The sequence below is a fragment of the Macrosteles quadrilineatus genome, unplaced genomic scaffold (assembly GCF_028750875.1).
Source record: "Macrosteles quadrilineatus isolate MER2022 unplaced genomic scaffold, UCM_ALF_1.0 Scaffold_4__1_contigs__length_99947679, whole genome shotgun sequence".
In the NCBI taxonomy this organism is placed as follows: Eukaryota; Metazoa; Arthropoda; class Insecta; order Hemiptera; family Cicadellidae; genus Macrosteles; species Macrosteles quadrilineatus.
The window spans coordinates 84631718-84775896 of NW_026542597.1; the positions used below are offsets into that span (position 1 = coordinate 84631718).

The 144179-nt window shown below is 35.9% G+C and overlaps 2 protein-coding genes across 2 annotated transcripts; one reads left to right on the forward strand and one right to left on the reverse strand.

Annotated features, from left to right (window-relative positions):
- Positions 1 to 7658: 7658 nt before the first annotated feature.
- Positions 7659 to 108460, reverse strand: LOC128992186 (dual specificity protein phosphatase 10-like). Its single transcript, XM_054415647.1, has 5 exons — positions 108351 to 108460; positions 92292 to 92408; positions 63277 to 63801; positions 26741 to 27073; positions 7659 to 8803 (listed from the first exon to the last, which is right to left on the reverse strand). Exons 1-5 carry the CDS (start codon positions 108412 to 108414, stop codon positions 8505 to 8507), a joined length of 1338 nt encoding a protein of 445 aa, XP_054271622.1. The 5' UTR covers positions 108415 to 108460; the 3' UTR covers positions 7659 to 8504.
- Positions 108461 to 115669: 7209 nt separating this feature from the next.
- Positions 115670 to 122671, forward strand: LOC128992549 (uncharacterized). The gene is made up of 3 exons (XM_054416179.1): positions 115670 to 115896; positions 118407 to 118551; positions 121693 to 122671. Exons 1-3 carry the CDS (start codon positions 115722 to 115724, stop codon positions 122489 to 122491), a joined length of 1119 nt encoding a protein of 372 aa, XP_054272154.1. The 5' UTR covers positions 115670 to 115721; the 3' UTR covers positions 122492 to 122671.
- The last annotated feature ends 21508 nt before the right edge of the window (positions 122672 to 144179 follow it).

Below are 144179 nucleotides of genomic sequence, written 5' to 3' on the forward strand. Positions count from 1 at the left end.
TCCATATAGGCCTATGTTTAGTAACTGGTGGCAGGCTAATAAAAATCATTGCACTGAGCTAACCCGGAAAGATGTCGAGAATCAAGTCGTCACAGCCAATTTGGGGCTTGTCGGGCCTAAGGCCGTCAAGTACGACCCATTACGTCTAATTTATTAATAAAATATCGAAATCGGTCACGGCAATGAGGGGGTGGATGATGATTCACCCCTTGAGCGCCCGTTGAGTGAAATCACGGATCAAGGGGGAGTATTAAAAAAGGCGATGGGGTCGAACCATCATCTTTTGTGTTTACACATTAACTAATACGTGTCCGTGACTCATGTGTGAGTCAATCCACCTCGTAATCTGTCACTCATAGAGATCAGCTGATTGTATATTGTTCGCCCCCTGCGGTACTCGTACCCGCCGTCCCCCGGCCCGCGTGGAGGGAAACACAACTATGGAATTGTGTGAATGTATTGTTGAAATACAAACATTTTATTAACGAGATATATCATATAGTTGTAGGTGTTTATGGGAGTACGATTATTGGGAGGGAATTTATTAGCTATTTGTGTATCAATAGCACAAATTACGTCATTGTCGCTCTCGAAATGTATGCCCGCACTCAGCTGTGCTCGTTTTATACACGATGAATTTTTCCTACCACCATATTGATATAATTAACTTATCATATCACACAGTAACTTTATATCTGTATATAAAATGTAATTTAGGTTATGTTTGTTTATTTAGGTTATGTTATTTGCTTACCGGTTGTTAACGTACCTGATCCGCAGCTGCGGTTGGTGTAGAAACGCCAACAATGAAATCAGCTGATTAACGTGCGGGAATGAACCATTCCCACTCTAGAGCGTAAATTACCTATTTTGCGCACTGTTCACAGGTGTGGCAATGTGATCATTTCCATGCAGTGGTAGGAAAAATATGTTATAGCATTTTTAATCATACAAATCAACAAAAATGTAAACAAATTAAAAATTCCCTTAACTAGTGTGTCAGAAGTTAACGTTTATCCTTTTTTTTGTTAACCTCTTTTAAATACCATCATATTTGCCCGTGCATTTGAGTCTTGAGCCTGTCAATTAAAATATGAAGCAAAGCAAGGTGTTTTGGAAAGTCTCAATAAATTGTATGTAATCAATTGGGTTTGGACAAAATAATTACTTAGTTAAGTTGGGTCATGCAATTAATCTCTCTACATAAAACAGTTATGGTATTGACCAGTAAAAAACTGTACTTTTACTATGTAAAGATGTTAAAAAAGTAAAACCGAATGTATGCCGTACAGAAAAGTTACTACATGTAAAAGGAGTATCAATTACAGAGCATCGACTTTTACAGGCTTCCCGAGGGGTTGAACTCCACCGAAGTTTTGTATAGGCTTCAACAATAAGGCCCCCCATACACGTAACGATCGGCCGGCCGGCCCGGCCTGAACAGTCCACGCCGGCCGGCCAATGGTTACGTGTATGGGGTCGTCGTCCGGCCGCCGGACGACCAAATTGGCCGGACGACGACTGATGGGATTCCCATCAGTCGTCGTCCGGCCAACCCCCGCCTTCAGGCCGATCGTTACGTGTATGGGGTCGCCGGCAGGCCGCCGGAAGGCCGACAGTACAGTAGTAGCATTATTTTTTAATTTACGTTCATTTTTAAGGTCAGGCACGGTCATTGACATAACCTAACTTAATTTTCTGTTCAGTCTTTGTACTAATATGGCTACGTGGACTAATCAGCATGTGCTAGCCTTTATAGAAGAATACAGAAAGCATGAATGTCGGCGGAGTGTCAAATCAAAGGCATACCACAACAGGGACTTAAAAGATCCAGCTTATAGCAAGTTAACAAAAACGATTTTGCCGTACGAAAACTAACTGCACACTTGCCACTAGGCGGAGAAATTTCAGTCCGGCCGGCAGGCGAATCGTTGCGTGTATGGGGACCCTCCTTTCACAGGCCAAACTGTTCAGTTTGGCCTTCCGGCCCTCGCCGGCCGGCCGATCGTTACGTGTATGGGGGGCCTAATGAATTTGACACCAGGTTTAAGGCCTGCCATACACGTTCCGTCCCGGCCTCAAGGCCAGGCCTTGAGGCCGGAACTGCACAGTTTGGCCGGAGTCGTGACCTCTCCACACACGCTCAGTCCGGAACTGCACAGTTTGGAGTTTTTTAGACGATGTTATTTTTTCAACTCTTTTCTAAACGCACTTCTTATTTATTTTTTAACCACAGTGTCTTTTGTGACTTTTGGGTCCGCCTTCTTCACAAAATCCAATAATTCTTGATAGGCTGCTTCCCTCATTTCCCTCTGTTGTGGAATTCTTTGTTTTTTTATTTTCCAGATGCATTCGTGACCTCGGTATTTCTCTATGAATTCGAGTGTCAAGTCTCTTGACCAGGTAGACATGATTAATGCGAAGTACCTATCGAAATCACTACACAACACTACAACGCCAAAATACGAAAACTATACCAACAAAACAAACAACACAACTCCGATTATGCTTTCACCAGTAGTTGACTGACGATGAAGAAAGGATGCGAATGCGATAATGCTTAAAATTTATAGGGGGAGGGGGGAAGCAGCACTGTCTTGGACTGCGGGATTCGCCATACACGTTCAAATCGGCCTCAAGGCCGGGCCTGGCCGGACGTGTTTCACATCCGGCCGTCCGGCCAACGATCTGCCTGAAGGAATCGACATACACGTTCAGTTTTTCCTTCAGTCCAGGACTGAAGGAAAACCGGAACGTGTATGGTAGGCCTAAGTTCAAGAATTGATTACATTTACTATTTACAACAAAATTGAACACACGTAATGATAGTAAGTCTTCAGCATTTAATTTCTTTTAAGATTCATATCATGTTCTAACACATTTTTAATTGTTTGGCAAGAAATGAAATTTCGTTGTGGTTATGGGCTGTCTTCTTCGGTCTGAAACCTACCAAGAAGACAATTACTGGTATTCCCTATTAAATATAATCGCCGCATCATCTGATGAAGTGTACAATGACTCAGCTGAAGTCCTTCAGTCCGGGCGTGCAAACCTAGGAACTTCTTACTCATCGCTACGCACGTGAGAAATAACACAAACGATGGTGTAGAAAACTGACTGGTTTGGATCTTAGAAGCTTCCAAGGATCTTTGGATTATTCACACATCTTCTATACAACAGCTATTCACATCGATATAATTTCATTTACCAAATACTCCAAAGCAAACCTGCAGACTGAGCGAATTGAACTTTACTCGAATATTAACATGTAATTAACTGTCAGATTCATTTCCTATTTTGAGTGGGATGATGAAAAAGTTGAGTCTTAGTCAAATAGAATAATTCAATACAAAATCAATAAATTTGCCAAATTTTAATATATCCATAAACAAGCAAAATACAACAGAGCCGTAAATATAAAATTTTTATTTATAGTTTTCTTTTAAACTTTCTCTATAACCATTAAACGAACAACATCGCTTCCATACTAAAGTATTTGATTTTAAGAATGGTATACAATTTCTACAGAATAGTATACAAGGAGATTTCAATCCTTTATGTTTTGAGGGTCAAAATGAGAAAATCTAATTTTTACTCCATAAACCTATCACATAGAAGGGGGTTCCCATAGTTTAATCGTGATGGGTTCGCGATCTCGTCCGGACACGCGCTTTTCCTTTTACACGTTTGTGCCAACTGTCATAAAAATGTATATTTGAACGGATGGTTATTTTTGGGATGTAGTAACACTTCGGCCCCGTAACATTTCGGCCAAACTCAAATTTCTTAGAAAAACAGTATCACTTCGTCCCACTCGCTTTTACAGATGATTAAATAAGCTAGTGGAGTAACATTTCGGCCCGACGAAAAATTGACAAGGGTTGAGGAACGCAGTTTAGGTAGTAAGAGGTACATGACCTGTATACTTTGCAACCACCCTCTGGTGGAATGTCGCCCAACCGTCACCCCTTGCATCCTCTGACCTCACATGACGGAGAATCGGTGGAATCTTACCTAACCTAACCTAACCTAACCTGTCAAATATTTTGTTGGGACGAAGTGTTACTAGTGGGCAGGTAGAGAGTTGGACCGTAGGCCACATCTGAGGGTTTCGGGCCGAAATGTTACTGGGCCGAAGTGTTACGACACGGAACGGATGGTTATTTTTGGCCTCCAGGGACTAATTAAAAAATTAGTCCCAGGTGCAGGTCTTACTATGATACCTAAGGTAAAAGTTTAATCCCTTTATGGGAAATGAACTAAAAATAATAATAACACACAAGAATTATAGTTTTTAATATCAGAAATTGTTTAAACATACGACTAAGTTATCTGAGGCCTTTTTGGAACTGCTCATATAAACGGATGTTCATTTTGTTAGAAAATCACAATCAACACAATTTCTCTTTATCAAAAATAGCGTTTACAAAATCTAGTTTTGATCCAGAGAATAGTCTGTTCCAAAAACAGATATTCGTGGTAGTTTCTTTATGGGTAAAACCGGGGCCAGCTGTCGTTGATCATTGGACTTTCAATAATGGTCGTAGAAAATCTGCTGATCTTAGCATTTAACATGTAGCTTTGACTATCAATACAACTGCATGTAGCCATCGATGTACATCGTTGCATCATGCATGTAGCCTACCTGAAATTAAAGGCCGAGTCAGTAACAAAGCTACACACAAACACACACTACAAAGGCAATTTACGCTACTGTACTGTTTCTATGAAATATCTGTAAATTCTAAATCTATGTTTTTATTATTGTTAACAAAATTGTTTCAAAAGTTCAATTCAAGAGGGCTAAGAAGACTGTATGGGTGTTTAATCGTTTGAAATATTTATGGCTAATGGGCATTTCATGTATTTTTCTACAAAACTCAATAAATCTAAATTGGTTGTTTTGGTGATAAATTATGGACTTGGCACTGATTTTCATCTTCAAATCTCGAGACTAGGCCTATAATATTTTCTGTCTTCGACAACCTCACCGTATGTGTCCTACATCAAACCCACCACCTGATATGGAAATGGCAATAGTTAAAAAATCTAAAAGAAAAAAGTCAACATTTGAATAATATATATGGATATATATATATATATAATATATATAATAATATATATAATATATATATATATGGATTTTCAATATGGTCCCATCTTTTTCTAATGCATTTTAGACTACCACACCATAGTAATGCCAATCAAAACTTTATTTCACGAACCGTAATGAATTTTTGTGATTGTGATTTTTATGATGGTTGAAAAATCCAAATTTATGTAACTGGGGATAGTTTTTCTTTGTTTTCCTAAAATGATTGACAGGTTGAGACAACGCCCAGTCTCAGATTCTTAGATCTCCCCTCCCCTGGGATGACATAATCCCCAGACCCTACTAAGGAGCTAAGGGTCTAGTAAGGGTCTCTCCCCAACTCTAAGACGATCATCTTGCAAGGAGCAATGCCCTGAGTCATGCCGTCCTGGGAGAAGAGGGATTAGCTTCTTATGTTTATGAGAGTGCGGAAATAGTTGTGCCAGAAGAGACGTTTGGAATATAAACTCTGGTTTGTTTTAGTTCATACACAGGCCTTAAAAAATAATTTTCACCTTTTCAGCGATGAAGTAAATATGTTAATCACTAGAGAAAATGGAGGGCATCATTTGAACATGTTTGTAAACTTTAACGTTTGTCCACAGTTTTACAAAGTAATCCCTATTGTATGTTTAATAGAGTTTATGTTTATTTTCTTGGTCATGTTGTAGGTCAATGACATCACATTATTACATTATCTACATGTATATCCCAAAGTACCCATGAACTATTGAAAAATCTAAAAGTCACACCCCTATAAACCATTTACTTAAAATTTACGTCATGACGAGAATCCTTGCGCAAACTATCCATTATTTCATAAATTGCCCTTTAAGGTCGTAATTCCTTTCTAAAGGGAACTTTCAATATACCTAATGTTAAAAATACCTCAGCTGTACTTATTTGTATGTTATTATTTCAATTTACTACCTTAATTAAAATCAGGTGTTATTGTTTGTTTTTATTACTGTATTCTGTTTTGTTTTTCAGCTAACCAACCAATCAATAGTTTTATCAAAGATTACAACGTAATCTTTGCTTTTATTAATTCTTCTGTATCCAATAGTCAATGATACTCATGAAGTAAAATGGGGTGAAGCCCATGGGTAACAGCTAGTACAATAATGTATGTAATAATGTCCACAATAAAATAAAGAAATTTGCCAAATTTTGGGAAAGTTATTCCAATTTTGTCTCCCAGGGTTTCCTTGTGTTAACAGATTATTAAATAAAGATTATTTTGATGAGCCAACTACGATAAGTAATTAATTAATGATCCAAAAGTTTTTTTTTTTCAAGCACATCTCTTTCTCTACAAAGTGTTTTTTATTGTATTCTGCAATATTATTCTTAACTTATTCTGTGTGTTTTCAAAAAATATTTTCACAGATTTAAAAATATTTATAGATTACTGGTATGTTTTCCCTATTTACTGGTAAATAATCACGTAGCTGCTTGCCTTTCTCATGGCCAAATAGTGCAAAAGGAAGGCTTTCAAGGGGGTCCAAAAGGTGTGACTTCTGCAAATTGAACAATTTTACATTTGTAAAAGATATAAAGTTTAAAGATATATTCGTCAAAAAAGAGCAACATTTATTATATTAGTGTTTTGTTGATAAAATTGAAAATATAATTTGTCACAAATTTGTTCGTCATATTATTTACAAACTTAGAAGAATGTCATTCTTCATTAGAATATACGTACTTTAAGAACAAGAACCTGTTCAAGAAGTTGATGACTGCTGATTTAATACATATTTAGTTGCAAAGATAAGCCCCGTACAGTAATGTATAACAGAATATCTCCTCTTTTCTACAATTTAACTCATGAAATTTCATGTATATTTTGTTACATGTTTGTGCACAATTTAAATCAAATATTCTTATGTTTCTGGTTCTGGTTAAAAAGTTGTAAGAAGAAAAATAATGACCAGAGTTTATGAGAAATTCATTGTTAGTTTAAAAAATTAAACTAAATAATTAAAAAGTTGCAAATGTAGTAAAGCTTTATATTCATGTATTGTTATAACAGACCATCTTCTATTCTTATTTTCTTTGACTTAAAAATTGTATAGTATGTTGCATGTTTTTGAACACTTAAAATATAATTTTCTCCTTGTCCTGATTCTAAACAAAATATTGTTAGAAGAACAAGAATAAGGACAAGAGTTTCGGATTGTTTCATTGTTAATTTAAACTGAGTTGCCATAAGGCACTCACAGTCAAGATCCTATTCTCTTTATTATGACTCAACTCATAAAATGTAATGTCTATTATGTTGCATATTTTTGCATACATCTTTTAATAGGACATTTTCCTTTCCTTGGTTGTGATTCAATACAAACCATGAGTTGGAAAGACAGTAATGTCTTCAGTCATATCACAAACATCTATATTCTGATTCAACTGTTTATTTTAGAAGCTTGGGTTTACCCATATAAGTGGCTAATACACTTGAAAGTGGAAACTACAACTTTGCATCTGTAATTTCCATTAGTTGAGTCACATCAGAGCAATCAGGTCAAAAGAGCTACAGATAATGGATAAGAAAATAACAACACAAGCAGTTTAATAAAGATTATTTTAATACCACTAAATATCGAAAGGAAATTCAATACCAAACAAGGCTGAACTACTCAAAACAATACAATGTGGTGTTTGATATTTGTTTAAAGGCACATAATTTGAAGACAATTGATATTACTCGTACTCACTAGTTTGCAAAATCGAAATCAAATCTAGCGATTACAAAAATTGTGAACTGAAAACTTTCTAACAATATAAACAAATTTCACTAGTACCAAATCTAGCATTGTGCTTTACAACTATATTTGGCTGAAACTTAAAATTACATTCCTCAACTTGGCGATGCCAAAGTCAAAATACAAATGAAAAACTCTTCCAAATCAAAACATGTATGACCTTGTGTCTTAAGAAATGAAAAACTTACACTACCTAAGCGAAATAAAGCCTGGTTAGGACCTATACTAAATATACAATAGTCTAACACGCGGTACTCATACTAACTAATACGCTCTGTACAAACTATACAACATGGTACAATACACAGCCTTTATATCCCAAAATAAATAAAAAACGACTAGAATCGACCTTCCCGCCAATCTCGGTCACAACTATTTACATCGAAACTCGGAAAAAATTAAAATCTTTACCTCACTGCAAAATAAAATACTTCCGAAACTAAATCAACGGGCAAAATTAAAAAGTGAAAGTAAAAAAAACTCCTCGATCTATTAAAAATCAAATAAAACATCCAATGTGAATGAAAAAGTCACGGTAAAGCGTAGTGACCGCCTCCTTGATCCATCCGTAGTAATAATACTGTGCGGTGTGCAGACGACACGACCAGCGACAGTAGTAAGGTAATGTATGTTCTGCGTCAATCACGTGACTACACGCTGCAACCAGAAGTGGGGGGTTCGGAGCTCTGGTGACTCCAGCGGCACTGGTGACAAGGCTTGCATTCACTCGGGGAGTTGTCCGCTCTGAGGCCTTGCTCCAACTCCAGGAGTTGACCCATGAAGTTGAGGTTGGGGGAGATGATGGGTCTAGCCGTCTTGACCAGTTTGTAGGCTTCTATCATGGTGAGCTGGCGATGCTGCATGATGTAGGCAATGGCGATGGTGGCTGACCGTGAGACGCCGGCCTGACAATGGATCAGCACTCGCTCTCCGCCCGTCCTTGCCTCCTCTGTAAAAAAAACACGTACGTTAGACACTGTAGAATAAACACAGAGGGAATGAGTATAATAAATATAAGCACTAATCGATTCTGTATGGTATCAAGCTGGTCTAGTGGTCTCCAAAGCCTCAGGATTAATTCCCACCAATCACCAAAGGATTCCATATAAGTGATAGTGTTGCAGCCCTCTAGGTCTAGAATGAAGTAATGTGTAAAACGGGTTCAAGGTACTACGTCTTAGAAAGTCAAAGGGGGACCGCGCCGAACTTGGACAACGACACACGCGGACAACGTTAAAGTTGGACAGATCAAGTTTCCAGGGTTGTCGTTTGCGTGCAACGTTACCCTTGGACACTTTTGAATGTGTCCAGATTCGTCGTGTCGTGCAACGCCACCCTTGGACAACTTAAAAACTTGTCCAGGTTCGTCGTTTGCATGCAACGTTAAACTTGGACACATTTGAATGTGTCCAAGGGTAACGTTGCACGCAAACGACAACCCTGGACAACTTAAAAACTTGTCCAGGTTTGTCGTTTGCATGCAACGTTAAACTTGGACACATTTGAATGTGTCCAAGGGTAACGTTGCACGCAAACGACAACCCTGGACAACTTATAAATGTGTCCAGGTTCGTCGTTTGCGTGCAACGTTAAGCTTGGACACATTTGAATGTGTCCAGTTTCGTCGTGTCGTGCAACGACGAATCTGGACATTTGTCTTAAGTCTCTTGTTTTGGGACCTGACTGTACATTCTACCTGTCAAAGTCCATTGTTTGGGATTTCGACCAAGGCCCCACTAGAAAAACACGCCATGCTGAAGGTTCATGACGTCACACTAGTGGATAGATTCAGGGTCTGACTTAGGGGAGGTACAAATGAGGCAATTAGTTCAAAATTCCTCCGTGAACAGCGCTGTAGTAGAGAGCACTTTGGCAATGAAGGTTTACTAATCGCAAAAATAGTTCTGTTCATAAAATAAAATTATAAATGCCTCAAATTCAATTTTACTATTTTTTAATTATAAAATTAAACTATCATAACCTAACCGAACTAACCAAACTTGCTGATAAAGAAATAATATAACAAAAGTTTAGTAATCGGAAAAATAATTCTGTTTATTAAATAAAACTAGAAATTGCTCAATTAAAATTTTATAATGACTTAATAATAAAATTAAACTGTAATAACCAAACAAAACCAACCAAACTTGCTGATAATAAAAAAATCTTGGACAAAAAGTTAATGCTATCAGCGGGATTCGAACCCGGGACCTTCAGTATATCAGCCCGGCACGCTAACCAATAGACCACCGAGGCCGATGGCTGGCGAATGTTTTGTTACGGTAATGGCGTTCCCTCAGCTAATAAGAAGCCCTCAGCTGTCATCGTAGCCTCTTCTATACCTCCCCTGAGTAAATACCATAGATTCACTGCAATATCCCATATGTTTTAGGTAATAAAGCTGGCTGTTTTCAGATTTTACGGTTACATTTTCGTACAACTATCCACCACTGTGACGTAGTGTTGCACATAATCGGTATTTTTGCATACATAAAAGTAAACGAATATTTTCTGTTCCCTACGGACGGAAAAACTAACACTTGCTCGGAAAACAACACATGTGTGTAGTATAAGTCTACTTTTTAATCGGTGAATAGCAAGACAACTAAATCACTGAACGTTAATATTTCGTGCTTGGTGACTGGCGCATGTCTGGAACCGCCTTTAGGATAAAGAAAATGCATCCCTCAGGCTTTTGTTTTGCGTTGTCCATGTTTGTCGCCAATCTTTCAGATTAGTTGAACTTTTTCTGTTTTCATAGCTTAGTATTATTTTTAGTTTTCCGGAAATTATGGATTAAATGAATGAAATAATCATGACAGTATTAGTAAGATTACATATACGTCTAACGTTGCCAATCGTAATATAGTTTCGGGAGACTATTTAAAAATATCTGTTTGGTTTTCAAGCCTCTTCATTTCACATAAAATTATTTTTGATTGGAATGTGTGTATAAAGACCAGACTTTCTTATTATTAGCATGTAAATATTGTATATGTTGTCCATACATAACTAATATGAAACGTAGATTTCTATCTTCAAACGTGACTTAATAAAAAATAAATAGTAGTTCAGGTTTATTTAAAAAGTATCGGTGATATTTGCACATTTTCACACATTTTGTGTGACTGCACAAAAACGAGTCATTCGTATTTCGTTCATCTCAAGTAATTGAAAACCTTTGTAGGCCTAAATAAACTCGCATTATTGACACAGTAAAAATTTTAAATTACCAACATAAAAATTCTGCATTTAAAAATTGTATCATTACAGTATTATCATTTTTAAAGCTGCACCATATTATAGGCCTAAGAGTTGATGTTGTAACGGTTAATCACATATTTTTTAGTTTATTGGCCTATATTTAACATCGGATTTCCTCTTCCATCGGATCATACAGTTTTGTGTTAGGCCAAAAAAGGTTACGTTCATTCAAAACTAATGAATTCCACTGATAATAAATCTACTGTCAGAAATAAGTATTTTTGTATACATAAAACTGCAAATAAACACTCCGAAGACTCTAAGATGTGATTTTCAGCTGTATAATGTATTTTCTAATGCTGATTTTAAGGACTTGCAAAAAAAAATGTCATGGTCTTTACTTTATGCTCTTGAGTCTGGAGCATATTTATACAAGTGTTAAGAGGTTAGTTTTCTTACTGAATCTCATTAAAAATATGTCTAACGAAAATAAATCAATCATGTTTAAGGTAAACTAAACTATTAATCTGGAACTCTAGTTAACTTATAAAACATATCTAACAAAAAACCACTAAGTGGTAACACTTTCCCCGCCAAGTCAGCAGTCCAAAAAAGATAATAAATCATTACTTTTTCCGCCAAGAAAAACAATGTAATGTATGTAAGTTTGGCAACTTGGCGGCAGACTTTTGCTTGGTTATTTTCATTAAAGTTACGTTCGTGGATAATTTCACAAATCAACTTCTCTAATTAATTAGTCCAACTAAGTATATAATAATTTCGAGGTAATCAGTAAATATAAAACCATCACTATTATGATTTTATAAAATGTGGCACAAATAAGGTCAAATTTTGTAAAATAAGCTCTCACCTAGCAATGTACTAATGGGAGAGATACTTGCTCAATGAAACTAGTTTTATGGCATTTTTAAAGTGATCGAGCAAAAGTCTGCCGCCAAGTTGTCAAACTTACATATATTACATTGTTTTTCTTGGCGGAAAAAGTAATGATTTATTATCTTTTTTGGATTGCTGACTTGGCGGGGAAAGTGTTACCACTTAGTGGTTTTTGTTAGATTTTATTTATTTTTGTAGAAAATCAACAGTTAAAATAAAAGTCCTCTTTTCTCTGATATATAGACCACGGCACAACTACATCTCATTTAATTTCAATAATATTGTTTGTGTAGAGCTAAATTCTACATTTTTGGTCTTATCTGCTTTAAACCGATTAAAAACTTTTTGACACACGTACCAAAATTACTATTTAACAAACCCCCTGGGCTTAAACTCAGTTTCAAATTTCATCAATGGTCATCTTGAACAACATAAAATGCGTTGGTGTTACATAAGTGTTCTGATAATTAAACCCGTATATCTAAAGACTAGTGTAAATTGAGCCCTTATTATAGAATTAAAAATGTAATCAAACAGATTAGGTTTGTTAGAAATAGCATAAGGCAAAACAAATATTGAAAAACTCATTTATCCTAAAATTACATATCACTTTTTAATTGCTTGTTTAACATACGTAGAGTGATTTTCCCGATTAATTTATTTGTTTTAGTGTAAAAAAACATAAAACAAACCTTAGTACTAGTACTAAGTTTTAAGTTCCTAGGTTTCATATGTTTTGATAAGTAGTATTAAACTGTTAAAATGACGAGCTGCTCAGCTGTACCAGTGTACTATCGGTACACTGCGTTTTTCAATGGAAAGTATCGGGGAATATCACTGCTCTAAGTAATTTTATACAATTAAGTTAATTGTATAGTAAGTACTTCAAATCATTCGGTATACCTGAAAAGATACTTTATTAAAGTTTTAAAATAATTTTTCATCACTCCGTAACGAAAGTAACTACTTTCGATGACAGCTGACATCAATGAAAGTAGTCGTTTCCCAAGCTCTTAATTAGGGCGAGGGAAAATCGATCAGCTGATTTTCCTTCGCTCTAAATTGACTTTCCCTCGCTCTCAATTAGTTCTCTATTTATTCACTACGTGCGCTAGTGTTTTGTTGTGGTTTAATTTAATGATTTGAATCAGCTGTATGTATTGTTCAAAGTTGTTTTATTCTTTTATTTTGATATTTAATCAAAATGTATTGAAAAGTATACGTAGGTTTTCTTTAAGAAAATTTTATTTTATTTTGATGTTCAATCAAATTAAATGAGAAATAAAATAGTTGTAATATTACTGAGGTCTGCTATTCTGTGTTTGTGTATTTTTCCGTCGTGATGAAAAGTATCGTTCATAACTCGTACCGAAAGTTATTATCCGGCACTTGCTCCATTATTCATACTCGGCTTCGCCTCGCACGTGAAATTGATGTTCCCTGTGTGCACACAAAAACTTGAGCGAGCGACGGAAAATGCCACTTTCGGTCCTAGTAATGAAATATACTATTTCAGCTGTTCCTATGAATATCTCTAACATTTAAATTAATTGAGATTTAATCGCAGCTGGTCCTTCTTTTGTTTTGATTTTAATCCCATGTTATTTAAATGGGCCAAAATCGTACTTTGAGGGCTTGCCAAGGGTTTATGGGTCAACGCACCGACTTGAGACCCTCAAAAGGCACATCTACACGTCAAGGGCTTTCAAACAACATAAAAAACATTAAAATTGAGCCAGTGGTTTGGGCTGTAGGTCCGTCAACATTCAAGGAGAAGAAGGAGAACACGGAAAATTTGTGAATTTTCAAACTAGTTTTTCTTGGCTCAAACACAACCGTTTTTTAAATTCTTTTTTTTATTTTGTTGAGAATGAGTGCCCCTATCCAGTAGATGAATAATTTTTTTAATAGCTTTTGTTTCTTCAGAGCTATAGACGAGTAAAAAAGCCACTTTGTCACTTCATGTATATATACACTGCAGCAGCTGTGTACCGCTGGGGGACTTGGCGGGGCGGAACGCTGCCGCGTTCCTTAATACCTTGCTTTACGTGTAAATCATGTTTATTTAAAACTAGCTAAGTACCCGTTCTACGCACGGCGATAGTGTAGTCCTCACCATTGAACACTTTATCCAATTTGACATTTCCATTAACAAAAGTGCTCTTGACTTTTTCGTGAAACACAGAGTAATAAAGACATTAATGCGTCACAAACAGACATACACACGAAAATTCAGAATTTAATTAGTTAAGGAATTTGCTACTATTTAACCATAGCAAAGTACGTATAAAATCAGTAAGCGCCGTCAATGAGTGGAAACCTAATTTGTGTAAGCTAAAGAAGATGTAGATGTGTAGATTTAAACCAAATTTAAGTTTCCCAGCCCTAAACAGCACTGATTCAAGGTTTTTCCCGGTTATCAAAAATCAGGAACAATTTGATACACAAAGAATCTCCGGTTCCTGACCTGGATGATGCCAAGTTATTTAATTTAATTTGCGGTTACACGTTATTGCACTTGCGATTAATTAAATCCGTTATGTAAGGACAATTTTTTTTTAATGTCACTTTGTTTGGCTTTTATTTCAAAACGTGATTGAAATTGTTGCGGTATTTGTAAACAACATAATGTAAACACATCAGTGACAGCTATATTTACAAAGTAGTGAGGCCATATTGTAATGGCTAAAGACACTCCCGACAACCCCGTGAATACATTAAAATGATTTGAATCTTGATTTTATGTACTCTCGTTTTTCCGGAGATGGCCGCGTAAAATGCCTTCTGGGCCGTGACAGACAGATAGAAATTGAGATAAGACTTGTTTTGGCTAGTTTAATGTATAACACGTAAAAGTAACCAAAAAAATATATAATTCAGAGAAAACTATAATTTTATTTATATAGATTTGTCAGTATTATTTGATCTGTGATCATCAGACGAATATCTGTCCTCTCTACTATGTTTATTTAGTATATTGGCTCGATTGTAAAGGTATGGTATGATTAATAGTTTTATTTACTTTTACGTCATTTTGTAACCATCATGGCTACCCACAAGGTCAATGTTACAATTTTAAAAATTTGAGTTACTTTTACATAATATAGGCAGTATTAGAAATTGAGATTGTTTCGTTCAAAACTTTCCAAACATTTGTCGGAAAAGCTTGGTAAGTTTGGCAAAAATATGTTTAGCCGTTATTGAGTGTGATAGTGATACAAAGTTTTACATTGAAGCCGATCCCAAAGCGCTTTGCTTCGCTCAGCTCAGTTATTAGAATCGAACTAGTAAACCTCTGGTTTACATGAATCCTGTATACAAAATAATAATTTCATCCTAATATTATCGGTTCACTTTATTTAGATTATCAGGTTATTGTTTATTGACCAGAATCGTCCAAATATATTACATTGTTAAGACTGACTGACTAATAATGTACTCTCATTTGGATTCTTTGACCCTTAACGAGTTATACCCGCGAGTCTATGACATGAGTTAGATATGTACCGATTGTACTGGTACCTTTAGATGAGACTACTAGCATAGATGAAGTACTAGTATGTTTCAGAAATCTGTACTAACTAATATGTAAAATGGTAACTAAATGAATTGTTCTAAAAGTAATTTCAAAACACGTCACTGATTGTAAATAAATTATAACGTAAAGATAAAATTGAAAGTTGATATGAAGAACTGAAGAACATTACTCTAAACAGGTCACCATTTGTTTTCAGATGACGTATTATCTCGTTACACCATGGTATTTGTTAAGTGACGTTTGCAGTAAAATTTGAAACGTGTCCAATATCATACAAACCAGTGATTTGGATTGTAATAATTTTTAGATGTGTATTGATTTGTATATTTGTTTTTGTATTAAGATTTTTTTACGTTTTTGGAGAGGGAAATAAATTCTTTGATATTTAAAAGTCTATTCTTGAACTTCCACGCTGTTTTTGTCCAATATGTAAGATAAGTTTCTCTCAGTTAGTTACTGTTTTTTGGCTAGGATTGAAAGTTTATATTTGGAATCTCTGATATCTCATAATTAATTTTACTTATTTAAGTTGTTCATTTTTGTGTTTAAATGCAAGCAAGACACTTCTCTCGCTACAATAGAAGGCCTAGTGGTAAATAATTATTAATTCTTCCAAATACATTATGAGCTATTTAAATGTATGATTAATTGGCCAGAAGTCAGACAGCATCTTAAAGATTTAGTCCCAAATGCAACACTGCATATGTTATGATCTGGAACTAAGTTTATATTTTCCACTACAATTTTCGGGTGAGGTTCATAATGTCCAAATTTCACAAACTCCAACGTCTAAAATATTAAATAAATAGTGCGTTTCATAACCTCCAAATTTCATAAACTCCAAAACTATAACTTTCAAATAATGACCGATTCACAATGTCCAAATTTCACAAACTCCAACGTTTAAATATCAAATAAACAGAGCTGTTCATAACCTCCAAGTTTCATAAGCTCCAACGGTACAGTCTCTGCCAGAAGTCGCTGCAGAGGTTGCCGTGGTTCGGTATGTAGGCGCTACACGTTCTACTGTTGTAGCGGTGTAACACGAAGTATCATTGTTGCTCCGTAATTGCTTTCTTAAGAGTATAAGTATATATTCTTAAGAGTTCCCATAGTCCGATCATGCTGGTTCGCGAACTCGTTCGAATAAACGTAGGTTTACACGTTTGTACCAAATTTCATCAAAATCGGATGATTTTTGCTCGAGTTATCGCGCTAACGGACACACATATAAATATATATATAACTGATGGTGTTTTTGGTCTCTGGGTACCTCAAAACGAAAAAGTAAATCGGTCCCGGGACCAGGTCTTACCATTAATACTACGGTAATAGCTTATTCCCTATAGCGAAAATTCGCTAAAATGTAAATTTGATTTGCACATTGTGTGCTAACACATATTTGAGCCACACATCTGAGTGTTCTTCAATCATTAAAATGTACGTACTAATGATTTTAGTATAATCAGTAGTTGAGCGCTGGCGAACGGTGCATGCTATCTGACTGTGGCAACCACTAGAGAGACTTCTGGCCCAGACTGTACCATTGGAGGTTATGAAATTTGGACATTATGAACCGCTCTGTTTATTTAATATTTAAACGTTGGAGTTTGTGAAACTTGGACATTGTGAAACAGTGATTATTTGAATGTTATAGATTTGGAGCTTATGAAATTTGGAGGTTATGAACCGCTCTGTTTATTTAATATTTTAAGCGTTGGAGTTTGTGAAATTTGGAGTTTATGAAACGCTCCCCAATTTTCTTACAAATTCTAATAACCAAAAAGCTTTTAGTATTTTGTTAGCCATTTCAGGTTTAAACTACTAGGTGGCGTTTGCAGAAGCATCCACAAAATTGAGCGGAATCATCAAGGGTTCATAATATATTGTTTTTGTCATACTACATAAAACAGTCGTTTTTAATGCATGCGTTGCGGGTCTTAAGTAGCATTTTAGCGAATTTCCCTATAGGGAAGTAGCTATTACCGTAGGTGGCACGGTAAGACCTAGACCCGGGACCGATTTACTTTTTCATTTTGATGTCCCCAGAGGCCAAAAATACCATTCGTTCAAATTTTTATATATGTATATATATATGTCTATATATATATAATATAGACATATATATATATATATATATATATATATATATACGTCCGTGAACGCGATAACTTGAGTAATTTTTGTCCGATTTTGATGAAATTTGGTTTAAAGGTGTAAAGCGGGATAAACTTGAATGAGTTCGCAAACCAGCACGATCGAACCATGGGAACGGGGCTTTACGGGGGGTTTTATGGGGTAAAAATTGGTTTTTCTCACTTTTTACCCTCAAAACACAAAATATCCCGATTTCTCTTTAGACCTTTTTAAAGAGCCTAAAAAAACAAATAATTTAGTATATAAAAGTATTTTTGTTCGATTGTTAGTAACGGAGAAAATTAAAAAAAATTGTAAATTTAAAATTCCCATGTTATTCTTATGGAGAATATTGTCAAATGTTGTAGTTTACTTGTTTATGGATATATTTTGATCAAACTTGGCAAATGTATTTATTTTGTACTAAGCTATCAATATTTTACTCAAAAACACACTTTATTAGTTTCCTTGTAGCAGCAAACCTAGGTACTCGTTAAACCTAATGTTATTAAAATATATTTAACTGAAAATCAATTCAGACAAATGGAAATTCGCTTAGTCGGCAGGTTTGCTGCGGCGGGGGTATATTTACTCTTTAGGGAGTAAGAATCATTTTTAGGCCTCTATGGAGTAAAAATTAGCTGTTGTCAACTCAGTTGTAAATTTCTATCGTAAACGATTGCATATATCGAAAATGTGTATCGATTCGTGCTTCGTAACCATTTTAACCTACAGTCTACAGTCTCTTCCCATAACATTTTAGCATTGCAGATACATTAATCAATTCCCACACTCAACACTGCTCACCATTATTACTTCCCTCACCGTGTTCCCTTCCCTCCTACGTCCGTGCTATATCCGTGATTCGCAACGAGCGAGAATATGTTCCATAGATATACTGGATGAAAAGAACCAACGAATAAATAAACAAAATTTCGATAGATCAGCAGCCTGATCATTTTCAAATTACTTTTCGTATAAATTTATACGATATAATGAAATAAATTACTTTATACATTTGAAAATTCCAATATTAAGTGTATTCATAAGAATAACGTAGAAACTTTTAAGGCAGGCAGGGCAGAGCCCTAGGAGAGTACTCTTATGGAGAATAAGTGAACTGTTGTTGTTTGCTTGTTTTTAAACAAAATATGATCAAATTTGGAAATAGCTATTTACATTACAAGTGTAGTAAGAGCGTTTTTACATCACGCAGGTGAAAGTTGTGCAACGAGCGAAGCGAGTTGCATAATTTACCTAAGTGATGTAAACACGCTCTTGCGTAACGTGTAACGTACAAGATTTTACCTGACCCGACAATATATAGGAGGTTACGAACAATATTTTTCATTACCCATTTCACTCATCTTATAACAGTAAGGTTCATTTACAAACAAAAGCTAGGTTAGGGAAATTCTTCAAAACATAACAATAAAATTCAAGCACACAGCTGATTTCTAGCGTTAAACGTCGTTGGCTTCATAGAGTTATATTTTTTGAAGTTATCCACTCAATGTTATTTAAATGGGTTTCATTACATCACCGAGTGAGTTTTTTGATACTTTACATCACTCGAGAAGTAAGGAAGTTATACATCACGCTTAGGATAGGGAAGTTTAACATGGCGGGTTAGGTAAATGTATTTATTTATACTATACTGTCAACATTGAACTATAAAAACACCTTACAGCCTTCCCTGTAGCAGCCATGGTAGCAGCATACACAAAAACTCGTTAAACTAATGTTATAGTAATAGGGAATAAATATTTCATTTTTAAGGAGATATTTTATTGACAACACAGTCAGACTAAAGTAAAGTAGCTTTTAGTCTGCAGGTTCGTTGTGGCGGGTGTAGTTATAGTTCCGTAACGGTTTTGCAAAGTATTACCCGTAGTGGATTCACTAACGATCTCAAATACACGCCTGATATGTTGTCATTGTGTGTCACCGCTATTTTGCTGCTTTGTTCAAATAATCCTCAAACGAATCAGTTTTATTATTTCAACCTATGTAGGTACGATATGTGATCGTAGGATACGATAGACTGCACATTGTGAAACAGGTTTAGTCGAGCAGGATCCATTTACACATACCGTAATTAAATAATCCATAACAATTTGACTGCTCTATTGCAGTTGTTTCGCCACGAAAACGTTAAAATCTAAGGCATCTGTTTGCTTCATTTTGTTAGTTTATCCATGTTAGAGGTTGACGACTGATCAATCATTGAAAAACTAAGGACAAATCCCCAGACAAAAACACTCCACATATTTCGTTTCTATAAACCATTAACAAATTTTGATTTCAGCCGCAGCTCCATATTGCAAATGTATGTTTTGAAGATTCAAATGTGCCAAAAACAATGGACAGCTAATTACTATTGAAGGGCACTAAAAATCACTTAAATATGGCATTTTTAAAATGAGACTTAATTAACTTTTCTACGACACTTAGCAACACGTATATTGAACAAAAGCTGTAGATTTGAACCGTCCGTTTGGGACACGGTGTATCCAGGTCCCATAGGTTTTAATTTTTTATTAATATCCAGCAAACATTTACAACGACCAAATAAACATGCAATTAAATTTCCGAATTTATAATGTACAATGTGTTTCGCGGGCTATGAGTCACTACAACACAGTGTATAAACACAGTGTAGTAACAGTGTGTTAGAAAGAAGCCTTGTAACAATAAGGCGTATTCACGGCATTTCTGTTTTAGGAAGCTCATTCAGAGTTTACCAACCGAGCGAGACTGAGAATTTGATGAGCCTGGTGTACAGTCTATTCAAAAACTAAAAGTGTCCAGGTTCGTCGTTTGCGTGCAACGTTACCCTTGGACACTTTTGAATGTGTCCAAGTTTAACGTTGCATGCAAACGACGAACCTGGACAAGTTTTCAAGTTGTCCAGGGTTGTCGTTTTCATGCAACGTTAAACTTGGACACATTTGAATGTGTCCAAGCCAAGGGTAGCGTTGCACGCAAACGACAACCCTGGACAACTTGAAAACTTGTCCAGGTTCGTCGTTTGCATGCAACGTTAAACTTGGACACATTTGAATGTGTCCATATTCGTCGTGTCGTGCAACGCCACCCCTGGACAACTTATAAATGTGTCCAGGTTCGTCGTTTGCGTGCAACGTTAAGCTTGGACACATTTGAATGTGTCCATGTTCGTCGTTGTCTGCTTTTATCGTTGTCTGATGGAGGCGGTGTCTGCTTTTAACGTAGTCCACGTTTAACGTTGTCCAACTTCGACATCGTCCCGTCAAAGGAGGGACAAATGTTCCCATGAGCGCAATTGAGCAATAACTAACCAAATCAGGTTCAGCCAATACTTAAAAAATAAACCTAAGTATAAAAAGTTGAGATATTTTAAGACACACACTTCATTCAACAAAGGTCTAAATGGCCCTAAAGTTGGTTTTACATTATTTACAAATGAATAAATTCTGTTCTGAACGTCCCGTAGATTATAGTTTTACTCATCCAATGTTCAATTCAGATGATCAAAATTGGACACATTTTAAAACATTTTGTTCGATCATTTTTCTATAATAACCCCTTTCCTACGACTTGAAAATCCTATTCCAAGCGGCCCAGGCCACTAAAGGTTTAAAAGCGACCGAAATAGGGTGCGATGACTACAAGCATCGCCTCGCGAGTTGGCTCTGGTCCAGATGTGGTGTTAGAAACAGAAACAGAGAGGTAAACATAGCGGCGCAGACGGCGTGACTCACAAGGGAAACACGCACAAGGAGACTGATAGACTCTCAACTCTCCTGCAGCCTCGTAGATAAGTGGCGGGGTGATCAAGTGGCCAAAACAGGCCTCTCTGACATTAGCCACGCACGGCTGGCAAAGGAGAGGTGGGAATGTTGACTATCATTACGAACTGCTGAGCAAAGACTGCAAAGCATTTATACGGCTTAAACGCTTTTTTTGTCTTTGCCTCCGTTTGTAGCATTTTCAAGGAGGTATAGAGGAGCCAAACATTTTTGGAAAGTGGTCAAAACCCATATTAAAAATTTTTTACAATAAGTTTTCCCAAAATGCATTGCATTATAACTTAATTAACTTTTCTCCTTCAAAGACTTTTCCTTTGAACTTTCTACTCCAATTAGCATCTCAACTTTTTTTTTGTTCTTGACATATTCTAACCCTTGTCAGTATTGTTGATTTGGACCCGATCAGAAGACAATCAGTTTTTCCAAACCCATATTATTTTTGCAAAGCGTTATGCCAAAAATTGTTGCACAATAAATTCATTCGCTTTTCTTGCTCAAAGAGTTTTCCTCATAGTCTTTCTACTCCAAATAGCATCTCAACTCTTTTTGCTCTTGACATTTTCTAGCCCCTTGTCATACTGTTGAAATTGGCTGATCAGAATACGATTAATTTTTGTAACTGGCTGGGATATTTTTTAGGCAACTCAAAACAAAAAAATCTATCAACCACAATTCAGAATGCAAATTCAGTCATATGGAGCCCTGCACTGCATTACTCACCCACTAGGAGTGAACAGTCATGACTAATCGCCAAACAACTGATCGAATCAGACCCTTTAGCTTTTTATGAATCACCGGGGGTGTGTTGGTCCAACGGGCGCCGGATCCAAAAACAAAGCGACCCCCCCACGAGCCGCCCCGAGGCAGAAACCCCAAATCTGTTATCAATTCAGCCCTAAACACGATACGGGCTATTCAAATCAGTGACTCATACTCGCCTCTTCTGCCGATGATTGTGTATTAATTGTTGGAGGGTTGAGGGATGACGTAATCAGCCTGAAGAGGTAGAAGACGCCTTCCGGCTTGTATGTCGCCCCTAAGAGGGTTTAGGGGGAGTTACTTAACGGACGGTGTTTATTATCCTTTCGATTAGGTGTTGGCACGACATTGTGTAAAGTTGGATATAATTAGATGGCCGATTACTAGTTTGTTGTTAGCACCACTGAGATGGTAGGGCGAATAATATTCATAGAATTTCGCATATTTATTTGTGTGAACTTTTACGGGTTTGTGTACATTTTTTCGGTAAAAAAAAACACGTCTGATCTTCTGAAAGTTGTTCCAACATATTTTAAGTATCTAGATTCATCAATCAAACGTCAGTCAAGTTAAATAGGTAATCTTATTAAACTCTGATTAAAACTTTCCTGAAGATGTTCTGGAGCAATTTTACATTACATTTTTGACATGTATGAATCCTCAACAGACATTTGACTGTTCAACCGTCGATACTCAATGTAGGGTACTATATTTTCCTTTGATCAATTTGGATCCCTAAAAAATTCCTGACCACTTGCGAAATCTACCTTTTAGTACAAAATCGAATCGTGGACACCTCGTCAAAATCCACACGTTTTACAACGTCCTTCTCTAAAAGCCTGTAGTCTCACCAAACTGCGACTGTTTGCCAGTTTTGGCAGTGCGGTCGTACAGAAATACTCTCGTCCAGCACGTGCCGAGTGACTCAGTCGCTATTCCCACACTCCGACTGGCGCGGACCCAACCTAGGGATCCCACCTGTCCAACTGAGTCACCCATGAGTCAGTCGTCAGCCGTCACATCACCATATGACCCATATCTAGCACAAAGCCTCCCCTAGCGTTACGTCATCCAACGGTCGAGGGTAGGCTTTCAACACCCCAGTGGAGAGTAGGGGAAGCGATTATACTCATGATTTAAATTCATAAACTCAATCACGGGTAACAATTGAAAGTAAACAAAAAATTAGAGCGATAGTTTATGTTTCATATTAGATATGAGTTTAATAGGAGGTGGTACTTTTATACAAGACAATAAAATTTAACAAACTCAATCACGGCTGACAATTGAAAGTAACAAACAAATGTCGAGTGATCAAGGTAAGGTTTCACGGTAAAGGCGGCGGGATTTTTTAAATCCACACAATTTAAATACATGAACTCAATCATGGCTGAAAAGTTCAAATGAAAAGTATCAACAGAAAACATATTTTTCAAGCCATCAATTGTTGCTCTCAAATTTTGCTTCAGCTAAAATATGTTTAGACCATGATCCTGATTCAATATACAATGCACTTATACATTGATTCACACCTTGGAACAGGCTCACAAAACATGTATGGATTATTGTAGAAGAAGGTTTTAAGGCCCATCCGGAGCCTTAATAAACCTCAATATCGTCGCGGAATAGAAAATTGTTCTAAAGATTATTCTAGATGCATTTTCCCTATATAAAATCTCAAAATTGAACATGCCCCCTTCATGACAACAATAACGTAAACATTTCATTATTAAACAAAGCAGAAGTAGCCTAATTCAAATTAAAACAAAATGCCCGAGAAACCCACGAGGTCGGGGGCGGCCAGTCACTCATATATCGATGGTCAGGTCACTCCACACTGTCAAAACACAGATAATAGCAGCGGCGGCGTGATCAACAAGGCACTGGCACCGGAAACTACGCTTTACGCTGGGCAGCTCCCCTACTTCCGGCACACCCTGCACCTGGGAACGCATTCCCACACACATAGGGTGGTAATGGGGTGGCAAGACGTGAGAAATACTATAACCCAGTAGATGAACCAAGATTTACATATTCAAATCAGCTGTGCCTTCAGGATCCGTCGTCTATATTGAAGACGAATGAAGAGAAAATCCCTGAAAAAAGTACCAAAAGTTTTTTTTGACCCAGTTTCAGATCCTTGGACACTAGGCTCAAGCCTGGAATAGTTTTTGAAATTAATCCTTGAGGTATGCCTAGAGGACGGTATTAGCATTTGAATAAAATTAATTACTGATTGGCGGGATTCTAACCCGGAACATCAGGAACCGAAGTTCCACGCACCGCTCGTTCACCGAAGTAATGCAATAGTAGCATTGGCAAACGGCAACCACTTTCTTACGAGTGTCAAATTCTACCACACTATTACGATTCCGCCAGACACGAAATCCCCGCCAAATACGACACCCTCAAGGACGTCTGCGTCACCGCGGTATGCGCGGGAAAGTCACTATTCTCAGCTGTTTACGTTACCCGCCTAAATTGGTCGTTAGCATCAGTTATATCCGGCGGTTTCGCTATTAACTCCCGGGTCGGCCATATGGGTGTAGTGTTCATTCAGCGGCTATGAGGGGCAGATGCGTGACCTCATTGTTCTACTGGTGACTCATTCTGTAACTGATACGACCTCCATCACGCTCTAGCTACACCGAGCGACCTACTAGTAGTGCAAAACGTACACAAGACTAAATGTTTTAAATTGGAGAGGAGATTTGAGTGAAGCTTTACCACCTAGAAAAGATTACTTGAATTTTTGAATTTATTTGTTGTTTTATTTGTTGAGGCTGATATGTTCCTGGAAAAATCCTGGAAACAATGCTATAAAACGCTTGTGCCACTAATACATTTAAGTCCCTTTTAACGGACGCGTTCTTAATTTCTCAAATTCGTCAAGTCCCTAATTCTGTCCCGATTCATTTAAAGTTGTACTATCCGAAAAAATATTCAATATGATTATTCTTAACAATACGTTATTCGGCATTAAACGCTAAAACCAAATTAATCACAAAAAAATACTAGTCTAAATAATAAACAAAACAAAGACGTAATCAAAACAGTCTATCAACATATACGATAATTTTACCATAATCCAATCAGAAGATACGATAATTCCAACCAAACACGATAATCCCGTGTCACAATTATTGCGCGGAGGAGTGGCCTCGCTATGAGTCTGAGTCATCTGAGGAGACGACCTTGTCTACGGCGCCCACCGGCCTTTCCCTCTCGGTTACCTCGGGCTAACAACATACCTTCCTGCCACGACGAAACACAAGAATGTGTCGGACAAATAAATGTTGGCAACACTGAGGTCTTTAAGTTGTGGTAAAGAACCGTCGTAAGCTTTAACTTTAACATCTGGAACCAGCCCAGCTAAACTGAATCAAAATCTACACCACGCGCACAGTTATTGAAATTATCGTTAACTTAAACATATTTTATGTACCAACACTTAACATTTACACCACGTGCTACCTTAATTATTGTTGGACAAATTACGAGCTAAATATAACAGTCGTTTAGAGGTAATTGGTGTCTGTAAAATAACCGCACATTTTGCTACACCTGATTAATTTGGCTACTTGGGCCATTTGTCGAATGTGCAAACTATATTAAATTAGTGATTAAGCAGGTTTGGTGTTATTAGTTTAGGTCTACGTATTGAGTTTTAATATGAAATGGAGTAAAAGAACATCAGACGTTTTCAAAAAGGAGAAACCCCGAAAAACTCTTGAAAATGGCTTCTTGACCATCTTAATTTGGTCCTAGTAAGAAATCACAATAGATCGATACACGCTGTGCTTTTGACTTTTGAGCACCTGAAATTCCCCTCAGCTTTCAAAATTGTACAAAACAGAAATTTTAAATCCTCTGGACAATTGTAGAAACTTCACACCACTAGACCAATTGATTTACGTAGAATATGGGTAAAAGTGTGATTGAAAAGGTGTGGAAACCGGACGCTATAGTTTGTTACATCATAAAAACGCATCGGCTATTATTATAGTCTGTATGATGGGATCTGTATTCTGACCAGGTCTACCTGAGGCCAATGGTTTAAATTTGGGCCAGCCCCAGGTAGACGAAGGTTCAGGAGATAAGTTCCATAATACAGACTTATAAGCGAAATGCTCCCCACAAGAGAGTGGTGTCAACAATATGTACAACTATCTCATAAGGCTAAAAGACAACAGTTTCCACACTTTTCAAACACTAGAGTATTAACACTCACAAATACTAATTAGTGTAACCACCTGCATTCATGATATCTAGGACGTTGCAGTCTTTTAGTCCTATGACGACAGGCATTATTTATTTCACATTACTTCCTAGGCTTAGACGTTGTGGAATCATCACTTCCACACACAACAAAAAAAATTTATTTGGCAGGATTTGAACCTGGGGCCTCGGGGACCGAAGTCTCGCACTCTTCACTATGCCAACTCGCTCCCATAGAGGCATCATCATCAAATCAGATAAGAGTTTAAACTAGTCAATGCAACGTTCTAGATAGCATGAATGTAGCATTTAAACATCAGGAGGTTTATCAAAATGAACTCACCAATAAAGTGGAACGCCTCCTGGAAGTACTGTTTGATGTTCTGGTGGCCAGAGTCGCTGGCAGGCAGTTGGTGGAAGGTGATGTTGGCTGGCGGCGAGGGCGGCGACGAGAGGGCGGTCACGTTCAACACCCGGGAGACGCCCAGGGCGGCCAGGGTGGCAGGGTCCGCGGCGTCCCTGGCGTTGCCGAGATAGAGGAAAGGCAGCACTCTAGAGGCAGGGTGGCTGTCGATGTCAGGAACTGGCTCGGGGGAACAAGGGGTGCTGGGCTCTGAGGGGAGAAGAGTGTCTTCGCACAGGTCCTTGTGGCGACGGTGGAACTCCTTGTGGCCTCCTGGAAGCAACAAAATGTGGTCAGCGATTTGTCGATACTATCCTCAATAAAAGACAGCGACAGACAGATAGGTGCCTAAAGCAGAACAAGGTGAGTTAAGAATGGTAGAACGTGATCAATGTATAGGTTTATTTAGCCAGCAAGACAGGACCATTCATTCAAATACCAATGAGAAACAAGTTTCCACCAAAAAGCTACTGAACTGTCAGGATCGAACCGGCGACCTTTTTATTGACAGGCTAGCAATATAACCACTCAGCTACCCAAACTTATTTACTATTCGGTGGTTCATTGAATCGAGAATAGTTCATAGCGTGTATAAGTGAAATATTGGAACGACACCAAAAGACGTCAAAATTTAAACCTCGGTTTAGAAGACAAGATAGGTAGGGTAGTCCGCGACACAAACTTGACTATTTCGTATATCAAGTTTACGTCCCTAAGAGGGTAAATTTGTAAATGTAGGTCCATATATAATTTTTCGTGTCCTGACTCCAGTAATAGTTGGTCATCGACAATGAGGTAGTTACATTTACGTAGGCAATGCCAGTACGATGGTAGAAGATTCAAAATCCTTCGAAATCTTTTCAGAAGTCAAAGAGCATTAATTAAGATTCCGTAACTTTTACAGCACCTTAAAGGTAATCGTCATACGCATGTTCAGTTTAGCAAAAAAGTGTTATTATTGCTTAATGTCTTAGGCAATTATATTTAACTATACGCAAAATTACTACCAAACACAAACTAAAACTAGGTACGAAAGATAATCTTCTTCAAGGCTTTGTATTAGAAAGTCCCCTAACTATAAAGTTAATAGTCTTACTATACAAGGAGAGACAAATAATTTTAATAGATTACGCCCGCCGTTTTAAATTAGAAACTCTCCTCTAAAATTAAACCTCAGCACTAAAATAAACATTAAAGTCAATTACACAGACTCAAAAACAGAGTTCAAAGCACGGCTAATTTAATGGACTAATTATATCCAGAACGACCGGGGCTAATCTAAATAGCGCAACATGTCCGTAAACTATCGTTTTATCAAAGAAGCCACTATACTGGAGTGACTCACCGCAGTGAGTCAGAACAGCTGTGTTTACGATTGTTGCGTAAAGGTCACTCAGCTGTTGTATGTCAGGTATAACAGCTGATAATGTTCAGCAGTAAAAGGTGTTATTGAAAAGGATAAGCAGGCCTTTAATCATGTGTTCAATAATGAATAAATATTATTGTTGGGACAACACTAAGTAAAGTAGAATGTTTGACATCAAATAATTATTATGTACACTGTCTGTTTTATTTACCATTAATATTATGCCACAACCCAACGAAGAAGTATATTTAAAGTCAACACCACTATGGTGACCACATGAAATCAAATTACTATTACTGCAATTAAAATATTGTTTGACTAGGTATCTTTAAATCAAATATTGTCATCAAACCCCCAAACAAATGTAGTTTTTCATTAGTGCCATACGAGAATTTTTATTTTGCCAATTTAACAGGTAAAGAGCAAATTTTAGGTAAGGCAATTTTAGGCAAAATTAGGTAGGACGAAGTAAACCCTTGCCAATTCTAATGTCGTGTGTATTGTCATTTTGACTACGATGTCCCACAATATACTGACAAAATTTGTTTAAGATGTATGTAACACAGCAAGCCAATTTTACTCTAAAAGTGTTCTCGAAAAAGCCCATCTTACTCAAAAGTACTACTACTGTCAACAAATGTATATCTTCACCTCATATGTCAACAAACTAATCATAAAGAAAGTTTGAAACCAAAATAAAAGTAAGTAAAACATGTTGTATGCAGTTTAAAAATCGTTTACACGTTCAATTGAATACACTTTGATGTATATTTGGAGTCCGGCTGCCCAACCACGGGGATTAAAAATAAACTCAAAGTCTGGTGTTCATTAACCCTCAATCGCCTCAAAAATACCCTCTTGTACCTCAGCCAACAACACTTTACACTGCCAAGATAAAACTGTAGAGTCATATCCAAACATAAAATTTGAACATCAATTCGTTTCTGTTGCCAATCTATAGTTATTAGTGTAATCCAGCCATTAAGTGCTTTCGTTCTCAATTTCATAAACCCGTGTTTGATTCCAATTTCTCTTTCAACTGCAAACGCTTACAATTGCGTTCAAACAAACGAATGAAACAATAAACAAATCAATTTTTAGCGTTGAACAAATTTCAATACGTAATTCAAAGTTTTGTTTCGTTTAAACAGCTGTTTACTAACTAAACTAATTTCACGAAAGGCCATTCACGATAGTAAAATGTTTTGGATGCAAACCTAAACAAGTATGATTCACAGAAAATCAGCTGATAAATTAAAATTATCATCAGCTGATGGTATAAATAATCACCAATAAAATAACATGCAAACCTTTTAAATACGCTGTTGCATTTTTACAGAATAGTGGACATGTATACTACTTATTCAGTTGTATTAGTTAACAGTTTTATAGAACGGTTTACAGATATACTACAGTATTTAGTATACAACAAGTAAGACTAACGTAATTCGATTATTATAACAATAACTGCCCAACTAAATAAAACACTGGCCTACAGTTGGTGCCTTTAGATGTTGTACAAGTAAACTTTAGTTATTAGTACTACAAGTTTTACTTATATTTGTTTACATGCCTTCAAACTAAACATAAACATATAAAAGGTCAGATAAAGTCACGTCTTTCAAACCTTTACGTATATAATAAAGAATGTGGGAACTAACGTTAATAAATAAATAACATAAGCAAATATCTGTTATTAGGTTTACATAAATATGCTTTAAGTTATATAGTCAATAGAGAAATAACAATAATTGGAAAGATTACAACAGGCTGCAATTTGAAACAACCACAGCAACACCGTTGGTTTCAGTTTGTATTAAAGAAAACAATTATTGAATTGTTAAATGGACAATTAACCTCATTGAGCTTGTTTACAAAACAACAACATAACCTCAATTACCTGTTCTGCTCCAAGTAGGCGCAGGCTGGAACCGTAATACCAGACAGGGCGAATCCTTGATCTTCATGGTGTGTTTATCAATTGTTATTCAAATATACAAACACTGCACAAAACACAAAACTCGAAAGTAGCTAACCGAAAAACATTCGCACAACTACTAGTCCCTTCGAGTTCTGAAGCCAAACTGATTGTTGGCGCGAGCGCTACGTGCAGCTGGCCAGATGCGTCAGCTCGTGACGTCACTCGGCACTCGACGACCTTCGGCAACCTTCGGGCGCGCTCGGCGACACTGCCTCCTGTATCAGCTCGAGAAACTTTCCGTGATATACATAAAAGTAATGTTGATGCTAATTAGTGTTTACTGCGTGCAAGGTCGAGTGAATCAGAGATTTGCAGTTAAAACGTCGTTCAACGTGTGATGCGTTGAAAATTTCCATGTTGACGTTATTTGTTTTGATAAAAATATCTATTTCATAATACAAAGTTGGACGTGGTATGAACATGGTTTGTATATTTCCACGGGTTTAACAGCGTTGATACTATATAGTTTTATAAGTAATTTATTTTGTTAGACAACACGTAAACTTCGCTAATGAATTTTAAAATTAATTACTGTTATTTTCATAAAATATTTAGAAAAGATTATTGTACTGTTTTGTGCCATACTTGCATTATTTATTACATTAATCTTACTTATTATTTTGATATTTTAGTTCCAAGTAAAACTTAAATATATCTATACGCCCACCTTAGGCCTATACGTTTGGTAATATTATTTTTTACTCACTTTCGTTGTTATTTGTTTGGAGAAAAATATGTCCTCCGATTTTGTGCACTGAATGTTTGTTCTTTAAGATATCGTTTTTTTTTTAGTTATGCACAATTTGATTGCGAGAACTTTTTATAAAATATTGTACCAACCAAGAAGTGCACAAACTATGTGTTGAAAACTGCGTAAACTGAACACAATTTTATAAATTTAATGTTTGGTAAATAAAAGTTGTAAATCTTAAATGAACAAATTAAATACAGTAAGCAAAGAAGAGTGATGTTTACAAGAGTGCATTACTTTTCTTCTTTTGGTGTCATTGTACTTAAGACGCAACCTATTGGTAAATTAAATATTAATTTTACTGTTTAAGCAGTAATAAATTAGTAGTTTCATTTCAAATTATTCACAGCGTTTCAGTTTAACACGTATAAGAAAATTATGTTCAGTATTGCATTAATAATATTTACCGTCATGTAATGTACAGTAAAAATACAGGGTGTGGACGCCTTCATAAAGTCTTCCGCAACCCGCGCCACTTTGTATCATAATTGCCTACTCTAGTGCCTTGGCACTTTTTATTTTAATTATCATTGCAATTGCAGACATTGAATGATTGTTAATCTTCTGTTTTAATAAGTGTGTGTTTGTTAATACTGTGTCCGTAGACAATTGCGAACAGAAAGCTTATATCTGCCTAGATATTTGGTTCATGACTTATTATTTCTATGAAATATAAAAATTAAAATTGTAGTTTTGCATTTTTCTACAAGCTAGTAAATTTTACTTAGTTTCGAATACATACAATTTAAGTAGCTGGATTTGGTGAGATATAATTTTTCTGGTGGTTTAAGTATTGTTGAGTTTGAAATAGAAAAGCTTTCCGAAATATATAAATGGTTTCAAATTGTTTTATTACGGTATATATAATAATCACAAATTATTTTCAACATAACCTCTCTTGTTTTAAATGCAAATGAGGGTAAAAATACAAAATATTGGGTTTGGTTTAAAAAAATATCGCATCGAATAAATAATTTTTAAAACTTTAAGAAGTGTCTTAGGGAGCAGATAAATTTAACCTCATTAAATTAAAAACTAAAAATATTGTTGAATGCTTCACTGTATAACTTACATTAAAAATTCTTAATCTTTCTATTTAATTATAGTACTCCTCGTACTTATAACAATTAAAACTCTAAGTACCACTAGTCTCTACAGCATTTTATCATTGATTTTGAAGGAGTTTATTCAATCTACGGTGGTAAGATATCATTTCCAAAGCTAGGAAAACCAGGAAGAAGTGAGCCTCTTGACGTTTCCGACCAATTAAAATAGTTTGTCCGTCAATTAAGCAATGACAGCCAATGACAGTTAGTGAGTCACTAGTTAGGTCACTACTCCAGTGAACTAATTGTCCTGGAAGCATGACTCATGCACGGAGTCTATGATGGTGGAGTGTAAGAATGCAATGAAGTCATGGAACACGAAGTCATATGGAATTTGAAGTAATGAGCAGTTTGAGTTGGTCATACTATTAGAAATTTTAGTCAATGAGACTATAGTGGGAATCAATAAGTTTTAGACTGAGAAGATTTTTCTGAGACACAAAAAAATTAATTCTTCATTATTTTTGGTATTTTTACTATTGAACACCTACTGTTACCTCAAGATTTTCTGTAATTAAGTTCAAAAGCTTAATATTTTTATATTGACAAAGTATTGAGAAAATTGTAAATATAGCATCTGTATCACTTGACGTTGTAACAATCTTTTCTCCTGTAAAAATTATATACTCGTGTGACTATTGATATACGTAATTTTGGCTTTAAACTGGTTTTGAAGTTGAAAATTTCAAGATGAACAGAAAAATGGAAGATTTATAACATTTCTTAAAACACCGAGTTAGTTGCTATGCCTAATAGGAGTGTCGAGGCTTTATTTGATGATTTCGTTAACTAGACATTTTTAGTTGTGTCAGCCAACTCTTTTGGTGTGTGTATCTAGATTACTGTTAACATAATTTGTGTATCTACGTTACTATGGTGCATTAATTATTTAAAATGTCGTAGTTATCATTAAACAATCTGGTAACAGTTATTCTAAAGTAACACCTGATAAACCAACAACAATGGACCACCTAACAGCTGATCTTTAGATCGATTAATATTGCCGATTTCTTTTGATGTACTTAACCTCACCTAATAGTTACATGCTAACTATTTCCTGCTTACGTTGAAAATCTGGTGTGTGTCAAAGTTAAAACGAGCAAAGGGAACGACTACACAAAGTAGAACTTATCCTGTAAATATCATTGTGAAATTAAATCACTTTGTTAACAGTACAACCCCCTAATTTTGTACACTTAATTAAATTTCTAAAGAGAACTCTACTAAACATTACTGAAGGCGTTATATATCAGCTGTTGAGTTGCTTAATACCTTAACTCGTTTACAATATCATTAGCCAGCTCAGAAATACATCACATGCCACATTTAGAGATGACCTAACCGAAGGAACGTTGACTCGAGTTCCAGGAAGGTCGGGGGTGTAAAGTTCCTGGAACTTGTTCCAAAAAGGAACTCAGGAAGCCACTCACGCCTCATTCCAGTGACTAAGTGGAGTGTTTGAACCCGGCGGCACGAGGCTATGACGTAAGAAGGAAAATTTAACTTTATTATGTTCCATTGCTTTTCTCAACGCTCTGTAGTCGTGAAAGTGGTTAAGCTATGTTTAAAACTGTTATGCGCAGGAAATGACGAAGTGAATTAATACGCGTAGCGAATGGAAATGTTATTTTGGGATCTTTTAGATTTTATAGTTCTTTGTAGAACAGCCAAATTAACTTCTGGATGGATTTGCTTTTTAGTAATTTGATTAGATTATGTCGACGCATTTGGCTAGGAAATAAGGGTATTTAGTCGAAAAGTGGGTTATAACCATTAAAATAAATATCTTGGTTACTTCTTTGAATTAACAGACTAGCAACAATATTAAGTCAGAACGTATAAGAAGTACAGTTCTCAAATATACAAAAGATAATGTATATGCAAATAAACGTTGTATTTCCAAGAATACATTGTAATTCATAGCTAAACATACATATTCAAATATGTATTTCCTCCTTCTACCCTATCAATGTTTCTAATGTTAGCACTGTATAAACAATTTACAAGCAGGAAAACTTGTTTATTGCTGTGTCTCATATTTACTCGTATATTCTTTTCCGTATTTAAGAACAACTGTTTGCGGAACAATTACTGGTCAAATGACAACTAACAGTGGTAACTCCAGCTACAAAATGAAATTGCAGAGAAAATTATGAGAAATTGCAGCATGAAAATAATAATAGAAACTCTAATGTTAACAACTATAAATAAATAAAATGAAAACACATTTTATTCACCTTGGTTATAAATACTTTGATAAACAATACCAAAATGTATAGTGTATATTCTGTAATAAACTTGTTGCATTTTTTTTTTTGTTAAAGTCATAGAAAAGATTAATGCAATGACCGGTAATAACACTAGCTACGAAATAAAAATACAGAAAAAATCAAAAGAGCAACAGAAAATAATAAAAATTAAATACATAAAATGATCAAATAAGAATAAATAAATCGGTTCAAACATATAATTCATCACATGAAAAAAATTATTTATCCTGAACCATTTTTTTTTTAAGGAATGAAGAGATAAATTTTATGTATTTAGACATTTATGAGACAATTATGTATTTTGGACATTTATGAAATACCCTAGATGGTTTTTTATAAAACTTCTACCTGTGAACCTCAAATCCCTTAAATATATAGAAGTGCCTTGTTGCCTTGGAGATTGCTTATATACATTGTTTTTAGCAATTTCAATGATTAACATTTTCGAGTATAATTTTTACTCCTAGATAAGCAAACCCCAGATGCCGGGTCAGTATATCTACAACAGCTGTGTGGAGACGGCCGTTCTACCGGTAGCCGTTGGCGAGGACGGGGTCGCACAGTGTGTGTGTGTGTCGATGAGTCATTCCCGAGACCAGTTTTAGTCGCACATTCCACAACAGACCCAACCTCCCAGCTGCTACACACAAACCCTACCTGGTCAATGGATCTCATAGTATTCTTTTGTTTTACGCATTGTCAACGCTAACGGACTTACTTTATGTTTGGAAATTGTCAATTGTCACCACCCAAACCACGAAACGACCGTGATTATGTTAAATAAAAAGATTACTTGTATTTGTGGAAAATGATTGTTGTGGTTGGAGGATATAGTAGAACTGAAGCTCTGCTTGTTCGATTCTTAGCAATGCAGATTTTGGACCAATATGTAATTTATTAATGATCTAGCAAAAGGTTGACGTTAAAGAGTACCATAAAATAAAAAACTCCTGTTTATTATTCTATGGCAGTGTCAAGACAAAATTTTAGTCCGTTCCGTTATAAGAAAACATTAAATATTTCAGTCGCGAATACGCCTCTGCCAAAAAAATGCAAAATACCCCCGTCGCATCAAACCTACAGATTAAGCAAAATTCCATTTCCCTGGCTGGTTATCTACTAAAATATTCCCTTTGTTAGATTTATTTTATATTTTAAATACATTAGTTTTACTGAGTAGGTTAGGTTTGCTGCTACAGGTAATGTTAAGTCTGTATTTTTATTTAAATGTTAACACCGTAGTATGAAATAAGCAAATTTGCGAATTAGATCAAAATATATAAATAAGCAAGCAAACTTCGACAGTTTATTTATTCTAAATTAATATAACATTATAAATTTAAATTTACAATTTTCTCCGTAACCGTTAAACGTACGTACAACAACGCTTCAATGTATTAAACGTTTTAATTTCTACGAAATGATGCATAAAGAATTTGAGAAATTCTATATTTTAATGGGTCTAAAATGCGGAAACCCACTTTTTACTCCATCAAACCCAGTTTACATTAAAACAAACGAGTAAATAGGTCCCGGGTCTAAATCTTATCATGAGACCTACAGTAATTCCCTACGTGGGAATTTCCCTAAAATGAGGCGTTAAATGGTTCTTACTTGTTGCACACGAAACTCTGTATAAAAACATAACCTTAAATATAAAATTGCATAATTAACTTAAACGGAATTAAACTATTTTTGTAGCCTTGTGGCATTGACTCTGGCGTCATATTCTAAAATGCGATTCTGGTTTCAATGTGAGTTTAGTGTTTGTGGCGTTTGTTTGTACAATTTTTTTTGGCTATGATTGTACAAAAAAGGTATCATATTGTATATTGGTAGTATATTGTACATTACGAATATCAAGTAGATGGTTACAAGAATCCCACATTACTAACATAAATCATCAAAAGATGATCCATAACGATAAATCAATAGGGAAAACAGTATGTGTAGTCTATGATTGTAGAAGGAAATAACATAATTTTCTAACCGTATGTTTGAACACAGAAAAGCATACATTACAACTTTCATGTTTACATCTTTATGAGTACTCATAATGAATGGCATTCGTACTCATACATACAAGTACATTCATACAAGTGTAAATTTGCTGACACTACTTCCGGTTTGTAGTTAATCTTGTTTCCGGTGAGCAGACACGTGCAGTACTGCGCATGTAATTTACATCTTCCCCCAGATTTTGCAGTGATGAAATACGCTGCATGAAGCTACATTGTCAACTATACTTCGTTCACAAGATTTAGGTGGTTAGACGGTTTGAGGGGAAGTTTCCACACGACATTTTTTATATGTATGTTGCTTAATCAGCTGTTGAGCAATTCTTTTAAGGTAATTAAGAGGATATTCCTTCATCATATATAATGTAAAGTTCATCATATGTTCATCATATATATGATGAAGGAATATCCTCTTAATTACCCTAAAAATTGCTCAACAGCTGATTAAGCAACATATATAAAAAATGTGGTGTGGAAACTTCCCCTCAAACCACCTAAATCTTGCGAACGATTAATGTATGTTGTATTTAATGTATGTTGCTTAATCAGCTGTTGAGCAATTTTTTAGGTAATTAAGAGGATATTCCCCCATCATATATTTTGTATTTAATGTATGTTGCTTAATCAGCTGTTGAGCAATTTTTTAAGGTAATTAAGAGGATATTCCTTCATCATATATTTTGTATTTAATTTTTATGTTGCTTAATCAGCTGTTCTTCCCCTGAAACCGCCTAAATATTGTAAACGGAGTATAGTAATATCTTCGTAAATACTTAAAAGCTACTTGATATTATGATACTAAGATCTCATACATCATTATAAACATTAGAGGAAAAGCACGTTTAGAAGGAATAGTTTTAAAAATGACCATTTACTGGTCAAAATCCGTTACAATTCTAGTTTCTTTTTCAATTACACTTCTATAACTTATTGAAATCTTTCATAGGTAATAAATAATGAAAATACAATATTTAGAGAAGGGTTTTCATGACACGCTATATACATTTTGAGAAAACGCACAAAATAGTAGAATAACTACTGCAAATTTTAAGCTATTGGAGAAGTTTGGGTGGTTAGGTTAAATTAGGTTATATGGCGTTGTTCTAACCAAATCTAACCCAACCAAACTTCATGAACAGCTTAAAATTCGTTTTTTTAACAACTGAACTAAAATTAATGACAAATTTGTGGTCACGTAACGGATTTTGAGCCCGTTAGGTTAGGTTTCAAAATGTTATCCCCACAGACAAAATAAGAGGGTAAAAATAGTGGGGGGGGGGAAAGGAGTGACCCTCAAAATACAAAATTTTGTAATTTCGTTCAAAGCTTTTTTGTCGAGCTTAAAAAATAACTTTGTATATCGAAGTGTTGTTGTATCTTAATGGATACAAAGGACATTGCAAAAACAACTGGAAACAAAAAAATTGCATGAAGTTCTTATGGAGAATAAATAGACTATAGTGGTTTGCTTGTTTAAGGGTAGCTTTTGATCAAATTTGGCAAAAATGGGTTTTTCATACTAGGAAATCAACATTTCACAACAAAATTATTACGTTCCCTGTATCAGGAACCTAAGTAATCATTAAACCTAGTGTTATATACATAAGGAAAGAATTTAACATTTTATAGACAATATTTCAGTAATAATTGTATCAGGCAAATGGAAATCTGCTTAGTCTGCAGATTTGCTGCGGCGGAAATATAAATGTATTGTTCTATAATCTTTGGTAAAATTATAAGCTGAAATAACAGTTTTAAGGGACTTTTAATTTAAATTTTTAGACTGTATACCCCGTTGCGAAGCACTCTACTAAATCCTTTCAACGCTAACTAGAGTGGATAAAATAACAGACATAAATAACAAAAAAATAATTACAAGATAATTTTCTCACTAAATTATTCAATTTTTCTTACATGACTCACACTGTATATTTAAACTTAACAAATGGAATTCCAAGTCGATAGTAAAAAAGATAGTGTGAAACATCAGATTATGTAACAAGTTCATTATTACAATGAGAGAGATAAGTGTATCAAGATCCACGAGACAGGCTATATTGTAACATGTGAAGAATTAGTCATGGACAATAAGTATTATGTAAGTTCGTGAATATCAGTTAAATGGTACATGAAGATATTGAGTAGGAAATACAGCAAACTTAGGAAATCCAAGGAAGTTGCGTAACTTAAGTTGCATCTGATTATACGTGTGAACATTGTCTAATCATGCATTTTTTCCTCATTTTTTTAAAATGGAGTAGTAAAATGGAAAATAAAAAAAGTTTTTACAGTTTTTCATTTTTAGTTTTTAAAAATATGTTGTAAATTTTTTGATTTTATAGATTATTAGTTTTACAACAAATTTCAAAAGCAGCTACATTAAGAATTATAGATATTTTTATTGAGGACTGTAATTCATTTAACTTAAAATAGTGTTATAATTCTGCTGATAACTTGTAAGAGAAGTGAGTTTCAACGATTCTTTCCATTCGTAACAATCTATTTGTCAATTTAATAATTTACAATAACTATAAATCATTTCTAAACTTTAGCTACATTACCTATTTATATAAATTTTACTTAATATAAATTTTTAATTAATTATATAAACTTAGTCAATGTTGAAATTAACATGTCGTTGGTAAAGATGAATTATTTAGAACATACAAAATTATCAAAACCCTAACTTATTTCAAAACTAATCTTAGTAAATTTTGTTCTTTATCTCCACACTCTAATCATCTATGAAACGTAGCATTTTGAACGATATCCTACTAATTACAATAAACTTAATAATTTCAATTTTAATTTCAAGTGAGAGCAATAATCTTTTATCACATACGATGCATTAGATAGTCAAGCACTTCCAATTGTAACACTCAACACATATCACTTACGTGATAATAGTGATGTAACATTTAAATGTACCTTTCGTTGGTAGGGGGGTGGGAGGGGGGAGGTGACTCATAGCGAAAGTGATACTTTGGGCTCGTGTCGCTTCCTACAGCCGACCTGCATCTAGTTGAGACACCATAACTCTTATGGGATACCGTATATACATAGATACACCATAACTCTTAGGGGTTACCGTATATGCATAGAGACACCATAACTCTTATGGGATACCATACATACATAGGACACCATGCCTCTTATGGGATACCGTGTATACATTGAGACACCATAACTCTTATGGGATACCGTATATGCATAGAGACACCATAACTCTTATGGTATGCCGTATATACATAGACACACCATAACTCTTATGGGATACCGTGTATACATAGACACCATAACTATTGTGGGATGCCGTATGCAGAGAGACACCATAACTCTTAGGGGATACCATACATACATAGACACCATGCCTCTTATGGGATACCTTGTATACATTGAGACACCATAACTCTTATGGGATACCGTATATACATAAACACCCCATAACTCTTATGGATTACCGTATATAGACCATATCTCTTATGGAATACCACGATAGCAAACTGGATCTACATTAAAAAAACAACAACTCTTTTAGGATATCAAAATAAGCAAACTCTCACCATACCTCTTATAGCATACCACCTCAACAAATTCCGTCCTTAGATTATTTTACTTTATGACTTGAATTATTACAAAAGTTTAAAAACCAACCCAACGAAAGCTTTAGATTTTCACATCTCAGAACAATATTCATTTTCAAATTTAATTTTAAAAATTCACAATTGCATATTTTATGTGGTTAACGGATAATAGTATGGTCGAAACATATCCCCGTTGTCCTTAGGAGCCAACTGAAGATAATTCAAGGTAAGTTTCTGTTCGGTGGTAACGCTTGGGTTGGTTAATATGTTCTAACTATTTCTAAGTTTAACTGAATTCTCCAAGCTTTAATGGCCTAAAAGCACAATCTATTTGCAAAATGTTGCTTCTCTTAATGTATTACAAACTAAAATATGGCGCAAATGCAAAATACCCTAAAATAAAAATCTTTAAGCTAACTACTCATTCAAGCGTCATCAAACATGGGTTGCAAAGGATGACAAGTCTGTAACATTCAAAGAGAAGAACGAAAACATATCACGACCAATCGAAAGTAACTATCCCACACGTATGATGTTTATATGACTAATCGTAACATTTCCAAGGGTCAGAGGGTCCCCCTTCGGTCCGCGAGGTACCGGGTTCAAATCTCGTCAATCACCGAATTGTATCCCAGTGAGAGAGCCGCGACCTCTAGACCTCTAAAATTAATGAGGACACGATTTTAGTCCTGGCGTCCTAGAATTTGAAGGACATAAAAAAAAACTGCAGGCGAATGGATGACTCACCTAACACAGGTGTCGATGTTTGATGATAACAGCGATGAGTCATCAGTGATAACAGACATCTGCGACCAGGCGCCGTATGTCTACTGTAGCTCCGGTACTCCAGTCTTCAGTACTATTGTATTGTATCTCAACTTGGCTTGTGAACTAACGTTTCCACTTTCGAAATTTACCACGCTGAGTTCGTGATAGTTTGAGTGAGGTTGTATTTTGGGGCAAAAAACATAAATGGCGGAGATATACTATATAAAATAGTTTGCAGTGACGAAATATTTGGTGGGTGATCAATCAGCTAGTTTGTATCATAAACTAATGTTTTATCTATGTCTGTATGTAGTCATGACTGGTTTTCAAAACAACAACTCTTTACAGGCATAAGTGAGCTACAACAAGTTAAACGTGTGACTATTGATAAACTATACATTACATCCCCATAAGTTGTTGCCAGTTTTGAAATCAAAGTCGTCGTGGATGTGAGCGCAACCGACATATGGTGATGATGTAAATTACTGGTTTATGTCGATTAAACCAAATTTTTACCAAGTCAAACTGATGGAACGACTTATTACGAGCTATAGCAACTGTTATGACCCATCAACTAAGTCATCAGCAGTAAATAAGGTATAAAATAGAGTTTTAGATACTAGTGCATTCTATGACTGGCTTACTTAACAATGTTATTTTTAAATAAGAAATTGGCGACAGCTGGTCCATTTAGATAGGATGTCTACTTCAGTATCCAATAGTCACTTGTTCAAATTTTAGTGCATTTAAACTATAGGGTTAGCGAACTGCATGGTAATTTAATAGAAGTTAAAGTAACAATAAGTATGTTGCGTATTTCAATTATTAGCATAAAATGAAGAGAGAATCTTCCAAAAAGTGTTAACATTTGCTCCAAAATAATGTCAAAAAGGGTACAGAAATCTTTGGTTCTGTTCGAGAGCTATATATACAACTAATACAGTACTAAGGATCGCGAGCTGGAAGATATTTAACATGTTCAGCGTACAACCATACAGTATTCTTATATAAAAACCTACAAAATGATTTATTGCAAAAATTACATTTTGCTTCAAGGCAATCGTAAAAAAATCACTGATTTCCACAAAATCTTGATCAAATGTTAACATATTCTTTGTAAACACGTACAATGTATGTTCTACAGTTAAATATTGTTGAATGAGACTTCAAACAGTGGATGAGTCGTTAAAACAAACAATGAAAATGTGACCTGTAAATGTTGCTCATAGTTTATACATGAACTTTGTCAGATGAGTGTTTGAACATCCACGGAAAATGGACCAAAGACAAGTTTCATGGTCATAGTACAGACTGTGTACATTAAAAATGTTAAAAGTAACATTTTTCACTTACTTTTTTAAGAACATTCACTTTCATTTTTCTTCAAACGTAACATTCTATTTCACTACATACCGATATGTTGACTACAATGTATGGAAATTCCACAATTTATCGTCCAACTTGATAAAAATATTAATACAATGGTGCTTCCTGTTAATTATTTAGTTATGATTCAAAAGACTTGTGGGATTTCTATATTTGCTCAAGGAAAATATACCGTGATGTATTTCCCTTAGCAATGTTCTATCTCTCAATATAGACTACAGTAATATTAGGCCTGTGCCTGTGTACCAGGGGTTATCCATTAGCAAAGCTCGGTCCCCGTACAGTGCAGACCACAGTTACAGTGCGTTTTCCATTAGCAAAGCTCGGCCCCGTGCAGCATAGACTACAGATACAGAAATGAGCCTGTGTTCTTATACCAGGGTGTTTTCCTTTAGCAAAGCTCGCTACCTGTAGGCCTACCGTATAGACTACAATTAACTACAGAAAGCCTGTGCCTATATACCAGGGCGTTTTCCATTAGCAAATCTCGCTCCATATACAGTATAGACTAATATAGTAAGCCTGTGCCTATGTACCAGGGGTTTCCCCTTAGCAAAGCTCGGTCCCCGTACAGTACAGGCCACAGTTACAGTGCGTTTTCCATTAGCAAAGCTCGGTCCCTTGCAGCATAGACTACAGATACAGAAATGGGCCTGTGTTCTTATACCAGGGTGATTCATTTAGCAAAGCTCGGTCCCCGTACAGTAAAGTCTGCAGTTACAGGGTGTTTCCTTTAGCAAAGCTCGGTACCCGTACAGTACAGATCACAGTTTCAGGGTGTTCCCCTTAGCAAAGCTCGGTCCCCGTACAGTATAGACCACAGTTATAGTAAGCATGTGCCTATATACCAGGGTGTCTTACACCGGTGCTGCCATATCAGACTATTGTATGGTAATTCTGCATTGTAAGATAACTACCTCACATGCCTACCAACTCCCACGAATAGCTACTAAAACTCTTCCAGGTTAAAACTCGATATGAAATAGTTTTTGTTTTAAGTTTTATATTACAGTTTCAACATTGAATAAAAAAATATTTTTCCAAGGCCTAATATGATTTCCAAAACAAAATTTTACCTAAATCTCGATGTTACTAGTTTTAGCATTAATATTAAACTCTCAGTTTCGAATGAGAAATATTTTGCTGAGACCTACCATGATTTCCAGATCAATATAGAAATTAGTAACTTTACCAGTAGCACTATTTACTGGGGTTGATTTTGATATTGCAATGTCAACGTCTTACAAAACATAATTCGAGAATGGGGTATTTTAGGGTAGTAAAATCGTTTTTACAGACATACTTTTCAAAATGTGTAACACAGCATTAAGCTCAAATTATTGACTTTATTTTACAAACTTATAAAAGATAATTAAATTTTTAAATTCGTAAAAAGTATAGAACTCATTCTGAATTTTCTTTTAAGTAAATTTCTTAGTATTTAAGGTACAATACACACATAAATCTACCCATATATTCTTGCAATTTTATTTCATAAATCTTTGATAACAGACTTAAATAAAAATCTATCATTTCTATATAGACACAATATTTACTAAGGTATTTATAAATAATACAGGACATAACTAGTTAAATATGTCGCATACGATAAAATACTATTCAGTAAAACACGTCAAGAAAAATACGTCAAGACTTAAAAACGCCACTTCCTCACGAACGTTGACGTATTTAAACCCTTGTAGTATTCTTCGGATAATAGACAATTAACTGTTTGTACTATGTGAAGTGAGCGAGCGACACCTTGCATATGTACTAGTATGACTCATCCGCTATGATGCTTGATGTTCAAGGTTATCCGCCATGTCTGCTGCAAGGTTCAATTATTACGTATGCAAGCCAACACACGCCAGAATTAATTAACCTGATGATTCAGATACATATGTTTATTTTTGGCACGATTAATATAATAGCTGTTCAAATTCAATTTCTGATCGAGGCTAACATTTCAGGAAGAGTTGGGGTTTTATATTTTTTAGATCAGGGCACTATTTGATCAATAATTGAGAGTTCAAGTCGGGTTAAGTTAAGATTAAATTTCACAATTTCAAAAAATATGGGTCAACTATTAAAATTAAACAACTCTCTGGAATTACTTTTACTCAACTTGGAGAACTTAAATTTTGACGAACAAATATTACTACACGGTCTTGAAGAACTATAAGTTAAGATGCTGTATGAATACGACTTAGACTAAGAGTTACAATTCCAAATACTAAATTCTATAAGAACATAATTTAGGCCTACTCCATGTTTTACACTTCCAACAACAGTTGTTGCTCTAACAATTGTTCAAACAAATATAAATTGAAATAAAGTCTATACTTCAATTTGGAAAACACTTTATCGTGTAAAATCTAATTTAAATTTGAATCAAATCTAGCTTACTCATGGTGAAGTACGACCTTTACCTGTACAAATTATACTTAAAATGTTCCATTTTAGCCAACTTATCCTCCCAATGGTTACATCAAAGTCCGCACTTCAACAACATAAAATAATAACAATTACCAAAAACTCTTTCATTGTTGCGATCTTTTCCAAAACCAAACGATTCCTAAGCATTATCCTGACCAAAGTAATGCAAAGTGAATTAGAACCGTCTAAAACCTCGACATTATCAACTGCCATTTTTTCAGACGTAGTCCTTTGTCGGTTTAAGATTGTATAAAGGGTGAGTCGATGTTGTATAGCCACGCATGCACCTGGCAACAGCCTGTTGCAGCATAGCGACAGATGCCTGCTCAACAGTCTACAATCTACAATCTACAGCTTTCAGGGACAGGTGTAGATGTAGACACAGCTGTCTGCAGACTCCAGCAGACATTTCGAAACCCAGGGGAGAACTTGGATTTACCGCTCTACTTTATGAGACAGGAAATATTTTAATAGCCCTTAGGGACATCCCATATGAGCTTTGAAAGACTCCATTCATGGAGCAGGTGCTATGTACTCCCTCTTCATCGTGGTGGGAACTTGGACAGTGATTGCTCAAGTATTTGTAGGGGTTTATTGTTGTGATTAAACGTGTAAGGAATTTGAATGGTTCTTTATGTTCAGAAATGGGAACTTACAAACGTTCCCGATATGCATTTTGAATCTTTTGACGAAAGAACTTGAAATTTGTTTCACTTCATGGTACCCTCAGTAATATGAGAGCACGCCTCTAAACATGTAAATAATAAGGTTTCCTAAGTGGGTTTAATAGTTCCTTTAAATATATTATCCAATACAGTATCAAGAGGCTACTATTAACTGGGGAGATAAAGGAGGATTTTTGTTTGCTAAAAGGCTTAAAAACTTATCATGGAACGAAAAATAAGTTGAATAATTGAGTTTAAGAGGATTTTCTGAACATAAACGTCAAAATATGTCGGGTTATTTCTACGGAGCCGTTTATATTATGGATGATTTATAATTTTCACTACACTACGATGTTATTCTGTTTTACACACGTTTATTGGAGGCCGAAAGCTACGTATTGCTGGCCATGCCAGCTGTCATCATTATTTGGGGACCGAGCGAAAATCAGCTGTTCTACTTAACAAAAGTATCCATAGCATTGCAATAGACTTGTTTTATTGTCACCGCTGCCTAGCAACTATTTTAGTTTTCTTTCTGATTCCTCAAATTATTTCTTCACTTAACCTTAAAGTTGCAGTTGTGTTGACTATCAATGTGCATTATTATTGTGGTGAATAGTGGTAATAGGGTATAGTGTGGTGAAAAATAGTGTTCGTACCACGGACCAAAATAGTTTTGCAGCTCTCGATCGTTTTAAGTTCTCAACTTCGTCCCAAACTTAAAAATATCTCGAGCCGGCAAAACCTCATTTTCGGCCCTAGATACGAAATATACTATTCATCTGACATTTGGTTGAAAATTGTGGAATAAATTGTGCTTCCACTGAAACTATAAATTCTTGAATACAACAAGATGATTAATTTTCCTCTGCACAGAAACTTCCTTGTCAATATGTCAACGATGGTAAAATATTACTATCAACCGATTCATATACCTGATACACATCAATTATCACTGAGAAATGTCAGACAGACCTCTTTCCTTATTGCCCTTGCACTATCAATAAAAGACATAGCAAACATCGCACGTGGTTATTTCTCCAGCCAATAGATGATAAGAGGTGATAGAGACTGACTCATTGATAAAGAGTCGATCAAATTGATGAGTCATTTGATAGTTGTAGATAGAAAAGTCCGTAACGATCCGTAATGATTATTATTTATTGGAGAGTAGTAATACTTTTTTGGAGGCTTAAAATGTGAATTGACCGAAACTGTATTAAACGAAACCAGCATTCTTTTCAAAGAAGGGTAACTATGTTTTTTTTTTTATATAATCAAAACCCCAAAGAACTTATACTTTGGATACACGTTACAAATAGATAATCTGTAATTCAACTACAGTAACAATTAAGTTCAGGGGATTATAAGGATTTAAGGAGTTAATGGTTAGTTTTATAGATAAATCTAAAGCTTTAACGTGGGTTCTGAACCACCAGGTAACAGCATGATCACGTGATTAAAATCCATTGGTGATTCGACGGATTTGAACCCGAATCTTGCATTCAAACCACTAGACTTGCCAAATCCCGTTCAGGTGAAGATTTTGTGAGAGCTAACACGAAAAAGAGGGTATTTGTTGTGGTACCGTACTATTATTGTGTACACAAAACTTATCCTGGACCAAAAATATGTTGGTCCTTCGAGCCACAACCTTCACCTGATAAATCTCACCAGTACCACACTCATAATCTCCGACACAATTGAGTAATAAAAAACCGAAAATCTACACGAGCTAGACAAGGGTGAGTCAGAAGGGGTGATGTGAGCGGAATGTAAATAAGATGAGGGATGTCTGTTTTATCTGGACAATTAGGGTGGTGGTCCAGGCGTTTAGATGTAATTAATAACAAAGAGCAGGGGATGGTCCATGTGAATCATGGATGAGTCATGTACAGCAGCTCTCATCCCCTAGGGGGTTTCATTTTAGGAAATTCTAGTGATAAAAACGGCACCGTTCGGCATATGATCGGCCATGATAGTAGGGGATCATCAGAATGCGGGGAGTAAATATAAGGGATGTTTGGTGATTAATTTTTCATTGTGGTTTTTTGTTCGCTTTTGTAACTGATTGGTGTTATCATTGAAGTTTAAATTGATTTCCACAGGTAATGTGATTGGTTTGTAATACGAAACATACGTCAAATAAGTTATTGATTAGCTAACCTACAAAACAGAGCTAGTATTGAAAAAGTGCAAATGTGCTAGAGAACGTTTCAAATTGTGTATGTCTTACCCAGACTAACAAAAAAGTCTAAAATAGTTGATAGTAAGAAATGAAAACTATGGATTCTTTCGCAAACTTTATTAGGATTAGTAGTGCATTGTTTTCGAATCAAGTTAAATCATTGACTATTAGATACTGAAATAGACATCCCATCTATACGGACCAGCTGTAGCCAAAAAGAGCGCAGTTGTGTGAGCCAGTCACAGAATCCGCTGGTGACTAAAACTCTATTTTCTACCTTATTTTTTCTTTGCTGGCCAAGTTGATGGGTCACAGTTACTAATAGCTCACAGTAAGTAATTCCATTAGTTTGAATTGGTAAAAAATATTGTGTATTCAACAGAAATCAGTAATTTATCAGCACAATCTGTCAGTGGCTCACATCAACTACGACGATTTTAGTAAAAAAGCTGGCTACAAATTTTACATTAAAATTTATAAGCATTAGTGCTAGTACTGATTCCGAAACCGTGTAAATTATTAGACGCTGTAAAGTTTAATCATTCCCTTTGCGTTGAATAGATGTTCAAACTCCTTAAACACATATAAACAATAACTGTTTACAAATCAAGTTTAACACCCAAACAATTCCGATGCACGATATGGTATCAATCACAACTTTGGAAAACCCCCACTATAAGTTATTAACCCATTGACGCAATTAGTTAATCGTCAAAACATTCGTCAACAAATATTTAAAGTTTCACACCCTATTCCGATGCACGTAAACCTTATCAAACACTTTGGAAAAACCCCACAACTACTACGAGTTGTCAATCATAGTGAATCAACACGGGCTGAGTCAGGGCGGTGTGATATGCCTTACATTATTTGTTACATGACGCAACGCTAGTGCGTCAATGGTCAAAAGTCATAAGGTCGAATCAGCTGATTCACAGACTAATCCAACTCGAGTCAGGGTTATTGGTTTTTATTTTGATTGTCTTATGCTTCTTATCCTTGAACTGTTGCGAAGTAGTTTATTGAGTTATTGGAAGGTGATTGTGTTGATCATTCTTTTCTGTATAGTACACTAATTATAAAACTGTCTGTCTTTCATCACGCATACATTGGAAAGAACTATAAACTCCTAAAAAACGCTGAAAAGGTTAAGGCTTTTCCATAGTTTCAAAGTTCGGAGATGAAAATTTGAACGTTTTTGGACTCAATATAAATAGTTACGGATTTAGCCTGTGTTATTCACACGAATCAGTGTTTTAAACAAATCTTTTTAAAAACACAAAAAGTTCACGGCGTCCGATATTGAACGTGGTTTTGTCTATTTAAATCTATCCCTTTCCTATCAACACAATAAGTTTATTTAAAGAACGGAGATATAAGAACAAATAGTTTGTCCAGAAACTTAGTACCATTGAAAAACGCTACACCTCCAGTGGTGTCTAAGGTACTAGAAACATTCTGTAGGTCAGCAAACCAACTGTTCCGTGGGATCTTCCGTTATCTGTATCCTAGTTGGCTGAGCCGAATGTCCTGAGCCGAATGAGCCTGGTGTTGGCTTATAGATGTCTGAAGATTTTCCACAAAACTGCAGAGCTGATTTCAATTATACACGCTTTATTAGGAAATCAAGAAGTATAACTGTGTGTAGATTTCATTCTTCATACGTCAATATGAAATAATATGAACGATATAGTGATTTTGAAACATTATTTTTTCCGTTGAGTCACAAATTTGTCATGTTAACAAGGTAATTTGCTTTATGTAAGGCATCAATTCGATAGAGTCGGTATCCTGCCCCTTTATCTACTTGGGACTAACCCGGGCCTTCGGTTGGCCAGTCCATAGGCAGACAAAAGGTCAGGGGACAGGTTCCGTAAGGCCGGGGCCACACGTGGCGGATCGTCCGCGCGGCTTATGATCGTACGATCATAAGCCGCGCGACGATGTCCCGGCCACACGGAGCGGATGAACCGCTTCCGGTTGAGGTTTCCCAGCCTACGTACTGAGATAACATGGTTTAATTCACTCATTCTCGTTGTAGTCATGGAAGAAACACGTATGTTAGTTTGTGCATTAGAAGCGTGTGGTAAACTAGAGCCTGGCAAACCGAAATCATTGGGTCCATCATTTCATAACCGATAAACCATTTGTGTTCCAAACCTTATACGAGCACATGCGAAACCATAGTTCGGAGTCTTTTATATTGTTACTATCGCATGTAGATAGCATCGTTTGACGAGCTACTTCAATTGCTATGACCGCATATAACTAAGGAAGACATCCTCATGAGAAATGTACAACATGAGAAATCCCACATTGTTTTTAACAAGTTCTATTGATTTGTCTGTATCGAACATTTTACACCTATAAACTGAAACGCACAAGCACAAACTAAAAAAACAACAACTACAAATGCTTGAAAATGAGCTCCAACCGCGCGGACAATCCGTATCGTGTGGCCACTCTCATAAGACTACGTGTGTCATCCCCTCCAACGCGGCTTATGATCGCGCGGACAATCCGCGACATGGCGCGGACAATCCGCCCAGGCGGCTTAGGATCGCCCCGTGTGGCCACTCTCATTTGATTCAATGTGTTGTCGGACCACGCGGATCATCCGCGTGGTCCGTCCGCGCGGATGATCCGCGTCGTGTGGCCCCGGCCTTAAACATACTATAGCAAGATACAGAGGTGTAAGTTTTGTAAGTTTCACAAACATCTTCGAACATTGTGATGTTTCCCACCAAAGTAGGTAAGTTGCCATAAAGGTTGCCAGATCGAACAGAAACCAAGCAATGTTTCCGTTTTCTTTAGATTAAAAGTGGTAAATTTAAATGAATGTATACAAATTATATTTTTCACATTTATAGCACCAAAAAAATCGTGTATTATGACAAATTATCGTACACATCGTCAAAATTCTTGTACTATACAATATTATTTTTACACAACTATTGTACACCTGGCAACACTGCAATGTTGCGTGAGTGTCGGCTCAATTACTGATGACTCACGAGAGAAAGCATCTCAGATGCTGTCTGGGCTAGGCTGGACCTGGTTTCTCTCATCCAACCTCCTCTCCCCTTCCTAGACAGACCACAGGCTTACCAGATGTCACACCGACACGAGAGGCTCTATAGTCTGTGTTATGGAACCTGTCCTCTGATCCCTTCTGCTGGGCTAGGCTGGACCTGGTTTCTCTCATCCAACCTCCTCTCCCCTTCCTAGACAGACCACAGGCTTACCAGATGTCACGCTGACACGAGAGGTTCTATAGTCTGTGTTATGGAACCTGTCCCTAGATCCTTTCTACCTGGGACTTGGGCTAGAGGCTGGACCTGGTTTCTCTCATCCAACCTCTCCCCTTCCTAGACAGACCACAGGCTTACCAGATGTCACGCTGACACGAGAGGTTCTATAGTCTGTGTTATGGAACCTGTCCCTAGATCCCTTCTACCTGGGACTTGGGCTAGAGGCTGGACCTGGTTTCTCTCATCCAACCTCCTCTCCCCTTCCTAGACAGACCACAGGCTTACCAGATGTCACGCTGACACGAGAGGTTCTATAGTCTGTGTTATGGAACCTGTCCCTAGATCCCTTCTACCTGGGACTTGGGCTAGAGGCTGGACCTGGTTTCTCTCATCCAACCTCTCCCCTTCCTAGACAGACCACAGGCTTGCCAGATGTCACACTGACACGAGAGGTTCTATAGTCTGTGTTATGGAACCTGTCCCTAGATCCCTTCTACCTGGGACTTGGGCTAGAGGCTGGACCTGGTTTCTCTCATCCAACCTCTCCCCTTCCTAGACAGACCACAGGCTTGCCAGATGTCACACTGACACGAGAGGCTCTATAGTCTGTATGATGGAACCTGTCCCTAGATCCCTTCTGCTGGGCTAGAGGTTGGACCTGGTTTCTCTCATCCAACCTCTCCCCTTCCTAGATAGACCACAGGCTTGCCAGATGTCACGCCGACGCGAGAGGTTCTATAGTCTGTGTTATGGAACCTGTCCCCAGACCCCTTCTGCTGGGCTAGAGGCTGGACCTGGTTTCTCTCATCCAACTCCTCTCCCCTTCCTAGACAGACCACAGGCTTGCCAGATGTCACACCAACACGAGAGGTTCTATAGCCTGTATGTTGGAACCTGTCCCCAGACCCCTTCTGCTGGGCTAGAGGCTGGACCTGGTTTCTCTCATCCAACCTCCTCCCCCCTTCCTAGACAGACCACAGGCTTGCCAGATGTCACACAGACACGAGAGGCTCTATAGTCTGTATGATGGAACCTGTCCCAAGACCCCTTCAGCTGGGCTAGAGGCTGGACCTGGTTTCTCTCATCCAACCTCTCCCCTTCCTAGACAGACCACAGGCTTGCCAGATGTCACACTGACACGAGAGGTTCTATAGTCTGTATGATGGAACCTGTCCCAAGACCCCTTCAGCTGGGCTAGAGGCTGGACCTGGTTTCTCTCATCCAACCTCTCCCCTTCCTAGACAGACCACAGGCTTGCCAGATGTCACACTGACACGAGAGGCTCTATAGTCTGTATGATGGAACCTGTCCCCAGATCCTTTCTACCTGGGACTGGCCATTCTAAAATACTGAGAGATTCAATAGTCATTATGATGGAACTTGTCAATGGGACTGGCCTGAACATATTAGCATAGACAATCTCCAGTCAGAAGGAGTCAGGAGACAGGTTAGGTCATACAAACTATAGCCTGCGATAAAACACGACGGGTCGATTTAAGGCTGTGGTTTCCTAGACGCGTAATAGATGCGCTGCGTGTGCGCATCTAAGACGCAGCACACTTGTCTTATGGAGTTTCGTGTAAGCGGTTTCCAAGGCTGCGTATCTAATGCGCGCGCATCTAATACGCGCGCACCAATAGCTGCGTAGTGCGTATTTGGCTGACTGCTTTCAGAGCAGTCAAATCTGAGCTACGCTGCGTTTTAGACGTGTCTTGTGCAATGAATTCGGAAGTAAATGTAAACAACGACGTAAAATTGATTGAATTTGTCTCTTCTAATGACATATTATGGAAGTACTTTGTTCATACGATTAAAATGTTATAGTATTATATTTCATATTATTCGTTATGTGGTGTTAATTTCCCCATAATGTGTAATTTTAATATTCAATTCCTTTGTTACATGTTCCCTACAATTAATTAATTTATCCTCACATATTTTCTTATTGTTGTTATTAGTAAATAAACCTAATGTTTACAAATATTCTTTTCAAGCCAGCACAACACCAACTCCCAAATATAAGAGCCCCCATAATTATTTTAGGAACTCCTGAACATCTTAGTAATAAGCCTATACTGTATTAATAACTAACATTGTACCCAAACTTCTTACGGGTTTGGCGTATAAGTATAAAATGTTTATTGCAGTTATACTTGTAAAATGTATTTTCATCGATTCGGTAAATCCCGAATAGGTAAATATAATAACAGTAACAGCAAAGTTGGACAGGGTAAATTAATATTTATTGTTTACATTTTAAATTGACATGTTTGCTTTTTTAACAGTACAGTTAAAAGATCCACGAGGGCCACGTACAGTTCCTAATCATGTAGTTTTTACTGCTTACGCTTCTTCAAAGCTTTTAATACCAAAATAGCCATTTCATTATCTAAATCATCGTATAACATCATAGTAGCCACTACTTACCTCTCCCGTGAAACTTAAGTTACGCACCAACCGTGTGTATTGTATGCAGTCTAGGAAACCACTCACGGCAGCTGCGTTTTGGGACCTGGACAAAAGCCGCAGCGCATCTAAACCGCTGCGCATCTATTACGCGTCTAGGAAACCACAGCCTTAAGAGGGATACCACTATAAAAATTGTCTCTACGCAAATCGAAAGATAACCTAACCCTAATCTAACCTAATCTAAACCAACTAAACCCTACTTAAGTAACCAAGATTTCCCGAAGTGAAATAAGGATTGCTACCACTATTAAAACTTTTCCTATGCAAGTTAAAGAGTAACCTAACATAACCTAACCTAAATGAGAAATAGTCAGTTGTCAGTGATCTATCTGGAAATTAATAAACATGTATTTCTTAAGGAAACAGACCTATAACCTATCTTGTGTTTCTTGTTTCTTTTTATCACGCACAAATTTCACCACTTCCAGATCTACCATGACCAACCTAACCTCATTGAAATCCCGTCCAATTGCGATTTGCAAAGGACCAAATTTTAGTGGCACTCCTGTTCTTGAACGTAATCAACACTACTTTTCTACCTTTTTTATATGGATCGAGTACACTAAACTATTTCACCAACAACAATTAAATAAGTGATTATTTCGGTGACATTAGTAGATAAACAAATAAAAAAAGATAATAAGACCTTTTCACAAGGAATAGAAAACAATTTCAATCTCTCCATCCTCAAACGTCGACGCTCAACAAGGCGAGATGCGTCACAGGGAACTTCCACGGGGTAAAAAATGGTCCAGCGTCATTTATAAGGAAGATAATCTAAGATCCCAAGATACCAGGAAGCGAGTGCGTTACTCAGCAGTATAAGGTGAAGGATATCCAAGGACTAAGGACGGCCTTGGGCTCCTAGCCAAGCAGTAAGCGCTGGAGAACAATTTGTAGCGAGCTTGAAAAGGATCTTTCTGAAGCTTGGATTGGATTGAAATTACCTTTGGGGGAGGTAAGATCGAGTTAGCTAGTAAATTTTTTATGACTTGTACGAAGGAACCCAACGTGAAATTAGATTTCCGTTGTGGTTCAGACATTACTAAAGAGCTGGTGTCGTCCTACAAACCATCAAAACGTTTTTGATTGAATTATGTAAATTGTGAATACATTACATTTAAACCATGAGGTAAGATAAGTTGTTATGGCCATGCCATAGGAAAATGAGCTATGTAGAGCTGTTCCTCTAGTCATTTACTAAATAACCAGAAGAGGGAGTATTAATTATACGGCAAGAAAATATGAATTAAATCAAATGTTGAACCAGAAATAACGTTTTTGTAATTGGTCGGAGTTTATTTTGTTCTCTATCAATACTTGGCGACTGAACTGAACAAAGCCAAAGTGTGTTTTCGTTGGGATGGTTTCCAGTCATCACTTTTAACTGTTGTGTTACCATACTCAACTGTTGCTCTTCAAGGCAGTTCTTAATTTAGGAACTTCGATCCGATGCTCAACTTTGATAGTATTACTTCAACCACTCGAAAAATCTTTTTTAAATTGTTTAAACATTTGTTACAAACTTAACAGCATAATCGCCTTGTTTTCAAGTGATTTGTTGGGAGTGTTGCATGACGTCCAAGTGCCACGACGTCCAAAACATGTTTTTGAGTTGTTACACGACATCCAATTCAAAATATTTGACTGTTGCACGATGTCCAAGTGCCACGACGTCCAAAAGTACAGTAACTTAAAAAATGAAGTCTTTCTACAAGCTTTGGACGTCATGAGAATGGACGTCGTGCAACAGCGCACTTTATACTTTTGAAAAACTTAGCATTAGCACAACATCCAAAGCTCTGTTCAGCCATTTGCACGACGTCCAAACACTCAGTGCTGTTGCATGACGTCCAAAGCTCCTGCATACGGAGCATAGTTAGATTAGGATAAGTTAGGTTAGGTTAGGTTAGTATCCAATAAAGACGGTAAAACAGTACCAACGTACCAACAGTGTGCATGCGCTTTGGACGTCGTGCAACTGCTACTTTTTTCAAAGAATATAAAGTGTGTTGTGCTAGTAGAAAGACTATATTTTTTAAGTTACTGTACGTTACGTTTGCACGTCATGGCACTTGGACGTCGTGCAATGCATCCATAATGTTTACTATTGAATGAGTTCCAAAAGGATGAATGAAACGACGAAGTACGGTGTACTATTGTGGCGTAATCATCAATGACAACACAGGGGCGTAGTGATAAGATAAGCAGCGTGACCACGCAAGGGCGGCACTTCCGGTTTGTAATGACTACTTCCGGGACGCGGCAGACGGAGCGGCACCAGAGTGGGATTTAATCCCGGAAATGGGATATTTTGTCCACCTATGGGATTGAAAGGGATCTGATAAATCTGGTTGTAACGTATTATGTATACCAGCGGTTCACGGTTAACGAAAGTCAAATCAAGAAGCTTAATGTATCTCTTAAAATATGTTTTCTTATAGTTAAACCACATACACAAAGAGGTAAATAAATTAATTTCTTTATCAAGCGTTTTTCTGGTACACCAGCTTTTCAGAACAACTTTCGTCTCTAGATAATACTATTCTACCACTTGACCTTTATACACTTAACATTTTTAAAACTAACTTTAAGTTTTTCTTTAAATGTTTTAATAGATGCAACAACTTCAGGCCATCGGGTAGACCATTGAGTGAGGGTCCAAAGTATGATAAGCTCTTCCTCCCAAGCTCTAGAGAAACTCTTGGGAGGTGAACCCTCAGGGTATAACAGCAGCTAAGTGTTATAGTCTGTGTGATGGAACCTGTCTCCTGGCCTTACGTCTATCTGTGACTAGCCGGACCTTAAAGCATTGGCCCTTGGTATACGGAGGAACAGGTTCCATCATACAGACTATAGAACAGCCTGAGTAGACTTGCCACCCTCTGAAACGTCTCAATTGCGCTCAATCGTCTCACAGCACAAAAAAAGAATTTAATTTGAGGAATACACAAGCAGGTGCAGGTATTCTTGTTTTGTCTACGACGGTAAAATTTTACAGGATAATTCAAAGGATACCTCCTTTGAATTACTTCCTTAGGTAGTCTTCAGACGCTTTTAGAGAGAGAGTCCAAACCCATGAGTTTTAGATGTGTCAGGAATCGAACCCGTCCCTCCCTCACCGAACTATTCAAGCTACACAATCAAATCGGTCATTGGTCATTAACGATTAACTGAAAAAGTAAGCTAATTTCCAATTACCATCACGAATTTTTTGTGTTGCTGTCGTACATTCAAAGAATTTCTATTCTTTTTCGAAAGAATACTGGTTATCCATTAATTATTGCTTTACACAAACGTTTCCACTTCATGCAGTTCATACGGATTGTGTATAATAAGCCGAGTACGTCAAGGTTAAGGGATGGTGTGGGATTGTAGTGATGTTAGATGGAGAAGAAACACTTGTCATAATTCCCGTCCTACTTCACCACTTGTGACTCGGACCGCAGCGGTGAGCGGAGTTCCTGTTGTCTGCGATCCTGAACGTTTCAAATTTGTAAACCAGGTCGATCGAACGGGGAAGTCAGAAAGTCCGCAAAAAGAAATCAAATCTAGTTCACCGAGAACACAAATGCAAACAACTCCAGACAGAGACATTTTGTTTTAAAAGATTACTTAATGGGGTATACAGACCACACCTATTAATTATAACCTAACCTAACCTAGGGTTTTTAAATTAGGTTAGGTTAGGAAGATTTTGTTTGAAACTAATTAAAATCTTATTTGAACATCAATTTATTGGTGTGGTCAGTATAATACATACTTAATGGTTAGTTATTAAATTTAGTTAGTAGTTTCCGAAGTGGCGAAGTGGGACCAAAAAGGCTTTGGATTCATTCCGTTTTACAAACATAAATATTATAGGCCTACAGTTGTAATTATAGCTATGTACACCTTTGATTAAAAATCAAACTTCGTAGTTAACGTAGTTAACTTGTTACCTCGATAACAAGACTGTCACGTGGATTTATGAAATACGACTTGATATCAAGGCCGTCTTCTTATCAAGATAACACTGTGTTTAGAAGGGAAATGAATTCAAGGGAATTTAAAAATTAACCATGTTATCAAGGGTGATTTTTTACTAGGTTCCACTGTATAATTCTTTTGTCTAGGTTGAAATTTATTACCAACCGGAATCTGTGAAACACATTATATAAAATTCAAAAAATATTTTGAAGATGATTAGCACAAGATTGCAAGATTGTAATCTATTCATCTGGTACATTTCCTTTCAAGTGTATCCATATCTTTCAAGTCACATTAACAATTTATCCTCTGTTAATCACCTTTCGCCCTAGAAACGTCCACACTCTGCCCAAGAACAGAAATAAAGCCACGTCAGCCTGAGGTCGAAGCTGGCAACGTCCGCGGTTATTCTGAGCTCTGCGCGAGTCATCCTCCGAAAGGTCGGGGCGATTAGCTCATGTAGGCACATACATAGGACGAGGAAGTATACTACTTAATATGAAGGGGTGTAAACAATTAATTTACGTACAGAAGAAATTCGTACCTGAAAAAGCTGGATTCTAGAATTTAGTACAGGTGAATATAGTAGGGGGGTCTTCTTTGGGGGATCTTATTGGGGGGGTCTTTTTGTGGGGGGGATCTTCTTGGGGGGGATATTCTTGGGGGGGGGGGTGTCTTCATAGAGGGGGATATTCTTTGGGGGGGGTCTTCTTCTTGAGGATATTCTTAGGAATCTTCAATATACAAATTTATTAGTTTTTTTAGCCCTCCACGGTGGCTCTAAAAAATTGACATTTTCATATTTAAGCGTAGGCCCTAATCAGTTGAAACCGCCCATTTTCGGAAAATTTCTAAACCCATCAATACCCTGTTTCCGTTTTGGATACATCAAAATGAAATAGTAAATCAATCCCGGGACTAGGTCTTACCGTGCTACTTATTATAATAATTAGTTCCCTATAGGGAAATTCGCTAAAAGTAATTCACCAATGTGTCTGCAAATCGTATTACATTTTTAATAGTGAACAAAATGCGGATTTATACCTGATGTTTTTAATTGCGAGTAGTCAAGTTAAGCTTAATTTAATAAGTTTATGTGATGTTATCCGATTCCCGCGCTTGTGTATGTCTTGACTGTACCATGAGGTAATCCTTGTTTATGTTTACATGAGTTCCACGTGCAGTGGCAAACATGATAAGTTACGAGATATGACGGGATTACTGAGATCTACTTCAGTCGAGTACTGGAGTTTTTATGACTGTTTTGACGAGAGAATTTGAAGTATGAAGTAAACAAAAGTAAAAATAATTGTACAAAAACTTGAATAAATAAGTTGTTATGTGTCGAAGAAAGTCTAAAGTGGCTTTTGTCGTTTGTATACATAAAACCACAAACTTAAGAAATTTGTTCCCTTTATTTTTATTTTAGTTATTTTCATGATTTTGATCAAACAAGAAAACGAAATACCTGTTGAACAAACATGATTTATCTTTCAAATTAATAACTAGAACAGTTTGTTTTTAATTTTTTCGATGGGAAATAGATACTTTTTTCAATTTTTAATTTTAGAATTGTGTTACTATTCATGTTTACCCTGATATTAATTGAGTACGTTGTTTTGATTAGTTCAAAATCATCATGAAGAGTAAATTAAATATGAGGTGAATATTATTGACAGAACATTTAAACCCAAAAAAATGTTTTAAAAAGTTTTACAAGATAACTTCTTGGTCAGCATTGTACGTGTTATTTTTACGCCATTCCCCTATTTCGTTTGACGATGGAGTGTGCATTCAAAATCGATCCCCACTTACCATTTGTAAGCATTTACCGTCTTGTGAGACAACAGTATAAAGCTTTTATGTTTAATGTGTTATTAGACGTATTTTATTTACTTTCAATAACGTTTTACAGTGAAACTGTTTGTATTACCACTTCTTCCGACTTTTGGAACAATTTTTTTATGTCCCACCTCCCTGGGACACTAGGGTTTAGTCCGGAATAGTTTTAAATATTACTTAAGGCTAAACCTATAGAGTTGCTGCATTATCACATGAATAAAATCCATTGGTGATTGGCGGGATTTTAACCCGAGATTTCGAGCTCTAGCATTTGACACTCTTGGAAAAAACTGGTGTCAAAATAAATTGCTGCAACCCTTTTGTGTCAGCATCAAGTTTAACATTCCAAGATTACTAGAGTTATTTGATGTTTTATCAACAATACTAGGCTACACAAGGTATCTAGAGATGCTGATGTGATAGAGCAGACAGTCAGCGATAGAGTCAGCATCAAGATATCACTGATGAGTCACCAGGTCATAGACCCTTGCGGATATAGCCTGGCTGTGGCCGGGATAGAACTGTGGACTAGATCTCAGGTAAACTATCTGCCTGCAGAGAGTTTAAACGGATAAAAGAAACGTTTTCTTAAAATTAATTAGATTTCCAAAATTAAAATCGTTGATGGGAGTAGTTGGTGTGATAATTTTCAATAATTTCCAAATGAATTCATTTTTCATTTAGTTTCCATTTCATTTTTTTATGTTATAACTCTAGGCACCGGAATAGTTTTTCAAATTACTTCAGGCTAAAACTAGGGGTTACGACATTATCACTTAAAATCCATTGGTGATTAGACGGGATTTGAACCCGGGACCTCATGGACCGAAGTTCCGCGCTCTAGCTCGTTCCCCTTTTTTTGTAAGGTAATATACAATTGATATTTAGATTGATGTTTAGAGATGCCTAGCCTAACCCAACCTAAAATAACAAAAACTTGAACAGGATTTGTAGATAATGACATTTAAATATAAAATCATTACAGTGAATCATCGGAAAAGTTCCAAAACATTTAAATGACCCGTAAAAATTAAGTAAACAAATAAGATGATGTGAATAGGAATTTTCCATTGATTGATGAAAACAGGATCCATAACCTTACATTTTTCTAAACGACAGTTTTGACGATATTGTTGTAGTAAAAGCTAAAATTGTTTTTAGAAGACGAGCTGATGAATAAATCACGGGGTTTCCACTTTAATTCGTCAAAAGAAGATAATTATCATTCAATTATCAAAATTTGGAAACTATAAATGTTGAAAACCTTCAAAATTTGGTTAGTTTCATCATTATCCTACAATCAGATGTTAGATAAAGAAGCACAGCTGATAACTTCGCTCTGTTAGAAAAGTCATATTTTAATTACATTACAGTGGTACAACTGATAACAGAAAACAAGATTAATATTTAATAATAAATGTATAAGTTGGCAAGAATGTCCCTATCTTCAAGGCGACAATATTGTATTTACACGAATACTACTAACGACCAGCTGATTGTGACGTAATTCGCAAATCAACAAATGGAACACGGTCATTAACCTGTTATAGTGACTCAGGCCAGATATAAACACTATTGTGTCGTCTGCTACACTAGAAACAGCTGTGAATCACGGTTCAATGGCGGTTTTCACAAAGGAAAGTTGAAGGAAGTCGTTTTCTATGGTGAAACATGACAAATGACTCACGGTGAGGATAGCGCAGGTGAATGCCTTCTGTTTTGCAAAGTCGTTAACATTAAATTGAATCTTTGTTTTTTATCATTACTTCAAGAGTATACCTGATGTTTTATATCATAAACCATGAAATACTGAGATTTGCATAGCACTTACAATATCAAAATTTCAATCAAAGTGGTTTATAATAATACGAGTAAAAAGTGTTAAAAACGCTCCGTTGAATAAATCACGATTTGTTGATGCAGTGCTATTGATGACTGTAACATTTAATAAATTACAATGATTTTGAGAAGGAAAAGTACCAAGGCAAGGAAGGGCAAGTACCGTAGTTTGTTTACTACTGTTGCATAAGGACTGGAGGGGTTTGAGTAAATGTTTCATCGTAAGCTGATAATCTAACCTGACCTATTATGCATTTATTACAATACGTAACAAACTCAAAATGTAATTGAGGCCAGCAAACTAAAATGAAAGATAGGTAGATGTTTATTTTAAAGGATATTCAAAATATGTATACAATTTAGCTGTAATCATTTCCCTTAAAATCCACGCAACCTGTAAACAGTTTTTAGTAACAAAGGTCAAACCATGACCCTATCAGGTCAGTCTCGAGTCCGCCACTGATGAAGACACATAGAGAACCCCACTTCAGTACATTTAGTAAGGAATTTAATCTCGCAAAAGGTATAAATTTTACTTTAACTTTTTCTCTTTTTGGGCTGTTTCCCATTCGCCAAAATTTTTTTATTATTTTTTAATAACATTTTAAGCGAATTATCCGAATTTTAACGCTATGCAAATTAGTCAACTTTAACTTTACATCAATATTGTGTTGTTATTGTGGTATTGTTTAACACCTGCACTCGAAACATACTTCAGAATAGTCCGAACATCTCCACGGTGAGTGATAGGTGATATTGTCAACTCACTTTGTCTATTGTCTGTTGATTGTGTGGCCTTCGTTATCTACTCTCACTCACACACATACACACACGCACACACTTACATACAATCCAGCTGTGAGTCATACATTGTTCAATCACCTGTGACATGATTCGAGTTTTCCTTTTGACTTAAAAGGTAACAGCTGCTAAGGTGCATCAATTCGTTTTTTTACATGTTTATGAAAAAAATGGTGCATTTTTAAATCGCAGTTTAAATTATGAAGGTTCGTTTATTGGGTCGTGCATTGATTGCGCCAAAGAGATTCTTAATTGCACCAAGCCAAGGTAGGGGTAAGTTACAGGTAGAATAAATGTCCTTGTATAAGTGTCATCCTAACCTAACCTATCCTAACTTAACCTATCCCAACCTAATCTATTCAACCATACAGTCTCCGCAAGTTGGTGCAGTTAAGGAGTGTATCGAGTGGCTCCCTGAAGTAGTTGGCGCAATTCAGGAATACCCGACATCCTGTCTCTGATCAGTTGGTGCAATTAACGGACCTGAATTAATCAAAAATGCAATGATAATACGGTACTAAATAACGCGGAATTCGTATTGCTTGAAAAGATAGTTCTCCATTTAAACTACTCACGTTCTTGAAGATCTCTCAACAAAATCCTTTAAATTCATGTTTTAAACTATGCCTACTTAGTTTATTAATAATACAACTTTTTATTTTAGTTTTTATTTAAATAGTGTTCCAAGGAAGCAAGGTTTAGACTTGTTACAATACGAGAAAATCTTTGTTAAAGAGTCATAAAACACAAAATTCTAAAAACTATGAGGAAAACAAACTTGCCGACCTCAAAAGCCAAAAGAGTGTTTTCAAGGGTTCATAAACACAGAGATAAGATTGACGTCATCAGAGATCAGAGATACACTTTGGCTAATTACTGAGATACAAGAGCTAATTGTATCTCTGATGAATCATCAGCTGATAGATTGCCAATGTCCGCGAGGCTCATACACACGTGCATCGTTTGTAAAATAAAATACTTTCACGTTGTGATACCAAACAATAATATAATTGATAAACTATAATGAAATGTAATACATAATATTATAGTTGATCGTCTTATGATGGTTTATAACAGGACGAATTCAACATTCTAAACTCGATTTATCCTTCTCGCGATTTTTTGTATTATTTTGCAAACGACTCTCTTCCTAGTCCGCGTTTTTATAGACGAACTTGATGTTTGTTTTAAACCACGTTACGAATTCTTCGTTAGAATGTCTTTACAAACTATCCTCTTCCTTCTCCGCGTTTATAACAATATACTCGATATTGTTAACGAAAATGTTTTAAGCACAAGCCATGTTTTTGCAAACTAGTCTCTTTATTTACTTCGTTCATAAAAGTTCTTTAAACGATTATGTGCTTGTTTATATTAGTAATGATCTCAGATACGTTACTAAGTAGTGATTCGAGGGTTTAACCACCCCTGAAATGATATAAGTAATCAGTCTGAAACGGGTTCGTTCCCCAACGAAGTTCTAAATATTTTGTTGGAATTACACACTTTGCCATTAACGTTTGCGATTCCTTTATGGAAAATACGTGGATACTAAAAGAAGATAAAGAATTGAAGGTACTGGCAGGAGTAATTTGATGAAACAATGTAAATAAATGTTAAAACAATACACATATAATTTAAGTATAGTCTGTATGATGGAACCTGTCTCCTGACTAGTCTATCTGGGACTGTCCCAAACCTTAAGCTTAAACCATTAGCCAGTTCCCAAGTAGACTGAGTCAGAAGACAGGTTCCACCATACACACTATAACACAAGCTTACTCACCCCTAAGCAGCGCCGGCCGTCTATTATCCTCCACAAGCGACGACAACACGAGATACAGCGGGTGTGACGTCGGCAGCGTCTCCACCTCCTCCGCCACATCATCGTACACCACCACCTCCTTGAACCTCCTCTTCAGCATCTCCTTGCCCTCCCGCGTGGTGGCCAGGTCCGCCAGAGTGGCCTTCCCCTGCTGCAGCCGCCTGCGGTTGAACCTGTCGGAGCAGTTGACGTTGATGCTGCCGCGGATGTGGTTCACGTTGTACGCCAGGAACGGTCTGCAGTCGACCAACAACAGGCTCCGGTGTTGCTCGAGTTGTTGCGCCAGAGTGTCCGGGTCCAGGGTGGACACGTGTTGTTCCACCAGGGCCCGCTGGAGGGTGGAGGATTCTCCGCACGGACTTGCCGGAAGACTGGCCACCTCCAGCTTGCAACGCTTGGTCGTCGGGCCTGGCTCGCTCAGCGAGCGGTTCAGCGCGAGTCGCAGACCTTCTCGACAGCAAAGCATTGCTCCCCTCCCCTCGCCACCTATAAATACACTGAGCGTCACAACAATACTCACACTTACGGGTTAATTAGTTACTACGTAACACAGTTCCTCAATAACAAGTGGCCTCGCATGTAACAAGTAGCGCTTCAATATTACCCTTAATTACATGTTAGTTCAAACCTCGATAAGAAGTCAATCTTAATACCAAATCTTATTTGATCTCCAAGAGAGACTTGATATCAATTTGCATGGGTCTACTAAGTAAGATTTTTTTTTCAGGACTGTCTGGTTTAGAGTTTCGTGACGTTTCAGTCCAGGGGGCCGAAACCCCATCGGACTTGGCTGTTCTAGAACCAGGTCCTCTTTAAACAGAATTTAAGCGTCACATTGGAGAGTAGTACCACAGACAATATAATACTGGTAGTACCTTTAGTTTTGTTGGAGTTGGATTTTGGTACGTGTTTGTTAACAATGCAACAACTGATCTACTTACTACCCCCAACAACACATCCCTCTTACACCTTCTGGATTATGGTTTAAAGGACAGGGCTATTCAGAACTTCACAAAATTATTAAAACTGACTTCTAATCTAAATCGTTATATTGATGGTTGGAAACGGAGTATGGCTATCAGAACGCAAATTCTGTCTATAACATTGTAATTTGTGACACAAAAAAAGTTTCCTAACCTTTTTCCCATAAATCTTAATTGTAAAATACCCAAGTAAACCTCTGTAGTCTGTTCAAATAAAGAAGATGGTCGGAGGACCTATCTGTGGCCAATGAACACAAACCTCCCCACCCGAAACGACTTCATTATTTGAACAAACTATTAATGAGTACTTCCTATGTGTTAATCCGCCTTGAGCGCAACCTTGTATGAGTGAATCACAACACAACCTTACACAAGCGTGTTCAATAACTATAGCTAATGTTTGAAAGTGAACTCCTCACTGTGTCAAGGAGTTGGGGAAGAATGAAGTCTCGCAACTCCACAAGCTTTGCTACGCTGTGCGTTGTCTGCGGAAAGCGTGACCGCGGGATTGGCCAAGAGAGAGGCGAGCGATGGCGCGTGACCGCGGATAACGGTGTGGGGACCGAGCTTTGCATTGGGAAGGGAAGGCCTCCTTAAGTGTGTTTATACCTCAAATCGTAGAGACGTATCTTCTACGTGAAGTCTTTACGGTTTGCATACAAATTTTAGATCGCGGATAACGGTGTGTGGACCGAGCTTTGCATTGGGAAGGGAAGACGAGATTTAGTGTGTTAAGAACTTCCCTCATATCCTATAGACGTGAGGTCTTAGCGGATTGCATACAAATTCTAGCTAGATCGCGTATAACGGTTTGGGGACCGAGCTTTGCATTGGGAAAGAACTTCAATCATACCCTAAAGACGTTTCTACGTGAAGTGATAGCGGATTGTATACAAATTCTAGCTAGATCACGTATAACCGTTTAGGTACCGAGCTTTGCATTGGGAAGGCGATGTTACAAATTGCAGTTCGCATATTCTCTCACATCCTATAGACGTTTCTTTTACGTAAAGTCTTTGCGGATTGCCTGTTTTTATGTTTAGTTGGTATAAGAATATCAAGAAGCAATCCTAGGTGATAACAGCACTATTAAGCTGAGCTCCAGTATAGCCTGAGACCACAAAGGCTGATAAAATATACCAATCTCAAGAAGCAATCCTAGGTGATAGAAGCTACAAGTAACCTCCAAGTAAGCTGGACTCCAGTATAGCCTGAGACGACATAGGGTGAACAAATTCCCCAATCTCAAGCGTTGATCCTAGGTCATCACAGCTCCAAGTAAGCTGATCCCCAGTTTAGCCTGATAGGACAAAAGCTGAGAATATTCCCCAATCTCAAGCAATCCCCGGTAATAGCAGCTCCAAGTAACCTCCAAGTAATCTGAACTGCAGTATAGCCTGAGACGACAAAAGCTGAGAAAATCCCTAATCTCAACCAATCTCAGGCGAAAGCTACTACAAGTAACCCCCAACTATGCTGAACTGCAGTATAGTCTGAGACGACAAAAGATTCCCCAATCTCAAAAAATCCCAGGTAATACTGCAGCAGCTGCAAGTAACCTCCAAGTAACGTTAACTTCAGTATAGCCTGATACGACAAAGGCCGAGTAGATTCCCCAATCTCAATCCCAGGTGATAGAGATAAGGAATACATCTTGTTTACTCGACAACACTCAAAAACTTCCTCTCCGTAGACTGCCTCTTGGTCTAGAATCTAGAACATGTTTAACTAAACGTAAGAAATTTTTGAGACATCAGATATTTTTCAACGTGTTACTTGAATAGTTGTTTATCCTGTTTGGCGTGTTGTTTAAAAATGGCAAAGACTACGTGGGTAAATAAATTTTTGTCCAATATTGAGACGGAATTAGTCCATAAAACGTAGGTATACATTACATTGCAAAAGAGTGAACACATACGAATGCAGATAGTTAATCAGTTCATTTAATTGTCATAAATGACACAGCAGGAGGGGGTCCATTTTGAATTAGTATTTGTATAGTTATTTCTGTTTCATTTTCTGTGCGAAATATGCGGATTAACACGTTGTTGTTAGTATATCATTGCAATAATTTTACAAAAATTTGACATCCGTTGATTCACTACCACTATGTTTGTTTTTTTTTATGTCGAAATTGTATAATTTCGTAAAAATTCTATTAAGGCTTAGGTTAGGTTAGAACCGTGGTAACCGTTCTTTAACCTTAGATTGTGTAGGCCTATTGTTGCATCAACTTGTGTGTAATTAAAGGAAAATATAAAAAAAGTGTAATTCCTTTATGATGGTCCCACTAATAGGAAAGCCGGTATAAGACCTACGGGTAGGAGATCCTTTATATTTAAATCAAAACAACAAAGTACCCAGCTATGTGCACAACTATATGTTGTACGGATCAAAAATAGTACACCAAACCAATCAACAATACTAGAGATAACTACAAGAAAAGCAATTTAAAGAAACGAACGCTAGGTCGCTGTGAGACCGCGCGTGCGTGTGTGTGAGTGTGTGTGTGAAGGTAACGTCATCGCTGGTTATAACATCTACGTAACACAACATCGCAGCTTCCTTGTTGACCACAGAGTAAGTAAACAGCCGCCAATTGCGGCACAGAGTACATAAAATATGACCAACGTGTGAAAATAAATCAGCTGACAAAGAAAATGGGGTTTAAATTAACCACTGTACTTCCCAGTAAAATAATTCGCTGACGATAACCATCGAATCAAATTCGCCAGAATTAACTTGTACTGTATTGAGGGTGTGCGTAGTAAATTTTAACGCTAATAATCAGGAAGAATTTTATATCTTAGGATTTTCTGTGATAGAAACTTCAAAATTGGTACTGTATAAATGTGTATTTTAGTGTAGGGGACAATAGTTTACAATTGGGAGTGGATTAATGTATCTGCAATACTAAACTGCTTATATAGAGTAAACTAATCATTTTCCCCGAGCTAAGCTCGGTCCCCAGGTACTTAATTTAATAGGACTATCACTGGCCTGCAAAATAACAATAAGCAATATGGAAATCCTATTAAATTGCGTAACCGAATGTAGAAAATAGCTGATAACTCGGTTGTTTGTCATCCGATTTTAACAAACAAGGTCTCGTTTGATTTGGATTTAAATTTTCTATCTTTTTTATCTGTATAACAATTTCCTTAATATTTACGGTTTTCATTACATTTGGCATTTAAGATTATAAATAGCCGCTATATTGAAACGAAACTTTGTAAGCTCTTTTTACCTACTAAAGTACACATTTATACGAATTTTGAAGTTTCTATCTTGGAAAATGTCCAAGATATAAAATAATTCTTAAAAATCTCAAACAGACCGACAAACAGAAATCTAGGCATCTTAGACCCATACTTATACGGCATTTTATGTTTGCCTTAGCCCAAGGAACAAGTCCACAAAATATGTCCAGGCAATTTGGAAACATCCTGTATGTTATATCACTGCACTGGATGATAGATTATTATACGTTATAACTCAACCACCACACATTAATACTCACAAAAACCATTAACTTTTAATTAATCTTTTACTTTAAGAATTTTTCAACTTGGGGAAAATATTAAAATTATAGGCTATACAACCTCAGCGATACGGGGATACCCCTGATGTTTTTTAAATGGTGTTCAGGGGCACTACCATACAAATTGTTTCGTGCTTTCTCTTTTCTCGAAATTTTAAGTTCTGGAGTCCCCTAAAATAACTTCTGTTTTTGTGGTAGGTTATCGAACCAAATAAAGGAATAATTCGTTGAAATCCCCTACTCCTCTTCCTATTATCCAATTGTAATTCTTCAAGCCTTTCCTAAAAAAAAGAATTCCAACCCCATTATTTCCCAACGCATTGTCCAGTTTAAATCCAATTCCCAAAACCTCACCCCAACAACCCCTACTCCGAGGTCGCTCCCGAGCTAAGGAATGCAGGAGTCGGACCAGCTGTTACACCCCCCCCCCCCCCCCCGCGGTCCTAGAGTCCTTCACAAGGCCAACTGGGATCTGCCCCGCCTTTTTTTGCGGCTCTGCAGCTTTTAAACGGCACGAAGAAGAAAGACTTGGGTTTGATGACCGACGACGCATTGTACGATTGGAAGGGTGTCGTGATGTACAGGTAGACGATGTCGCTTCGTAGAGGAGTTCCTACAATCACATACATTCGAGGGTATAAAATCGTGAGAACCTTAAGGTAGAATTGATTATCTTATACAGTTGATCATGAACATATATTACATTCATTTTATCATACACACTACTTGTGTATCGCGGCGTCATTAATTTACCATCCTATTGCGTGGTAAAAATATACGTGTTGACTACAAAATTAATATTTTTTGTTTCAGAATACTCGAATATGAATTTATAACTTATAAATTTGTGGCAATCGATATTCTATATTCTTTGACAACTAAACAGTTAATTATAAATGCATTGCATTCTTTAAATACTCAATACTCACATAAAACATTAATTTCTGTCAAAACAACACTTATACACAATGAAAAATACTACTGTCTGCCGTTTACAGTGTTGTTTTAACGGAAATTTTGTTCTATGGGATTTCTTTAAACACCAATATTTCTAAAATATGGCTGGTTTAAGTGCGAGTTTCCAAAATGTATACTTATAAATTAAAAACAAACATCCTTAAGTCGGGTGATGCCGGCGACGGGCATATCCTCTTCTAGCACATATGACATAACCTTCACCTAAATATATTGTAGTATTTCAAGAGCCCGGAGAGAAATTACTACTCAGGGTACATATGTGGATTTCCCGCAGCTTTCCCTACATTCCACCATAGGTGATGTTTTGGCGCGTGTCTAACAGCTGATTGCCAGGATGATATATAAACATATGATTTATTCGAGCTAGACTAGACACAAATCCGTGCAACCTTCTTCGACAAAATCAGAAGCCCCGAGTGAAGTCTGAAGCCGCACTACCACATCCTTCCGGGGCGATATCCGCCACCGAGAGTTGATAGGGTGTGTCCTAAACAGCTGATTGCATTATTACATGCATAATTAGCTATATAACGCTACGTCAAATTTTAAATCCTGAGTGACAGTGATGGGACTCTCTGTAAGAATAAGAAAGTCGTCCTATGACGTCATAGGTTGAATTGGGCGATGACCGAAGTATCTGTGAAAATCTACGTAACGCTGAAGAGGTAATGTGTTGCTTTTATTCAATTTTTGCCATTAAAAATGTATTTGTTTAACTAGAGTATGAGACAACTTACAAGAGAATTAATCTGCGATGAGACTAAAATTCATGTACAGTAAAAAAATTAAAGATATTCTAAACATATACTTTTGTGAGTATGCTAAATCTGGTAGTGGTGACCCATGACACAAATACCAAAAGTTTAACTAAAGCAATTAAAAGTTAATAACATTTACTAGATTAATTTATCATTATTTATTTATGTTGCTACAACAATTGGGTAGTTTTTTAGGTGTGTATTCTATAGTTTACCAGATCAGATACCAGGTATAGGGATAGGTAGGGTAATAGGTATCATACAATACAAGTATACCCCATTTGACCCCTAACCCCAAAACTAAACACCAACCTGAAATGTTTGGGATATCCAAAGGCTGAGTAAATAAAACCTTAGTCCGTAAACATCACACATCCATTGTATTTAAATCCACGATCCGGAGATGACTTCATTGAAAACGCGGGTAAAGTGGTCCATAGAGTAAACAGTTAACACCGGGGTTTCATAAAAAGTTTGAGGTTAGGTTCGAGCAGAGCGCGCGCGAACGTCGAGTCTCGCATGATGATATCATACTGAAGGCGAACGAAGGCGAGGGCAGGCTTAGCGGTGAGTCATGCAGCCCACCGCGGGGGGAACTGGAATCGGCCTCCATTCACTCACGCGACCACAGGAGGAATGCACGTGAAAGTATCATTATGTAAAACATTGTTAGCGTAATTAGATGGTGGGCGTTAGTAGGATTGCTTCTTGTGTAGGGGGGCTACAGGAGCTAAAGCCCCCCCCCCTTGGACCCTGAAAAAACAACAATACTATTGTTTATGAAGGGTTGTAGCCTAAAGGGAAAGGTTTAGTAGTCAAACTATTATATTTAGGTAACCAGACAATATTGAAGTCAATTAACACCACAATTATCCGAGCGATAAGCTTAACATGTTACAATCAAAAAGTAACCAGGCAAGATTTAAATTTTTGTCAGAAAACGTCTTTGTAAACACATATTGTACATGCAACTTACATTTTGCAATAGGATAAACAGAGTTACAATAATAAAACTAAATAGGTACCTTTATTCAATTCCCATTTTTGTTTTTTTATGTCGTCAAACCTTTACGATTGCGCGAAGTAAGTGTAAAAGATTTAAAATACAAACGCAAATAATATTTAGATGGCCAGTTAAACTTGTCCGTTTAACAAAAATAATGTTGAATAAACGTTTACCGGTGACATAACATAACCTCCTGTGTATATTCATTGCGTCCTCAAATGCGTGTACAATGCCGCGGTGAGATAAATATGGCAACGCCGCAGAACCGGCCTACCAAAACAGCTGTTGCACTAATGGGCCGTCTACGCAATGTTTATGTTTACACGTTTGTTACCGTGGCAACAGGCCGGTGCGACGTTGCCACACCGTCGCCGCAGCCTTGTAGAATAGAGGTGGCTATGGTTTGGTACACAACTGATAACGCACATTAGGCCTACAAGGGTGGGACATGTTGAAGGCGTAAGATAACACACGAGGGGGAGGGGGGTAGTTGCCCCTCTCCTACATACAAATCAATTTACCCGCCAGATCACCGCATTATCGCTAACACATTGGCTGGTCCCGGTGGGGCGCTAACGCTGTCCTATTATATCAATTGCAACACCACAACAGAATAGTACGATTCGTTTACTCGAAATCGAGTGCGTCAACAATAGTGGTTTGATCATGTACTGTTTTGTAAGGTATTTTTTAGCAAATTTCACCTATAGTTGATGAGCTACTACCGTTGGTCTAATTGTAAGACCTGGACCCGGGACCGACTTACTTTTTTCGTTTTGTTTCGTTCAAATTGGTATGTGTAAATTTGTTTCTGTAGGTAACTCGAGCAAATAATATCCGATTTAGATTACATTTATTCAAACGGTTAAACCACAATTGGGTTTTATGGGGTGAACATTTATTTGTTTTTCTAAATTTGACTCTAAAAACAGAGAATATCCAAATTTCTCTCAAAATCATTTTGTAGAGCTTAAAACCCAATAATTTAGTACTGTATCTTGGAGGGGTTTTGTTCAGTTATTGGTTAGGGAGAAAATTGAAAAATAACAAGTTAATTCTCTTTCCCTTTTCTATTTTTTATTATTGAAAGAAATATTAAAATTAAATCGTAGTTCTTCCTTTGTATACAAAATACCGTACTTGGGTCATTTTAACGTGCAGTGTAATGAACTCGAATCACTACTCTTTTGATTGTTCACAATGATAAAATTATTATACAATGTGACCTATAAGTAAGTACAATAATTGGGAAAAGATTAATTTTGTTGACATGAGCAAAAATCAAGTGTTTTTCATGAATATTAAAAAAAATGTAGAAATCATTATACAATTAAACTGGTAGGCCATTTTAGTTTTAGTAACTAAAATTTCTAATAAATTTAAGATTTTATTAAATTTGATTTGTTTTATCTTGTTTTTTTTTCTAAACCAACTATAATACTGTAAACAGAGAGTATATTTAAGTCTGCCCTGTAAAAGCAAGGATAAAAATATAATAAAAATAAATACTATAAAATAAATAACATAAAATAAGAATACATTTTGAATGATACAATGATACATTTTGACATTTTGAATTCAAAAACACAATTTTTATAGGCAACTAATTTCAGTTGACAACTTACATAATTCTCTTTCACCCATCCCCAAACAAAGTCGTCGGAATTCCCGTTTAGTAAGTTCTATAACGGTTGCAGTATTCGTGTTGGATCTGATAGGGTTGTACAGGTGGTTTTGGCCAATCAATGGATAAAATTACGCCCAATCTGCAAGTAGAAGTGGAGCCGTCGGCACGCGAGCTATCAAACTGTCAAAATATCCAGCCATTCTCAATGGCCGCTATTCTTGTTTATCAATGGATTTATATTTTTATCAAAATATATCCTATTTTGATCTTATAGGGTTTTAGTAGGATCACCAATAGTTGTATGGAGGTGTAGGTGATGCAGTGCAGGTATTTTTATTGAAATTCGTGACGAACGTGAAGAAAATATTGATTGTGATAAAAGATAGAAAAAATACGCTTCCGCCACAACAAACCTGCAGACTAAGCGAATTTCCATTTGTCCGATTGGATTTTTGACTAAAATATTTCCTTAAACCTGTTGTCATATTTATTGAGAGTGTTGCACAACGTCCAAATGCCACGACGTCCAAAATAGCATTTTTGAGCTGTCTCTCAACGTCCAATATAAACTATTTGACTGTTGCTCGACGTCCAATATAAACTATTTGACTGTTGCTCGACGTCCAATATAAACTATTTGACTGTTGCTCGACGTCCAATATAAACTATTTGACTGTTGCTCGACGTCCAATATAAACTATTTGACTGTTGCTCGACGTCCAATATAAACTATTTGACTGTTGCTCGACGTCCAATATAAATTATTTGACTGTTGCTCGACGTCCAATATAAATTATTTGACTGTTGCTCGACGTCCAATATAAATTATTTGACTGTTGCTCGAAGTCCAAATCTCAGTCAAATAGTATGGAACTTCGTGAGAAAGCTCTACTACATATTCAGTTGAGTACTTACATTTCTGCTTCAGGGAAGGTAATAAGGTGCGTTTTATACTAAAATGTTAATAGCTTAAGATGAAATGGTAAGTTTTCAAAATTTGATCAGAATGTATACAAAACAAGCAAACTACAACAGTGTACTTATTCTCCATACGAATGACATGGGAATTTTAAATTTACAGTGTAATGGGATTTCCTCCGTAACCATTAGGCGTAAATTTACGTTAAATGTTCTAAATTAAATTATTTGTTTGTTATATCTACAAAATGGTTTAGAGGAAAATTGCCAAATATTTTGAGAGATTTAGGTAAAAATATGTTTTACCCCCAAAAATTTGTTTCCATAGTTTGATTATGTCGCGAACTCGTTCGAATAATTGTAGGTTTACACATGTGTACCAAATCAGATCAAAATCGGATTAATTATGTTTCAACTTTCGTGTTAACGGTCATGTATACGGATTGTGTTCTTGGCCTCTGGGAACCCCAAAAACAAAAAGTAAATTGGTCCCGGGTCCTAGGTCTTACCACGAGACCTACCGTAATAGCTTATTCCCTTTCGCCTATTTTTAGAAATTCGCTAAAACCTTCCAACCCTTAATTATGTGGTTAGAAAATTTTAAATCCAAAATAAAAATTATACAAGTTTTACGTACAAAATCCACGGTTTTCAGCCAACACAATTTTCTGAATTTGAGAAATTTTTCTAATTGTTTGGGAAATCAATTTCTAATTTGCCGTAGTTCAGGTGTTCAGCAGTTAGTTTATCTAAATGTAATTTATTGGAGACAAAGACTCAGATCCCGTAGTGCATTAATGCATTGGAACACCCTGACACCCACCGCCAGAGGTGGTTGGCCTATGACTCATTATGACATCACAGGCTCGCTACTCGCTGCAACATCTCTCTCCAGCGTCCCACCTCCTCTCACTGATATATTTAGAGATGTCGACATCGGGGTCAACATCATGCTGGAGAAGTGTGTTATTAGACGAAGCAACTATAGTATGTATGAGGGAGCCTGTCTCCAGCACCCCACCTCATCTCACTGATATATTTAGAGATGACGATTTCGGGGTCAACATCATCCTGTAGAAGTATGTTTTTAGACAAAGCATCTATAGTCTGTATGAGGGAGCCTGTCTCCAGCACCCCACCTCATCTCACTGATATATTTAGAGATGACAACATCGGGGTCAACATCTCGCTGGTGAAGTCTGTTATTAGATGAAGAAACTATAGTATGTATGATGGAACCTGTCTCCAGCACCCCACCTCATCTCACTGATATATTTAGAGATGACAACATCGGGGTCAACATCTCGCTGGAGAAGTCTGTTATTAGATGAAGAAACTATAGTATGTATGATGGAACCTGTCTCCAGCATCCCACCTCATCTCACTGATATATTTAGAGATGACGACATCGGGGTCAACATCATCCTGTAGAAGTCTGTTATTAGACTAAGCAACTATAGTATGTATGATGGAACCTGTCTCCAACATCCTACCTCAGTACCTCACTGATATATTTAGAGATGATGACTTCGGGGTCAACATCATCCTGTAGAAGTCTGTTATTAGACTAAGCAACTATAGTCTGTATGATGGAATCTGTCTCCAACATCCCATCTCATCTCACTGATATATTTAGAGATGACAACATCGGGGTCAACATCATGCTGGAGGAGTCCGTTTAGTATAAGATGGAGTAGGTAGCTATAGTATGTATGATGGAACATGTCTCCAGCATCCCACCTCATCTCACTGATATATTTAGAGATGACGACATCGGGGTCAACATGATGCTGGAGAAGTCTGTTATTAGACGAAGCAACTATAGTATGTATGATGGAACCTGTCTCCAGCATCCCACCTCATCTCACTGATGTATTTAGAGATGACGACATCGGGGTCAACATCATACTGGAGAAGTATGTTATTAGAAGAAGCAAATATAGTCTGTATTATGGAACCTGTCTCCAGCATCCCACCACATCTCATTGATATATTTAGAGATGACGACATCGGGGTCAACATGATGCTGGAGAAGTCTGTTATTAGACGAAGCAACTATAGTATGTATGATGGAACCTGTCTCCAGAATCCCAACTCATCTCACTGATGTATTTAGAGATGACGACATCGGGTCAACATCATGCTGGAGAAGTCTGTTATTAGAAGAAGGAAATATAGTCTGTATGATGGAACCTGTCTCCAGCATCCCACCTCATCTCACTGATATATTTAGAGATGACGACATCGGGGTCAACATGATGCTGGAGAAGTCTGTTATTAGACGAAGCAACTATAGTATGTATCATGGAACCTGTCTCCAGCATCCCACTTCATCTCACTGATATATTTAGAGATGACGACATCGGGGTCAACATGATGCTGGAGAAGTCTGTTATTAGACGAAGCAACTATAGTATGTATCATGGAACCTGTCTCCAGCATCCCACTTCATCTCACTGATATATTTAGAGATGACAACTTCGGGGTCAACATGATGCTGGAGAAGTCGGTTATTAGACGAAGCAACTATGGTTTGTATGAGGGAACCTGTCTCCAGCATCCAACCTCATCTCACTGACGACATCGGGGTCAACATGATGCTGGAGAAGTCTGTTATTAGACGAAGCAACTATAGTATGTATCATGGAACCTGTCTCCAGCATCCCACTTCATCTCACTGATATATTTAGAGATGACAACTTCGGGGTCAACATGATGCTGGAGAAGTCGGTTATTAGACGAAGCAACTATGGTTTGTATGATGGAACCTGTCTCCAGCATCCCACCTCATCTCACCGATATATTTCGAGATGACGACTTCGGGGTCAACATCATACTGAAAAATTATGTTTAGTACAAGGCAAAGTAACTATAGTGTGTGTGATAGGACCTCCTGGCCTGTCTACCTGAGACTGGCCCGGGTCTTAAACCATTGGCCAGACCCCAGGTACGGTCAGACGACAGGTTCCAACACACACACTATAGACAGTTTTGTCTTAAATATGACATGCATCGATATATAACTTGTAGTATATATCGATGATGACATGAAGTAGCTTACTGTAGACAAGCAAATAAATCGATGCAACTAACAGCTCAAAGATTAAAAGAGGATTTAATCAATCTGATTATAAGTTCACAGTCATCCTTATGAAGGGCAACGCTAAGTTGTATTGTTGTGTTGTTTTAAATCTACCTTTACCTCAAAATATAGTTAAAATTGTCCAATCTCCATGTCTCAGTTCGTTAATGATTAATGTTAACCGAACTGTTATACATGTTTTGAAAAAGAGGAGGAAAGGGGCATTCCGTAGCTTGTATGTAAATAGGATGACAATTTATTAATGTTTAGATAAATACAGGAGAGGGGCAACTACAGGATTTTCTCTTATTAGGACTATAATTGACGTGTGTAAAATATAATTATTGTACATTGAATCAACATTTTTTATTTATAGACGAAAGAGGGCCATGCAAATACTTTCTCTTCAGCCAGGGCTACAATCCGATAGAAAGGAGTTTCTTTTTGACAACTGTTTGGAAATTTAAATGCTCCCCTGCGCTGCTCTGCCCCTCCACCTGTGCTAACTGACTCCAGATCCCCCTGTGCTGACGTACAGTTGACTCATCACCTGACTGCGTAACTTCTACTGTCACGCTGACACTGTTCACTCTATGTTTGGTTGGCTTATGTTTACTAATATTCTACAGTCCACTCTGTATTTGGTTAGCGTATGTTTACTAATGTTCTACAGTCCACTCTGTATTTGGCTGGCTTGTTTACTAATGTTCTACAGTCCACTCTGTGTATTTGGTTAGCGTAGCGTATGTTTACTATAGGTCTATAGTCCACTCTGTATTTGGTTAGTGTATGTTTACTAATGTTCTACAGTCCACTCTGTGATTGGTTGGCGTATGTTTACTAATGTTCTACAGTCCACTCTGTGATTGGTTGGCGTATGTTTACTAATGTTCTATAGTCCACTCTAAGTATAGTTGGCGTATGTTTACTAATGTTCAACATGTCCACTCCTTGTTTGGTTGGCGCACGTTTACTGATGTACTTAAGTCCGCACTGTGTTTGGTTGGCACATCTTAACTAATGTTCTACAGTCCACTCTGTGATTGGTTGGCGTATGTTTACTAATGTTCTACAGTCTGGTACTAATGTTCTGTATTTGGTTAGCGTATGTTTACTATTGGTCTATGGTCCACTCAAAGTATAGTTGGCGTATATTTTCTAGTGTTCTACAGTCCACTCTGTGTTTGGTTGGCGTGGCGTATGTTTACTAGTGTTTCTACAGTCCACTCTGTATTTGGTTAGCGTATTTGTACAATTGTTCTACAGTCCACACTATGTTTGGTACGCATTTTTACGCATATCGTGCTGTCCATTCTATGTTTTGTTGGCACATTATTTAGACCTACTATTACGGCCTACACTGTATATTCAAAGTTTTGAAATTATTTTCACATGCCTCACTGTTCACTTTCAGTTATTAGGGTATTCCTAAATGATGTCCCTATTATTGTTCTACCATCCATAAGCTGGAAATTCATACTGTTTTCTTTTATGTAAAAATAATACTGTATTATTTCCATCTATTTATCGTACTCTTTGTATGGTTGATAATTGTATCCATATGATACTGTAATCTATGTTGTTCATTCCGTTATACTGTACATACTGGTGCTGAAATTTGTTGTCCATGTTGGTTTAAGTTTTGAAAATGATTGAAGGCTATCGTCCGGCAGAAACTGTTCTTAACCAACCTGTTCTTACATGTGTCCAGAACTTTTGGCAATTGCTAATTTTCCGAATGAAAACTCTTGAGCTTTACCTTCAAATTTGAACCGAGCTGACAACGACTTAATCCCTTCCTGTTATTAAAACTGTGGTAGAAGAACTGAAGGAAGAACTGCTACGTGACCTAACCAAAAGCAAACCTTCCATACAGACCCTAAAATCCATCTGACCTCAGCTGCCATCAGTTTTATGACCAGCTATAACACTGTCGGTGACGTGTCCAGAGGGGAAGGGGAGGGGTAAACAAAAAGTACAATTAACACTCTATAACAGCTGCTATAAACCAAATTGGATGACGAAGCCCTTGTCGCTGTGGAGCTTCGCGAACACCCTGCACTTGTGATTGAAACTGGTAATTAATTGTGAACTGGCTGGGCACAAACAATGTAATTAGTCCAGTAATTGACTGTAATTATGATAATTAGATTTTATTTTTACGACACCATACGCTAGGGTGTGTAACGTGCATATGTTGAATGAATCAGATGACAGCATTGTTACAGACTAACATCAGCTGTTTTAGGATATTTTATTTACAGCACAATAATTAAAGACAGTTCAGTACAGTTAAAAACAGAATAAAGCCTTGAAAGACTGATTATTACTGGTTCAACAACAATAACTAACTTAATATGTACGATTTTGTAATTTATTGTACAGTAATTACAAAATAGTTCAATGTGGGAATTTCAATGACACGTTATACAGTTATGCCTTAAGTTTCAACATTTCCATTCATTTTACTGTATGAATTAAATACAGTACCAACAAATGAACAAACACAATTTTTTTGTAAGACAATTAGCTAATGACACCTAATACATTTGTTCTTTTAGTTTAAACTTGTTTTCTTCATTCCAGAATTACATAAAATATCGATGAACGATCTGAACACCAATAAAACAACCAAAATTTATTTTCTGTCAGATAGACAGTTGTATACTGTTAGTTATTACTTATAACTATTCATTTATTTACTTATTCATTCACAAATTGTACAGTATACTAGAATCAGTGTGATTTTAATTCCTATTGTTTGTATTAACGACAAACTAAACTGCATTACACAAATTAAAACAACCAACCAACTTTTCCCCGTAAGATAATACATAATTATCACTTTTTTTTATCATGAAACCTGGTTCACCACAGTTGCAAAATATTGAAGTAGCCTAAATCTTTCTAAAAAAAATCACAAAAACAAAAATCAAAATTAGTTCACAAATTAAAATAAAACGACAATAATAGACGAGCAATTAAAACAGTAATCAATTAATATTGGTAATGTCCCCTATACAAAAGGTTGTAGAATTTAATTTAAAATTTACCTTTCACATTACGTTTATCCATACATAGTGTATCCCTTAGCAACCGATGATGCCTCATGTTGAATATTCCAACTACAACTACTGGAACAGCACAAGCACTTCACTCCGACTGTGAATGATATTTTGAAACGCGGAGATCGACTGCGTACGTAAGGAAACACGTGAATCATAGGCTGAATACGGCGCCCCTACGTCAGCATAAACACGGGATAGTCAGCAATGTAGTCAGCAGCAACTATGCAAACAGTTGCAAAACTGGCCTAGTTACACAACTAGGAAAAAGGAAAGTTTGGGTAAAGAAAAGTGAAATGATTGTGTCATTGCTAAAGAGATTTTATGTTAAATATGCTTTAGACACGAGAATTTGTTTTTAGTAAATTTCCCATATAGTGAATAAGCTATTGATACATATATATTTGATTTATAAGGCAATATACGTATATATACATATTTTATATATGTTTATATTTTACTTGTGGTTTAGTGCGTGTACGTGTGTCCGTTACCACGACACGACGGCAATTTTTTTAGATATAGCTAAAAATATTGGGACTTGTTAAATCTAATTTATTTAGATAAGAAAAAATCTGACATAACTGCCCCCCCCCCGATGACGTCAACATGACGTCAAAGATCGGGGGGGGGGGCAGTTTTCCAGTCATGGACACTCAAGTTTCGTTGTCATACTCTTCTAAGCTAACCTAACCTAACCAACCAAACTTGCTGTTCCATTTCAAAATTCTGTATGATATACCCCACATGCCTTTTTTGTTATCAAACGGAATTACTCGAATTAAAATTAAAATTGCATAGCGTCACATTTTGCTAGTGGGGTAGTATTCCAGTCGCGAACATGGCTGCCATATTGGTTAGTTATTTGTGACTTCACGTTTCACCTGGGGGGCGTGTAGTAGCAGTTGCGCCGAGTAGCATTTGCGCCGCGGATTAAATCGTGCTTCCAGCGCCGCGGAGTTTGATTAGTTCAATGATGCAGAAGTGACGAGGGTCATAATTACTTACACATTACTTGACTGAGTTGCTTGTAAATAGTGTCGTTTTCCATACTCCTAATTAACTTGTACTAGTAGTGCACTATTGCACATAAAAAATGATCAAACACTTGTATACTACCACATACAGTATTGAGTTAGTATAGATATTTTTCCTGAACTATAATTATTATAACCAGTAGACAATTTCTACTTATTACATTACTAATTTAGGAGAAAGGGGGACTTTTGTTTTCCTACGAAGTTTTTAGAAAATAGTTGCACCAGGATAGTCTGCGGTGCTATGTGGAATGCAAACAGCTCCGCATATTGGTAATAGGGGGATTTGCTAGGGGTATATATCACAATACCTTTCGGAGTAACCCACTCCCTTATGTTACCTTTGGTCACTCAATGGTGTTGTCATTGTCAGTTTCGAGTAGAATTTAGCAGAATGAACATCGTAGAATCCACAAAGAAGGGCTCAATGTTCAATCATTTCGTCTACTACAATTGACCTACTGTACATTATCATCGATATGTCGCACAATTGATAAGAATGCAACAATAAGCTACAAAAAACCCTTTCTGAAACCTCTAACCGAATAAATGAATCGATAAATAATTTCGAACCATGCAATTGCTTACAATCAACATTTACAACTGTTCACAACAGTTTACATGTACTCCTTAGGGACTAAAAATGCTTTTTCACCACACTATGATGTTTTTGGGTGTATTACATACGTTAATTGGTGGCTGAAAGTTACGTTTTGCTGGCCATGCCAGCTGTCATGGTAATTTGGGGACCGAGCAGGTTTTTACAGGCCGGGGCCGCAAAATCAGCTGTCCGCTTACTTACTTAAAACATGAATGCATTTTAAATACACAATCAAAATCCATAGCATTGCAATAGAATTGTGTTATTGTCACCGTTGCCTAGCAACTATTTATTTTATTTTTGCTGATTCCTCAAAATATTTCTTCACATAACCTTTAAGTTGTAGTTGTGTTGACTATCAGTGTGCATTATTATAGTGGTGAATAGTGGTAATAGGGTATAGTGTGGTGAAAAATAGCGTTCGTACCATGGACCGAAATGGTTTTGCAGCTCTCGACCGATTTAAGTTCTCGACTTCGTCTCGAACTTAAAAACTATCTCGAGCCGGCAAAATCTCATTTTCGGCCCTAGGTACGAAATATACTATTTACTACTGGTGATTAAAAACGTTATATAGTTTAGACCCATATGGTTTCGTCTTTTATTTGCTATCTAAAGGTTATACATCGAAGTGAAGGATCACGGGTTCATACATAAAACCCCATTAAAAAAAGGTTTGTCATAATTACAGGTTCTAAAAAAGGTAACCATGTAAATAAATCAATAACTTGAGGGTGGGGCAAGCCCAAAATGACACTTTTAGCTACCATTCGTCCCTCTGCTATATCATAGGATGTACAAGGACACCTACATCGAAAACATTGGTTAATCAAAACGGGTGACAAGTTATTTCACAAAAAACCGTATGGTATCAGGTACACAGTTTCATTGTATGATAACAGTTAGCTAAACTAAACAGACAATACCCCCGCCGCAGCTAACCTGCCGACTAAGTGAATTTCCATTTGTCTGAATTGATTTTTAATTGAATGTATATAAATAAAATTAGGTTTAACGATTACCTAGGTTAGCTGCTACAAGGAAACTATTAAAGTGGAGTTTTAGTAAAATATGAATAGCTTAGTATAAAATAAATAAATTTGCCAAGTTTGATCAAAATATATCCATAAACAAGCAAACTAAAATTACTAATGTTATCGCGTTCACGGACGTATATAAATCTATACAAAATGAAAAAGTAAATTGGTCAAGGACCTAGGTCTTACGGTGCGGTGCCACCTACGGTAATAGCTACTTCCCTTTAGGGAATTCGCTAAAAACATCCATTTTTTGCGAATTTAACATTTTGGTACAGAAGACGTAAGTATCGTTAATTTATTTATATTGGACCTATATGAGTAGGTAAATAACAACAGGCTTCATTCCAATATTGGTGGTTCGTAAACTTAGGCCTAATCAAGGTGATTCAACCTTACACATTCATGCCAAATTTAATCAAAATCGCACGAGAAGCGATAAGCATAGGCCGGGAGCGCGCCCGAGTTCACGTGCAAACCTCGCACCGTCAAGTTAATGATTTTTCTTAATATTCGTGGGAATGCATGGGGATTTGTAATGTTTATTGAGTTGTACAATAGTATTGAACATTTATATGGGCTTGTATAGGCCGAAAGTAGGGTTTTTAGAAAATGGCTAAAAACAACTCATCCGTGTTATTCTTATGGAGAAAAAGTGCCTAAAGTGAGGTCATATGTTATACCTACTTTACATTTAATTGGTCAGTAAATTAAAGAATTAGCTTTTTTAGCTTGATTTTGAATATAGTATATGAGGATTATATGTTGGGATATGTAGGCAAATATCAGGATTTTTGGAATTAGTGGCTGAAAAATGATCCCCATGTTATTCTTATGGGGGAAAACGCCTAAAGTGAGGTATCTTTGTGGTATTGCCACTACACGTTTTAGAGAGTTAATTTGTAAACTTAATATGTACTTGTATTTCTAGACTTAAGATAAACTTAAATTGATATAAGGCCTGTCTCAACTCCCAGGGTTCACGAAGCGTGATGTATTACTACCTAATGTACCAAATGTACTACCTGGTACAGTAACAAACTAATTTTTTTTCGTAATTTCCTCTCTGTTGAGTTATTGGTAATTAATTGGTTTTAGGTAGCCCTTATACTGAAACGGCGAAGTGTACTGTGTATTGTTGTCAACCAGTGAACAATATTTTTGGTGGCATCAATTTGCAGTTATTAGATTTAAAATTATGTGTAACCATTAGCATGGGTCACGAGGTGACTGCGTGCAACCACTTTACGCTGAAAGTAAAATGTGGTAGGAACATAAGTCCTCAATAACCCTATTAGTGCAGTTAATTGGTTCCGCCATTGTTAACCTGTCAAAACTGCTAACCCTCATTTAATTAGCTGGCGCGGCGCTGGTGCTACGCGGCGCAAATACTACTCGGCGCAAATACTACTCAACCCCTGGGGGGTGATTTTCCGGGGGATAGTATTCCGCATCCTTTGTAAATCTAATCAGGTAAATTGAAATATGCTTAGTCCGCAAAATTGCTACGGCTGAGGTATTATATTTTTGAACTATACATATAATATTGCTTTTAGTGGTCTACCCATCCTTGAATATTTTATTTAGCATCCATGACACTCATGTGCCCACAATATATATATATAAGTTATAATTAGAAGTTGAATTTCCAAACTCTACGCCAATCAACCGTATATCCCTTGACACTAACGAACCTTCTGGGACCAATCGCCTTATTTAGTTGTACTAACAACTGATCACTGCTCACTAGATTGACGGGGGCGGAGTCCTGTCTGCTATTTAGAAGGCGGTGAATCATTGGACACAGACGGGGGACGATGACCCCCCTCCCCCCTTACTAATGGACCAGTCGTATCATGGGTGGTAGGTTAGTTCCGCAGATAATGACCCTAGGGCCATAAATGGGTAGGTTCGTTCCGCATTTGAATCTGGTGGGCCCCTTAAGTAGGTAGGTTATTTCCGCATTTATATTGACAAAGGTGGGTTACACTCCATTAGACAAGGGTAATTAGCCTCACTAAAAGCCGACGTAGAATGAATATTGAACAAATTTAAGTTTAATATCTAAAGATTGGATACCCTTGTATCCGATTCGAAATTCGGAATATTTATGATACAAACTCTACATATTTTAGGTTTAGGATGTAAGAAAATCACCTGTTTCATAAATGTTAACAAAATTGATCTTAGTAATAATACTGATTTGACTATTTAGTAATAATACTGCACAGATACCGTACACACTATGATTAGTTGTGATAATAGTTATGTAAAAAATCTATGAACACACAGAATAGCACGCGGTCTAGATGCTTGAATTATCCAAGTGATTGCAGCCACATACCATCCGCGCGTACTACAAATACTCTCTTCCCCCGATTCCCATATTTTTAGGAAATATTAATTTATATTAATAATATAATAATATAATATAATAATTGTATTATAATAATAATATAATATAATATAATATAATTAATAATATATATTTATATTATGTGCTCGTTGGTTGCATACGCTTTTAATAGGGTCTTTTAAACTCATAGAAAATTATGACTACTAGTTTTAATATAGCTTCTGCAGCCACATACCATCCGCGCGTACTACAAATACTCTCTTCCCCCGATTCCCATATTTTAGGAAATATTTTTTTGGGAATTCCTAGAAATGTTACACCGCATTGTTTACTACAGGGAATACAGCAGAGAACATATTTAGTTTGTTGTCAGTATTTACAAGACGTGTTTATTATAACTGTTATTATCCATGCGTATCTATGCGTATGTATTTCCATTAGTTGCATACAACGAGCACATAATATAAATTATGTTATTAATTTATATTAATAATATAATAATATAATATAATAATTATATAATAATAATAATATAATATAATATAATATAATTAATAATATATATTTATATTATGTGCTCGTTGGTTGCATACGCTTTTAATAGGGTCTTTTAAACTCATAGAAAATTATGACTACTAGTTTTAATATAGCTTCTGTAGTGCCGGTACTAGACAACTGCTCGATTTCGAGCAACAGGTACACTAGTTTTGTTTTATATTTTTAATTTGTTATAAGATGCTTACAAAGTTTAAAGTTTTTCCTGTGACAGGTTTATTTTACCAACTGAGCTATTAGCATTTTGTAACATAAGCGTATTTAAGCAGCAGCTGGTGTAATGTGATTTTTTTAGTTTTAAGATTGCGGCTTCGCAATAATGATTGGGATAATAATCTTCAATTTAATTAATAATCAATAATAATCTTCGCCCTTTAAGATTGGGATCGGTGAAAGAAATATCTGCATCAGCTATGGTAAAAAACTAGAGAAATCGTTACAACTGGAACATGCTACTTCAACTTTAACTCATTCAGAACTTGCTTATTGGATTATTTTGGTTGACTGGCATTTTTGTACGCTTCACTCATCTATACAATTTCAAGAGATCTATTGTTGAAGCCGTCAAATGCGGAACTGACCTACCAGATTATAACCCACCCTACGGGACCCGGATTAGTGTAGGTAGCAAATGCGGAACCAACCTACCCCCGTATCATGGACCATAAATAGTTAATGGACCAACAGTTTACACGGCAATGAATGGTGGCGGAATGTTTATAGTTGATTTTGACTGAGAAATGTAATTTTTAGTTTAGTGTGGTGTAGTACAGTTAATCTAAGTAGTATTCAATTGTTTCAATTAATCGGTTGACTAACACATTGACTAATGGCTAAAGCAGAAGGATAAACATATAAAACAAGAAGTCGCGTTGTTACAGATATTGCTATTATATAATTATTAAGGTAAACATCCCTCTATACTCAATCAAATAACACACACTGCACTTTAATCGAATTCAGCAAATACTTCTTATAATTTTAAATTTTATATTCACAATTCTAGATAATAATGTTTTACTTAATGTTCAACATGTTATATTACATTTTTCTAAACAATGATTTTATCACTCATGTTCTAACTTATTGTTTCATGACAAAATTCATAAGAACAATCAAAACTACTAAGGAAAATCCTATAATTTAAAACAATAAGATATATTTATAATGAATTTACTAGGCCTACCTATATTGAATCAAGGATTTGAAGTTAATAAGATCTACATTACTTGTACAATATTGAATAACGCTATGTTACACAGCATACAAATTATTGTACTGTCACAATATTTGGAATATTTAAAAATTGTTAACGTTTCGCCAATATTACAAAAATATATATAATATTCTCTAGAATGTAGGGGTAAATAAAGGCATACATAGTACACACACGATAATCAACAATTAGTACGCTAGAGTGTATGGACAAAGTGACCCTGCATTTTATGTTAGGCAAAACCCACACAACACCCAAGTAGCCATATTGCGTTGTATTTTCCTACGGCGCTCCGGATTTATTTATTGTATTTATCAATTTATCCGTAGTTATTTATTTAATTGTTATTCATCAATCTAACACGGTAACTCGATATATTTAATCAAATGTGTTTAAGTATTAATAGAATATTTATACAAATATTTAATAGCAAAAAGTTACTTTACAATAGATTTCAAATAATAAAGATATTAAGTATTCACAAGATTTCAAAACTTATGGTTATCCACACTGTTTATGCGAATTTCAAGTTTAAACATCTTTCAACACTTATGCACAATATGTTTCAAACAGTATGCTTTACTTAACCTTTCAATAGGGAAAACATGAAACAGCATAAATACCAATAAATACAGAAACATGTATAAAGGGTGTTCAAAGAGGTAAGTGTTAATAATTTACGTATTGATTCCTTGGATCAAATTAGGCAAAAAGATGTATATATAACACAACCATAAATATGTAAACGGTTTGAGCTACAGCGTTAAGTTTCTTAAAAAATTTTAATATTATTGGCCACCATCTGCGTGAATATTGTTGAAATGAAGAAAACTGTAGGTGGAGTAAGAAATTAATTAATTTCTCAGATGTTATTTCTCCAAACTAAGCTTGGAAAGATATAGTCGAAATCTCCATAAAATATACTTAATTTGATATATCCAATAATTAATAGGTAAAACTGACAGTTTTCGTGGAATTTCTGATAAAGTATTTTTAATAGCCATTTTGAAACGGGTTAAGAGTGTTTATTCACATAGTTTACAAATATAGCGGCCAATAATATATATATAATTAACAGAATTTCTACCACGTAGCTCATTTGGTGGCGATTCTTGAATATTTTTTTTTCTATTGTAAAAAACTTACACAGAAAAATAAACACTAAACGAAATATTTTGAATAAGTATTTTTCTTATTTTTGCCAAAGGAATCACTAAATGTTGTGCCTTTTTGAACGCCCTGTAGAACATAGCTCTGTTCCTTAAAAAAACACAATACAACAGAAAATATGAGTCATTAGGCACTAGATTGGTTATTAATTATCAATTCCCCAACCTCCCTCAATTCTCCCAACCATCTTACGTGTTAATTTTCTAATTTCGGAAAGATTAATTTTCCACCCCATCAACGTAAAGCAATTAACCCTTGACACTCTGGTTAAGTCTGATGCCAAATTCGATCGCGGTGGCCACAAATATAAACACGGCGGTGACGACGATGTATAAATAGCCAACCCACGCATCACCAAGGCTATGTAAATAACAAGGGCGGAAACTAGACAAGTGGGGGGTGACGAAACACAGAAATAAACGGGGGACAACTGTGTCTACAGAAATGTCTCTAGTCTAGGGAGCTTCGAGATAAAAACAAACACAAAACTACACACAATGGTGAATTGTAACGGATAAGCATTGTAGTTTTGTTGTTGTTAGTGTTTATAGATGAAATGTCAAATATGTATGTTACATCGAGTTTGGTACTTTAGTATTACTATATCTACCACATCTAATAACCTAACCTAACCTCACCTAACCTAACCTAACCTAACCTAACCTAAGGGTGGACTATGTTTTAGGTTAGGAATATTTTGTTTTTTAAACTAAATTATATCTTATTTGCAAGTCAATTTATCGGTGTGGTCGGTACAGTGCCAAAGTACTAGAGTTTTACTTAATTATTACCTGGAACTATACTTTACAGTAGTTATGAATTGGGTTTAAATTAAAGTATTTTCTAAAAGATCACAATATGACAAATTTTGTCTACGTGATTAATACTTTACTTCGGAGTAATCGAATCTATTGTTGGTGTAATGGTGTACATATAAAATACCCCAGCACCAAAACCTGTGTTAAGTGAAGTTTATGGGGTACTTAGGTTTGCTGCTACATGGGAGATAACTAAGTGTGTTTGTCATTGAAAGGTTAGCTTAGAGACAAACACAAAAATTTCCAAATTTGAACAAAATATGTCCATAAACAAGAAAACTACAACAGATTTCTTGACCTGTACTCCGGAAGAACAAAATGAACATTTTACATGTAGAGTTATTTTTAAATTTCTCCGCAACCATTAGACGTACAGCTCTACAAAATTGTTTGGAAACAATATGCAAAATGATGATGTCCATAACACATTATCGACCAAATCGTTTAAGCATTTTGAAACCGATGCAGACATTACTGCTGAATTAAACAAAGCGGTCCAATTTATCATATGTGTTATTATTACAATTATCCATCTCAACTGTAGAATAAATTTATCCACATCTCTTTCAGCTTTGGACCTGTTTCAACTAGTATCGTACCAACTCATCGTAAACCTTGTACTTATCTCAAACATATCCGACTTTAGCCGTGGTTGACACAATTTCTGGTTGTCTATTTCTGGTTGTGTGGGAGCGGATGATATCTGGACCTATCAACACAGAGGACGACTTGGCTGAGACTGGTCAAGGGGACGAGCTTTGCAAAAGGAAGGTCATTTGGGGTTTTCGTGTGACATGACGTTTGTTTGTACGTTCACTGACCAAACCCACATGATATAATGTTTGTTTATGCTAAAAAACAACTTGGATCTCAGATTCTTAGTGATTAGCTAAAGATAACCTTCATTGATTAAATACATAGATTATAGACGTTTCTGGTCGTTGTCGTAGATATTTAATGCGATGTCCTTTCTAATTTAATAAACAGTAAACTATTTTCTTTCGGGCATTACTCCATTACCGTATATAATGACATAGTGTGAAGTGTTTTCTACTTGAAAATAAGTAAGAGCACAAGGTATAAACCTTTAGTACATTTCTTCACCGTAACATCATTACATGTATTAAGAGTTTATTATTTTGGTAGGGCCTTGGATTTAATTTAAATTTTATTTATTCATTTTTATTCAATTATACTTATTTACAATTTTCCAGAATACTCTCCTTCAAAACCGAAGTTTGCTTGTGTGATTCCAAGTGTGCTAGTTTCTGGACCCACCTTTATTTGTTCTTTATCAATTAAATAATTTATATTTTGGCTATCGTACAAAAGGTCAATGTAAGATAAAATAATAGGTTTGGACTATTTCATTTCAAAACGAGTAGAAAATGCTACAAAATATTGAAGGTGCTACAACACACGAAAATTCAAAGATAAAGATTCATCAGAGTATGGGTTTGATATACATGAGATGTAGTGAATACTATAATAAGGTTATTTCATACCCAAAACAGTATTATAACTGAATCTTAACGAGACATACACAAGTTACCTTCCTCTTTCACCATACAACATTGGTTTTTTACTATGGTTGTAAGATTTTACAGGAAGGGGAAGGGAGGGGAAGCCAGCCAGGAAGAGTCGAAGGGGAACAAGAGTCTGACTCAGACAAGGTCACACTGAGGTCGCCGCCTGTTTAGGTCAGACGACAGTGAGTAACACCTGCCACAGAGTAAGGAGATCCGAGCACATGCATAGAGTAAACAAACACTATGTAAAAGTAAGATTCGTTATAAACAGGAAACTGGCGAGGGAATATGTCTAGGATTGTTTTACTATTTAGGTTAGACGTAGACAATAACACCTGCCCTATGGCAAGGTTATGTTTATGTGTTTAGGTTATGTTTGTTTACTCTGTGCATGTGCGTGGATTATCTTACTCTATAGTAAGATAATACACGCACATGCATAGAGTAAACAAACACTATGTAAAAGTTAGATTTGTTATAAACAGGAGACTACCGAGGGAATATATCCATAGACTAAGCATCCTTCACGTGTTGTTTACTAACCAGACGATAACAACACCTGCCATAGAGTAAGGAGATCCGTGCACATGCATAGAGTAAACAAACACTACTATGTAAAAGTCAGATTCCTTATAAACAGAAAAATAGTGAGAGAATATGTCTGTAATTGTTTTCCTGTTTAGGTCAGTATTATAACCCACTAATTAACATTTTGTATTTATTTTTTACCTTTTTATTTCACCTGGAATCGAACCAGCGACCTTCAGATTTGAAGGCAAGCACTAAACACTCGGCTACCCAAACAGTAATTATTATTGTAGTCGTTACATACAGAATGGAGAAGAATTAATTTATTCCCTCAAAAACAAGCATACAACAAAAATAGTTTACCCTCAGTTATTAACTGATTATTTCATCTATCAGTTGTGGTCAGTATACAACAAAACTTATCTTTATCAGCATAAAGATAGCCCAGTCTTATCAGTCCTTCACTAAAATGATAAGTCCTGCCGCTACATGTAACGTTATAAAATTATCGTAGGTCTACTTTCAACATTATACAAATATTTTTCCCCTAAATGTGTAACACAAAACTATCTTTAACTTTTCCATACAGATAAAACAAGAAAGATAAACATGAGATTTAATTCTAAAACATGCTTAAAGATCCCATAACTTGTATTTTATAAACTTTCTTTGGCATACACTTTTACAAAAATGTTGAGAGGATTCCTTTTTATATATCAATATTCAACATATTAAAATACTACACAAAAGTGTCTAAAATTAATAAAATGGAGTGGCTAGTTGTTAACTAATGGAACTTTACAAAAGATATAAAAAACAATCCTTGAGCAAAAATAAATAAAAACTCTCGCATTTAACACTGTAAGAACGGGCGGTCATTAATTTCGCCCACTGACCTGAGTCAGGTAGTCGGGTATTCCTGAATTGCACCAACTACTCCAGGGAGCCACCCAACACGTTCATTAACTGCACCAAGTGGCGGCCCTCTTTGACTGTATGAGTAGGTTAGGTTGGGTTAAGTTATGTTAGATTAGATTAGGTTAGGTTAAGTTAGGTTCGATTAGGTTAGGTTAGGTTAAGTTAGGTTCGATTAGGTTAGGTTAAGATAGGTTAGGATGACATGTAAACAAGGACCTTCTGCCGGCTACTCACCCCTACCTGGCTTGAGTTTGGTGCAACTCTGAAACATTTTTGGGACCCTTTGAGGGCTTAGCGCAATTAAGGAACTCTTGGGCGCAATTAATGCACGACCGGAAGAACAAGCATTGACTATGGCACACGTCCCACAGCATATGAGTGTAATAGTCTCAGACCCGGACGTCATCTACACTAGACTACCAATCAATTGTCGCATGGTGACTCACACATAACAATGTCCTTTGTTTTCCATCAACCAATTCCCGCTTATATCCTGAACCAATTGATTAATGCCGCGACAGGATTAGAATTTATGACGCACTCTTAAATGAGTATTTGTCTACAGTTTTACATTTTACCTATGAATTGTAGTATAATTCGTACGATGAAGGAATCTAATTTACTTTATCTATGGTATAACCTCAATAACAAGATTCTCATGGGTAAAAAAACACTTGTTATCAAGGCTGACTCCTTATCGAGGTTTGCAATAACATGTGCTTAGGGATGTACAATTCAAGGGCTATAAAATCAAGGTTGACTTCTTATCGAGGTTTGCAATAACATGTGCTTAGGGCTATAATTAACTCAAGGGCTGTAAAATCATGGTTGACTTCATATCGAGGTTCCACTGTACCACTGAGAGGACATTTTATACCGGCGTAAAAGTTGTAGTCATTATAAGAATAGAAATAATGTGGTTCAATTAACCCTCTAGAAGTGTGTTTTGCGTAAAAGAAATGTCTACTCTTTTAATCTATGTTACTATCTTGGCTCTTGGTGTGCTATCCCTTTAACATCTAGGCCTATGTAAGGGAAATTTTAAATACGGATAAGACTATCTTTTAGTTTTAAATGGCACATTATACGTTCCCTGAAAAAAGTAGGATCCAAGTTTCAGGAAATTAAACCTGGCTTCTCACTTTGACAAATGGAGTTTAAAATGTTCTGAATTTTTGACATGTAAGTCAACAACCCTCTTTTAGATGTAATCAATTCACTTATCCTAATAGTAATTAAAATTGTTAGCTTACATTCTTTGGTGAGCTCAGTAAAGGCCCTTTTCTTAGGCTGTGGCTGTGGAGGTGAAATAGGCCATTGGCTGGACTCGGCCTCCGGCCTTATGGCCTGCGACATACTTCTCCTTAGGCCTGGAACAACCAACAAAATTTATAGATTGATATTAACTTAACAACTAATACAAATACAAAAATGTGCATATAAACTTAAAATAATATTACGCTACTTAATACTAAATATGGTGGTAAACGATCACGATTAGAGTGTTACTTTCATGTACTTGTATATGTACTTACATTACTTAACTATTTAGAACGTTTTGGAAGCGACACGATAGTGTATTTTGTACCTAGGGCCGAAAATGAGGGTTTGCTGGACCGATATAAAAACGATCGAGAGCTGCAAAACCATTTCGGTCCATGGTATGAACGCTATTTTTCACCACACTATACCCTATTACCACTATTCACCACAATAATGATGCACACTAATAGTCAACACAACTACAACTTAAAGGTTATGTGAAGAAATAATTTGAGGAATCAGCAAAAATAATAATAAATAGTTGCTAGGCAGCGGTGACAATAAAACAATTCTATTGCAATCTGTGGATACTGATTGTGTATTTATGCATTCACGTTTTAAGAAAGTTAAGCGGGCAGCTGATTTTGCGGCCCTAGGGAAAGCCCTGCTCGTTTCCCAAATGCCGATGACAGCTGGCATAGCCAGCAAAACTTTCAGCCATTAATAAACGTATGTAAAACAGCTAAAAACATCATACTGTGGTGAAAATGTAATTTAACCGGAAACCTTGCATTAGGGCTTATGTAAAAATATAGTCTCCTCATTTAACGAAAGACTAACATACCCTGTGTTGAATTCAGTTTTACGGGCCCTTTCCTGTTAATATGCGCTTTGCCTAACCCAACCTAAAATTAACCAACACTCGACACAATTGCAGACAATCATAACGTTTAAAACCTAAAAAAAACATAGTGGTGGTGAATTAACAGGAAATATCCAGGTTTATAAATTACTTGCACCACATAAGTTTTAGTTGTTTGCAACAATTCTCAATCACACCCTATTTACCCTATCCTATACCTATTTCTTCATTCTTATGTTGAAACTTAATCTTATACTAACTCCGGAATATGATAGTTCATTTTACTTATTGCACATTTTTGTTTTATTAAAAAAAATGTAGGCAACATTACTTTTATATTTCATACTGTGACTAGATCCAAATGTATTCTTTATAACTCAATTTCTGTAATTTTCGCGTCTTATTTTCGCGTCTTTACATGGTTATCTGGTATAAACAACCATTTCCGATACGAAACAAAATAAAAACATAAAAACGGCACTGGCCAAATGTACTGTCTGCTTTACCAAAACAAGATTTGTCCAAGAATTAACAATAATGTCAAACGTCTATTCTGACCATATATCTTAGTTTAGGTTGTTTACTCTTCTGAGTGTTTACACCCTCTACGTCATCATTGCACCACTTAATGACGTCATGATGACGTTATCACCATTGTTGTTGTGATAACAGGTGTCACTAGTCATGTTGTGTGGCAACATTTCTTGTCATGGGGGTTTCTAGGTTATGTTCACTTATCTTTTAAAATAGTATTGTGTCGTCATGATAGCACTACACGGGGTACTTAAAAATATAAAGTGGTTGAGTGAATAAGTTACAACATTTTTTGTAATTTTCTCCGGAACCTTTAATTGTGCAATAACGCTTCAATATACAACTTTTTTTTTGCTGTTTTAGCTCCACACGATAAAATAATTGAGCCATGGCGGAAAGCGAGAAACTACTGACAATGCTAGGACAATCATGAATTAACATAATCGTGTAAAATAATAGTCACATTTCAAAAACACTCTTCAAGATTCATTTTGACTCCCTTATTTTTTTAGATCCTATCAAAATACAACATAAATATTTAGGACAGACACATCTTTGAGCAGTTAAATTAAATGTTCAACATCACTACTTTCAATGCACTTTCAAACCAGTTCTTAGAATTGAAAAGATTCACTTTACAGCACAAGTTTTGTAAAACCTCTCTTGGAAGTTATAAGTAGTGAATTTTAGTAATTAAGTCGTGGGTAAAGTAGTGTACGCAACTCACTAATTAGCCTTTACGTAGAAGTTTTAAAGGAGCTCGTCAAGGCTCGTACCTTTACGTTTTTACTCGTTTCGTAAAGACTATCCTTACGCAATCGTTGCATAAAGTACTGTAATCAAACTACTAGGAGATAGCGAATCGTGGATATTTATAGACATGCACTGTGGATGCGATGCTCCCTGATGTGGATTAACGAACGCGCTAGTGCGTACTACGACTATCCGCAGTACTATCCTGATGATTAGACAAATTCGTTAATTACAAGGGGAAAATGTGGTTAGGATTCCACTATAAACTGTAGGCCTCTAAGTTGCCATTGACTGTATGGGCTATTAATTAACAGCTGTGTCTAAGGAACATGTCGGCCTTAGTCACTAACAAGACTACAAGATCGCGCCACTTATCCTACACTCATCCTTCACTCATATTTAGGTTAAATTACATAGTGGCGTTCTCATCTTAAATAATTGATAAAATTGAAAATAATTGATACTATTAACCTACAAATAACTGAATTTCAAAACTTACTCAAAAGCCGCACTCTTTGCACGTGCTGGCGTGCCAACAACATCCCAACATAAGTGTATGTCCAAGTCTCCATTGAACTTATCACTCCACTCCACTCCGGTAGTAACACACTACTGATGGAATGGTTTGAATCACCTATGGTGTAATGGTGAGTCACTGTCCATATGGACGGTCCATAAGTGACTCAATGCCCTGAGTCACTTACCCCTGGGGTGTAAACGTCCGCGATTCACCGAGCGGATATAATGGCTAAATAGCCGTTTTACACCAAGGGGTAGGTCGAACCAGTAGCTAGCTACATTGGGGGAATTAGGGATGGTGTGTATATGCCAAATATAGTGGAGTGTATTCAATTATTGTATTATTGTCAAGCCAATTAATTAAGGAGCGAAATAATTTGTGAGAGAATATTTTCGGATATTGGAACTAATGAAAATTCGTGAATTGGTTAACAATTTTACCTACGACATTTTTTTCAGTAAACGTTTCAGTTCAGTTCTTAGAATTGAAAAGTTTTACCATGTTTTACATAACAGCATTATTTACTTACATAACAGCATAGTTTTACTTAACACGGTAACGGACCAACGAGGTTCAAGGATTGAGAGAGGAGAAGTAAAATTGTAATTGTTCGAAATTCAACTAATCAGCTGTTCAGGCCAATTTAATTGTTGAGTGGTGCTATTAGTGTATGGTACAATGTTTCGTTGCATCACTGTCAGTGGCAATGCGAGGTTATAAACGAAAACATAACTTCTCTAGAAATTATGAGTAGTGATTTTTAGTAATTAAAACACTGTCGTAGGTAAAGTAGTGTACGCAACTAGCGTAAATAGTAAATAGTAATAGTACCTTAATTTTTCTACTCGTGTCATTAACATTATCTTTACGCAATCGTTGATTAAACTACTATTGCACAATATAATTAGCTGTTTATTACCAATGAAGGCAAATTATTGCGGGAACATATAATTTAATAAGGGACTTTTCTAAGCAGTAAAGGCATGAATGAACATTATCTTCAAGTGTAATATGCTACTGTTGTTCAATAGTCAAAATTTTGTCATCTTATTCCAATCAAATTTTCTCTATATTGTACTATACAGGGTGGGGCAGGGAAGTATCCCTAATTTTGAAGGTATATTTAAAGACAACCAAAAATGTTAGAACCAAACTTTTTATTGAGATTGAAAGGTCACGTCTGGGAGTTTATTTTAATATAACTTAACTTGGTTTTAAACAGCATATCCTGCAAGTGGTGTCCCTAATCTTAAATGCATTACTGTATTCTGGTTCTGGAGTTCATAATAACTTTGTGAAGCATTTGTTGTGGAATGCGGCAAAATTCAAGGTGAACTGCATCCTTCAAGGCATCTTGGGTCTTCCCTTAAACTACCCTAGGCTTAGCATCACTCCAATAGAGCACGTTATGCTTATTTACCGCTCCAGAAATATGGAAGTGTGCCTCGTCACTAAACAAAACCCGAGCAGCATGAGGTAGTCCCGCAATTAAGATTTCACACGCCTGCATTCGTTTGTTGCCAATCCCATTGTGTGAGTTCATGAGCAACTACCCTCTTGTATAGATGGAGGTGTAGGTCATAATGGAGAATACGAGGCACAGTATGACTAGAAAACGCCAGTGCCGATGCATGCTTACAAGCAGAACTTTGAGGAGACTGCCAAATCGATCTTCTGACAAGGTCAATGTTTTCAGGACCCCGGAAGGTTCTTTGAGCTCCAAATATCCTTCGCAATACACCAAAAAACACGAAAGTAATTCACCCACACCAAATTGTAACAGCTCTGCGACAGGCCACCCGATAACAAGTTTGCAGCCAACGGTAGCTGCACAGCAACAATAGACAGATTTTTGAAAAAAAATACATCTCGAGTGCAAAAGCACATTGCTCACTCGAAGAAGCCATGTCTACTACTGAAAGTGATATTCTTAGAAATTCCCAGAACAAAAGCTTCATTTGAGCCTAACACCATTCCTCCAGCACACCCCCACCACTCACAGTGCCATCTTAAAAGTAGGGATATTTCCCTGCCCCACCCTGTATGAAGAAGTCTGTCATGCTCAGACCGTATAAAAAACGTTCGGATGTCAAAATAAAAACGTGTATTGGCAACACATCGCTATAAATGTGACATTTTTTTCAGACCAGGAAAGGTTTCCACACTCGACATCCTTCGAAGGTCCTTCCTGATCGTGCTTCCAGGAAGTCCACGACGCGGTTGTATATACGATAAACATATACTAAAATCTCTACTGTAAATAGATATACACTCTTCTGTAGTACATCGGAATTAAACGTTATAATGTGAATTCATAGTAATTCCCACGGATATTCGAACAGAAACTGTATGAATCATAAACATAAACAAATGACGTCACGAGCCCGAAAGTAAACATACTTGTTTCAATATTTAAATGGAACTGTCAAAAAATTTCGAAACCAGCTGTTAATGCTATTGGCAATAGTATTAGATTTTGGACCAGTGGTGTAATTTGTTTATGTGTCATACCGTTTCTGTTCGAATATTAGTGGTTATCTTGATATGATTATTTTCATGTAGTCTTTAGAGGCTTTGAAAATCTTCGTATTAAAATAAATCCACGAGAACTTTATGATACTTTTAATCAAGAATACCAACACTGGACAAAAATAAAGATGGTAAATAATTGAGAATCCTAGTTATTTATAAGTTGTATCATTGCATTATATCCGAACACTAAAATACTGTTACTACAGTTGCTGAAAATAGAACATAATCTATGTGAAATCGTTGTATTATCACACACAGTCAACTAACTCATGTCATTTACAATGCATAAGCGTGTTGGTGATAAGAAATAATCAAACCAGCAAACTCATGCTGCTTAGAATAAACTTTATGCTAATGTTTAATGACGTCAGTGAACTATGTTGAATGCAGTGTTTTGATTGGTTTAAGTAAGTTAACATGTGAAATGATGACGTAATAATGTTACCAATCAGCTGATGTGCACTGGTCTAAGCAGTGCATTGTTTACGTTAAAAGTCGATATAGTAGTTGTATAGTTACAACCTTACTTTCTTAGAGGACCTACCTGAGAACCAAATCAGTAAGTTGGTAGACTGTCAGCTGTGCTGTTGTTGCCATAGGTTCTGGCGCACACCGCTGGGAGCGCCATGTTGTTACGGCCTACCTGATACGTAACTACACGGCGCTCCCAGTTATTTACATAGTATAGAAATGAATTGCCTAACATGTATAAGGAACTAACTCATCGGCCACCGACAGATTCCGCTGATATAAATTACTGATTTCTGTCGAATATGTTGACTTTTAACTAAGTTAAATTGATAGGGTAAATTATTGTAAGCAAAGGCAACTTTATAGTCACATAAACTATCATAGTATCAAAAAATAAGGTTGAAAAGATAATTTAAGACGCTGGTGCAATCTGGGACTGCCTTACAGAATTTCTTTTTTGAATAAAAAATTGGTGACAGCTGGTTCATATAGATGGGAAGTATATACTGTACTTCAGTATCCAAAGTCTATGCCATCAGGTTGTCTAGTCACCCTAGTCATTTTTGTCTAGTTGGAAATATTTTCTCTGTAGTCACCAGACAGCGCTGGACTCAATTATATAAGTCAGTTTTACCATTGACATAAACTATGTTATATAGTCAATGGTTTCACTATACATGACTAGACACCCAATGAACGTACGTAGAATGCTACCAATGACTACTCTAGTTAAGACAAAACTACAACCAGACAGCGCGTTGCCAAGGCTCGTATGAGTCACCACTCAAACTGGATTGGTTGCTTCCTCATTATAAAGGTTCTGGGTCCTAAATCGAAATGCACTGATTTACGCTGGGAGGGGTTAAAGTAATTCTTCCCTTTGTTAGCTTTATTAGGCCAAACGAAGAAAACAATAAATACATGTTTAACTATTGTGCATGTATTTAGGCTTGTAACCAATTGATGGAAATCCATCTTTTCTAGGTCTATGATGCACCACCTTCTATCAAGAGTCCTTGGAGACAATCGGTCATCTAGGATGATTTCAAACAATTGCTGAAGAGTTAGTTATCGTCCAAAAATATTTTTTTAAACACCAAAGTGATATTCAAATATCTAGTATACTGTGGGATTATAAATGTTCTTTGTAGTTCTTCAACTGCTCTAGGCTCCAAGGACTATACGAGAAAAGCAATCTTATGAAGTTCTGCGTTCATACAATTTATATAGGTTAACTTATTATTCGACGATATTAAATAATTAAAGCTGTGTTAAGTAGATTTTTAAAATGTGTTATGGTTTAAAATAAACATACCTGTGACAAAGTTAGTTGCAAACAAACATTATGAAGAATTACTTGTTCCCAAACTTCTAAATTGTGTTTTTGTGATTTCTTGATCATTAAAGTAAAACGGTCACTATTTATTTTCTGTTATTTGTTTACAGCATGGTAATGTTTATTTTGACGCATAAAATGTCAATATCTAGAGACAGGTAAAGGAAAAAATTCTAAATACTCTATTTTGAATTGGATAAATTGGTCAAAACTGTAAAAATAATAAAAAACATATGATCGATTAAATAACTATAATACATGTAGAAGGTTTAAGTACCCATGGATTTTTATTTTTATATTATTTGAATCTATGGAAATATTTTAAAACCCGTCTCTGATCCGAAATATATGAAATTGAAGGTTTATATTATGGTGTAACGTCTCAATGACTTAAATCTGAATTTCATTTAATTGTATTTATTTTATTTTGTATTTTTATCAAAGTTTCTCAGGGATGGGTTCTTTGCCACGTGACTGATTTTATCCTAACTGCAGAATGTGTGAAATGTGAGATATAATGTTAAGTTATACAGAGCCACTATGTGTAAGTGTTATTTGGTCGCAGCACTCTTAAAATAAGGTGCCAGACAACTACCAAATATGCGTGCTTGTTTAGTGTTAAGCCGCAGCACCAGCGGTCAGCCGGGGCCTGACAAATGCTTTGTATGGAGTTAAATTGTTAGTGCCACTACTTGTAAGTGTTATTTCGGTCGCAGCACTCTTTAAAAAAGGTGCCAGACAACTACCGAATGTGCGTGAGTGTTGAGTGTTAAAGCCGCAGCACCAGCGGTTTGCCGGGGCCTGACAAATGCTTTGTGTGTAGGCCTATTCTAATTTCTATCCTACTTACTTGTCTAATTCAAATTACCTTATTAATATTTCAAATGAGTACACAATTGGGACTGACCTTATTCCTTGTTTTTATTTTCTTTTACAAATACAAATTTGATTACTATTGATTATTGTTTTATTTGCGCCTGGCAAATGGTTTAAACCCGCAGCGCTGACTGTCAACTCGTGAAGTGTACTGAAGACTGGCCCGTGGACTGCTGTATTTATACCCGATTTGGTTGCTATGGAGACCATGGAATGTTCTAGAACTTTAAACCCAGATGTTTCCACCAAAAGTTATCTTCCTTTTCCGGCAGCCTGACGTCATCGCTGCCCACTTGATCGTTCTTGATCCAACAGCTGCTGTCGGCTGGAGCTCGAGCTGTCAGAGAAGCTATTGTAAACTAGTAAACAAACAGTCAATAAATGTAATAAATAAATATGTTTTAATTATTTAGTTAGTTGTTATATTTACATGTTTATCCCTTTGTGTGTGAAATAAAGTGGTAATGTACATTTATAACTGTTATTGTGTTGCTAAAATATTTACAATGGATAACCTAACCTTAATACGGTAAGTGGGTAAGCTAACCTAGGTACGGTAAGTTGGTAGAAATATTATTGGTTACCACTATTCACAAAATAAACTATTAGAAACATTATTACATTAGTAATTTAATAAACATTAAGAAATATTTAAACTATGAAAAATGCGAGATAGGCCTACTTTTATTACAATTGATCTAACAAAAACCTAACCTAGCCTAGGCATAACATAGCCTAAAACGGTTACCGGTAAGTTAAATTGAAACATTACATTGTCCCCTAATTTGAAAAATAAAAAATTAAATATTTACATATATACAAAAAATTATACAATACATAGTCTTTTTTTATTTTGAAAATTACTCCTCTATTTCCATATAATTTGGTCTTAAGTCCAAAATGTCTTCGTCATCATCTTCGTCAATTTTTATCAATTTATACTCATTGATTTGTGGCTCAAGCCAGTGCATTAAATTCACATTTAGAACCATTTCCGGAAAAGTGTTTGTTAGCACTCCATCATTTCTTCCTTTGAAATTTTGTATTCGTATTCCTTCTTCCTCTTCTTTCCTCATTTCTGGTTCTTCTTCTATTTCCTTTATTCTCCTCCTTTTCCATTTGCTCTTCTCCTCTTCTTCCTTTCTTTTCTTCTCTTCTCCTGTCTTCAGTTCTTCATTTTTCATATTTTCTTCTTCTAACATTCTCACTTCTGTCTGGGCTGTTTTTATCACTTCATTTTCAATGATTTCTGAAAATTGTTCCGATTCTAACTTCCACCCTAATGTTTCTTCTAATTGCTCCATACTTTGCCGTTCCAATATTTTCTCTTCTCTATCTTCTTCATCTATATGACTAATTTTGTTGATTTCTTCAGAAATTTCTTCTCTACTTAATAGATTGTCTTCCTTCTCATCCATACTTGGGGTGAAATCTTCTTTTTGTAATATATTGCACCTTATGCTTTGAATGGGATTATTGTTGAATTTAATGCTTTCTTTTCCTATAGTAGCATAGTTTTTATTTAAATTTATAACCATGTTCAGTTCTTTCATCGTATCGATTCCAATTATTATTTCCTTAATCAAGTTTGGTATAATCAAACATTGGATTTGTGTACTTATTGAGCCTATTTTTGCATTTATTAAGATAATACTCTTTACTCGCTGGGACTTCTGATTCACTGCTGTAGTTATTATTGTATTTGTTAATGGAAATTCTTCATATTTTCCTAAATTGTGTTTATTTTTTAAAAACCATTCCCTTTGCATACAAGTAACAGTGCTTCCAGTGTCTAATATACACACTGTACTTACTTTTTCAAAATTAATGTCAATTTCTGGTACATGATACATGTGTTTAGTTTCTTCAACATTATTGATGTTGTCATTTAGTAAGAATTCTTTGTCGACATAAATATTATTTATAGGCCTAATATTTTCTAATTCATTTTGCACTGAAAATTTATTAAGTGTCTTGTCCGGTGATGTCAAAATTTCCCTTAGGCCTGCATTATTTCCAGTGCTATCTAGTTTAAATATTTTTGTTTAGGTTCTTCTCGGTTACTATCTCCTGGTTTTTGATTGTGATCATAGCTGTTTCTATTTCCATAATTATTTTGGAAATGATCCCTCCTATTTTCATTTTTCTTTTCAAAATAGTGTCTGTCCCCTGATGGCCTGTGATTAAATGAACCTCGTTGATCCATGTTTCTTCCTGATGGTCTGTGACTGTATGAACTTCTTCGTTCTACATTCCTTTCTGCCTCGTTCCTTATAGATTCGTTAATTTCTATCGTATCTTCTCTACTTAATAGTTCCTCCATTTGATGTATTGAAACTATGTTTTGCACTCTGGAGGCCTGTTGAATTGTTTCGTCAAAATGTCGAACAAGGCGACGAACTATTTCCCTCTCTGTGAATTTTGGTGTCATATTTTGCAACAGTATTACTCTGTCGATTAAATACTCTGTTCTTGTCAGTCCCCTCCTTGGTATGTATTTTTCTAAGTCTAATTTAGTTTTAATCCCATCTTGAATCTCCTCATTCCAATATTTGTTCATAAAATATTTTTCAAAGCCTTCAATATCGTGTACTGAAGTCCTAACTAGATCCCACCATCGTGCTGCAGTTCCTTCCAAGCATATATCTAAGATTTCTTCTAAATTCAGTGATTGTTCATCCTGTGAAAGCCTTCGTTCATTTTCCCTGTTATAATAGTTTTTCAGCCTAGAAAGGAATTGATTTGGGTTTTTTGATTTTCCATTGAATTTTGGTAAGTCTTTAGCTATGGTGCTAGGACATGTGATATGTAGGCCTACTGGTTTCCCACTATTCCCAGCTTTTAACTTTGCCTCAAATTCCTTATTGATTCTTTCCTGATTCTCTTGAATCATTGTGATTCTTTCCTCAATATGGTTGTGTACTTCTTCCCTTAATTCCGTTATTTTTGTATCAAATTTGGATTCGATTTGTCTTATTTCGATGGTCAGATCCTTCCGAACTTTTTCTATTTCTTGTTTAGTTTGTTTAAATTGTGACAATACTTGTTCTTTAAACTCTTCAAGTGTCTGTAATATAGGCCTAATTATTGTTTGGTCCATGTTTGTGTGCTGTGTTCTACTGGGACTTGTTACGTTACTATGATTTAGATTGTCGCCAGACGCTAAATTTTGATTGTCGATACTGTATAAGTCATCTCCGGGATTGTCATTATTAGGGTTTAATAATTCTTCCATATTGATTTCGTCTAATTGCCGGCTCATATTTAAGTGTGCTTCTTGTGCTCTAAGTGTAGGTGTTATATATTTTCGTAAATTATATCTCTGCATTAAAATAATCTATAACCGTGATAAAATCAAGCCCCACGTTGGGCGCCAATTTGTAACGTCTCAATGACTTAAATCTGAATTTCATTTAATTGTATTTATTTTATTTTGTATTTTTATCAAAGTTTCTCAGGGATGGGTTCTTTGCCACGTGACTGATTTTATCCTAACTGCAGAATGTGTGAAATGTGAGATATAATGTTAAGTTATACAGAGCCACTATGTGTAAGTGTTATTTGGTCGCAGCACTCTTAAAATAAGGTGCCAGACAACTACCAAATATGCGTGCTTGTTTAGTGTTAAGCCGCAGCACCAGCGGTCAGCCGGGGCCTGACAAATGCTTTGTATGGAGTTAAATTGTTAGTGCCACTACTTGTAAGTGTTATTTCGGTCGCAGCACTCTTTAAAAAAGGTGCCAGACAACTACCGAATGTGCGTGAGTGTTGAGTGTTAAAGCCGCAGCACCAGCGGTTTGCCGGGGCCTGACAAATGCTTTGTGTGTAGGCCTATTCTAATTTCTATCCTACTTACTTGTCTAATTCAAATTACCTTATTAATATTTCAAATGAGTACACAATTGGGACTGACCTTATTCCTTGTTTTTATTTTCTTTTACAAATACAAATTTGATTACTATTGATTATTGTTTTATTTGCGCCTGGCAAATGGTTTAAACCCGCAGCGCTGACTGTCAACTCGTGAAGTGTACTGAAGACTGGCCCGTGGACTGCTGTATTTATACCCGATTTGGTTGCTATGGAGACCATGGAATGTTCTAGAACTTTAAACCCAGATGTTTCCACCAAAAGTTATCTTCCTTTTCCGGCAGCCTGACGTCATCGCTGCCCACTTGATCGTTCTTGATCCAACAGCTGCTGTCGGCTGGAGCTCGAGCTGTCAGAGAAGCTATTGTAAACTAGTAAACAAACATTCAATAAATGTAATAAATAAATATGTTTTAATTATTTAGTTAGTTGTTATATTTACATGTTTATCCCTTTGTGTGTGAAATAAAGTGGTAATGTACATTTATAACTGTTATTGTGTTGCTAAAATATTTACAATGGATAACCTAACCTTAATACGGTAAGTGGGTAAGCTAACCTAGGTACGGTAAGTTGGTAGAAATATTATTGGTTACCACTATTCACAAAATAAACTATTAGAAACATTATTACATTAGTAATTTAATAAACATTAAGAAATATTTAAACTATGAAAAATGCGAGATAGGCCTACTTTTATTACAATTGATCTAACAAAAACCTAACCTAGCCTAGGCATAACATAGCCTAAAACGGTTACCGGTAAGTTAAATTGAAACATTACAATGGGTAACCCTTTTTTAGGCAATATACAAATTTAGATAAAATTAACAACGCCCCAAAATTGTGATGGGGCTAAAACTTGTTAACAGCAAACAAATTTTCCAAACAAACAAACAAGTTTTACTCATACAATATGAGTAAAACCTTTTTGATTTGCTATGTAGGAAAAAAACGTACTCGAAGAATCCCAATTAATATTTAATCCCAATTATTTAAGAAACTTTTACAACAGTTATGGTTTGTCATTTACTAATTTGACAGGCAGAAAACAAGTTTTATTTTAATATACTTATTTAGGATGGAGTAAGGACCCCAACAAATTTCACAATTGATCTTAACAATCAAAACATTATTAATGTCGTCCTAAGAATCTAGGAACAGGAAGTAAAAACGAAAAGTTTGCAATTTAAAAATCAACTGTACAGATGGAAAATAAATGGGTGTATATTCTAGTTAATTAACGATTTGTTCCAGTCATTCCCTTAGTCCAGCTAGTTATAAATTCTTGTCTGCCTTGCATTGTAATAATCACTGTTAATAAGCTAAATTAAAATTTTTATTTTGTACATGTACAGTAGTAATATATATTTTAAATAAAATTTTCACCACACAAATGTTATTCAAACGCGATTTGTTTTTTGCAAATGTTTACAATGAGCCATACTGAGTTTTTATACTTCATTGGTTTGTAACACATAAAAATGTATATCACCGTTGGAATGAATAAATAAATAGTTGAAAAATAAACATAAACAAACTGAGAAGAAATCAAGGCCGACGCCTGTTCGGGATGAGACGCAAAACAGATGCAGATGTTATTTTGCGTTCAGTAAAATGCGGGCGCAAAAGTTCAGAATATTTATTCACTAACTGCAAAAACCGTTTACAAATCGGCAAACTGACACATTCTTTTTTTTATTACCTTGTCAACAACCCTTATAATGGGTATGTGGTGGGAGAAAATATTTTAATGGTAAAATCAAACGAATTGCAATAATTATTGAACCGTAAATTCTACAGCAGAAAGTAGCTCCTTTTAGAGCTAAGAGTACTACAACGTACTAAATTATATCGTTCAAGCAGTTTTTTTATCCGATTTTCCCGTTATTTGATGGGGTTTATGGGCAAATCTGTACTATAAATAAAATACCCCCGCCACAGCATACCTGCCGTCTAAGCGAATTTCCATTTGATTGATTTTCAAATCTATTTAAATAACATTGGGTTTAACGAGTACCTGGGTTTGCTGCTACAAGGAAACTAATTAAGAGTGTGTTTTTTTTTATATATAAATAGCTTAGTATAAAATAAATAAATTTGCAAAGTTTGATGAAAATATATCCATTAACAAGCAAACTACAACATTTTACAATATTCACCTTAAGGATAACATGAGAATTTTAAAATTAAAATCTTTTGAATTTTCTCCGCAACCAATAACCGTACACAAACACTTTGATATACTGAATTATTTGTTTTTAAGCTCTTTAAAAAGGTCTGTAGAGAAATAAGGAAATGTTGGGTTTTGAGGGTCAAAATGAGGAAAAATAATTTTTACCCCATAAATCCATCCATAAAACCCCGTTCCATGGTCTGATCATGCTGGTTCGCAAACTCGTTGAAATAAACGTAGGTTAACATGTTTGTTGAGGATAACAGACACATATGAATTTGAACGGATGGTGTTTTCGGCCTCTGGAGACATCAAAACGATCAAGTAAATCGGTTCCGGGTCCAGGTCTTACCCTGAGACCTACGGTAACAGCTTAATATGGGAATAGCTTATATGGGAAATTCGATAAAAATATGTATTTTATTTTCTAATAAAATAAAATATATTAACTGCAGTTGTAACCGGTGCAATTGACGTAACTGGATTAGTTCACATTTGTAGCTTTTCTGTTCCATACTATCCCTCCTGTAATATAATAATATACTAATAATATTGTTACATAATTTAATATTGTTACATTTTTTTGTATTATTATTCTGTTGTTGTTTTTACTAGCCTATTATATTGTTTGTCGTATTTCTTATGTTAGAATAATCAGAATTAAATGATCAGCTGTTTTCTGTATGAATCATCTGATGCCGTTAGGATGTAAATAAATAAATAATTTAATTGTTTTTTTAGTATTTCAGACCATTTTCGCGCTTAAAGAAGATTGATAATACAAACTTGCCAACATTTTTAGGTGGTTCTGTATAAGATAAGATGTAATTATTTAATGCACTTTACAAATCTTATTTTAAATTGGCAACTAATTTATTACATACGAACATGGTTGATCCTTTTGAAAGTACTGAACGTTTGTACTGGACTAGGTTCGAATCCCACAAATGGCCAATGGTAATTACAGTATGTAATAATGCACTGACTCGATGGTTCCGATTCCACCTACTAAAATATTACTTTGGCCAGAAATGTTTTGGAGACATTATTCCAATAAATTTCCGGTGATAATTTTAATTTCTGATACGAAAGTGTCAATATTTTTGGATTGGTGTGTTTTGTTGCTAAATATTATGTTTGTTCTTCTCTGTACTAGTTGAAAACGAAGTATATGATTTGCAGAATTATTAGGACGTAACCTGCAAGTTAATACAAGTAGTCGATTTGATAAGGGAGAAGTCGAAGCCCTTATCAACACATTAGAAATTTAATGATCCAGAACCTCTATTGTTGAACTATCGGTATTCAGATATGCAATATATACATTTGAAGAGTTTTATAAAATCAAAATAAACTGAAGCCATTTTATAGTCAATGCAATACAATATAACAAGACAGTTTTTAGTTGAAAATTATTTCTTTAAAATCTTAATTTAGGAATTTGACATCAAATGCCGGAAAATAAAATTATCTATTCGACTAAAAATCGGTTGTTGTAAATGTGTAATTTTACACCCCTTATCCAATTAATGCATAATGGTGAATGCTAAGTATTGCAACTATTTATTAAACTTATTAACATGATAAATAGTAATCAATATGTCAACATCAACACTCTTCGTATACAAATATATCATTAAAACACAGAATATAACAACAACAAAATGTAAGAACTAAAATTATGCATTTCACAACAATACCAGCTAAACATTTAAATGTTGGATTACAAACCAAATTGAATGTCCTACGCTAATTTGTTACGCATAAGAATATTATATGTGAATTATTTAATCATCACTCGAAAATAGAATCAAAACCGTTTTAATAGTCATAAACTATTGCTGGTTATATCGTATGTATTTACTGAGTGAACTAATTGATAATTAATGCATTAAAAGAGGAACCGAATTTTAATTTGTTTAATTATTGATCTGTGTAACAATTACATAAACAATAAATGTAGGTATATGATCATAACGATAAGGGTAAGAAAGTTAAATCAAGTGCTTTATTCATGCAAGTCATGTTTCAACACGAACCAACCTCTCATTCCACAATTCAAGACATGACTCGAAATAATCAAGTCAAATTTAGATCATCCAAGACAAGATTTACTCACAATCCGGAAGTGAGGACCTCCTTTGGCGGAAGTGAAGCCGAACGGTGTTAGCGAGCGTCTTCATGTTAACAGCCTTGCTGATCACTTCACTACTGTCGTCTGCTCGTCGCCACGGCCACTGCCACACTGATCGCGTCGCCGTAGCCTCGCCAAGGCCTTATCAGCCAGGTAGTCTTGTTATCTGGCTGAGTCATGTGTTGGTAAACAGTATAGCCAACCGACACACACGCCGGCAACCACTGACCCAATTTACTGGAAATACTACACAACAAACGATGTTTGATGTTTGCGTAAGTCTGGTCCTCATTCTTGCGAATGAATTGAAACAGTGTGAGTGAATTTTCTTACGTTTTGCTGAAACTCGAAAATTAGGTCGTTGTTGTTTACATTAAACTGTTGCTGGAAATTTCAAATACCCCCTCAGCAAACCTGCCGACTAAGCGAATTTTCATTTGTTTGAATTGATTTTCAATCAAATCTATTTAAATAACGTTAGGTTTAACGAGTACCTAGGTTTGCTGCTACAGGGAGGCTAATAAAGTGTCGGTTTTAGTAAAATATTAAGAGCTTAGTATAAAGTAAATAAATTTGCCAAGTTTGATTAAAATGTATCCAAAAAACAAGCAAACTACAACATTTTACAATATTCTCCATAAGAATAACATGAATTTTAAATTTAAAATTTTTTGAATTTTCTCCGGAAATTTTGTGTTTTGAGTCCGATCATGCTGGTACGTGAACTAATTCAAGTTTATCCAGACTTACACCTTTAAACTAAATTTCATTGAAATCGGACAACGATTACTCAAGTTATCGCGTACATATTTAAAATTTTGAACGAATGGTGTTTTTGTCTCTATGGAAATCAAAATGAAAAAGTAAATTGGTCCCGGGCCTAGGTCTTACCGTGCCACCCACGGTAATAGCTACTTCCCTATAGGGAAATTCACTAAAACGCAGACTGCCTAATTTTTCATAACAACGTAAGATTTGAGAAGGGATCAGTGCGAATGCTTCGCACTGGTCGGTTAATACTGTACTGTATTATGATTTCTAAAGTGATTCCTTTTGTCGTTATGCCATAACTTCCTTATTTCTCCATAAATGCCCATAAATGAGATGTAATGTTGGAGCTTTTTTACCCACTATACAGCAAAAATATACAAATCACTCATTTTTTGTAGGTTTTCGTAAAAACGCATTGAATCAATCTGCAAGTAGTAGATGAGTGAACGAAGAACGAATCTATGTATCGTGTATAGTGGAGTCGGAGATTAGTTGTCAGTTTGTCACTTTGTTAATGTCTCGAAAACTCAAGAAACATTGGAGTAATTAAGTTTAAAATTTGCACAAATAATTATGACACCACAGGAAAGATACCATAAAAATTCTAGACGAAACCGCTCAGTAGTAATTATTATAAAATGAAAAAAAAATAAGCTACCTTCTTCTTCTTTTTCCTACAGTCACCCGACAAAGTTGGCTTCCTTGTACTGTTTATAGTACAGAAAGCTGCTAATTGCTGCATATTTATACTTTGCCGTACGGTTTATACTTTGCCGCACATCAGGATTCCAACGAAACAACACAAAACAGCGTGGTTCTATTATGCACGTAATCCGTGTACGCTTGGAAATAGGTTGGCAACACTTAACGATAATAATACTATGAGCAGCTGATTGACTTTTATAACTACGATTTAACCTGTCATTTCGTGTTTATAGTTTAGGTATTTCTGAACTTTCTGGACTTTTCATTTAAACGTTTTTAAACCATTCCTACGATCTTAATAAACAAGAAAATACCTTTAACGCATTTTTTTTAGGCGCGGAAACCACTTCAAATTACAAAAACATACGGAACTATATTCTCAAAACGCGGAGCACATTTCTTGCCGAGGAAAAATAGCGGAGTGATACGGACCGCGGGTACTACTTTCTCTAGGGCACCATTTGTGTTGCCAGTTGAACCTAAAAACGTGTTGCATAGTGTTTGAAAGACTAATTATTTATATGCTTTATAGTGGCTGTAGGAAAAATATAATGTGTAACACGAGTGAAAAAGGCCTTTGCTGCACTCGAGATCATTCCACACTCGCCTGCGGCTCGTGCGTAAACATTGCTCTCGTGTGCAGCAAAGTGCCACTTTCACCACTAGTTACACAAATAACTATTTAACTGTTTACATTTTACGACCAACAATGTTGTTGTTTACAAAGAGAACTACTTTTCTTCTAAGCTCTTTCATTCATAGAGTAAACAGTTTGACGTCTATGAATATATGACATTAGAACTTAATCCGACAACCTCCAAAATAATAAATTTAAACGAAGTTGAACTTATTCTTAAAGTTCAACTCACACGCAAAGATAAGTTACGTTCTTAAGTTAAGTTCTTAAGGTATTCTTCGAAGCTGGAAACCACCAGTGTTTGGTGTTTATTTATTCTATGCTTAACGCTTAAGTATATTATTTTATACTTGGAATGTTTACTTACGTTATTCGATCAGCTGAAACATGTGATTCAAATTAATCAAAACAAACTAATATTTACTTCTCGTGATTTGTTTTTGCTACATCAATGACGAGAAGCCGGACAAATACTTAGTCACAAACTCAAAAGTAAGTAACGAATGGATTCTTTAGTTTTTATATTTCTTTACGACATAGCTTTCATTTTGACCCCAACCATTGTTTATTTAAGAATTCCATCTTTAATCAACTTTTCTTTACAGGTTTCAATGTTACTTCAAATACTTCACCTCAACTAATTACATTCCATTTGACCTGGCCACAAGTTTAACATTCCCTTTTGGGTCTCAGCCACACATGATACCAAGTGCAATAGGGCCTCGCCGAGGCAGACCACCAGGGAGAGGAAGGACACCAACCCTCATCCGTGAGTGGTCTAACAGAAGGGGGTATGCTGGAGAAAGTCAAGAGCAACGTCAAGAACGACTTGAAAGGGATAGACTGGATCAACGGAATCGTAGGCAAAATCTCAAGCTGCTCGCACACCAAAAACAGCTCCTGGAGAATACAGCTCCTGTGCCTAACTTACAACCGTTGAATGTGAACGTCACGTCAAACCGATTTGATGCGGATACAACTGTGTGCCACGAAGGTAAGGTTAGTTTACCACCTATTTAATTTTGTTAAAAGCACTCATAGAGCAAAACCATGCTGAAACAAAAACTACCTTGAAAATACTAGGCAATTCAATGCTTTTGTTTTGGTCCAAGCTCTGTTAACATTTCTGGTAGAGGGATTTTGTTTTAAAGTACATGGCCAGATGTATCATACAAGTGTACAACCTCTTCAAGTTGCCCTATCTTACGCTGGCCTTTTCAAAAGATTTTGACACTGCCTTGCGACATCGTATCCGACAATCAAGCGAATAGGAAGTGTCGCAGAGAATTAATGTGTCTGCAAGCCATGCTTGATAGGCACAACCCTCATGCTCAGTTGTTAAAATATCTCAAAGATCTAGAAACCTTTCCGCTAAAATTAGTAATATAATTCACGGGGGCGTTCAAGGTCTTCCATCCTGGAAGATCAAATGCACCTGCAGTTAGTGCAGTTAGTAGCTGATGTTTTTGTAACAAATGATGGAACGCCTACAGGTAAGGTGGACTTTGTCATGTACTCCAACCTACATTTGCAGTCCCCCGCAATATGCTTCAAAACTATCAAGACCACAGACAACAGAAACCTCTATTGGTCGCCCGATTTGGCAAACCAGATGTCTTTGTCACAGTCCCGTGTAATCCAAAATGGCCTGAAATCCCCTCTCAACCTAGGCCATAAAAGAAGGTTGGACCGTTGGACATAGACCTGACTTTGTAACAATAAGCTTTTCAACTAAAATTACAATTACTCATTGATGATCTCTAGAAAAAACAAGTGTTTGGCGTAGTCATTGCCTATGTCGCGGCTGTTGAGTTTAAAAAATGTGACCTTCTTCTATTTTTGTTGATGCAGATTAATTGCGTTCGAAAGATGTAGCCTCTTTGATCTGTGCTGAAGTTCCCGATAAAGACACCGATTCCGAACTTTTCAAAGTCAAAAAAGTATGGTACTCGGACCTTGCGGTTATATCAACCAGAATAGCCCTTGCATAAGAAGGAACCTATACCAAAAGTGTCCCTAAAGATTTTCAAAGTGAAAAAATATACACGTTGCTATCCAATTTATAGGAGACGTGATGACGGCATTACAATGCCTATACGATCAACAACAACAACAACAACCAATACTTATATCGTCGATATTGATAATCGAAGGATTAAGGGTAATGATGAAGGGCAACAATGCATCAACTTTGACGAAATCAATATTTTCTGATTCGGTTCGGAAAATGCTCAGATTCATCCGTTGGAATTTTTTAATTGATTAGGCCCTTCAGGATTGCCACTACATAAACTCATACTAAAAAAGAACACCATCGGTTGATTAGGAATCCAAAAGCTAAGTAGGGCTTAATTAATGGCACAAGATTGGTTGTAACTCACTTGGGCAATTTCACAGAAAAATTGATTGATTCTGGTCAAATTGTTGTCATACCTCACATTAACCTCACACCTGATCCTACTGTGCCTTTCAAACTGACTCGGAGGCAAAATCTCATCAAAGTTGTATTCAGGGCTATTAACATTGAATATAATTTTTATCTATACTATTATAAAATTGAGGTGGTGTCTGTCTGTCTGTCCGGCTGTCGCGACTAAAATACTAAACCGATACAGCCCAAATTAAGCACAAAGATTGTCCACATACCTAGGCATGTCATAGGACTATTCACGTCCCTGAGTTCCTCTCGGGCTCCGCCCCGTGGATGTCCAAAGTTTTGATGTGAGCGTTTCAAAAGTAAATATTGATTAGATTGGTGGTTGGACGCATGAAAAATGTTTTCATATGCGTTGAGATTTAAATGTAAACAAGCAAATCTTCCAAAATACTTATTTCAAAATTTCAGACAGCTGATCCAAACAAATTAAACATGATATTTTACACAACTATTTGGTGGTTTATTGATTGTAAAACTAAATGACTAAACTTGACTTTATTCTAAAACGATTATCTCTATATTCTAACGTCCGTGATTTGTCGTAATTAATTAATTGTGCCTTTGTCTACATCAGCTGTTAATAACTGATTGTTTACTTTACAAATTTCTTTTAAAATATTTTGCACAGCTGTGTTTGTTTGTTTTTGATTGATGTTGTTAGTATACAGTTATTATAGAAGTTCTATAGCTATTCATAACCCTGAGGGATAGTGTTCGGTCATGATTGATACTTTAGTACAAATTTGTAGGATAAATAATGCCTTATAGAAGAAAATCCAACTTGTCACGAAAAACTTCAGCTGCCAGACGTGCAGCAGCAGCTCGAGCTGTCGAGACTCCTGAACAGCGGAGACTACGTCAACTTGAAAACGCAGCAAGGCAAGCCTTTCAAAGAGCTTCTGAGACGCCTGATCAGCGCAACGCACGCCTGGCTGACGACGCAGCAAGGCAAGCCTCTCGAAGAGCTTCTGAGACGCCTGATCAGCGCAACGCACGCCTGGCTGACGACGCAGCAAGGCAAGCCTTTCGAAGAGCTTCTGAGACGCCTGATCAGCGCAACGCACGCCTGGCTGACGACGCAGCAAGGCAAGCCTTTCGAAGAGCTTCTGAGACGCCTGATCAGCGCAAGGCACGCCTGGCTGACGACGCAGCAAGGCAGGCCTCTCTACGAGCTTCTGAGACGCCTGATCAGCGCAACGCACGCCTGGCTGACGACGCAGCAAGGCAGGCCTCTCAACGAGCTTCAAGGACTACAGAAAATCATGAAGCAACCCTCTTTACCAGAAGGCAGGAGAGATTACAGTTGATAAACATGAAATGGGATCAGTTTGGAGGTATAGCTTTCAATTATTACTACCCTAATATCAGTTGTAACTATAATGAATTACAAAGAATTTGTGATATGACCAGCAACAGTTGCATATTTTGTTGTGCAAAATCGTGGAAAAGTGAAAGTCCGGGGGTTTGCTGCTCTCTGGATCCTCTCTTAGAGGTTGGGTAGTGGTTGTTAGTCCTCTATTTGGTGGGAATGTTTGTACAGATTTTTACTGTCAAGTTAGGTTAGAGGTAGTATGGCGTAAAATATTGTACGCCACTCGCCAATCTAAAACTTTATTGTGGATTTATTTATTCTAAATCTATTTAAATGATTATGAAAAAGATCTCTCTTCTCGTTGCGAAGAACGGGTACAGCAGCTAGTTGTGTTAATATTCAATGCTATTAATAAGGTACACCAAACCATTTTTTCAGATGGTCGATTGTATGTGGCGTTTTCCAGGGTGCGGCTCTTTCAATGACATCTATATCTTTGTAAAAGAAACCCAAAACAATCACCAATGACCACATACAGTAATCACATCAAACATAGTGTTTAGAGATCCTTTGAACATGTAAATACGCTGCAAATATGAAAATAACTTTACCTACGACAGTTTTTTTAAGTAGCCATTTCAGTTCAGTTCTTAGATTTGAAAAGTTTCACATAACAGTATTGTTTAGTAACATAACAGCATAGTTTTACTCATAACAACATGGGTAACGGACCAATGAGGTTCAAGGATTGGGAGAGAAGAAGTAAAATTGTAATGATTCGAACTTCAACTAATCAGCTGATCAGACCAATTTAATTGTTGAATGGTGCAATTAATTAGTGTATGGTAGCCTACAATGTTTCGTTGCATCCCTGTCAGGTCAGTGGCAATGAGAGGTTATAAACGAAAACATAGCCTCTCTTGTTATGAGTAGTGATTTTCTTTGTAATTACAGTTAAACACTATCATACGCAACAGTAGTGTTAAAGCAATCGTTGCGTAAGCTACTATAACCTAATATTAAACAAATAAATTATAACAAATTTAAACACATATCTTTTATTTCTTCTTTAACCCATGTCTATATTACTATATTAGGTTGAAATTACGTACTATAACTATCGTTACTAACTATAATCAAGAGGGTATTTAAAGAGAATACAGTACGAATGCTTCGGTCGGGTCAGCTAGTTTGTATTATGAATTATTTGTAATAAAACAGTTCGATTGCATTGTGAACAGTGAACACACTGAGGTTAAAAGCAGAAGCGGTAAACCAATGATGAACGATATTCCATCCATCATTTCACGAGCTAGCGATAAACTCATAACAGAGCGCACGGATGCCAACTTTGCTCGTACAGCTGCAACAACAGCGATATTTCGGTCTGTCGGCGCGGTGGGGTGGTACCACTGCGGGTCGATGCGTGGTGCGCGCGACGACGCGTGCGCGGTACTGCATTCACTACGCCACAAACACAACGATAATGCCAAGATGCCGCCGCTGCCAGGGGACGTCCAGTGGTTTCCAGCAGAAATCAGAAGACTCATCTGCGCCATCAAGAAACACGATGGTCTCTACAATCCGAGGACCGAATACTTCGGGCTGCGTGACTACCAGACGCGCACGTGGAAGTCGGTGGCGGAGGAGGTCGGCGGCGGCAAAACAGGTGAGGTTAGGTTAGCGTTATGAGTCACTGATAACAATTGTTATCAATCTAACTATTTAAAACTCTACGTATAACGTGGAAGTGCAACTGCAACTTAGCCTCGGTTGTTTAGCTGCGCTTTCAACCCACTGCATTAGGCAACGACTGAAGATAGCTCTTGTGTCTAAAAATAGAAGCAGCTCCATTGTACATTGAGTGGTAAATTGGCCAATAAAACGTCGACCTATTCGCGTTCGTGACAATTTCCAGCTTAGGGACGTCAACGATTTGAATTTCCAGAAATGTTTTAATAAGACTTTACCTGAATATATATGGAAGTAGAAGTAGCAGACTTATCATTGTGCATAACCAAATTGAGTGATAAATTGCTGAACAAATACCTTACTTAACTTAATACAGTCAACATTTTTATCTTCCAAAGAATTTTTCAATACTTGTGGAAACGCTGTTTACCTAAACAAATTACTACCCGGTATGCATTGCGTCCTCTTATCAACGTAGTGAAAATCAAGGAGGCCGTGCATTTGTCATGTTGATAAGCGCAAATGCTCTAGTATCTCGAGCTTATCAAAGAGAAATAAATTGCGATATCACTCTCTTTGCTCACGTGTTTAAACGTTACATAATTTGAACAAACAAGATCTCTATTGTCGCTGTCGTATTTCTTTATCTGAAGTTCTGTCTATATTTGTACAAGCGCAGACTTCACTGCCAGTTTCTATGGGGCTGGGGGTGTGTGCGGTGGGTGGAACAGCCTAACTACCCCAGTCGATAAGCGTGGTAGCTACGTCATTCGTGTTGTGCGCAAACAGCTGTTTACATGCTTTGTTACTGTGCAGCAGCATTGATTTGTTTGGTCTTGGTGCATCGTCCGATCGTCCTTGAATATTTCATATTTGACTTTGCTGACATGGCATATTGTTTAAGATGATTTTTTGAATCTGAAGCACAGATACAGTATTAATGTGGTTTAATTGCTGGATTTCAGGATCAATATACTAAAATACGAATTTAGCCCAAACAAATAAAGAAAAAATTTAATTCGATTTTTCAAGGTAATATATTATATTGGTAAATAACTCGATTTTGATAAAGAATGTTTTTATCGCCAACATATGTCTTTTTTTATTTAAGTTTTTTTTCATCAACTGTGTTTATTAAAATGTTATCGCCCTATAAAATTAATTGATGACATAAAAGGATTTTTAAAACTACAACAAAAACTATTTAAATATATAATATCTTCCCCCCTTCTGAAACGATTTAAGATAAAAATTTAATCTGGTTCAATTTTTTTTTTACTAAATTATAACACTGCATTAAAAAAATTGACATGTATCCAATAATACAATGTGATATGGTTGTATGAAAATGTCCGGTACCTTCATGAATTAGTTGAAATGTTCAGTCTTGTTCAAAAATCTAATCTAACGTTAAAATTGGATAGGTACAATTAATTAATTGTTTCTTCGGTAAAGCTAAGTGACAATCTGTGTCTAGTATTGCTTTCGGTGATAAAAAATTGTGGTAAGGCCATAAAAATAAAAATTGTATAAGGCCACTTAAACGTTTCTTAACTTTTGTGCATTTTTCCTTTAAGGAAAAGAGATGTTACAAAACTAACACAGATTTCTTGTAGATTCAATTTTTCAATTTTTGATTCCTCTTTTTTTATTCTTCTTTTAAATCTCAATCAGGAGTTGATCTACTGTGTCTTCATTAAGTTTTGCACATGCTCTCCCTCACGCCCCAGATGTTTTCTAGTGTGTTTTAAAGACTTGCAAATTGAAAGAGGGAGGATTGATTTATCTAATTTTGTTTGTGTGCAAGGGGATTTAGGAGTATTTTAATTCCTCTTGGTAATAAATTACAGTGCCATATAAATAACACTTTCAGATTTGAATGCAAGCTGGTGTAAAAAAAAGTAATACCGTACCTAGTAGAGTGTGGAGAAATCCAGTGAAAATAATGTGTCAAGCTTATTTAGATTACACTTTTTTATGTTGGTGTTATGGCCTCCTACATCTTCAGGCTGTACTTAAGAACATAACCTACCTATTATACTCATCCTGTCCTGAAGACCGTCAATTTAAATTTTTTAAACATAACAGTGCTTAGTCAAACATAAACAATACAGAAACACATGACATGTTAACTTGAAAAAATCAGCTGATTAATTCAGACACGAAAAAGTAGAAGTAGAGTCTAGACCTCTGTTTTAAATTTAAATTGGTGGTCTTCAGAAGAAGAGTACTAGACAATATAATATGTTCTTGTACAGCCTGAAAAAGGCACCAACTTGATGCTGAAACTACTACCACTAGTTGTAAGAATTTTTTTAACGATTAGCCTACCATAAAGCAAATATTTACACCATTTTAATTTTAACACTTTTTATAAATAAATATTTCCTAGTGTTTCTCTGAGACATTACATGTTTATATAGTCAACCACCCTAGTACTAATAATTATCTTAACAATATTTTCCGACAAATATATTTGTATTGCAGACACACAATGTCGGGACAAATGGAACTGTCTGAGAGGAACATACCGAAGACACGTGAGGACTGAGGCTACCAATACAGTAAAGCGTCGTAGTGGCTGGCCATGGGCCGACATGATGGTCTTCATCAAACCTTTCGTCTCGGAAGCGTGAGTCAGAGTTTTCTATCGACATATTACCTATCCTACCAATTCTACCTCTTAGTTACACACTGGTTTCATTGAGATTGTGTCCAAAACCAACCTATGTTATAAAATCAGACGTTTTGATGGCTTACGACAAATGTCCGAGACATCATCTGAGTTTAGGAAATGTGTTGAACCGGATGTTCGGTATTTGGTGAGACATGTCATACGATGTTATAGGCGTAGCATGCTCCCTGGCGTGCATTCCCGAGCAATAAGGTTAATAGCCTTCTACAAAGTACGCTTCGAGTCAATGATTGATCACAGCGTTAAGTTTCATTCTGAAATATTCTTGAAACATTTATTTTTGGTTCAATTATTGGGTTGAAACAAATTGGCTAAACTCCATGTTTACTTTAGAGAATAAGTCAAACGTTCAAATATATTTAAAACTCTGCACCGTCGGCAATTAACAGAAAATTCTTGTTTTCTGAACCCATTTTGGCAACCGGACCCAGAATAGTATAATAACTGTGTCAAACACAACAAAAATCCATGTCTTCCAATTTAATCAGACACAACATGTGACTTATGACATGATGTCTGTGACACCAGTGTGCAAATGAAATTTACAAGTAGCGATGTCAGTTTAGTTTATGTGCATTGGGATCATCTTGATCCATTTCCGCTCCAGAATATAGAGACTTTGTCAATAAAAAGTCTTATGTTTGATAATACCATCAATGGACTAGCCTAATTGGCAATAAAATAAAAAGCATTTTGATTAAAATTAGGACTCTCCTACAATTAACCTCTAAAAAATATAATACTAACATATTTACAAAAAAAGATTGTACTATAACAATGGTATCTAAGAAAAGAAAAATACTTCTAGTAAACCATGAACCATCAAAATATTATATCCAACCAGCTATCTTCTGATTTAAAAGTGAACTCTATAACCTCTTTTGCTTCTCTAAAAATTAATTATAATGATACAATCATGAACTTTTTTCGTATCACACCTTACAACAAGCAGTTAACTACAAACAATGAGAATTAAAACAACTTCATCACGGTAATTTCAATTCAATCTAAAATCTCTAATGAAACGAAGGTTGTATATCAATACAAAGTAGAGTCTGTGTCGCTAAAAATTCTAAAATACAAACTAGCCCTCATTGCTTTATAATTTGATACAGTAGAACCTCTTTAATCCGAACGTCCACTAATCCGAACCCCTCATTGCTGTACTCTATACACAGTACAGCAGTTCTTTATTGTATACTGTATTTAATGTACAGTACTGTTTATTCACCATGTTTAGTACTGTATTAAATAAACACTGTATTTTAATTTAGAAAACATTTTTTCCACTTTTCCCAAAATAACTTTGATTAATTTTAGCCATGTTTTAGCTATTGTTATGTAAAAACAACAATATGTTCTGTAATCCGAACTATTCACTAGTCCAAACCACCCCTGGTCCCAATTAGTTCGGATTAAAGAGGTTCCACTGTACTCTCAAAATTTGTCCTGTGACAAAACAGCTGTTATGTAATAATTATTTTTGTTTGTTATCGCTTATGTTGGTTTTCTTTAAAATAAAAATGACTTTACTATAAAACTACTCTGTGTAATACAACTTTATTACTGGTGGCAGCGGTCAAAATATTAAGGTATGATACATAACCATAGCTATTATTACATCCTACAACTACACATGCTGGATTTGAAAGCCCCACCACCTATGGATTTGAACAAAAACACTTGATGGATGGGCTAGATTCAAGCAAAAATTCTTTTTGTATTTAGAAGCTACTGATAAATCTAAAAATCCCAGTAAAACTAAAGTTGCCTTGCTTCTTTGCTTAGGGGAATGACTAAACATTTTCATTAATTTCAAACTAACGGATACAGATAGGGACAATTTATATCATCTTATTCAATGTTTCGATGACTACTTTCTGATTTACAGCTTGATACAGTTATTCACTATTGTAAGGCTAGGGAAGAGAATCAAAAACAGGTTGAAAACGTGGGAGAAAGTTGTTCTGTTCAAAACTATCATGGTCATTCTAGTCCTGAAATTCATAAGATAGCTAAGAATAATGATTTCAGGCCTGCTAAAAATGAAAATAAGAAAACCTGTTTTAAGTGTTGGATTAGCCATAGTTATATAAACTGCCCAGCTTGGGGGAAAAGGTATACCAACTGTAACAAATTAAACCACTTTTCAAAACTTGCTAAGAAGCAAAGTTAAATTCAGTAGAATACCAAGAAAACGTTAAAGCATATGAAGAAAATTCTTTTTAGTATAGAAGCATAAAAACATATATTTGTTGTAGATTCCGTAAATTCTTGGACGCAAAAGCTTATTGTAAATGGAATAGAAATCTCTTTCAAACTTGACTCTGGACCAGATGTAAATGTTATTTCTTACAACATTTATCAGAAAATCACAAATGAATCAAACATTCCCACTGCTGCCACTAGTAATAAAGTTGTATAACACAGAATAGTTTTATACTAAATTCATTTTTATTTCAAAGAAATTCAACCAACATAAACAATAACAAAAAATAATAATTGATACATAACAGCTGTTCAGTCACAGGCTAATTAATTTATTTGCTTTCTTATTCAACAGATGATCATGAACATTTTCCATTACAATTGGTAAAAAAAAGTTTTCTTGAATACTTCTTGAATCCCGTCCCCAGATGAGAAAATGTCAAATTACTACAAAAATGGTACACAAACTCCGCTGAAGTTGGGAAACAATAACAAAAACATTGCCACAAATTAATTTATTAATTTTGTTGTTCTGTGAGTGAATTTTATTGTTTTCACAGCTTCCCTGGGTTTGTGTAATATTGTAATGCTTGATGCTTTATTATACCTGAGGATAGGATCAGATTCCAGATACCTCATCGTACGAATCGTGGTGAAATTTTGTCTCAAATTAGGTAAACTACAGTATCACATTGTTTCAAACTGTATTTGTAACTTTAAGAAAATTTCTTGTTATTGGATCTCCAGGTCCACTTTAGTGTAAACTGGTGGACAATCCCATGCTTATGACACAGACCCAACCATTTGGTTTGCCATATTATCCAGAACTTAAGTTGGTGTTCTGTAATGACACAGTTGTTTATTTTCCAGTGGTGACATACCTCCAGCTGCAGATACCAACAAGAGCACCACTCCTCCTACCTCCAAGCCAGCAGTTAATCAAACCGTAGTCCTGACTAAGCCAACAGTCAACATGGTCAGACCTGGGCTGACTCTGGCTCACAAGAGCAACTGTCCGATGACTGTGAAAGCAGGCGGAACTCTCACATTAGCTAGCAACATGTTCCCTGGCGGCTTCATCTTCAACAACGGCATCAGAGTCGTCCAACCAAACCAAGGCAACATGATAGGCGTCGTGCAACCCAACCAACTCAATCTAGTCCAATCACCGCAGGGGGTGATGAAATTCGTTCAAGCCAATACGGGAGTTGGAATAGTCCAACCCACCCAAAAGTCCATCGAAAAGGAAAAACCAGCCAAGACGAAATCGAGTTTTGAGTCAGACGTTGATCTCAAAAGGGTCAAGCATGATCCTGACAATGAACCAAAGACGACAGAGTTTGTAGATATGGAAGTCGCAATCAAGACTGAACCTTTGGAAGAAGAGGAATTACAGTTACCTGATACCTATTCCTACCTACCTGAGGACTCTCAGGAAAATAGTCAAGACGCTAGTAGAGATAATAGTCAAGACGCCATCTCTAGTAGAGAATCCAACGGAAGATCTCCTGACAAAAACTTGCCAGAGAGTCAAGAAGACATTGACTCGAACGAACTCTTCATGAAGAGTACGATATGTCACATGCGGAAACTTTCTGCGTATGACCAAAGTGTCTTCAAGCTCAAAGTTCAACAATTGTTGCACGACATGATGTTTCCCAAGCCATAGATTATGCAAATGTTTCTAGTCATTGAAACTATACCAAATGTTTTACCAAACTAAGCGTTCTAAGAGGTTATTTTATTTTCAAAGTGTATATTGAGTTTATTTTGTTTTCAAAGTGTGTTTTGAGTTTATTTTGTTTGAAGAGTGTATTTTGAATTGTAATACAACTTGTTATAGAAAATATTCTTTTTCTTCTTCTTTTCCCTCTACTCTTATGTGTATTAAATACACCTCTTTCATGATTCACCATTGAAATATAATTAGAGAGAGAAAGAGGAGAGGTCAAGGTCACTCCATATCTTGAAGGTCATAACCTATCACGTGCACAGCTGTTTGATAGTAAATCAGCTGTTATACTTCATTCAATAGCAGAGATCTGGCAACCCTCCAAACCTCTCTTTTGCTCTCAGTTCCAAAATATCTCTTTGATTCTTTATGCCAATAAGTTCTATTGGATAGTTACAATTAATATGCTTTTCAAACGTTAATGTTCCTAATACACGTGGTTTTAGCAAACATTTTCCTGTTTAGCTGTTACATTTTGTCACATATACACTTCAAAAACCCCAAAATTTCACATTAAATAAAAAATACAACAGAAAAGCAAGACTATCTCTTTAGGGATCTTCAAGAGACGACTCATCGACCAAATTGTGACTTCTGTCCGTAAATAATGAAATCTGTTTTCCTGCTGAGAGCAAACACGTGCCACCCCCCCTCTTCCCCCCTACACGCGTGTAGCGCACTCGAGGGGTTGACTAATAGTCCTTCCCTCCCCTGTGAATGAGGCTTCTGGTTTATGACTAATTTCATCCGCTAACACCAGTAAATAAATCTGTGTTGTTATATCTGTAGCTGAGATTAAGCGTTGGGATTATTAGTCTAACAGCTGACTTTAGAGTATTTTAAGTTTTTGCCGTGGCATTAAGCTGTGGTTGTTTTTGGTGATAGCGCAGAGTTTAAGTTTGTTAAGTTAAGTTAGCACAGACGTGAGGACTTCAAGTTTTGTATCAACTCCTCAGTCTTATACCTAAAATATGATTTTAAGGTTAGATGCATTTTTAGGTTGATAAAAAATCTAAGAATACAAGTAGTAAAAAAATTATTATTGCTCTCTAAGTGTACACTAGAACTACTTCCAATTGCAGATAACCCCAGTACAGTTAGGAAACAAATGTTTTGTAAGTGTATCCACAGAAAACGTATAGTTCGTTTTCTGTGGTGTATCACATTTGACACTCTGGGTCCATGGAGGTTTTTGATGGGAATCTTTTCTCACGTCAGGTTAGAATATGCAGAAATTGTGCCCTGTGTCGATCATAAACGTATATAAAATCTCGCACTTCTCGTAGCATTCTTCAACTCATCTATGAGATTCGTTAGCGGACAAACTCTGGAAGTAAACAATGCAGTCGGCGATTGTACACTGAGCTAGAAATACAACTGGATGTAGCACTGGCACGGCAACTCCGATAGACAATCGACAAGCAGTAAAATCCCTTATTCTCCCAGTCACAAATGTATGTATGTAAGTACAATGAATCGGAAATATCACCCCAAGTACACGGCACGGCGGCCAACGTGTCTCAATTCTCTCATTCAATGCTATCAGTTGTATCTCTCAGTGGTGGATGACCGACGATTTCGTCACTCCTAACAATGTAAAGAGTGGCATTGGTTACTTTAAGCATAGACAAAACGAATGAAATATAGACCTTCAGCCGTGCTGCGATTAACATAGGTTCTGGCGTCCACCGTTGGGAGTGCCGTGTAATTACGTAGCGCGTACGCCATAACTACACGGTGCTCCCAGCGGTGGATGCCAGAACCTATGCTAATCACATCACAGCTGACAGTGTATATTTAATTTTTTTTTCGTCTGGGCTTTAAGTCCTAGTTATCCAGGATCAGCTGTTTGTGACAGTTCAACAATAAGGAACTAGGACATCTGTGCGAGCCACGAGTCACACGCGATATCACATGACTCACGATACAACTCGTGACTCCTAGCTTGGCTCATCGTGAGTCATACTAGTGCTCATTGCTGGATGATCTTGCACTAGTGGGGTAGACGTTTTACAAACTTCCGCAATTTATTAAGTAAGATCACGAATATTGGAACAGAAACATGGATCATAAACATAAATAATTGACGTGACTGGCCCAAATATACTGATATTAACATGGTTTTGACGTTTTTTGACAGTTCCGTTTAAATATACGAACGTGTTTACTTTCGGGCCAGTGACGTAATTTATGTTTATGATCCACACCGTTTCTGTTTTGTTTTAATATCTGTGGGGAAGATTAAACGTTCGGAAAATATTTAATTTTTTGTGTTTGCAGTAGGCCTAGTTAACTAAAATGGTCCTTCGTGTAACAATCGTAGTTAAAGGGTCAATAACCGAATAACCTTAACATTAACGGGGGTAAACGTAAAGACAACACATTGCGTGTTATGTACTTGTAAGTTCCATGAACAAAAACATGAGCATAAAGTAAATTGTGTTTTAAATCATGGCTGCCCTAGCAGACCCTTATGAGGTTCGTGTACCAATTGCCTCGAACTAAACTAAAATAATGTTTCGTTTTAACCATAACCGATATAGCATAAATTAACTTAGAACTTGGTTTGACGTGTGTGGATTTCAGTAAGTAAAAATAGTATATTTAGGTGTAGGCATATAAACGTACGATCAAAAGCTACGTTTTGTAATTAGTTTATAAAAGGTCCAGTAAATAAATGCAATGCGTAAATGTCAATTTTAAAACAGTTTTTTCAATATTTTCCTTCATCGTATTTTTGTCGTTTTATGTGTTTTCTTCAATATCAACGGATCCAACTAAAATGGATGGATGACCTGATATATTTACTATACATGATAATGGAATAAGGAGATGAAAATAATGATTTTTCGATGGTAGTAGACGAATTCGTTTACTGTTCGTTAACTGTTACAAACGTATCACTTAATTTCATAGTCAAACATTCACATCCTAGGACGCTAGGGTTCAGACCGAAACTAGGCTAGTCCTAGAGGGTAGCGGAATTATCACATAGATAAACTCCATTCGTGATTGGTGGGATTTGAACCCTGAACCTTCGACACTGAAGCCCCAATCTCTACCACTAGATCAGCTCGTTCCCCTAAAATTCCATTACTAGTGAATAATAAATAATTTTCCACACAGTTTCAATAAAAAATACATGCGATGCTACATGCTCAGCCAGCGAAGTCATCGGTATAAATAGAAGTGCAGTAGTCAGGTGTTTTGGAATGCCGAAACCCCATCATGCTGGAATGCTTTGACATTTAGCGGAATTCACCTTTTAGTCCTGTAAAATTCAGTAGATAAGAACATGAGTCAGAAGTCAGTACGGCCTTGACATTCCAGACTTTAGCTGTGGGAAGTGTTTCTGGAGTTTCGAGACACTGATGAGCTGTGAGTTCTGAGTTTTTAGTACATACATAAACTTAAACACAAGATCAATGAGTCAACCACATGTTTAGTATCTTAACCAAATCATTCTGCGTACAAATTCCATTTGAGTCACACTTTCTTTCGAAAACAGCGTTTAATCGCAAAGCTATTTTCTCAAAGCTATTTCGGTGAAGTTAGATTCTTGTAAATTTTTGATTGTGCTATTCATACCACATTCACAATCTAAACTTAAAAATATTTATGATTTGAATCACATCAATGACCAATACAGTATAAAATAAACGGTATCAGCAATCTGATACATACTTTCTCCCATTAGCTTGTCAACCTTTATCATGGGTAGGCGTTACCTATTTTAGAGGAATTTACAAAAGTAGTAAATTTCACAGCAATGGTGGGTTGCACTATACTGTTAAGAACTATAATAACCATAACATACTAACTTTAATAAAAATCGACACTTTTTCAAAAATAAGATTTTCCGTTATTTTATGGGGTGGGAAAATACACATAGAGGGATGACACTTTACAACCTACTACCAAATCGGCTAAAATATATTTAAACACAAGAAAATTCTCTACTCGACTGGAAAACACCTCGAATCTCCTCCAACTCCCCCTACTACAGCCTAAACGAACTTCTGTATGAACACATACTCAACAGGAAATAATAGAACCACAAAATGAGAAAAAAGAAAAAATAACGCCTCCTCCAATCTTGATGACTGCGGAGGAGAAGAACAACAGTAGCAGTATTCATGACACTAACCAACTTTGTAGTTCAAACCATCAATAATCTAAACCACATATCCGTGGTCTATGCCACATCCGTGACTATAATAACAAACGTATTTATATCAGTAGCTTTGGGAAAATCCTAAAAAGCTAGTAACAATACCATAAATACGTCATCGACGTCATACAGCAATACAAGATAAGCTAATTGATAATGCAATTTGCTATCCAAACATGTAGATGATATCAATCTTTCTTTTGAGTTTCATAGTAGCATGCGGACATTTTTAGGTAGCTTACTAGATTTTAGATGTGGTCTTAACTGTTAGGTCTACTAATTTCATGATATGTTTTGGGAGTTAAACACATAATAAAGTATTCTTCCTGATGTTCATCAACTTTTTATCAAAGAGGTCTTTAGACGATAAAATAACTTGATCTGATTAATGGTAAAAGTTTAAAGTTTAACATTCAACACGATGAAATAATTCAATTGTTAATAATCAGAACTCATTTTTATTATATAATCTATCAACAGTATAAACAGTATACCAGTATACTATTATAAAATTTAGGTGGTGTCTGTCTGTCTGTCCGGCTGCCACGACTAAACTTAACCGATACAGGCAAAATTAAGCACAAAGATGATCCACATATCTAGGAATGTCATAGACCTATTTACTTCCCTGAGTTACTCTCGGGCTACGCTTCTTGGACGCCCAAAGTTTTTATGGGAGGCTTTCAAAAGTGAATATTAATATATTAATTGGTATCCATGGAAGCATGAGAAAATACACAATGTTTACCTTTACATTGGCATTTTAATGTAAACAAACAGAACAGCCAAATGCTTATTTCACAATTTCAGACAGCTGATCCAAACAAATTGAATATAATATTTTACTCAACGATGTAGTATGTTTATTTCTTCTAACACTTCGTCATTGATTATTTATCCTCAAACTATGTCATTGATGATTATGGAAATAAAAAAAAATTGATAATCGTTGCTATATCAACCCTGGCTCTCCTTTTGATTTAAAGTATGTAAGCTATGGAAATAATGTTGTTGATATATTTTCATGTAAACAGTAGGACAATTGCATGTAGGTTATACATTTTTGTATAGATTTAAACTTTTTGTTTTAAAATTTAAACTACTTTTTAAGTGTTTGGATTAGGTGGTATAGTACATCTTCCCGTTGGAAAGCACGGGTATAGCAGCTAGTATTAACAATGTCAAATAAATCAATACAAGTAAAAATTGTTGTCTGTTTTAAAGTTGTGTGTGCGGTCACGCCACACTGTCCGAGGAATCAATACTTCAACAAAGAGCAATTTCTGTAAACAAGGGCACTTGTTGCACAACCGTTTAAACACTTTTTTAGTTTACGTTTAATAATTTAGTAACGGCCATTTACCTGTACAATGCTATATTTCATGACATTGTCAATGACAACAATAACAATACAGTGGTATTGATTATATGAAATAAACCATTGTTTGTAGCAACGGAAAAAATGAAAACCATTGTATGATTGTTTAAAACGAGTAAATTGTTAAAGATTCGCAGTTACCCTACCCAACGGTTTAGGATTTTTCTTATTAAAACTACAAATTGTCGTTATGAAATTATTTTAAAAAAAAGAAAACAATATATATATGTATATATAAATTAACCGACTACAGCTACCGTAACTATAAGCAATAGTTTACTGCATATAAGCAATTTCTGGAGTACCTAAATGTCAAAAATCTTTTTTGTAAAGTTACCTTAAAGTTGAAGTGTACAAATAAACAATTCTGATATCACATGTTTAGATCTGTAAAACACGTATACAGGGTGTCCCGGAACTCCCTACCAATATTTTAGGGCATTGATCCTGGGTAAGAAACGTACCTAAATATCATATTTAAATTGTCCGGAAGTCCTAACTTACTCACACAGCAGCCATTTTGTTTTTTTCAGTTATTAATTTTTTTCTAAAGAATGGTTAAACATACGAAATGGAAACTTTGCACAAACATTTATGACAACTAGACAAAGCTACAAAAAAATTATGAAAATTTTTCAAATTCATAAAACAAAATGACGGCCATTTAACATTTTCTTCTTAAATGACTCAAAAACCATTGATTTTATAAAATTTTTAAATGGCCGCCATTTGGTTTTATGAATTTGAAAAATCGTGATAATTTTTTGGTAGCTTTGTCTAGCTGTCATAAATGTCTGTGCAAAGTTTCCATTTCGTATGTTTAACCATTCTTTAGAAAAAAATTAATAACTGAAAAAAAACAAAATGGCGGCTGTGTGAGTAAGTTAGAACTTCCAGACAATTTAAATATGATATTTAGGTACGTTTCTTACCCAGGATCAATGCCCTAAAATATTGGTAGAGAGTTCCGGGACACCCTGTATATTTAAAACACTCCAATTTCGAATACAATATGAAAATTACAAGTTCAATGGTCTAATTGTGATCAGTACAGTATTATTTTATGAAAATTCATTCGTAACTTTAGATGATAACACAAGCAAATATTCGTTAAAATTGTATAGTTAAGTATACACTAGACTCCTTCTTATCCGGACTCTTCGGGACAGACAGTCCGACGTCCCCTACAAGACTACACGTGCACGCCACGGGATACACTATAAAACTTGCTCAAGTACTTAAATTTGGGAGAGCATTGTATTTAGACACGTGATGGCTCTCAAATCTTTCCAACGAGAAAATTCATTTAGGTACTTCCTGCCGATCCAGTCCGGTTAAACCGATGTGCTGATAACGTCCGGTTAACTTCTACCGAGCGGTTAAACCGATGTCCGGATAAGAGAAAGTACGCTGTAAGTAAATACATACTGTAAATACTCTGCAATGTTATTCGGGGTATTAAGGATTAAATACTTCCACAGCAAGTAAAAACTTGGTATTCACATATTTTTATTTTTCCTTTAATCTAAATCACTGTTGTTATTTCATTTTTTTTAAGTTGAAAATTTTGTGTGCGTTTAAAAAATTTTTGTGGACGTTTATCATTATTGATTGGTAAAACCACGGATATTAGAACAGAAGTGGTATGTATCATTAACATAAACAAATTACGTCACTGGCCCGAAAGTGAAGATGTTCACATTATTCCACGAATAGTTCTAATATTCGTAAAACTATTCATGGAACAGAACTGTCAATCAGTCCAAAACAGATGTTTTTGGTTGTACTATTAGATTTTTGGGCAAGTGACGTCATTTGTATACGTTTATGATCCATGCCGTTTCTGTTCTAATATCCGTGGGTAAAACATATGTTTTAGAAAATATCAGCAACAATCATTGACAAATAGTTATCCTACTAACACAATAAAGAAACAAGTTTGTGTAAAGCAATTTTTGTAAGAAAATGTCGTAAATAATCATTATAATATTATTGTCACTGTACACAAATTAATTATTAAAGAGATGGGTCTGTAATTTATTATTTTTATCCATTCACCTAGGGAAAAATATTTGTATCGCAATATATTACACACTCACAGAAAATGAACTTTCAAAACTTATACTATAATTTATGGTAAAAATATATAGAAGACAGATGTTATAAACTTACCGGACAGGGGAGCCCGAAATACCTGTACATCTGTGACGTAGTTGGGTAGGGGGGAGGGGGAGGGTGGCAAGCGCACGCGCCTCAGTAAAGATTGGATGACTCATGCAACCCCTAAACAACCTCCTACGTCAAACTTCAGGGTATTTATATCAGAGGCCATTCTTCGATCGGCCACTTTAAGAAGTCTATTACCGATCTTCTGAATTTACCTATGGATTTTTAGTTTCCGAGAAATCCAGGATGGAAATACCGATGGTATTTTCGTTCGTTGGAATTTTTTTGTATTTTGTATTGTTTGAGTTGTTTAGTTAATTTTTGTTGATTGTTGGAGATTTTTTGACAAGGCTCTACTCCGGGATTGTTTTCAAATTACTTTAGGCTAGGCCTGAAGGTTGTGGCATTATCACTTTGATAAAACCCTTTGGGGATTGGAGGTAATTGAACCAGGTACCTCGGGGACTGAAGTCCAGCGCTCTTACGACAAGACGAGCTGTTTCACTTTCTACACTATTTCTAAAACCTCACAGTCACCAATACACTCGGCATATATCCAATTGTCAGTAAACCTCGATAACAAGTCACCCTTGATAACAAGAGTCATTTTAAAATCCCCTTGTAATTATTTTACCCCTAAAACATATTGCAAACATAACCTTGATAATAAGTCTTATTTTATAATCCCTATGAGAGTCTTGTTATCAATGTTCTACTGTATATTGTGCATGGAGCAACTCTTCATAAGAGTAGTTCTATACATTGTTACAAGAGTTGTTCGGTTCTTTGGTTAGAGAGATCTATGCTACAGGACGGGCAAGTGTGCACACAGTTTAACTCATAACAAAATTAAACGACAAGTCATAAGTCCTTTATTTAGCCAAATTAACAAAAAATGCATTTGCTACGACAAAAACATAATAAATACTTAATGGGAAAAAATCAAATAGTAAGTATTTGTATGTTAGTTTATAACTAATTATATCATGTTTTATTTTTAAAAATACCATTCATATTTTGTTAAAAAGTAATAAAACATAAAACTGCGCAAAAAGGAAAAAAGTAAATCGGTCCCGGGCTTAGGTCTTACCATGAGACCTATGGTAATAGCTTATTCCTTATATGGGAAATTAGCCTGAATTGTACAATCCCCATTGCTGTAAATTTACGGTTAAAAAGTTATGGCGAGGGTAGAAAAGAATAGAGGGGCATTGTTCACGTGGCCAAAAAATCTGCTTAAGAGGTAAGAAAGATTTTGTAGGTAAGGAAATGTATTTCTTAGGAATATTTGTATATTTATAAAGGGAAATGTTAATATAAAAAAGCTAGCTAAATTAAAATTGATACTAAGAAATAAGCAAGTGGATTTTTCTCCAACTTAGTGAAATATCCTGTTAGGAACTTATAAATTCCGGTAATAGTTTATAACTAGTGTTGCTATAAAGATTTTTCTCGTTTACATATTGGGTCTGATGATGATCAGTGTCCAATAAAAATCATCATCACTTACCATATTATATACTACATATTTTTGGCTTATCAAAAAAACAGTGTGAGTGTGATCCTCAAAAAGTTATGGAACGGAAGTTTACTTTTTGAACCATTGCAATTAATGCATAGAAGCTTTGCACACAGGTGCCATATCTAAATACCAGCTTTTTAAAGGAACTATACATTTTTCTATCATGCTGGAGTCTGTCTACAAGGAGTCAGAAAGATTCTTAAATGGGAACAAAGATCGAGTAGTTGAAATTAAATGTCTTTTCATCTAAACTGTCACAAACTCTGAAAAAGAATCATCCTAACAAAAACAAGTGACAGTATAAATTACAAAAAAATTTTTTGCATTTTCGTAAATCGTAATTTATCTAATTTTTTATTATTGAAAATATAAAATGTTTTGATAAAAAAATCAACATACGTCTAAAATATTTTCTTTTAAGCCTACAAATTACCAAACTGTCAATCAAATCACAGTACAACTTTGGCAAATAGCTCTATATATGACTAGAGATTTTTCTGTCATTAAGTAATCGTATCCCATTGGGCTCTCCTACCCAGTCTTCCAAATTTTACCATATTTAGCTTATGAACATGATTTTATTAATTGATTTCCAATTGGTAAACAGTAAAAATTACGATGTTTGCAATTTGGTTTATAAAAAAGGATTTAATACATTTTAACACTATCACAAAAATTATTGAAAATATAATATCAAATAATATTTTGTACAACTATTGGAATGTTTAGTTATCATATAATGTAGCTATCAATTGAATACCTGAAATTCTGTAATTCGGTACTATATATTTTTGTAGCAGTTTTAAAGGATTTCTTACTTTTTATGATTTTAGTCTCATACCAACCTGCAAAGCATGGGGAAAGATACTATTCTATTCTATAAGAATACTAATTCATATAAATATGAATTTTTACATTGTTTATCATTTAATATTCCCACCTTTGTGGCATTACGGTTGTCAGTCTTATTTGTTGAAATTATGCTGAATAATAATTATTCTGAAAGACTAAAGTGCAAAAAAAGTTAAGGGAAATCAAAAATTCTGAGAATCTATTAGTAAAACAGAGATTGCCTTTTGGTTGAAGATATTAAAGAAGGAAACTGATACTTTCAAAACCCACCGTCATGCATGTACATTGACCCTGAGGGATTGATAAGATCTTGTTGAGATAAGATATTTTAAGTTCAGGACTCAGTAGTGAGGTGGTCTGGGTGGTCATTGGTTAGGATGAATCATGTAAAGGTAGAAGATTAGACCAAACTAGTGTAGATTAGATTTTCATATTGTTTCACTGGTTTAATAAAATACACATTCTTAATTTTAAGGAAGTATTTAGGAAGGCTGCTCACATCCACCTTATAGCTGAGATGGTAAGTTTTATTTTCTCATTAAGCAATAGGATGATTGAAAAGCTATCTAAAAAGAGTATAGCCATTGACTATATACCATTATGGTATAGTCAATGGTATGACCGTAGTCATACCATTGACTATACCATAATGGTATAGTTATAATGGTATGGTATAATTTATAATTCGTAAATTATGCAAGTAACAATATTAAAATAGCCTTGCCACAACAAACCTACAGACTAAGCAAATTGCCATCTTCATGGAATTTTCACTAAAATATTTCCTTAAAAATTACCTTAGGATTGCTGCTACGGAGATGGTAATAAAGTGTGTTTTTAGTTTGTCAATAGCTTATCATATAAGGAAAGAATTTGCCAAGATTTGTCAAAATATATCCATAAACAAACTACAACAGTTTACTTATTTTTCATAAGAATAACATAAAGTTTGAAATTTACAATTTATTGCATTTTTCTGTTACTAATAACCGTACTTTTAAAAACACTTCAATAATAACTAGAGGACCCATGCTGCTCCGCAGCGCTAAAATAAATATAATATCTGAGAAATAATCAAATTTATGATTTTTGATTGAGTAGTACAGTATCTTGAGCTGAACTGATTCAAACGATCAATAGCTCAAATTTAAGCCTTAATTACTGATTATTTTGAGTCTAAAACATATAGAAAAACATGAACAATACTGGGGCTATTGATTTTTAATCATATAAAAACCTTATGAAAAATAATTTTTATGTTGGTACCTTGCGATTGCTTGAAACTCGTCCGATTGGAATAACTAATAGGTTCAATGAAAGCCAGTATTTAACTGAAAGTTCTTAGACTAAAATATACAAGATTATAAAATTATAACTGGTGAAGGTACATCTTAAATTGAAGTAAGAATTAGAAAATAAATCTAATTATGTGTTTTGGTCGAGTAAAACTGTATGTAAATATTTGCCGATGCTTTATGTGAAAGCTTGGCGTGCATGCCTTCCATTTAAGACCTAAATCATGAAAATCTGTCGGGTTGAAGAGCCAAACGAACTTGGAGAGAAACTTTGAAATCCTATATTTTGAGGGCCAAAAAGGAGATAAACCAATATCTACCACTCTAACACCGTTTTAGGGCATTTTTTTCATTTATCATACTCGATTAAAAGTAACATTTTTACCATTTTAATGTCAATATGTTTCTTGTATTTATACGTGTGTGGAACAATGACTCTATTATGAAATTTTTTGCTTGGGTGCGGGTGTCGACTCTTATGCATTTCGTAATACGCAAACTCCTCCTAGATGGCTGAATCAATCGTTTTCAAATTTTGCATAGTGATAGAGACCATATCGGTGAGTGCCAACATCTATATGGCGTTACAAAAGTCTCTCAGGATTCCGCCCCACTGGGTCTCAAAGTTTCAATGTAATCCTTATGGAAGCAGTATTTGACACATAAACAAAGACATATGATCAGCTGTTGACTTTTGAATGCAGTAGATAAAGAAATAGCTGCTAGCATTATTTCACAGATATTAGAACAGAAACGGTATGGACATAAATATAATCAAATGACGACACTACTAGTAGCTTGAGGTTCGTGACGTAGGAAGTGGTAAAGGAAGTAGTAAATGTGAGCAGTCTGGAGCTGGAGTGTGGAAACTGTTTATGACGTTTAGATAAAAGGTATCTGCATTCCTAAAATTCTATGGGAAGGGAGGAAAACAGGTCCGCGACGTAGGAAGTGGTGAAGGAAGTAGTCAAGGCGAGCTGTCCGGTGTGTGGGAACTGCTTATGACGATTAGGTCAAGATATCTGCAATCCTAAAATGCTATGGGAAGGAAGGAAACAGGTCCGTGACGATGAAGTAGTCAAGGCAAGCTGTCGGGAGTGTAGAAACTGTTTATGACGATTAGATTAAGGTATCTGCAATCCTAAAATGGTATGGAAAGGGAGGGAAACATGTCCGCGACGTAGGAAGGGGTGAAGGAAGTAGTAAAGGCAAGGTGTCCGGAGTGTGGAAACTGTTTATAACGATAAAATTAAAGGTATCTAAAAAACTAAAATGGTATGGAAAGGGAGGGAAACAGGTCCGTGACGTAGGAAGTGGTGAAGGAAGTAGTAAAGGCGAGTTGTTCGGAGTGTGGGATCTGTTTATGACCAATAGATTAAGGTATTTTCAATCCAATAATGCTAAGGGAAGGGAGGGAAACAGCTCCGTGACGTAGGGAGTGGTGAAGGAAGTAGTAAAGGCGAGCAGTCCGGAGTGTGGAAACTGTTTATGACGATAAAATTAAAGGTATCTACAAAACTTAAAATGGTATGGAAAGGGAGGGAAACAGGTCCGTGACTTAGGAAGTGGTGAAGGAAGTAGTAAAGGCGAGTTGTTCGGAGTGTGGGATCTGTTTATGACCAATAGATTAAGGTATTTGCAATCCAATAATGCTAAGGGAAGGGAGGGAAACAGCTCCGTGACGTAGGGAGTGGTGGTGCACAATAAGCTGTTCTAGCTGCGATGCAATCCCATGGTAACTTGTAAGCCTGGCCCTCTGTTAGGGAGTGGTGAAGAAAGTAGTAAAGGCGAGCAGTCCAGAGTGTGGGAACTGTTTATGACGATTAGATTAAGGTATCTACGATCTTAAAATGCTATGGGAAGAGAGGGAAACAAGTTCGCGACGTAGGAAGTGGTGAAGGAAGAAGTAAAGGCTGGCAGTGCATAGTGGGGGGGGGGGGGCCGTTTGGGCAGTTAGATAAATGTATCTGTAATACTTAAATGCTATAAGGGTAGGAAACAGGTCTATGACGTAGGAAATGGTGAAGGAAGCAGTAAGACTAGCAGTGCAGAGTTTGGGAACTGTCTTTGGCAATTACATTAATGTATCTGCATTCCTAAAATGCTATAGAAAGAGAGGGAAACAGGTCCACGACGTAGGGGGTGGTGAGGGAAGTTGTAAAGGTGAGCAGTGTTGAGTGTGGGAATGGATTAATGTATCTGCAATGCTAAAATGCTATGGGAAGAGACTATGGACTGTAGGTTAAAATGATTACCGGTACGAAGCGCGAATCGATGCATATTTTTGATACATTCGATCGTCTACAATCTTAATTTACAACTGAGTTGACAACAGCTGATTATTACTCCATAACTCCCTAAAGAGTAAAAACGCTACTTTAGACCCGCAACGCATGCATTAAAAACGACTGTTTTACTGCAGTATGACAAAAACAATATAATATGAACCCTTGATGACTCCGCTCAATTTTGTGAATGCCTCTGCAAAAGCCACCTAGTATATATACAGGGTTTTTGAATATGCAATTCAAATTCAAAGTAATATCCCTGTTTTATTTACTTCATTGCCAATCAGCTGATGTCATAGCCTCCTCTAATACAAGGCAGCAATGAGACAAAAGTGCAATGCCTCAGACCGGGCATACTGAAACAGCTGTTGTACTAATTGTAATGGAGTGTATAAGCAATGTTTGTGTTTACAAGTTTGCTATTCCAGTTATTAGTTATTACCATGGAAACAGGCATTCTGATGGACATTGGGGACATTGCCACACACCAACGCCTCGGTCTTATATTAAAAGGAGGCTTTGCTGATATGCACCGTTGCATAGTTATTTATGGTGGTTAGTGTTATTGGGAATATATTGTAAATAAAACTCGACATGGTGTTATCGCTAGCTCAAATAGAGTGTAAATTAAGTACCGGTAGGTCTATGTTTTTGTTAATAAATAGATTTTTTAAATCTTTATAAGATTTGAGCGGAAAAAGAAATTACATTATCGTCTTCTGTAATGGCGTCAAAATCTTGAATATCTCACATGGTCACAGAAATATTAGTATGGTCTTCCACTATCACAGCAAAAGCCTTAATGACTCCTGCAGATTTGATTGTAAAAAATTGGTCAAGTTCCTTCAGTTGTATCAGTAAAGAGCCTCTCTGGTGTAACCACGGTGGGCCAGATTGATTCAGCGCCCCATGCAGGCCACGAGGAGAGTTGATGCAACCCGCATGACTGCTGACAACTCTTTTACTTAGGTTAAAAGAAAATTTCTATCAACCGGTCAAGTAGCCAGTTTAGCAGTTGTTAACTACTTGTCCTAGTGTTCTAGCTGGTTTTAACAAAGTTTTGTCATACAAAATGTATGGTAGGGCCGGTTGCGGGTCTGGGTCCCGGTAAAATTTCCCAAAAAATCCCAGTCAAGGCTTGCCCCCCCTCCCGGCACCGCAGGCCCACAATCGCAACCACTGACCCCCTCCGCAGCAAACCTGCAAACTAAACAATTTCAATTTGTCTGATTAGAGTTTTAAGCATTTTTTTTATAAACAAGCCTGAGTCATATTTATTTCCTATTTAAATAACATTTGTATAATAAATAACAAGGGAATATTAAATTTACAGATTTTTTGAACTTTTTCCATAACCTTTAATTGTACAACAATGCTTCAATATAATTTTGTTAGTGTTTGTAAGTTCTACATGGTTCTACAATGGCTGTAATGAAAATTGGGCATTTACAATTTGTAAGAGTAAAATTTGAAAACCCCCCCTTAATATTTTGTTCTGTTACTCGATCTTGCTAGTTCACAAGCTCAATAAAGTTAATCTAGTTTTACACATCAATGCCAAATTTACAGTATATACACAATGTGTTTATAGACACACACATACAGGGTGTTTCAGTAAAGCGTAGCGGGCTCAGATATTTAATTTAAAGCAGTTGGTAATTCAACTAATCCACATGTACCTCTTATTTGTTCACAAAAGAGTTGAATTTTAAATTGAATATCTGATAATATGTTTTTGTCACTAGTTTCTATGGAATTAAACTTTGTCATTTTAAAATGACCGCCATTTTGATAATAGCTATTAATAATAAAACTTACATGACTTTTTATTTATTATATGATTTTTGCAAATAAAGTGTCATTTGATTTGTAATATAAAGGACTTTAAATTAATAATGTTTTGCAAATTTTTTTATCATCTAGTTTTCATGAAATTTGACTTAAAAGATTTTAAATGGCCGCCATCTTGAAATTCGATGAGCTTGATCAAAGATATTTTTGGAGAATGTTTATAGCTGTAGACTTAAAGCTTATACCAAGTTTCATAAAAATATCTTTAAGGACTTTTGAGTTATATTAAAAACAAAAAAATGCAAAATGGCGTATTACGGCTGAGCTAAGCCGAAATCAGAAAAAAATTTATTCTACATTTTCGACTTATTTTTGCATGTAGAATCTAAATCTGCATAGCCGCTACGCTTTACTGAAACACCCTGTATAAACAGTATATTCAGAATGTATATACAGGGAAATGTTACGATAGCGGATGATTAAAATACAGCTCTATAAGTATGCTTGAAAGGGAGGCTGGCTGTGTATGATTCTGACAGCTCTCTTTTGAAGGTGGAAGAGGAAGTGGGTTCCTGTGCTTTCACCACCCTATAGTGCACCCCATATTTGTGTAAATACCCCCGCCGCAGCAAACCTGCAGACTAAGCGAATTTCCATTAACCTGATTGGATTTACACTAAAATGCCTCCATAAAAATAGCACATTTATTTCCTATTTAAATAGGATTAGTTTAACGAGTACTTAGGTTTGCTGCAACAGGGAGGGTAAAAAAGATTTTTTTTATAAAATGATAATAGCTTAGTAAGAAATAAAAGTATTTTCCAAAATCAATCAAAATATGTTCATAAACAAGCAAACTACAACAGTTGACTTATTCTCCATAAGAATAACATGGAAATTTTAAAATTACAATTTTTTTGAATTTTCTCCGTAACAGTTAGGCGCATAATAACGCTTTAATATACTAAATTATTTGTTTTTTTAAGCTCTACAAAATGGTTTAAAAAGAAATTGTGAAATTTTGTGTTTTTAGGGTCAAAAATGGGAAAAACCTATTTTTACCCCATAAAACCCCCCATAAACCCCCGTTCCCATAGTCCGATCATGCTGGTTCGCGAACTCATTCAAGTTTATCCCGCCTTATACCTTCAAACCAAATTTTATCAAAATCGGACAAAAATTACTCAAGTTATCGTGCGGATGGACACATATATATATATATATATATATATATCTCTATATATAGATATATAAAAATTTGAACGAATGGTGTTTTTTGCCTCTGGGGACATCAAAACGAAAAAGTAAATCGGTCCCGGGCTTAGGTCTTACCATGAGACCTACGGTAATAGCTACTTCCCTATAGGGAAATTCGCTAAAAGGAGAATAGGTCGTTCTCATTATTTGTGTATACAAATTTGAACAAATTGTGTTTTTTGCCTAGGCCTATATCTAAATGAAAAAGTAAATCAGTCCCAGTAGTAGGCCTTTCTGTGCTACCTAATTGGTAATAGCTTCCCTATAAGGAAATTCAGTCACAAAGGTTGTATGCTATTCAATGTTAAATGCTGCTAAAAGTACTTTAGCATTTACATTTTTGCAGGAGGAGTTAAAGGATCGATATAAACAGATAGCGCTTGGGGTGCAAACAATTCTGGAATGCCCAGTGTGCCTTGAAAAGATGGACTCTACATTAAGAAAATGCATGAACGGACATGGAGTATGCAGACCATGTGCTTCAAAGATTGACAAATGTCCTACTTGTAAGGAAGAGTTCTCCCTGGCACTTCATCAGAATACATTGTTGAATCAATTACTAGATTTGATTCCTAAGCTTTGCCCCTATGCTGAGAAAGGTTGTGACTCGGTGATAATAGATCAGGAGCATCAGACCTACTGTGAATATCGACCTACTGAGTGTAAAGTTAATTTGTGTAAGTGGAGTGGGCGTGTCAAAGACTTACTTGAACACTTAAAAAGTAGTCATGAAAATAGTTTTGCCTATTATAGTTTAAATATAAAATATACAGGATCAATCACATTGCCTTCTCTTATGACAAATACATCTTCTTATTTGCCAATTATATGCCAAAATCAAATTTTTTGGAAGTGCCTTTATGTAAAAGGTCATACAAATCATACCTACCATCGATTATATTCTGTTCCAACAATGAAGAAATCTAGTGATTACTACATGGTAATATCATTTGAAAGAGGTGATTTTAAATTTGAGCATTATTGCAAAGCAGCAAACTTAGATGATCAAATTGAACCTGAAAATGAGAGTGGTCTTATCATTCCTGTTTCTGAGTTGAACAGATTTTTGAAAGAGGGAACACTAAATACCTACGATTACAAGATGAAATTGTTCAAAGAAAACATTTCATAGATTCTTGTGTCATGGCAAAGCAAAATGTATAATTAAGGCTGTTGAAGATCATTAAAAAAATGTTGTTTGACATCACAAGATAAAGTAAATGAATTCAGTACAACTGGAAACACATTCTAACTTGGATCCTTGTTTAGTCCAATCAAAGTGTCAAAGATTGCATGCATCGTTGTAATAAAATTATTCAATATTCTATATGTTTTATTCTTTTGTTTCATCCAACTCAAAACTTGTCTATCACGTTTTAGCAAATTTTCCCCATTCCCCATAGGGGGAAACACATCTAAAACATATCAAGGTCTTGAAATATCATGTAAGGAACAGATAAAAATATCCAAACTTATTTAATTAGAAATTGTTTATTTTTTAACACCGAGAAAACTAACAATAGTTATTTGTGTAACTAGTGGGCAAAGTGGCACTTTGCTGCACACGAGAGCAATCTTTACGCACTCTCGATGAATGATGAATGATCTCGAGTGCAGCAAAGGCCTTTTGCACTCGTGTTACACATTATATTTTTCCTACAGTCACTATAAAGCATATAAATAATTAGTCTTTCAAACACTATACAACACGTTTTTAGGTTCAGCTGGCAACACAAATAGGTGCCCTAGGGAAAGTAGTACCCGGTCCGTATCACTCCGCTATTTTTCCTCGGCAAGAAATGTGCTCCGCGACTTAAGAATATAGTTCCGTATGTTTTTGTAATTTGAAGTGGTTTCCGCGCCTAAAAAAATGCTTTAAAGGTATTTTCTTGTTTATTAAGATCGTAGGAATGTTTTAAAAACGTTTAAAAGAAAAGTCCAGAAAGTTCAGAAATACCGAAACTATAAACACGAAATGACAGGTTAAATCGTAGTTATAATAGTCAATCAGCTGCTCATAGTATTATTATCTTTAAGTGTTGCCAACCTATTTCCAAGCGTACACGGATTACGTGCATAATAGAACCACGCTGTTTTGTGTTGTTTCGTTGGAATCCTGATTTGCGCCAAAGTATAACCGTATGACAAAGTATAAATATGCAGCAATTAGCAGCTTTCTGTACTATAAACAGTACAAGGAAGCCAACTTTGTCGGGTGACTGTAGGAAAATAATGTTTTTTTCAAAGGCACAGAGCATAGAAAAACTACCATAAGTACAAGGAGGTCCACGGGAAACGGATGGGTTTAAAAGCTATTGCTCTTAAAGTTATAAACATAGAAAAGTTTTATTGAGAAAGAAATTAAGGAAAAGTTATGTAGGCCTACTTCCAATCACAGTAGAACATTGGCAAATGTAACTCTAATTATGAATAGAGATGTTTCTCCCATTATTAGTACTGTAATCTTAAATTCCCCTCTACCCAGGCTTCCAAAATTCACCATATTTAGCTTATGAAAATTATTTTATTAATTGGTTACCAAATAATTTGAAGGATTAATAATTATTAATTATTCAAATAATTAATTGGTAGCAGTAAAAATTACATTGTTTGCAATTTGCTTTATAAAATACAATTTAATACATATTTACATATCACAAAGATTATTGAAAATTACAATACAATAAATATACTATTTTTGTACAGTCATTGGAAAGTTTAGTTATCATGTAATGTAGCTATCAATTATATAAATACCAGAAATTCTGTAATAACTGGCAATATGGTACTATCTATTTTTGTAGCAATTTTAAAGGATTTCTTACTTTTAAGATTTTAGTCTCATACCAACCTGCAAAGCATGAGGAAAGATACTATAGTTCTATTCATAAGAATGTACTGGTTCATATAAATATGTATTTTTACATTGTTTATCATATTCCCTCCGTTGTGGCATTACAGTTGTCAGTCTTATTTCTTGAAATTTTACTGAATAATAATTAGTCTGAAAGACTTAAGTGCAAAAAAAGTTAAGGGAAATCAAAAATTCTGAGAATCTATTAGTAAAACAGAGATTGCCTTTTGGTTGAAGATATTAGAAGGATACTTTCCAAACCCACTATCATGCATGCACATTGACCCTGAGGGATTGATAAGATTTTGTTGAGATAAGATATTTATGGTTCAGGACTCAGTAGTGAGGTGGTCATTGGTTAGGAAAATCATGTAAAGGTAGAATATTAGACCAAACTTGTGTAGATTAGATTTTCATATTGTTTCACTGGTTTAATAAAATACACATTCTTAAGTTTAAGGAAGTATTTAAGAAGGCTGCTCACATCCACCTTATAGCTGAGATGGTAAGTTTTATTTTCTCATTAAGCAATAGGATGATTCAAAATTTATCTAAAAAGAGTATTGCCATTGACTATACCGTTATGGTATAGTCAATGATATTGACTATATACCGTTACGGTATAGTTAATGGTATGACAAAGATTATGCAAGTATCAATCTCAAAATATCCTTGCCACAGCAAACCTGCAGATTAAGCAAATTGCCATCTTCATTGAATTTTCACTAAAATATTTCCTTAAAAATTACCTTAGGATTGCTGCTATGGAGAAGGTAATTAAGTGTGTTTTTAGTTTGTCAATAGCTTATTATAAGGAAAGAATTAGCCAAGTTTGATCAAAATATATCCATAAACAAGCAAACTTTCTGTTACCAATAACCGTACTTTTAAAAACACTTTTTTTAGCTAGCAAGCTAGGTATACAAAATGATTTGGAGAGAAACTTTGAGTTCCTATATTTTGAGTGACAAAAATGAGATAAACCAATATCCACCCCTCTAACACAATTTTAGGGGATTTGTTCATTTATCAAACGCTTAAAAGTACCATTTTAATGCCCATGTTTCTTGTGTTTATACTGTGTTAACGACAACCATATTATGACATTTTTTGCTTGAGTGTGGGTGTGGGGGGGGGGGGGGGTGGTTCAATCTTTATATATTATATATATATATATACAGGATTTTTGTATATGCAATTCAAATTCAAAGTAATATCCCTATTTTATTTACTTCATTGCCAATCAGCTGATATCATAGCCTCCTCTAATACAAGGCAGCAATGAGACAAAAGTGACAATGCCTCAGACCGGGCATACTGAAACATCTGTTGTACTAATTGTAATGTTTGTGTTTACAAGTTTGCTATTCCAGTTATTACCATGACAACAGGCATTCTGGTGCGACATTGGGGACATTGCCACACACCAACGCCTCAGTCTTATATTAAAAGAAGGCTATGCTGATATGCATTGTTGGTTAGTGTTATTGGGAATTTATTGTAAATAAAACTCAACATGGTGTTATCGCTAGCTCAAATACAGTATAAATTGAGTAGGTCTATGTTTTTGTTTATAAATATATATATTTTTTACTTTATAAGGTTTGTGCGAAAAAAGAAATGACATTCTCATCTTCTGCAGTGGCGTCAAAATCTTGAATATCTCACGGGGTCAGAGAAACATCAGTATCATCTTCCACTATCACAGAAAAATCCTTAATGACTCATGCGGGAAACGTTCTAGTCTACATCCGCAACCGCAACAAAAGCGTGAATCTTTCAATCCTGTGGGCGTTATTATTATCGGGGTTGTAAAAGCTCGGCTCGATCTCTATTTTCTCTGAGCTAGATCTCTCAAGCTTGTAGGTCAGGCTCGGTTCGGACCGAAAATCAATAAAAATCAACACTTTCCAAAGCAAACAGATTTTGCATCGACCTGATTTTGGCCCAAGACCGAAGGAAACATTTTTTTTCCTGCGTCGAAGTAAAGAAATCTGGCCTGTAGACCCCTAATGGTATTACTAAAAAGTGGAATTTCTTATTAGCTAGTG

Excerpts from the sequence above, each read along its gene's own strand:
- LOC128992549 (XM_054416179.1), top strand. The coding sequence starts at position 115,722 with ATGCCGCCGCTGCCAGGGGACGTCCAGTGGTTTCCAGCAGAAATCAGA. Across the intron at positions 115,897-118,406 it reads GGTCGGCGGCGGCAAAACAG|ACACACAATGTCGGGACAAA; the intron begins GTGAGGTTAGGT and ends TTTGTATTGCAG. Across the intron at positions 118,552-121,692 it reads AAACCTTTCGTCTCGGAAGC|TGGTGACATACCTCCAGCTG; the intron begins GTGAGTCAGAGT and ends TTTATTTTCCAG.
- LOC128992186 (XM_054415647.1), bottom strand. The coding sequence starts at position 108,414 with ATGAAGACGCTCGCTAACACCGTTCGGCTTCACTTCCGCCAAAGGAGG. Across the intron at positions 63,802-92,291 it reads TACTGAGCTCACCAAAGAAT|GTGGCGAGGGGAGGGGAGCA; the intron begins GTAAGCTAACAA and ends GTGTATTTATAG. Across the intron at positions 8,804-26,740 it reads GGAGGCGTTCCACTTTATTG|AGGAGGCAAGGACGGGCGGA; the intron begins GTGAGTTCATTT and ends TTTTTTTTACAG.